This window comes from Solanum lycopersicum, chromosome 4, assembly GCF_036512215.1.
Source record: "Solanum lycopersicum chromosome 4, SLM_r2.1".
Classification (NCBI taxonomy): Eukaryota; Viridiplantae; Streptophyta; class Magnoliopsida; order Solanales; family Solanaceae; genus Solanum; species Solanum lycopersicum.
In genome coordinates this window covers 66756670-66898531 of record NC_090803.1, presented here as the reverse complement: position 1 = coordinate 66898531, position 141862 = coordinate 66756670, and the positions used below count along the sequence as shown (strand labels likewise).

Below are 141862 nucleotides of genomic sequence, written 5' to 3'. Positions count from 1 at the left end.
ACTCACTATTTATGCTCCCTCTCCTCCCTTTGATTTCACTGGTTCTTTTGACACATTTTCTCTAGTGATGTCTACATGTATTTATTTGTTTTGAACTTGTTACAGTGGATAATTCAAACATGTATGCTTCATGATCTAGATACCTAAAATGGACAAGTACTGGAGGAGTGGTGTTTGGTAAGGAGTATGTCTTTCTAATGGAAAGACAAGTTCTGTAACACGGTAGTGAGAATAGAAATAAAATTTTAAAAGTGTTTTGGGTCTGTATGACCCATCATTTCCATTCAAATGGGTGTTGTAGGAATGTTCATTAAAAGCTGGATTTGCAGTCGTACAAAATTAGACAAGATTAAAAAATAATTATATCAGACAAAAGGTCCAGGTCCATACACGGAAGATAAAACAAGATAAGGTCCTTGAGATGTCTTTTATCTGCTCATGGACCTCCAAATGTATTTGTCTCAAGGTGTTACTTACTATGATGATTGAAGTTGTTAAAAAGGATGAGTTAGACCAAAAATCAGATAGAGCTAAGTTGTCCAAACAAATCTACAATCTCTAGGAATTCATGTAGACTTAGCAAAGCATAGAACAAAATGAAACAAAAAATTCTAGATAGGAGTTTCCAATAAATTTGAATTAAGGTTTGTCATATTGATGCACTTACATTAAATTTGATGTCTTCCAGAAGTTCTTAAGTTGTTTAGAGAATTGTATGTTAGTAAAAGACATCGAGGATTCTAGTCTTAAAAAAATTACTTCGTCTTTTTAGACAAATGATAGAGTATTTTGAATAAAATGAGTTCAAATGGAGCGAAAGGACGTTAATGATTTCCATAAGCCATAGCCAGCCCTAACTAGTTTGGAATTAATAGTTTTTATTGTTGAATATATGAGTAGTGGGTTAAACAGATTGCGAAGTCTTAAGTGTAATAATTAGTTCATTTATGTGGAAAGAAGGAATGATCAGTTGCCTAAGTAAAAGAGCATTGATAATAATTAATGTTTAGCACGAGCTTTTCTTTATTTGGAATTATACAAATAATTCTGTTAAACAAAGTAATTATTAGGAGATAGTGAATATGACTAGAATCTATTCCTCGCAAATATGAAAAGGTTCAGAATCCCTGTAATTATGTAATTAGGAGTGGGAATCCTCTACTCATAAGCTAACTTTTGGAGTTGTGTTAGGGTTAAGACCCTTTTCTATTACATGGTATATGTCACCAGTGCCAAAACCATCATTATTGTTGTGTTTCTAATGTTGAGCCCTATGTTATGTGTTGTTCATGCTCTAGCCTCTAGATGACCCATTTTGGACATGAAAGGGGTTGTTTCACATTAGTTGAAGGAATGGGTTATAGTCTCCTTATACGATCGTAGACAATTCTCACCTCATGAAGTATTTGGACCAAAGATCTAATTTCTTATTCATTTCATTTATGTGCCTTCCACCATCCTTGAACAGGTCAGGCTGTTGAGAGGATATCTTTCCATGGGTGAGAGTAGATGAGACATTTTTGGAGTAGTTTATAATGGCTTGGAGTCCCACATTATGAATGTGTAGTTTTCGTTACCTAAGGAGGGGGTGGGGTGGCTATTGCTTAGAACAAGAATGGTGTGTTCTCAACATTTGCATTAGAGGTTTTTACTTTACGGAGGGTGCTTCCTATGGAATCCCTGTCTAGGGTATTGTGCTTGTTCTATGGATTTTTTAGTATTTGGGGGTGCAAAAAGAAATGTTAGACCTTATAGTTAAGGTGCCAAATGTAGATATTTTCCTATGGGGTTCAACAACAGGTTGAGGGGATCAGGAGCATCTGACAAGTACTTTTTCTAGTTAGTGATGTCCACGTTATAGTGGACAGATGTACCTGTATTTGTGCTACATAGCAAAGAAAATGATTGCAGCTCAATATCTAGTGTCTTCGATCTCATTTGATTCTACATTGAATTTTATTCTGTCCTTTCTGCTTAGATATTAGCAGAACAGCTACCGCAGGGGTATAACAGTCATGCTTCTCAGTTTGTCTACCAATGACTGGGAAATTGGAACAAATGGTTATTTTGAGTGGAAATATGTGGGATTTTTTTGGTCAAGTGATGAACACAGATCAATATTAGGTAGAAAGCTACCTACATTTGACAATCATATAAGCAACTACAAGTAAACCTTGATTCCTTGGAGATATTAACAGATGACTTCAAGTTTGTGGACTTCAATTTTTCGTATAGCACAGCTCCATTGGCTTCTCTTATACATGTCACGAAGTATCTAATATATGTAGAATTGCCCTAAATCTAGAGACTGAAATGGTGGTTTAGACTCTTAATGTGGCTTTTTTTATTTTTCCTTTTTTTCCCTAAATTGGTGGTTTAGACCTTAAATGATTAAAATGTGGGGTGTGTATAAGTGGAAAGCTGCTTGTCGTTGGCGGTAGCTTCTTTACTCCTTCACCATAATCCAACCATGACCCAACTTGAATGTTCAAAATGCTTCAAATGATATGGTATCTTCTGGTTACTCATGGTATATAGATAATTATTGTCCAGGTTACCTTGAAAGTGGCCTTTCTGTTTTGCAATGTCTGCATTTTCATTATCTCTTAGAATTGTTTGCCATTGCTTTAATTATTGTGAAACCTTACACAGACTTAAACTGATCAAGACCACACCTTTGACCTTTATGTATCTTCCAGGATCATGCATTAGATCATAGTAAGATTGTTAAACTATATAGTTGAATAGTTCTGTGAAAAATATCAGTATGTATACTTCTAAACTCTTAAGTGAATAGAAAACCTGAATTCATGTTGAAGCATAAACTAAGGGAGTTGAAGTGACCTGAATGTGGGATAAAATATTGCCTATAGAATTGTTAGGCATAGAAACATAAAACTTCAGGTCTAGGTTTTTATTGTGTACCAAGGGAGTGACGATACTGCTTAGGGAGACAAGTATTTGTGTAAGTCGGGATCCTTCGGGTTTTTCGCATTCAGCTTTTCTATATAGGTTTCACCCACCTTTGATGGCCTTCTATGTAACTTTTACATTTCAAAGATGTTATGAGTGGTGTTAAGACTCCCCTTATTGTCCCATAAAGGCGCAATCTGGGGAAATTCTTTCTATACTTCTATTTATAGCCCAGACATGGATTTGAATTATTTGATCAGCATTCCAGTGGAAAATTGAAATGACGCTTGGTGCTCTAAAAATTATTGTGTAGTGGTAGTCCTTTTCTTGAATATGAGCACCATGCAGATTCCCATGATAGTGCGGCATTTAGGTCATCTTAGGAGCTTGGGTCCCTTTTGCCTAAAAGAAAAAAAAAAGAAAAAGAACCGAAATAGTTTAAGCATTGTTTATTAGGTCTATATGGTTAGTTTTGTCCAACAGTTTTGAAGGAAAAAATCACTTTCTTATGAAGTTGTATTATGAATGATGCTTGTAGGATTGATACTCTCAGAGTAATACTCTGCGAGCTTTGTCAGACAGTTTCTGATGCTATTGTTTCTTTGAAGTTGGACTAGTAATAACAAATTCAATGTGTTTTTGAATATTTAGTAGTTCAGTGGTGTTCCATTGAGTAGTAGAAAAATTTTCCGGACCTTAATTTGATGTATTTTGTATTTTTAAAGCTGCTTATATTTGTTTGTCTGGTTGAATACAGAATGTCAAGAAATAAAATTAATTTGTCTTTCATCTCTTTTCTTTCTATTACATGGCTTTCCATATCCAGACAAATATATCCGGACGAGGTTAGTTATAAACTGAATGTATTTGTTGATAGAATAATATCTGTATCTGAGATGCCTATGAGAATGTCAAAATCATAGCAGAATTATGCTTAATGCACCCTTGCTGATAATAACGAATTGCCAATCAATTTGTCCCACTGATTTAACTTCTGAGACACATGTTAGTCAGAGTAGGTATCATGAAAATGGCCAACGAGGGATCTTCTTTGTCACATTTGGAAGATCGTTACTGCATCTTTTGATTGGTCCAACTTCTCATTTTTGTAATTGCGACTAGAGATCAACTTTATTAGACTTTTGCATGTAATGGTGTCCTAGTATTGGGACCCTTCACCTAATATCATGCATCTATTTGACTGTTAATGGAGACCTTGTCACTTCCATGAATGTGGATAGTCAGAAGTGGCTAACCACATGAGAGGGCATTTTCAAGATTGTTTTGATGAACATAACAATGACCCTACACTTTAATTAAGTCTGTACTATTTCCATTTCTACTCCTTCACTTTGAAGACCAATGCTATTGGAGTCCCATATATTCATCTGTGTCTGCAGCACACCATGTTTTTTGGTATGGCATGTTTTTCCTTGAGCCGAGGGTCTATCAGAAACAAACTCTCTAACCTATGAGGTAGGGGTAAGGTCTGCATACACTCTACCCTCTTCTATACTTGATATGTTATATGTTTACACTTAATGTGCACTGAATGCCAATAACAATTAATCCTTAGTTGGAGTTGTTTTTACTGTGACTCTGTGAAGATACTTTGAAATACAAGCAGTTGATTAGTGTTTGGAGACATGATAAAAGCTTATTTTAATCCTGTAGGTTCTTTTGACAAGGATGACTGTTGAGAAAAAATCACGTTGCTTGTTGATTACAAGAAAAAGGAGTATCTTGTTTGTTTACAGCGACATATTGTTTCCACTTTCTTCCTCTTTAATGTGACACTTCTGTCAAAATAGTCTATAAAATTACGTGTAGGATTTTATAAAAATCAAATTTGCAGTTTAATGTAATGTAGTGCTTGTTGGTCAATTTTGGCAACTGGTTATGCCATGATTAACTAAAAATGTTTATCTTAATGAGAGCGATGGATTAGTTCAACAATTGATGATGGTAGTTATCTGGATAATTACATTGCTTTGCTTTTTGAATTGTTTGAACTTATCAAGTTTGTTTGTTTGTGTTTGTTTAAGATATAAAAAGGACAATCTGTTGGACAAAGCATTTTATATTCATGGTCCGGAGAAGGGCCGTACCTCTATGGGTATGATGTAGATGCTTCCAGGGCTCGAATTCATGACTTGTAAGTTACACGAAGATAACTTTTCCATTCAATATACTATATACTATTTATATATGCAAAATTTCGGCTGCCTTTTGCAGCTATTCAGTAGACTTTACTGCTAGTGATTGTCTATTTTCTATCTAAAGAAGCTTAAAGTGAGCAGTAAAGTAGTGTGAGTGCAAATAAATCCACTAGCATTTATGGGGATAGAAATTGGAAAAAAGGGACAAAAAGTTTTAGGATTGGGAATTATATTCAAACACTTGCCCAAAATAAAGAACAAGTAAATCATGTGAATGTTTCGAAAATCTTAATTTATCATTGGATTAGTGAAAGTAGGTAGAGATAATATCAAAAGAAATAAAGGCAACATCAAACCTAGTAAGTGATGAGGATTTGACCCAACTTTCTTGATCTAGTTACTTCTCTTCTCACTTAATTTAGTTTTTTTTTTCTTTGATTAAGATAAGGGAACATTACGGCGATATACTCTAGTGTTGGAAAAAATTTATAACTCACATAAACATCTTTTCTGAATGTATTTAAAAGGTTCTCGAGAACACAATTCCGGGAGGGCTTTGTAACCATGAAAAAGATTGAAAGAAGTTGACATAACATTATAAATTCGTTCCCATGCTCCGATGCTTTTGATGGGTTCTATGTATATATGACTAGATCACTAGAACATTGAATCTACCCTTCATGAATATTCCCACAATTTGGCATGTTATTCCTTTTCGATACATTCGAATAAAAGTTACTATACATACGTATATACAAACAAACCAATATTCATAATAATTGTCAAAAAAATTAAAAGTGACACTTTTGACTAGTTTACCATATATATAATTGTGGAATATCTATGTGGTCGTAGTGTAGGGAACAACAATATGAGAAGTCGTTCACGCAAGAAATGGGACATGGGATATTTAAGTCAAATATGGGTAACGTTACAGTCAGATTATAAGCCACAACTTTTTTTATGATTCATTAATTTGATTATTATAGCTTCACTTCTTTTTCTCCACTATCTACTGTTGGTTGAGGCAAACAGGGACGCCTTCACCTGATAGCATTGTGTCATGGGGTCACATAGTGTCACACATTGTTACAAAAATTTATGTCATTTGTGCTCTTTACTCCAATCAATCTATTGACATTTACTTGTTCATAGTGGATTTTGCACTTCCATTTAAAAAGGGATAATGCCCAAGTACCCCCTCAACCTATGCCCGAAATCTCAGAAACACACTTATACTATACTAAGGTCCTATTAGCCCCCTGAACTTATTTTATTAATAATTTTTTACCCCTTTTTAGCCTACGTGGCACTATCTTGTGGGCCCAACAATGGTTGACTTTTTTTTCAAACTAGTGCCACGTAAGCTAAAAAAGGGTAGAAAATTACTAATAAAATAAGTTCAGGGGTAATAGGACCTTAGTATAGTATAAGTGTGTCTCTGTGATTTCGGGCATATGTTGAGGGGGTACTTGTGCATTTTCCCATTTAAAAATAATAAGATAGCATTTTCATCCCTATCTTTTTCTATCTGTCATAACCTTTGTAGACTTATACTTGATATCTGGTATTTGTTATTAGTAGGAGGTGACATATATCTCGTGATACCAGTCAAGGTGTGCGAAAGCTGATTCGAACACCATAGTCACAAAAGAAATGCATATTTTATCAAAATATCCATGTTCGTGAATAGTCTAGGAGATAGATGAACTCATTGCGGAGCAAGAAATACACATAAAGTTTAAACTTGCAAGCTTATAAATTTCTATTAGTGAAGTATAATTTTTCAAACATTGGGGGCTTATTTAAATCCCTTCCAAACATGTAGCTCCCCTTCTACATTGACTATGATAAAAATAAATAGAATATAAAGTGAACTCATACCACTAGACATTGTGTTAAGCAATATTTTTATTAATAACAAAAAATAATCTTAAAAAGAGGTAGAAGTACGAGCAAGGGAGACTATACCTTACAATTTCCAATACGATCGATAACGAATTTTTCGTAAATTAACAACCATACAAAAAAATAAGAGTTGGTGAATGTGACTAGTCGAGTGCATCCATATATGTAAATACAAATAAATACTAGCCGATATTCTTATAGATAGCTATATAATTTAAAGTTAATGATTTTGAATTGAACGCATAGCTCGTCCTAGTTACTAAGTTTAATATTAATTTTTTTTATATATATACACAAGTATATATAATATAAGTAAATGTTAATAAGTTCGTTTGAATCCATATTTAACATGTTCTTAATCTCATAAAATTAGTCGATAGATATTTTTTGTTTATTAATTTAAAATTCTGAATTCGTCTAGGTTGATGTGCACCTTTGTTTTAATTTCTTGTAGGTCTACTTGTTGGCTATTTGTGTGTAAATGGAAACATGCATGCATTATGCATACATATAAAATCTATATGACTCAGCTTAAATGTTTTTTATTCTTTTTTGGCGTGAAGTCAAACACTCAAAATCCTTTTTATGATTGAGTATTAAGAGCCTTGATTATTCACGTAATTAAGATTGAATCAAAGTTATATTACTGTATTATTTCACTCCAAACAAAAAAAAGGGCAGTTAGTCATGAATTTTGTCGTTAATTTGTAGCTGAATTATTCGTAACTAAGAGAATTTTTTTAATAGATTATTGATGGATGTTGTAAACAAGGATGACTTTCTAAAATCAGATTTTTTTTTATAAAAAAAGTGGAAGTCGGAGATGAAACTATATCTCTATTTTTACCATTTTCAAGTTTTTGCCTCGTCTAGAGAATTATATTAATATGATAATAACATATCGAGTATGGTTCCACGAGTGAGGTCTGAAAAGAATTTGATTAATAAGTTTGAAAATTACTTTGATTTTCCTTAGTCTAGAACTAATAATTAGTGTACTAATATTCATTACGTATTATTCTTTGTTAGCTATAGACTAGATGGTAGTTTTTTAATTTTATTTTTAACTCCAGGTGAACTATTGACTATACTCTATATTCTCCCAATAACATCAACTTTAGCTAAAAAAAAAAAAAAGATAAAGTAAAACCTGCATAATTTTGTGTATGCAATCATTTTACTAAAATATCTTTTATATTATTCAGTTAGTTTAAGAACCGACCGTTATTTATAATTTTACAATGTAAAGTTGCCTAATGTTAATTCTTTCTTAATTAAAGTAATTAGTCAAATAGAAATGAATAAAGGGAAAGATGTTATCATCTTGTAATACGATAAATAAGATTTTTTCATTCTGAATAAAAAATTTAAATTAAAACTTTAAAAATAAAAATATAGCCTAACAAAAAAATTATTTTTTTAATAACGTAATATAATTTAAATTAAATATCGAACACGAGAAAAAAATCTACCCTAACTCTCCAAATCCAAATCTAAATCTTACAGTGTCAAATACTTTTTCACCCACCAACCCACAGTATATTTTTGTCCCATGAGTGGTTATAATTACCAAATTAACTTTTTTCAGCCATCATGTGCGTAGAGAAGAAAAAGGGAAAATTGGACTATTAGAGAAAACATGAGGGAAGAGGAATAATGATAGTGATCATTTCTTTTTATTCATGTGTAATCTGTACAGAAATATATTTTAAATAATATAATGATTAATTTAAACGGTTGATCAGTTGGTCAAATAAAACTTTAATTTGATGAGAAGACTAAAATACTTATTAGTTATTCTAAGTATATATTACTCTATTCGTCCTCTGTCTGAATTTATATAATACTTTTTAAATTTTTTTCTTTAATTAAAGTTTTTTTTATGTCTTTTAAATTTTTTGAATCATCAATTATTATAACTTGTAATAATTTATATTTAAAAAATAAAAAAGTTATGAATTTCATGTTCAAAACTCGCGATCAGAATGTAAAAATTTCACTCTTGAAATTTAAAAGTGTTCAGTAGAAAAGGTAAAAAAATTGCAATATTAGAAGGTTTCTATTTTTTTTTCCTTGATAAATGAGTAAACATTTCATAGAATCCATCAGTAATCAGCTTTAAACATTTATATATATCTGCTAAGAATATTCTTTCCCTTTAATCTTTCAAAATTAATAAAAGGAGAAAAAGGTGGAAAATATTTTATGGATATTCTTTTTCCTTTTTCTTGATTTTAAAATTAAATTCTTTAAAATTATTTGAATGGTAAGCATTTTTCACTTTTAATCTTAAAGTTGCGAGTTCGAGTTATCGAGGACGAAAAAAGAGTTGGAGCTTCTACTGAGGTGGTGCAAAAAAAAATTAAAATTAAATATTTTTCTGCAGAGGTTTTTTAATTTGAGATTGCTATATGATCTACAAACTGTAGCATGCTTTTTCTCTTTTTCTTGTATCCTTTATTACCTTTAAATTGCACGAATGAGGATTTTTTATATTTAGAAATAATAATTAAGTAGACAAGCATGCGTTAATTAAATCTTAATCTTGATATGTATCACTGGATTTAACTACATAATTAATGGCTGTCTACTTACTAAACAACTTTATTACTCTTGTGAATTTCATGATTATGATGTTGATCTTTCGGTTACAGTCTAATGAGTCAACTCATCATTCATAATTATATTTGACTCTAATTAATTACACTTAATTACGTACCACCTTCTAACGTATAAATCTCAAGAAAAGAAATAATGTACTCAATTTGGCTAAAACAAAACTTAGCCATTACTAAATTTTGGTGTTTCATTAGCAATTAGCTCTTCTTTATCTTGCATTAATTAAAAAAAAATAAGATCAGATGATTTTATAATGAGATAAAAACACACCTAAACTATTGAAAGTGTGAGTTTCATATCTAAACTATCACTTTTTAGTTTGAGAAACACGCCTCACTGGTGTAGTGTACTCTCTCTTTTATAGGAAAAAACTTTGAGACATCGCATTTCACACAGATAAAATATTTTATCTAGATAAAAATTAAATAATAAAAAATTAATATTAATTAAAAATTTAAAGATTATTATTCATATAAAAAATTAAATTATTTTTCTTATCTCACTCCACCACCTCCTCCATGTACCCGCGACAATGCCATCCTTTTTTTAAAAGAAAATCATTTATAAAATATTTGTAAACATTTCATATTTCATCCTCCCCCCTTCCCCTGCAATAGAAATTGATATTAGTTTATTTTAAAAAGTCTACCCCATTCTATTTAATTATTCGCTCCTAATTTTTATTTTTTTACGTTTTTCTTATTTTGTGTTAGATTATGCAAGTACATAATTCTACTAGTGTACCGAATATAACATAAACAACTAAAAAAAATATAAAAAGTCTTATGGCGATAAATAAAAAATATTTTTGATATGTATATGTAAACACTGGGGGGGGGGGGGGATTGAAAGCAGAGAGTTAAGTGGGAGGGGTTGAATTATATTTTTTTAAAAATAAAATAATATCTAAATTAGTATTTGATGAGGGGGAGGAAATAAAGTAAACAATTAAATACATTTATAAAAGAAATTTAATCAAAATAAAAAACTTTAAAAAATGGTGTGGGGTAAAAAAAATATTTTACATTTTATTTTATAAAGAAAATATTAATTTTTATAATAGTTTTTAAATTTTTAATTTTAGCTAATACTAATAATTTATTTATTTTTTGTCAAAATTAAATATTTTATTCATATTTTAAAATAAAAAAGAGAACGTGTATTACACATACATGATTAGAATAGTATAAAAGAGAGACGTATTTTTCAAACTAAAAAACAATAGTTTATATATGAAATTCAAACTTTCAAAGTTTAAATATGAAACTTAAATAAAAAAATATAATTTTGATATATTTTTGATAATTAACTCACAAATAATTATATTTTACGCGAAAGAATGTTCACATATTTGATGGAAGATGTTGGTAATGTCAATATCATGTATACGGTGATGATGAGGCCTAGGTGATGGATCGAGAATGATCTCAATCCGATTCATAATCGAACATAGTACTTATATTATAAATTTAATTAAAAAATAAAATTACGCGTAGATAGCTAGCTACACATTATAATTTTTTTATATTATAATATGGTAGTTTGATCCTATTATTAGATTTTTTTGCCACTACATCAAGACATTAATGTATGCCACGTGTATTTTATCATAACAACTTAAACATGAAACTAACATTCCTAATTAATGCAACTATTAGCAACACCGAAGAGGCTTACAAAGCACAGGGTGAAAGGCAGCACGAAGATTCTCTCGTGCCAACAAAATCCAAAAAAACTATTAGTAGCTGTCAGCCAATGTGCTATTTGTACGTGTTCAAACCTTATAACGAGTTCAGATTTCTTGTTCTTTATTAAAATATTCTCATATTTCAAAACATTCTGGTTTGATTTTTTGATCTAATTTGAGCATGTTCATAAATCAAATGTATTTCCCCCTTTGTAGTGGAAGCTTACATCAGATTATACGTTGTTATTGTGTTTTGAGTTTAACTCACGTACTTCAAAAATAATCTCAAAAATAGAAGTGTTGAAATTAAGTCTTAGGCATAAATCACATTCCAAAAGTTTGTTCAAAGGGTAAAGGATTGTCTAAGTCTTATGAGGAGTCCACTCATCTCATTAATTATTGATGTTAGACTTTTGTCATTCTTTAACACCTTCCACCTCATGCTCAGTGCTTAACATCAATTTTATTTTGAGGGCCTAAACATTGGGTGAGACGGACCCTGCTCTGATATCATATTGAAATTAGATCTTAGGCCTAACTTACACCCCAAAAGCTAGCTCAAATGGAGGAAGATTGCCTAAGTCTTATAAGGAATCCACCGATGTAGAACTTTTATTATTCTTTAACAAAAAGGATTATCCAAATCTTATACGGAGCCCAGAATTATCGAATGCCTGTCATCGATATGGTATTTTATTCCATTTATCAATATATGTACGGTTGGAATTTTGTAACCCTAAAAGAGGATCAAAGTATGCATAGTGTAATGAAAACCATTCATATTGTTTACAACCTGGCTTGGTCTGGATGGTGTCCGACCGGCTTATTACTGACGTCCGGCTCAGTTCCCTCCTTATTTCTTCCTCATTTTCCTAAAAAAAAAAATATCTCCTTTAAATTTCCCTCTTCTTCTCATTCAAATTTATCCCTAAATCGAGCTCGAAAAATGGATTTAACACATATATATATATTATCAGTGTAATTTAACATACGACAATAACTTAGCTATCATGTTTATCGAGCTACATATTGTGCTAAGAAATTTTTCTTATTGTATACGTTCTTTTATCATATTCATGTTGATTATACATATTGTGCAAAGAAATTTCACTTGAATAATTGTTACATAATAATTAATTGGTTGAAGCAATTTTTTAAAAAAGTCAAATCAAACATGCTATTAATAGGACTATACAAGGTTGTGCTCATCTTCTATAATCATATATCACATAGTAATATATCCTATCTTTAATTATTAGGTTAATTATACTCCTATATTATACCATCTCTGTCCACTTAAATGTTATGATTTTTTTTAAAATTTTGATTAATATTTTATGATATATTTTTTCATTATATTGATATACAAAAAATAGTTATAATTTATAGTACTTCTCGTATAGTTTTTGAATATCTAATTTTTTTTGTTTAAAATATCGAATTAATATAATCTAATTTAACTTTTAAAATTACTCAAATTAACTCGTAATATAACAATTAAAAATAGACGAAAAAAATAAATACTAAAAGCAAGAGTAAAGACTAGTATGAAAGTGTGAGCTAGTTAATTACTAAGTAAAATTTTTTTATACATTGATAACATTATTGTTAATAGGGAAAAGGTCTGATATACCCATCAACTTTGTCATTTAGAGCTGATATAGTCCTTGTTATGAAAGTGACTCATATATACCCCTACTTGTAAACAAATGGCTCACATATACCCTTTTCCTCTAACGGAAATGAAAATAATAATAATTCTAATCTAAATTTTTATTATTTTTTTCTAAAAAATATAATCCCATATGAGTAAATTTAATCCTTGTCAAACATATTTTTTTTGACTTTTTTTTGTTTCAATGACTAATTTATAATTATTATTTTGATACTCAAATTTATTTTTGTTTCACTAATATTCTTGTAAAATTTATTGTAGATGACCAATTTTTTTCTTCGAATACGAAATTAAATTACAATACACACACAAAAAAATAGTTTAATTTTTTATTCTTTAAACTAAGGAATGAAAGAAAAAAATAAAATAAGAATAAGAAATTCAAATAATTATAATAAAAGAAGTCAAAAAATAATTTATACATGAAAAAAATTAAAATATACCTTGAACTTTGATAGAAGAATCATATATATCCCTAAATAATTTTTTAAAAAAATTAGAAGTAATAAATATAAATTTAAAACTAATTTTTTAACTTCCGTTAAATGAAGGGTATATGTGAGTCATTTTGTAACGGCAGGGGTATATGTGAGTCGTTTGTATAACGGTAAGGACATATATGAATCACTTTTATAACGAGGGGTATATCAGCTCCAAATGACAAAGTTAAGGGGTATATCAGACCCTTTTTCCTTGTTAATAAAATATACTTCGATCAGTTTATTTTTACTTCTCTATCTAAATGTAGATTTCCACTTTTATTAGTCACTTTAAACATATAAAAAATAATAATTATTTTTCTCCTTAAAATTAGTTACCTATTTTCAAGAACTAAACTTATACATCAATTAACATTATATTTTAATAAAATATATTTATCAAACATTATTTTTTAACGAGTGTTCGATATTCAAAATGAACGTGGAGGGGTACGAGGCCATGGATCCTAAGAGAATCTGGCTAAAGAACTAAAGCTCTTTTTACATGACATAGCCATGACTGTCAGAAATGATCCATCTTTTAAGGATTAAAAAGGCTAATAATTTTTATTTTTTTTAAAAAAAAAATATTCTCAATCTTTTTTGTTTACTCTTTGAGAAAAAAAAAAACTTTGAAGAATTTAAAGAATAATGATGGTGTTAATTGATGGGAGACAAAATGTCACTTAAAGCAAAGAATATGATAGCAAAGCCCAGGCCACACTTGAGCTAGCCTTTGGGAGTGGAAACCTCACTGGAAACACTTCATTAGTTGCATTAATCAATAGGTTAATTAAATTAAACAATAAATTTATATATGTACAAAGTTAGTCAGACGTGAAATTAGAATTTTAACTTTGTATGAATTCTAAATTTTAGAACGACAACTTCAACTCTTCGAGTATAATAACAATTAAGCTACAAAGTGAATATTCGTACAAAAAAATTCATATTCAGGCTTCTAACTTTTAATTTACTATCAGTAAGAGATGAATGATCTGATAGTATAAAAAAAATTATATATACTGACAACATATATAACTTAAGCTCTAAACTATAAAATTTGTCAAAAGAGACATCATAATTGACTTAATCGTACTATTAGTAATTACTATAAGAAATTTTTATATCATTTTTTGGGGAAAAAAAGTGAACAAAAGAAAAAAAAAAAAAAGGATTTTCCTTGTGTTGGCTGCTACTTTTAAATTATCTTCTTTCCGTTTTCTTTTTGATATATTGTGGACCAAATAGTTCACTTAAATTCTTGACAATAGATTAAAGGATGAAAAGTTTTTAAAGAGAGTGCTTTATCTAAACTATTTTAATTGTAATTTGGTAAAAAAAAGAAAAATATTTAGAATTTTTAGCTATCGAAATAATAGCTAGGAGAACATAAGCACTATAGATAAATTTGACTAATGAATAAATATTTATTTATATACACAATAAATTATTTCTCGTATCGACAAAATCAGGGTGAACTCGTCATCATGTATGAGTAGTTTTAGTTTTTAGAACTATTTCTAAGTATTAATAACTAGATTCTATATTTAAAGTGCACTTATTGAATAGATTTTTTAATATAAGTACATATTTTTGAACAAAAACTATTGAATTCAATCGAGCTGTTATTATTGATATTTGTTGGAATAATAAATAAATCGTTCCTATTAGGAGTAATATTTTTGTTGATTTAGTAGTCAATTATTTGGTTTTAATCCGTGAGCTTACCAGACGAGGATTTTTAAAACGTTCACAAGTATGGTTAGTTAAGTTAATCAATTTATAATTTTTGTATATGTACATAAAAAAAGAAAAAAAATCATTGATAATTTTTTTAATTTGATTTGGTCAAATGTTTGGTAACACGAATGGAATCACGAGTGGACTCATATGAAAGTGATTAAGATATATTTTGAATAATTTATGGTCTACAAGTTTGTGTCATACAAATGGTCCATAGCTATAACAACATGTGGTATATATATAAAGTTATTAAAATTATTTGTGACTTGAATTTCATTAAATTCTTGAAATAATGAGAATATTAGTATAGTCTGTATTTGTTTTTTTATACAATAAAAATTATAGAGTAGACTAGCTAGGCTAGACATTTTAAAACACTAAAGTTAAATCATTGGACTAAAAAGGGAGCTTTATATATTCATTAACCTCTCAATAGACTTCAGTTTTAGTTAGCATATTAAATTATAAGTTTTATGATATCTTACTTTATATTATGTAATATATCTTTTTTACGATTTGAACTCTTAATTAGAAGTGAAAAAAATTAATTTATATTTTAGTAACCCTTTGATAATTTAAACGGTTAAGTTATGAACTTTAAGTCGATTTTTGATCCAACGAATCAAAATGCAATTGCAATATGAATATTTTTGAGAATGAAAATTATGTAAATTTAAATCAATAATTTAAGAAGAATACATTAATTTCTTTCCAAAAATAAGATAACAAACGAGAAGTTGGGTCATGTTGAACCTGTTGGATTATGACATGTTACTTGATTTATTTTAACTATATTCATATATGACCTAAACAAATTTTAAAGAAAGTTCAATATGTTTATTAATTTAGCTCATTTTGATTCTTCTAAATATTTAAACCAACAAGAATCACACGACGTAATATTAGAACAAACATGATCTATTTAATCGATTTTAATTTGTTCATATTTAATTTAACGCGTTTATTTATCATCTCTTGATCATATCGCGTGAAGATAGAGCACACAGGCAGACAAACAATAGGCAACAAATGAAACCCAACGTAGAGCTTAGCAGGATTTGTTGTGTGGAGGGGTTTATAGTGGGGTTTTTATGAACTAAAGCATGCATGGGGTGTGTGTACCCACCACCCCTCGTGCACTCTATCCATTGATGGTTGCTCACCACCTACCCCTACACAATCCCCCACTCTTACTCGAGAGGCGGAATCAGACTTTAAAATTTATACATTTGATATTTTAATTTTTTATGTTACTGACTCTTAACTTAATAATTTATATATTTTTAATAAATTTTTTACTATAAATTATTGAGTTTGATCGAATATGTAATCAATACAGTGAATTCGTCACTGACCCTACCCCCAACTCATCAATTATCATCATCATTAATGGCATGCTTCCAAAACAGAACCTCTTAGACACAACACTGTATTTGTGATCTTCTTTTTTCTCATTTCCTTTCATAGTGGGAGTCTCATGGATTGGGTTGTCTTGTCATCCTCTGAGAAGGCTTGAGCTTTTTACTTTATTATTTAACTAAAATATTAATTATTTTCTTTTCTTGTTGGGAAGAAATTAAATTTCTTATTTCTATACCTTTCACTATCAATAAATTTAATATGTAAAAAGTATACAAGGTTAGATTTTAAGTTCTAACAAACACAAAAATAGTTAAGACGATTTTTTTAATATGATAGAGTCTTTATAGTCAAAGTTATCTAATATATATTAACATGAAGGTAATATAGACTCAATAGATTCAGATATTATTCAAATGCTGCATGGATAAAAATATGTGTGGAGTTACTACAATTTTAGTATTTACTAGTAGTAAGTTTTGAAGTTATATTTGTCAAATGCAATGAATTCGTGGTGAGAAAAATATGAATGTGTGAAATGATCGTTTCTTAAATGGTTATTTTAAAAAATTCTTTCTTCTTTTTTTATTTCATTTTTTATAATAATAAAAAAAAATATTGAAAACATCTCGAAATTCAGTGTGAATCACTAATTTCATCCCCAAATTGATGACTTCCTTAAAAACACCCTTAACTTTAAAAGTTTTATGCTCCTAGAGAATTTGAGATCACTTGTTATGTTATATGACAGATCGAAGGTGTATTCAAGTCAAGTCAATCAAGTAAATGAATATTTTTTTAAAGTTGTCATGATAAGCAGTTCAGGGATGAAACTAATAATTCATCAAGTTCGAAAATATTTTCAATACTTTAAAAAAATGACTTATGAAGTAATAACACTAGCAACTGAATCCCCATCCGAAAAATCAACTCTAAAATAATAACATTATTTATTAAATGTTCCGTCTGAGAAATCCACTCTTTCCTTGCCTATACTATAGTTAGTAAATATGCTAATGTAAATTGACTTAAATAACATTTTATTTAAAAAAATCTTTTTTTTTCTTTTAGATTTTAAGTGAAGGAAGAATGTGGGAGACAACCCAAAACATAAGAAGGTTAAAACAGTTGACATAACATATTTTAAGGACCCCATAGTGTAGGGTCAAAAAAAAAAGAAAACTCACTCTTCTTTTTAGCTATATTTATACCTCCCTAACTCTAAGAACCTAAAACATCCATCACAACTCATTTCTCTCTTTAAACTATAATCATCTCAAAAATTACTTCATTTTCTCCAAATGGCAGATACTAGTGGATCATCCACTACTAAGAGAATAATGGGTTTTGCTATGCCTGAAAAAATGCAACTTCACTTAGCCATGTTGGCTTTACAATTTGGTTATGCTGGTTTTCATGTTGTCTCTAGAGCTGCACTTAATATGGGAATAAGCAAGATTGTTTTCCCTGTTTATAGAAACATTCTTGCTTTGCTTCTACTTCTTCCATTTGCTTACTTTCTTGAGAAGTACGTAAAATTTCTGACTCCGTCACTGATTCATTTGAGATGGTCATGGATTGAAAAGTAATAACTTGTGTGTTTGTTTTTTTCTTGATCAGGAAAGACAGGCCACAACTTAATTGGAATTTTACCATTCAATTCTTCCTCCTAGCAGTTATTGGGTAGGATATACTATCATGGGGAAAAAAATACTCCCATCGTCCTAATTTATACGACACCTTTCAGATTTCGAGATTCAAACAAATATATACTTTCATATATCTTTTAAATATTTTGAATTATCAATTATTATGACTCATACTACTTTTTACGTAGTTTACAAATATATAAATTTCATTTCAAAATTTTTGAAAATTTCATGCGCAGATTCACAATCAAACTTAAACCGTTTGATTCTCGAAAAACGAAAAGTGTCACATAAATTAAGTCTAAAAAGAACAATAATTGCTATGAAATGAACTTTTTATTTTTTATTTTTGTAGAATTACTGCTAACCAAGGATTCTACTTGTTGGGGTTGGACAATACTTCCCCTACTTTTGCTTCTGCCATACAAAATTCTGTACCTGCCATAACATTTCTCATGGCAGTACTACTCAGGCAAGTTCTCTCTATTTATACACTATCGACGTAAAAAATAATATTTACACTATCAGATCATCCTTACAATAAATAAAATTGCTACTATGACTACATATTTTAATTATTTCATTATACTGTCAGTATATATAAATTATCGATTCATTATTTCAGGATTGAAACAGTGAGATTGAATAGAAAAGATGGTATATCAAAAGTGTGTGGAACATTATTATGTGTAGCTGGAGCATCAGTAATAACATTATACAAAGGCCCAACAATTTACAGCCCAAATCCACCACTACAAAAAAGTTCACCTATGTTACTTGCTTTAGGTGATGCTAATGGTAAAAATTGGACTTTAGGATGCATCTACTTGATCGGACATTGTTTATCATGGGCCGGGTGGCTCGTGTTGCAAGCCCCCGTGCTCAAGAAGTACCCGGCTAGGCTCTCGGTCACGTCGTGGCAGTGTTTCTTTGGAGTCATACAGTTCTTGATCATCGCGGCTTTCTGTGAAAGGGACCCTCAGGCTTGGCTAGTTCACTCTGGTGCTGAACTATTCAGTGTCTTCTATGCTGTGAGTATTTCTCATGTCAAAATATTCTTTTGTTAAAAATTAAAGTTCAAACAATGACTTACTTGGTTGAAAATAAAATAAAAAACAAGCTATTTGTGAGACATTAATGTATGTAAATCAACAACAGACCAAAATAACGATCATAAATTCCAATTGAAAAAAACATGTGACATGATAAGATAATTAGTCAAACAAATGGATTTTATTTTTATTTTTTGCAAAATATTTTCCCCTACACACTTTATTCTCTTGTAGTTATGCAATAAGACAAACAAAATAATAACTAGATGGACATATAGTTAGTTATAGATAGTGAAATGACAGCAATATTTTGTGTACTTCATTTATTTTTCCTTTTTATTAATTAATCAGTTTATATTATTATACGAAAATGATAAGTCGAATTAATTGTAACTTATAATTTATACAGGGAGTGGTGGCATCTGGTGTAGCATTTGCTGTACAGATATGGTGCATTGACAGAGGGGGTCCAGTTTTTGTTGCTGTTTATCAACCTGTTCAGACTCTTGTTGTTGCTCTTATGGCTTCCTTCGCGCTAGGCGAGGAGTTTTACTTGGGCGGGTATATTACTTGTCTCATTTTATGTTATACTGTCAGTGTATATAACTTAAATTCTTATATTTTTTTATGTTACGTCTAGTAATAGTCGGGAAAAGGTAAAAATAAATTAGTTTAGTTATATATATAAATTATTGAATTCTAAGGTAACACAACAAAAAAAATCTGACTCTATCACTATCGCGTGTAACTCCAGAGGGAATATGATAAAATAAAGAAGAAAGTTACATTTTCCCTCAATTATGCATTTTTTGAAAAGACCCCACAATGCACATTCCTTCACCTCATGCCATTACATGTAGTTAGGTTACATTGATCATGAATATATATATTATATATTATAATTTATATGTGTCAAACTTTTTTTTGTTCCTCAAGAATCACCCAAGAACTTTCAAACAAAATTTTGTAGGTCCATCATATTCTCTCTAAATTAATATTTCCATTGGCACCGCTATCAAATAATTGCATATATATATAATCGTGAGATGTCGATATAAATAAATTAAATTAAATTTTACAGGATAATCGGAGCGGTGTTGATCATATCTGTTGAATGCCTTGAATCGGACCCGCTACAAACAGAAAGGACGGGGGTCTCGCTGCCCGGTCAGCGAGTCGGGGGGTCCAGGGGGGCGACGCGCCCCCTGGCCTGGGGGTCCGGGGGGGCGGAGACGCCCCCGGGCCGACGGTATACAATGTTGTTGTATTGGGCCCTTAATTTTCTGTTGATTCTGTATGTTGGGCCCAAGCCTGTTAGGGCGTAGCTTAGCACTATATATAGACGCTATGGGAAACCCTATTCTGTAATTCTGTTTTTGCCTCTCCATAATAAAACTGCTCCCTCTCTTCCCGTGGACGTAGCCAATTTGTTGGTGAACCACGTAAATCTGTTGTCTTATTTTTCGCGTTTATATTTTCTCGTATTATCTCAAATTCCGCACAACAAATTGGTATCAGAGCCTCTCGGTTAATCGGTGTTCTTGGAGAATTCGAGATGTCTGCTTTGAACGTGAAAATCGACAAATTCACAGGGAGGAACAGTTTCAGTTTATGGCAGATCAAGATGCGGGCCTTGTTGAAACAGCAAGGCTTCTGGGCGCCGTTGTCGAAAGACAAGAACGCCGTCGTTACTCCTGAGATGGCGATTCTGGAGGAAAAGGCGCACTCGACGATCATGCTGTGTCTCGCGGATGACGTCATCACGGAGGTCTCGGATGAAGAGACTGCTGCTGGTCTGTGGTTGAAGCTGGAGAGTTTGTACATGACAAAATCTCTAACCAACAAGCTGCTTCTGAAACAACGTCTATTCGGTTTACGAATGGCTGAAGGTACACAACTCAGGGAACACTTAGAGCAATTGAATACTTTGTTATTAGAATTGCGTAATATCGATGTGAAGATCGAGGATGAAGATGCTGCCCTGATTCTGTTAGTATCTCTCCCAATGTCGTTTGAGAATTTTGTTCAATCGTTCATTGTTGGGAAAGATACTGTGTCACTGGAAGAAGTCAGATCAGCCCTTCATAGCAGGGAATTACGGCATAAGGCTAACGGCACAAGTACGGACATACAGCCTTCCGGTCTGTTCACCAGTAGCAGAAAGGGAAGGAAAAACGGCGGAAAGAAAAATAAGCCGATGTCGAAGGGTGCAAAGCCGGATGATGTTTGTAATTACTGCAAGGAGAAGGGACATTGGAAATTTGATTGTCCGAAGAAGAAGAAGCAATCGGAAAAACAATCAGTGTCTGCTGCTGTTGCTGAAGAAGACACCAATTCTGAAGAAGATATTGCCCTAGTTGCGGATGAGCACACTCATCATTCAGATGTGTGGGTTCTTGATTCTGGGGCATCCTATCACATCTGTCCTAGGAGAGAGTGGTTCACGACTTATGAGCAGGTAGACGGAGGCAGCATCTCGATGGCCAACAGTTCTGTCTGCAAGGTGGTTGGGACAGGCTCGATCAAGATAAGGACACATGACGGTAGCTTCTGCACATTGAACGAGGTCAGGCACGTTCCATTGATGACGAAAAATCTGATATCTCTCAGTCTTTTGGACAGCAAGGGATTCAGCTGGTCGGGAAAAGATGGAGTCTTGCGGGTCTGGAAGGGTTCAAATTTGATTCTGAAAGGTGTCATGCGTGGTACTTTGTATTTTCTACAAGGTTCCACGGTTACAGGTTCAGCCCATGTTGCATCGTCAGAATTTCACCAGAAGGATATGACTAAGTTATGGCACATAAGACTTGGTCATATGGGTGAAAGAGGGATGCAAATTCTGTCAAAGGAGGATTTACTTGCTGGTCATAAGGTTAAGAGCCTAGAGTTTTGTGAACATTGTGTTTTTGGAAAACTACATCGCAACAAGTTTCCAAAGGCCATTCATAGAACAAAAGGCACACTTGATTATATCCATTCTGATTGCTGGGGTCCATGCCGTGTTGAGTCTTTGGGAGGCTGCAGATTTTTTGTGTCCATTATTGATGACTACTCAAGGATGACTTGGGTGTACATGATGAAGCATAAAAGTGAAGCCTTCCAGAAGTTCAAGGAGTGGAAAATTTTGATGGAAAATCAAACAGGGAAGAAGATCAAGAGGTTGCGAACTGATAATGGGCTGGAATTCTGTTGGTCTGAATTTGATCAATTCTGTAAGGATGAAGGGATTGCTCGACATCGCACAGTCAGAAATACACCACAGCAGAACGGTGTAGCTGAGCGGATGAATCAAACACTTCTGGAGAGAGCAAGGTGCATGCTCTCTAATGCTGGGCTAGATAGAAGATTCTGGGCAGAAGCGGTTAGTACAGCTTGCTACTTGATTAACCGCGGACCACATACAGGTATACAGTGCAAGACACCTATGGAGATGTGGTCTGGAAAAGCTGCTGATTATTCAAATCTGAAAGCTTTTGGTTGTACGGCTTACTATCACGTCAGTGAAGGTAAGTTAGAACCAAGAGCTAAAAAGGGAGTATTTGTGGGCTACGGAGATGGAGTGAAAGGTTTCAGAATCTGGTCTCCAGCAGAAAAGAGGGTTATTATGAGCAGGAACGTTGTCTTTGATGAAAGTCCTCTGCTTAGAACCATTGTGAAGCCTACAACTACGTCAGAAACTGGGAGTCTTGACAAACAGGTGGAGTTTCAAGTCATTCAGAACGAGAGCGATTTAAAGGAACCTGAAGAGGAGGATCAAGAGCCACAGACTGAAACTGATATTCCAGAATCTATGCCATCAGATATCCATCAGAGTATAGCTCAAGATCGGCCAAGGAGGGTTGGAGTTCGGCCACCTACGAGGTATGGTTTTGAGGACATGGTGGGTTATGCACTGCAGGTTGCTGAAGAGGTAGATACATCTGAGCCGTCTACTTACAAAGAAGCCATTTTAAGTTCTGATTCTGAAAAATGGTTTGCCGCTATGGGAGATGAGATGGAGTCCCTACACAAGAATCAGACATGGGATCTGGTCATACAGCCTTCGGGGAGAAAGATTATTACTTGCAAATGGGTTTTCAAGAAGAAGGAAGGGATATCACCAGCAGAAGGAGTCAAGTATAAAGCCAGGGTTGTTGCCAGAGGTTTCAACCAAAGAGAGGGAGTGGACTATAATGAGATCTTCTCACCAGTGGTCAGACATACTTCCATCCGAGTGTTACTAGCGATAGTTGCACATCAGAATCTGGAGCTTGAACAACTTGATGTGAAGACAGCGTTTCTACATGGAGAGTTGGAGGAAGAGATATACATGACTCAGCCGGATGGTTTCCAAGTTCCAGGGAAGGAAAATCACGTCTGCAAGTTGAAGAAGTCCTTATATGGACTTAAGCAGTCTCCAAGGCAGTGGTATAAAAGGTTTGACAGCTATATGGTGAAGTTGGGCTATACTCGGAGCTCATATGATTGTTGTGTCTACTACAATAGGCTCAATGATGATTCATTCATCTATCTGGTGCTTTATGTAGATGATATGTTGATAGCTGCAAAGAAGAAGTATGACATTCAGAAGCTGAAGGGTTTACTTAGTGCTGAGTTTGAGATGAAGGATCTGGGAGCCGCTCGGAAGATTTTAGGGATGGAGATCATTAGAGACAGAGAGAGAAGGAAACTTTTCTTGTCACAGAGAAGCTACATTCAGAAGGTCTTGGCGAGGTTTGGCATGTCTTCATCTAAGCCCATTGATACCCCCAGTGCTGCCAATATCCATCTCACTGCCATGTTCGCTCCACAGTCAGAAGAAGAGAAGGAGTATATGTCACGAGTCCCTTATGCCAGTGCCGTAGGAAGTTTGATGTATGCTATGGTCTGTACAAGGCCAGATTTAGCACATGCAGTCAGTGTAGTGAGCAGATTCATGGGACAACCAGGGAGAGAACATTGGCAGGCTGTGAAGAGAATTTTCCGGTACCTTAGAGGTACATCTGACGTTGGTCTCATTTATGGAGGTGATACTCAGTGCTTGGTTACTGGCTATTCTGATTCAGACTATGCTGGAGATGTTGACACAAGAAGATCGATGACTGGCTATGTGTTTACCCTTGGAGGATCTGTCGTCAGTTGGAAGGCAACTTTGCAACCTACAGTGACTTTGTCTACTACGGAAGCGGAGTACATGGCCTTGACAGAGGCTGCAAAAGAAGGGATTTGGTTGAAAGGGCTGGTTAGTGATCTTGGTCTGCATCATGATCAGGCTACGGTGTATTGTGACAGTTTGAGCGCAATTTGTCTAGCCAAGGATCAAGTCCATCATGAGAGAACCAAGCATATTGACGTAAGGTATCATTTTCTAAGAAGTGAGAAGAGAATCAAGGTGAAGAAAGTAGGAACTGCTGATAATCCTGCTGATATGTTCACAAAGCCGGTTCCACAGAGCAAGTTTCAACACTGTTTGGACTTGCTCAACATCAGAAGCTGTTAATTGCCCTGCGGGGCAACTCTGAGGAAGAGGGGGAGGCTTGGCACTATCATAGTGCGTCTGAAGAATCTGTTCGGAGAATTCAAGTCAAGGTGGAGATTTGTTGAATGCCTTGAATCGGACCCGCTACAAACAGAAAGGACGGGGGTCTCGCTGCCCGGTCAGCGAGTCGGGGGGTCCAGGGGGGCGACGCGCCCCCTGGCCTGGGGGTCCGGGGGGGCGGAGACGCCCCCGGGCCGACGGTATACAATGTTGTTGTATTGGGCCCTTAATTTTCTGTTGATTCTGTATGTTGGGCCCAAGCCTGTTAGGGCGTAGCTTAGCACTATATATAGACGCTATGGGAAACCCTATTCTGTAATTCTGTTTTTGCCTCTCCATAATAAAACTGCTCCCTCTCTTCCCGTGGACGTAGCCAATTTGTTGGTGAACCACGTAAATCTGTTGTCTTATTTTTCGCGTTTATATTTTCTCGTATTATCTCAAATTCCGCACAACAATATCAGGATTGTACTTTGTTCTATGGGGCAAAAATGAAGAATCCAAATTTGCAAAGGCAGCAGCAGCTGCAATTCAATCACCAGTGGATAATTGTAACAACAGGCCAACAAGTCACATTAAGTCCTCTTTGGCACAGCCACTTCTTGCTTCTTCAACTGAAAATGCTTAAGGAAAAAAAGGGTTTGCTTATCCTTCATATTTTATTAAGAAGAACGAAGAAAAAGATTGGTGTGTACGCAATTTTTATTTTTGTTTTTGTTTTTGGTCTAGTGTAGGTTTTGTTCCCCTTTTTATTATATTTTTAGTAGCAATTTAAAGGGATGTGATGAAGTACTATTTTTGGATTGGGTCTAAGCATACAAATCCCAAGTTGGTTTTTTTGTATGTTTAATTAATTTTTATGTACTAATCTATGAATGAAAAAAGAAAAATTTGCTTTTTATCATTGCTATTAGTGGACCCTATTTTTTTTTTTTATTTTGCAAAATGATAATTACATATGTCTAAACAAGAAAGTCGATTTTTTTAATATAACATCATCACCAAATACTTTTTTGTTATGATGTGAGTGGCATGGAATATTTTGTAACGTACCAAAATGATCACTAGTAGATCTTTTTGTTACATCAATTGGTGGCACTATGAATTGGAATTAATTATGTAAAATCCATAGACTATATGACAAAAAAAACCTTGTGATTAAATGTTAGATTTTTTTTTATTTTTTTTTGGAAATCATCTTCTTGGAAATGAAGGATAGTACACAATTTAAGTATCTAATATATATATATTACCAAAATCTAATAAGTTTCATATGTATAGCATGTATTATGACGAAGAAGATTCGAATAGGATCAAATAATATATACAAACTTCTCGAGTTTTCTATGAGCCTCTTTCCATGGAGAAAACACATATAAAAGTTAAGTAGCTAGGAAAAAAAAGTTGTATAAATTAATTAGCAGATCCCAAGATGTTGACATGATTAAAGAGTGCAAAATTTAATCATACTTGATACAGTGGTAGTGCATTTTTCAAAAGTATATAGTAGAGTATTATTATATCAAATTGCATGCTTTTCCCTTTATTAATGATTTGAATGGCATCCAGTGACATTTTCCTGTGCTTTACATTAATCTAATTTGTTTTTTTAATTTCATTATTATGTCTCCCATTTACACTGGTATTAATTTACTTAAAGTCTCAGAACACACTTTTTGATCCCCCTCATATGAATACTTTAAGAATATAAAAAAGTATTACATGTAAAAATTCATAGACGGACTCAAGATTTAAACACGACAAAGATATTATTCTCTTCTGTATGTTAATTAAATTATAGAACAAATTATACATTGTAAAAAAATACAATTTAACTCGAACTCGCACACTCTTGCTCAAGGGCCTAAGGGAGGGGAAGATCAGAAAGTTTTTTTTTTTTTGAAATATATATATAATATTTTTCGAGATTAATGGATGCTCATGCACCTCCATGATAGGTTGAAAATGACTAACTAGTAAAGCAAAAGCATATCGCAAAAGTTTATTTAAACTCATATGCCTAATTTTAGTTAGTGGATATATACCCTACTTGATGATAAAGAACCATGCTAAGCATGATATATCACATTGTGCCTTTCATTTTACAAAGTTTGTGTTCTCATTTTTTATATATATATATTTTTAAAAAGACATTTTCCCACTACGGGAAATACTCTACCAGTGAAAAAGATTTTTGTATTGGAAAATTTGGTTAATGAAATATGATCTCACGATTTGTTATTTATTTTAATTAATTTAATGAAGTAAAAAGAGAGTGAAAAAGAAAGTAATGACCACTATTAAAGGAGGAAATAGTGAACAAAAGTGGCACTAGAAAATCAATTCAATATATTCGTGAATGTGAGTTCAATTCCACTAAAAAAATCAATTCAAAGATGAATTTAAAATTTAAAAATTTAATGCCACTATATATATAATACAAATTAAAATCAATAATGACGAACACTGATTGTGCATGATTATAATATATACTTAATTTGCTAGATTCGATATTCTGTCCATCCTTTATATACATAAATCCACCCTTTTACCTATATTTTTTTTCCCACAATTTTCTCTTATATCGATCAATATTAAAAAGTTATTTTCAAAAAACAAAAGTAAGAAATAGATGAAAAAGGCATACTATATGTTATAGTACAATGACTATTGCCTTCTTGCTCTTTGTCTAGTTTGTGTGAATAGTGAGAACAAATTAAACTAAAAGGAGCAAAAATATAACGTATATGTCTAATCAAGTAAGATGTTTTTTTTTTACCTATATATCATTCCGCTCGACTCTAAACTACTGAAAAATAGAATGTTCATATAATAGTTTGATAAATACATATATTATAGGGCAACTTTCACATATAGCAAACAAAAAATTCATATTTGTATACTATAGCAAAGTTTGCATAATTGCACTCCATAGCAAACATAAAACTGTATAATTCGCTATACATATACAATTGTATAATTCGCTGGCCTAAATTGTATAATTTGCTGGCCTATTTCGCTACAATTGTATAATTTGCTTTGCATACAGTTGAATCGAATTAAAATGTATGTATATTGCATAATTATAAGTGTATAGCAAGAAGATATATGTTTTTCTCGCTTTATACAAAAACAGAAACACAATATATACACTTCTATTGTGTAAAGCTAGAGAAAATTGTATTTCACTGCAATTGTATAATTCGTTGGCCTTTTTCTCTGCAATATTTGAAGTAAAATGTTTGTAAATTGTATAATTAAGTGTATAACACGAAGATATACATTTTTGCATGTGTATATACAATTTTCTCTCGCTTTATACAAAACAAAAACAGAATTATACACTTCTGTATAAAGCGAGAGAGGCGAGCGAGAATGGAGAGTGGCAAGCAAGATTTTTGGGAGAGAGACGCTAGCAAATTTTAGCTAATGTTTGCTATGGAGCACAATTAAATCAAACCCTAGCTATTCCATTTATTTTAGGTTATTAGTTTGCTATTATATACAATTTTCCCTATATTATACGTTTATCAACTATGTTATTTTTAAAATTTTTTTTTTAAAGATTGGGGCTGAAAGCCCAATTTACAATAAAAGACCAAGCAAAGCTGTACAGAAACCAGCCTGCTCAAAAACTTCAATCCAAACAAAATAAATATAACAAAACCAAAACCAAAATGAAAGCTACTAAGGACCCGAAATGCCTTGTTTGTTCACCAACTAAGCATTTTGTCCTCAATGGATTGAATCTATTCCTCAATAGAGATTGATACCACCATCCAAGCTCCAAATTTTGGATGACAACGACAATTATTAACCGCTAACAGATGAAATCTTTGCTAATAACTCTGCAACTTTTAAACAAAGACAAAGATAAGCACCCTTTTTTTCAATCCTATGTCCTGATGTGGTATCCCCGAACATCCCAAAGCTGCAAATACACACATCAATTGAACTTGCTTTAGACAATAGGAAATGAATGAAAAATGTTATACGTTCAACTCGTAACAGTTATTTCTGTGATACTAATAACCTGTAAAAATGTTGTTACTAGTTAGTAATGCTTCTTCTAGTCTGTGGTTGTGCCTGTTTTGTCCATATTTGGCATTGCTTTGCCTTCATTTTGGATGTCATGATATTGATTGAATTGGAAATCACCTCCGTGAGAAATCAAATTCGCAAAATAATCACAAGATATCAAAAATTTTAGGCAAAGGTGAAGGTCATTTTTGAAGTCAAGTCATATCTATAATTTCTATCTATATAATATTTAACGGTAAATTCTAAACGATATGTATAAGCAAAAGCAATTATAATTTGATCATACAAGATACCACTATACAACTAGCTATAGTTAATCATTCTCAAAAACCAATTGAATTGAATGACTTTTGACAAACTATTTCAAATTAATTATAGCTTCATTTTCACCTCATTTATTCAATTTTCAAAATTCCTTCACCAATCAAAATGTTTTGATAGTTCAGCTCTAGACATGTATAAACACACTCAAAATAAAACTTAATCTCAACAATTTTTTTAAAAACAAAGTTGCATTTTAATCTATCATAGAAAAAATTAATTCAAAAAAAGACCAGCTACTATGATTTTTAATTATATAATTACAACAAGTTCATATTAATTTCTTATATTTTACTTGGGGGTATTTTGGTCCTTCCAATGCTATTATCTCTTTCCTCTTTTGTCTCTGTGTAAACTCGGTGTCTTTGGTTCTTCGTTAATCTTGCCTCTTACTCAAACTCAATTTAGGGATTTTTTGGTTCTTTCGAGGTTTTGTAATTTTTGAGGCACAATACTACTTAGGGTTGAGCCTCGATTTGTATGTCTGTATTGTGAACCATGGGATCGGGAGAACCTTCTAGAACTTCAACCAATGCCGGAAACAGTGACGGCGGTGGCGCATCAACTTCCGGCAGCAGCGTCAAGAGATTTCCGCTCGCAGCGCAGCCGGAGATTATGAGAGCCGCCGAGAAAGATGACCAGTATGCCTCCTTCGTCTATGAAGCTTGCCGTGATGCTTTTCGTCACCTCTTCGGTCTCTCTTACTACCCTATCTGTGGTTACCTTCACTACTTTACTATGTATATCTTTCTAAAACTTAAATTAGTTGTTTTTCAGGTACAAGAGTAGCTGTAACTTACCAGAATGAGGTAATTCTTTTTATTAAGCTTACTTGCGTCTGTATGAGTTGTTAACTAATGAATGTATTGGAACTTTTATTTGAGTTTTATTGCTTAAGAGTTGGAAAAACCAAGTTCTGTTCGTTTTCAGTTTTTGTTATTGTTTATAGTGGATAAAGGACCTTGTATGTACATTCAGAGTTGTTTGTTGTGATTGATTACTCTGTTTAGTAGAATAATGAACTTCATGGAAAAATAGATTTGCCAAGTGATATATTACTTATCAAAATGAACTTTACTCCAATTGAGGTATTGAAAATTCTGAATCCTTGGAAAACTGTAATGGGGAGTTTTTCAGCAAGAATCACCCTCACCTTTTACTGTGAGCTTTCGTAGAATGTATTTTCTTCTGATCCTCTTTTGGCTGGGGTAAGACCTGGTGGTTAGAGTTTGAAGTACTGTATGGGTTAGGATATCAAAGAAACAATGAAAACTACAAGTGACATCTGAAAATGACTGCAGGTATTAGTCAGATGAAAACTTTGTGTGCTCCTTTTATTTGGGGAGGAGTTTCAATTTAAATTTGTGAAAATGATTAGAATGACCTGGCATCACGAGAACAGTGTGATATTATAGCTCAAGAGCAACTTGCTTATCTTGACGACTTAATCATGAAGATGACCGACAATGTTATCAATTAGGTGGTTTTTCGTAATTCTACTCTTTGCTGTAGAATTGGATGGGTAAGAAGAATCATGTTTTTCTCTTCTAACCATGCCTAACACCAAAACTAATTGTATTAGTTCTCTCCTCTTTTACCCTTTCCTTTTCTTTTGTGGAGCCAAACAACATGAGATAGTCTGTGGGTCTTACTTGTGAAGCCTAACGGTTCTAATTTTATAAGTTGTTAACCTAGAATCTATACTGCTAGGATAGTCATTACTTCCTAATACTAAAGTTGGTGCATTTTTCATTTCAGGCAAAACTCTTAGGGCAGATGCTCTATTATATGCTGACAACAGGTGCAGGGAAGCAAACATTAGGAGAAGAATACTGTGATATCACTCAGGTTGAATGAATATATGTTTTGCTGTTTCTACATCGTGTATAAGTGTCTTGAGCCGTTTGGCTTTTCTCCTGTTGTGGATTTTGTCTTTACTCATGTTCGCTACTCTCTCCCCTTAAGTTTATTTTGCTGAATTTAACCCAAACACAAACTAGAAATTTTATGAAGTGCTAGACTAGAACATTCTTTCTTTCTGATAAGTAACAAGTCTTTGTCGAAAATATTTTTATACAAAGAATGCAAAAACAGGTCTACATTTCTAACTTATATGATTTTTTCCATTTGATTTACTGCAACAGCAAATTTGTTGCTCTTCTGTGCAAAAGTATCTATGATCGTATCACAATTTGGTATTACAGGTTGCAGGACCATATGGACTTTCGCCAACACCTGCAAGACGTGCTCTTTTTATTTTCTATCAGTCAGCTGTTCCATATATTGCAGAAAGAGTCAGGTTCATCTACATTTCTCAGAGACTTCATATAAAGATAACCATACCTCTTACTTTACCTTGTAACAATTATTTATTATTGTATGGTTATGCAGACCACCTATGTTAATTGCCTTTTATTTACGATTTATTGTTTTTCAGTTCTAGAGCAGCTTCCCATGGCATCACCCTAGCTGATTCAATGGTGGATTATGCATTTAGGGATGATCCTACTTCAAGCAACGAAGCTGAGGCGTCACCCACTTTTGAGATGCACTCATCTTCAACATCCACTCCATCAATTTCAGCTTTTTCAAGATTGAAAGCCAAGATAAGGGATTTCTGGTTGTATACAGTTCGAAGGTGGCCTTCGGTACACCCCTTTCTTCATAAGCTTTTGTTATCTCAGATTGCCAAAGCCTGGGCATTAATTATGTCTTTCTCTCTCACTTGTTTATATAACTCTTTGTCATAGATGTTATCCACAAAACTCTATGGATAAAGTTGCTTCAGTTAAATCTTAAGCTGGATTTCTTCTGAGTTGGAAATCTGTTTTTTTTGGAAAAAATTATACTGCAATTTTGACATTCTCTGGAACCTTATGAAGCATCTACAACTCCCTGGATTTCTTGCAACACTTTTTAGACTTTTGGCTGGTGTTAACTCTCTGGATCTTGTGCACTCACCAATTGTTAAGTCTAGAGGTCCTCGTGGAGCATTACTGCAAGCTAATATTTTGTGATATTCCATATACCTAGGACAAAGGTTTAGAATTACTTCCACCCTAATAGAATGTCTTGTGGCACGACAAAACCCTATTTGCTGATGGCTAACCTTTGGAGCTGCCAGAACTGCTGACTGTCATGTTCAACTCCTTTATTTAGTTGTAGCTTGCCAAAGTGGCTAAGACATAGTTGACATGTAGAGATAATTGAGAAGTACCTTGAAAGCTATGTAGCGCACATTTGGTGAACTCTCCGTCATCTTTCACTTCCAATTTTTGTAAAACAACATACATTCTTGCTGATTCTTGCAGATGCTTCCCCTTGCTCGTGAAATCTTGCAATTGGTTATCCGGGCCAATCTCATGTTCTTCTATTTTGAAGGTGACTTTATTTGCCACTCAATAAACCAATTAAGTGCTGCTAGTTTCTGAAACACATGCTAAAGTCAGTAAATTCTCTCTGTGTCAGGACTTTATTATCATATATCAAAACGTGCTGCAGGCATACACTATGTGTTCATTGGAAAACCTATGAACCAGCGACCTAGGTAAATTGCTTCAAGCTTCTGTTGCATAAATAGTTGTATGGTCTGTTAACTCTTTGCATCAGATATCTTCTTTTGAAAAATTACTTCTTGTCCCTCTAACAAAATTTGGTAGATTGCTGGCTATAAAATCTTTTGTGTGTTTGTTTCCTTGTGAAGGAAAAAGTTGCACAAAAATGGTCTTTTCATTTGACAAAAATGACATTCCTCATTGACCTTGGGACTATATTTTTGTATCAGTGCTTATTAGTTTTCTGCCAACCGCTTCTGGTTTTTATTTTTTTTTTTAAATGCTTTTTCCCTGGTATTTTAAAGGAAATATTGGGAGTAGTGGTCTTCAAAAGGAAAGACTCTTTAGCTTTGCCAAAAATATTGGGCATTGGACGTGTCTTCGACTCTATATATGTGCCTTGGGATGTGGGCAGTCAGATATTTCACTTTAATGTACTGTTTAAAACGTTTTCTGTATCAAACTTCACAGTAGTGGATCACTCATTTCTGAAATAGTGATTTTTTGCTCCTTGTCTTCTGAAAGATCCCAGTTGGACATTATTGGCAGCTCAAAGTGTTCTTTTCGTGCAGATATCAAATACTAGGGGTCTTCCTTCTAATTCAATTATGTATTCTTGCTGCTGAAGGTCTGAGACGTAGTAGTTTATCATCGGTTTCAACTTCTGCTCAACAAGCACCGTTTGGAACCTATCAAACTTCTGCAGGTAAAACTTTTTTGCATATACTTATGCTCAGGACTTTCTCTGAGTATCATGCACTAAATGTTTATTATGCTTGTCACCCCAAAATACAAAATGTCTTATTGTTTGAAGAAAAAGAATAGTTGTACCCATTATAGACTTCCATCATATGCTCCAAGGGTGTGAGTGTGTGACTGAGGCTTTGACACCAATAGAGAAGAGGAGTTTAATTTCAAAATGCAGTTTTCTGTGATTTGGAAGATGAGATCATGGCAGAACTAGTAATTATGCTTCGGGAAGTCACAAAATTTGGTTTTCGTCTCCAAGGTTACTTTTTGTTTCTTTGCAGTCATGCACCTTTATCGGTCTGTAACTATACACTAGTAGATTGACATTTTGGTTTCTCTGTGTTAGTTTTTCCTTTCTTCTGGTCTTATCGTGGGTCAATTCTTTTCACTTTTTGGCTGTAATCTTTTCTTCTTTGTATCTCTAGGCCGAGGTTTACCTGTTTTAAATGAGGAAGGCAATCTAATAACTGCAGAAACTGAGAAGTATGGATTGGTTGCTGAATCCACATCAACCTCAGAGGTATATTTCGTTTTACATTCAAGAATTAAGTGTTCTAGGTAACTCATTTAGGTGATTTGCCTTAGAGAGAAGTGATAAACTTCCTTTGCTTAAATATAATTATTTGAACAAATTACTCTTATGCTGTTTCAGTCTCAAGGAAACAGTCCAAGCAAATGCACGCTTTGCCTAAGCAGCCGCCAACATCCAACAGCCACACCTTGTGGTCATGTATTTTGCTGGTATTTGACTCCTGACTGTTTCTCTTTATAGAAAACCTAAAAAAGAGAGGTAAATGTGAAAGAAGAGGGAGAAGACATAATGCTCTTACCTTTTTGTTTGATTTGCACTATTTGCAGGAACTGCATAATGGAATGGTGCAATGAAAAGCCTGAATGTCCCCTTTGTCGTTCTCCCGTAACACATTCAAGCTTGGTTTGTCTGTATCATTCAGATTTTTAGTCACGGCTAGGGTGAAATATTGCAAAAAGATATCTGCAAAATAAATCACGAAGCACAACAGGTCTGTTGTGTCAAGAAAAGATTCAATAGTCTACTTGATGACGAAAAATACGAGATCCTGTTTTCTTTTTCTGTTGCTCACACATACAGCTCTGGAAGTGCTGTTGAGGTAAACTGGTGGTTGTGAGCCATGTAAGTAAGGAGAGTTTTGCAACTAATTTACCACGAGTCGATGAGAAACTTTGGCGGATCATTTTATCGAAAGCAAGCACGCAACAACTTTACTTGCTTTACACACTGAACAACAATCCTTAGATTTTCCTTCACAGGAATGGATCAATTACTGTTAGGTATGATCGGTACATGTGATGTAATACAAGATTTTGCTTGGTATATTTTTTCCAGCATTCGTCGACCGGGTATGAGAAATAAGAATTGAAATGAAATGTAACATGAACTGCAAGATTTTTTAAAAAATATATGAGAACATTTGCGAAGTATTTTAACTCTGGAGTTTCAACATATAAACCAAAATATAAAGATGAAATTTTTGCACATTTTTTTGTTTATAAACTAATTGTTCAGTCTAATTGGAATTTCAACACATAAACATGGTTTGGATTATAATTGGTTCGAAAGTGAATACCAAGCCCATTGAGATGATTGGGTTAAATTCATTTTAGTATTTTACCGCAAAAGGATACATCTTGAATTCAGATAATAGTTTTTTTCTTGGTTGATAAAATAAAACTTATCATGAAAAAAGAAAATCACTTTTTATAACTAGAATATTAAAGAAAAAAAATCCAAATAAATGAAATTGTTTGACACACCCAAATAACTATCTTTAGTCAGAATTAAAATTTGTAAAATACTAACGTTATCTGGTATCTAATTTGATGTATTGAGATTATTTATCGAATTATTTGTACTGATGATAGAATGATGAAATAAAACATTATTCCAGAGGAATAATGAATATTCTTTCCACGTTCTTACATCATACAGATATATACATACATCAATCACTATGTAAAACAAATTAGTTTTGACACTTTTGCCTATACGTGGAGCCCCTTTCAATTAAACCCATAAATATAACAAATTAAACCGAACAATTTTTATTTTTGCTCTTTCTACTAATGCTTCCTTAATGTGTGACAAATAAAATCTTTGTTTGACCCCAAAAAAAAACATTTTTTTTTTGGTTTTTGAATATATTCAAATCAAAGAAATGGTTATTGAAGGGGTTTATTCTGTATTTGTGTGTTTACTTGTAGGCTTAGTTTTGAGTACCAAAATTGAGTTGTGTTATGGTGGAATTAGCAGCGATTATGTAAGAAATTATAATTCTAATGGGGATATGTTGTTGAACAGTGATGTATTTCAAGTGCCAACTGGTTACAATGCTCCCCAGCAGGTTTTTCTGATTTTTAATTTTATTAATTTTTGAGTTTTGATTACATTTTTTTGAGTTTAATTTCCTTGAGAATTATAATCCAGGGTTTAAGTTGATTGATTGATTTTGAATGTAATTGATTGATTCATTAGTTCTTATTTATACATTTCTGTCTTTTTAAGTATTACCTTGAACTTGTTGCAAATTATGAGTTTCACCCCCTTAGCTACATCCTGCTCTATCACGTGACGTAACAAATGGTCTCAGGAACATTACGCTGTTAATAAAAAACTGAGAGGAGCATTCATAACTCCCCTAAACTTGATGAGAACTTAGGGGTGTATTTCTCTCATTTGCTAATATTGTGGCATTTGGGAGCAGAATTTCATATAGATGTCTATATTAGTTGATTCTAGTTCAGCTCAGCTTTGTTGTGTTTAGCATCCACATGCTTTTGAGTGTTGATAATGCCATTGTTTCTCGAGTGTCGTGATGAGACGAAACATATTAGTATGTAATACTTGATGTTGCTTGTCTATGGTGCCACCTTGTGTATTTTGGGTTAGCTCATTCAATCAAATGAATGTTGAAAGGTTTACATAACACAAGGCGATCATGAAGGAAACGGTGTGATTGTTTCTTGGACTACAATTGATGAACCTGGCTCAAATGCAGTCCTATATCGGGCTGAAAATAGTAATGTTAAGAGCTTTGCCGAGGGCTTTGTTGTTAGCTACAAGTATCACAATTACACGTCTGGATATATTCATCACTGTACCATCAAGGATCTAGAGGTACGTACAATGTAATTCCATTTGGGCACGTAATGTTTGAATTGAAGAATTTGAAATGCTTAAGAAAACGATATGTTTGATGATCTTATTGCAGTTTGATACAAAGTACTACTATGAAGTGGGGTTAGGAAATACAACTAGAGAGTTTTGGTTTGTAACTCCTCCGAAATCTGGACCTGATGTTCCTTATACATTTGGTCTAATTGGTAATGTCTAAAGTACTGCTCACTTTATTTTTTCCAGTCTTAAGGTCCCTCGAGACGATGATGTTTATATATCCTTCTTTAAGAGGATGTAGCTTGAACTAATTACATTAGTCATAGACTTTTTTCGACTCGTTCTGTTTATTTAACAGGGGATCTTGGCCAGACATATGACTCAAATAGCACACTGACTCATTACGAGTTGAGCCCTCTAAAAGGCCAGACATTACTCTTCGTTGGAGACCTCTCTTATGCTGATAATTATCCGTTTCATAACAATATACGATGGGATACATGGGGGAGATTTATCGAGAGAAGTGCAGCATATCAACCTTGGATTTGGACTGCCGGAAATCATGAACTTGATTTTGTTCCTGAAATTGTAAGCATCCTATTCATAATTATTCTGGAAGATGACGGTTTCTAACAATGATAGTAACTTGATAGTATTACTCCTATTCAGCATAGTCATTTTTTTTTTGCAGGGTGAATCTAAGCCTTTCGTACCTTACAAGCATCGATTTTCTACGCCTTACAGAGAATCACAAAGTACTTCTCCGCTTTGGTACTCTATAAAAAGAGCTTCAGCCTATATTATCGTCATGTCTTCTTACTCAGCTTTTGGTAAGAAGTTAGCATTTGTTTGATAAGTTGTAAGTAAGTTTCGTCGTGCTATAATTGTTTCTCTTTATGTCTAGGTAAATATACTCCTCAATGGAAATGGTTAACGAACGAGTTACCTAAAGTTAACAGGAGTGAGACACCATGGCTCATTGTACTCATGCATTGTCCAATGTACAATAGTTATGTACATCACTATATGGAAGGGGAAACAATGCGAGTTATATATGAACCATGGTTCGTTAAGTATAAGGTGGACGTTGTCTTTGCTGGTCATGTTCATGCCTATGAACGATCAGTAAGTCTCATGCTTACCATACATGTAAATTACAGTCTAAAACTTAAATTTTTGTTTTCATCTAATTTATGTATGTTGTTATCTGCATCTAATTAGGAACGTGTATCAAACGTTGCTTACAATATCATAAATCGAAAGTGCAGTCCAGTTAAGGATGAGTCTGCCCCGGTATATATTACTATTGGAGATGGAGGAAATCAAGAGGGATTAGCTACAGAGTATATATACTTCAATTTGATCAATCGTCTTACTTTCCTTTTTAGTCAGTTTCAAAAAAAAAATGTCTCGATTCATTTGTTGCAGGATGACACAACCACAACCAAGGTATTCTGCCTATCGAGAAGCAAGCTTTGGGCACGGGATACTGGATATCAAGAACAGAACTCATGCTTATTTTGTCTGGCATCGTAACCATGATGGATTCGCTACTGAAGCAGACTCTTTATGGCTTCTTAACAGATACTGGAAACTGGAACAATCCTCTGAAGCTTATTTCATGAAATGAGATAGGTCCCTTTATCGCGTTACTGAAAATTGTACCACTACAAGAAAACTGTGAATTACAAGGAGATTTTTGCGGGAATTAGTATGAAAATCTGTAGAAAACTTATTTCCCTGCAAATTTTCGTACTAATTGCCAATAAAAATTTTCATATAATTCACACTTTTCTTGTAGTGCGTATTGTTAGCAGTACTTATAGATCTTAATTTACTCTTGGGAAGTATGCAAAAAATGAAGCTCTCTCAGCTTGTTATTTACACTATATATGACACTCATCATATGTGTAAATCTGGACTGAAAATATTGTACTCTATTTATTTTATTTTTTATTTAAACGACCCAACTAAGCCTACTTCATAAACTAAAATAAGATCAGTGCAAAATAAGGACTCAGCCCAAAGTGTTAAAAGGAAAAAAAAAACAATATTAAAAGTTTAATTAGCAAGTTTAATCATCTTTGTGTGAGTATGCAACGTAATATTTCCCATAAAAATGAGGTGTCAAAAAAGATTGTTACCTAAATTGAGTCGTCACACAAAAATGAGTGTATAATATTTATAGAGGTAATATTATGATACATAAATTAAGTCGTCACACAAAAATAAGACGTAAAATCCATTTATAATACTATCTCAGTTTTAACGTATGCTTCACCTAAAACTACATCTCCATATTGTTATGGAATAGTAGCTTTTCTTCAATTATTGTTATTGTCACACTAATCTATTTCTAAGAATATTTATATTCATAGAAAATGATTTTAATCATGTGTTAGCTAACAATAATGTTATTACTAATGAAAATTAAAATGTATATCAGTTACAACTTAGAATGTAGATGACATTATCATATTATTCTACATTAGTAATTCTTTTGGGAGATATGAAAAGCAAGATGTTCAGTTATTTATGAAAATAACACATATTATGCAAAATAATTCAATATTTATTAATAAGATTATTTCTCATTTGAAATGAATCGTCTCCAATGCAAAGAGTAAAATAATAAAGAGGCATGGCTTTGATATGTGTAATACTAGTGGTTATTTTTATTGTGCATATTCTTTATGAGCTGCTAAATATAGGACATTTTCACTTGTTAGGAGGAGGTAGAGATGAAGTGTCTAAAGAGAACAAAAAAATACGTTAAAACTGGACAGTCAGTACATTTTTATTTTGCATGAAACTTTACTTTTTTAGTAAGAACGAAATATAAGTTGGATATTCATAACTTTTAAAGACGTGAACATCACATATTTTTATATGTTATGAAATTGTGTTTGATATACTCAATGTTATATATGTCCAATACATATTTATAATAATACTAACTCAGTTTTTTTGTATGCTTCACCTAAAATTACATCTCCATATTGTTATGAAATAGTAGCTTTTCTTCAATTATTATTATTGTCAGACTTATATATTTTATATCTAAGTTATTTTCACGAACCAAAATTAATAGATAATAATAGTACAATAATAGAGTAAGGAACTTGAAATATACATAAGGTAAAAAGCTAAATAAATAAAAGCTTATCTCAAGAAGAAGGAAGTTGTGGTGGCAATAGCAGGTACGTCATGGTGGTTTGATTAGAAGAACGAGGGAGATGATCGGAGGAGGTTGAGATGAGCGGGCTAAAGAGGACAAAAATAATATGACGAAAATATGCTAAAACTGGATAGTCAACACATTCTTATTTTGCATGAAACTTCACTCTTTCGGTAAAAACAAAATATAAATCAGAAATTTATAACTTTAGAAAAACATAAACATCACGTATTTTCATACGTTGTAAACTGTGTTTGATATATATACTCAATGTCGTATATACGTCTAATTCATGTTTCACACAAAGATGAGGTATTAACTATTATTGCAAAGATTGAGCGCCCATCTAATTATTTAATTAATTGACTATCTCCTCCTATATACATAGCTTAGTAAAGAAAGCATATTATAGCAAATGATTCTTTATTTAATTTTCTTTATTGTGATAACTTTCACGTGATATATTTTAAAAGATTTTATATTAATTACCTAATAACACAAAAAAATATATAGCAAAAATTCTTTTTTTTAATACCATTATTTTTGCTTTTGGTGGTTAGAATTAATTCAGAGTGGTATTATTACACTGATTGAATGCTTTATTGGTGCTATCAATCCTGATGAGCTGCGTTTAGTGTTTGAAAAGATAATATCAGTACAATGAAATTAAAAAAGTCCAATTGAGATGATTTGATTTAAAAAGAAATAGAATCGAAAAAAAAATGAAGTAATTATTTCCTAAATTGTGCTAATCAAATTCACTGAAGAATAAAAATAATGATTAATCGCAAAAGATATTTCTATCTTTTAGCACAATTTAGGAAAGAAAAATAGTTTGACTTAATCAGCACTAGTCTTAAATCAATTAACTAACATAATCTCATAGAGTGTTAATTATTTATTTCTAGTGAGTAAAATGTAATGTTCTTTTTTATAAAAAAAAATAGTAATTTTTTAGAAAAATACACGCGGAGAGTGAAATTTGTTTTAATAATATATCAAGTAAATTTGAAGATCTCTAACCATTACCGTTGAAGAAGAAAACTGACGATTGAAACATGTCAAAGAAACATGTCCAACACAGTTGACTGATATTCATAAATATAAGTTAATATTCATAAATTTAAAAAATATAAACAACAAACGCGTTCATACGTTATAATTTGATATATATACTCAACGATATATATATATATATATCTAATACATATTTCACAAAAAGAAATAGAATCAAAAGAAATGATGTAATTATTCCTTAAATAGTGCTAATCAAATTCAAGGAAACATAGAAATATTAATTATTCGCATGAGATATTTACATTTTTTAGCACAATCTAAGGAAGAAAAATCATCTGATTTAATCAGCACTAGTCTTAAATCAATTAACTAACATAATCTAATGACATGTAAATTATTTATTTATTTCTAATGAGTAAGATGTAATTGTATTTTAATAAAATAGTATTTCCCTAGAAAATTACATGTGGAGAGTAAAATTTAATTTCAATAATACATCAAGAAATTTTGACTATTTGTAACACTTTCAAATATAATTAATTCTTCTGAAATTGATTTGTTTCACTTTAAGTAATTTATAATTCTAAACTCACTTTTTATCAATTTTACCCTCTCAAATAATAATCAAGGTAATGCAAATCTCTAACTTAGGTGATTTCAATTTTCATAAGATGTATCTTTAATTATACTAGAATTTGATAAAATACAAGCTAAAAATATCTGTACACTTAGCCTCATCAAGAAGAAATTGGTGGCAATGATTGGATCTGAGGAAAGTTTAGAAGGAGGGAGCTATGGTGATATTGCCTAAATCAAAAAAAAGAAAAACATATTTGTAGTTATTTTCTTTTTTTCATCTAAAAAAATAGTTATAATGTTACCTGATCTGAAGAGAATAAAAAGTTTGTGATATGAGAAAATTTGAAAATAAAGTGATGGTAATAGTCGAATCTGAAAAAGGAGGAGGAGGCGACAACAACAACAACAATAATCGTGATGATTATTTAGATGGAAAAAAAGGTAGATAGGGTGGTGGTGATGGCCAGATCTAAAGAAGGAGAAGAAAATGGTAATGATAGACGAATCTAAAAAGAGAGGATTAAGAGCTAAGACGAGTTTATTGTGGCAGAAGGAGGTGGTGGAAAACGGCGATAACAACGATGATTCAATAGAAAAAATGAATTCATGGAGACACCCAAAGTAGGAGAAGAAGAAAATGGTGGTGATGGACGAATCTAAAAAGAGAGGATTAAGAACTAGGATGAGTTTATTGTGGCAGCAGGAGGTGGTGAAAATGGCAATAACAACGATGATTCAATAAAAAAAAGGATGAATTCATGGAGACACCCAAAGTAGGAAAAGAAGAAAATGATGGTGATGGACGGATCTAAAAAGAGAGGATTAAGAGCAAGGACGAGATTATTGTTGCAGCAGGAGGTGATGGAAACAACGATAACAACGATGATTCAATAAAAAAGGATGAGTTCATGGAGACACCCAAAGTAGGAGAAGAAGAAAATGGTGGTGATAGACGAATCTAAAAAAAGAGGATTAAGAGCTAGGACAAGGTCACTGTGACAGGAGGAAGTGGTGGAAACGGCGATAACAATAATGATTCAATAAAAAAAAGATCGAATTCATGGAGACACCTAAAGTAGGAGAAGAAGAAAATGGTGGTGATGGACGGATCTACAAAGAGAGGATTAAGAGCTAGGACGAGGTTATTGTGGCAGGAGGAGGGGGTGAAAACGGCGATAACAACGATGATTCAATAAAGAAAAAAGATAAATTCATGGAGGCACCTAAAGTAGGAGGAGAAGAAAATAGTGGTGATGGACAGATCCAAAAAGAGAGGGATTAAGAGCTATGCCGAGGTTATTGTGGCTGGAGGAGGTGGTGGAAACGGCAATAACAACGATGATTCAATAAAAATAAAAGACGAGTTCATAGAGACACCTAAATAAATAAAATCTATTTTGGGCAGGAGTAAATGCAAGGAGGTGGTTCATGATCGAGTCTCAAGAAGAAGGAAGTTGTGGTGGCAATAGCAGGTATGTCATGGTGGTTTGATCAGAAGAACGAGGGAGATGATCGGAGGAGGTAGAGATGAGCAGGCTAAAGAGGACAAAAATAATACAACAAAAATATGCTAAAACTAGATAGCCAACACATTCTTATTTTGCATGAAACTTCACTCTTTCGATAAAAACAAAATATAAATCAGAAATTTATAACTTTAGAAAAACGTAAACATCATTTATTTTCATACGTTATAAATTGTGTTTGATATATATATTCAATGTCGTATATACGTCCAATTCATGTTTCACACAAAGATGAGATATTAATATTATTGCAAAGATTGAGCGCCCATCTAATTATTTAATTAATTGACTATCTCCTCCTATATACATAGCTTAATAAAGAAAGCATATATATAGCAAATGATTCCATTTTTAATTTTCTTTATAGTGATAACTTTCACGTGATATATTTTAAAAGATTTTATATTAATTACCTAATTACACAAAAAAATATATAGCAAAAATTCTTTTTTTTAATATCATTATTTTTGCTTCTGGTGGTTAGAATTAATTCAGAGTGGTATTTTATTACACTGATTGAATGCTTTATTGGTGCTATCAATCCTGATGAGCTTCAATTCGTTATTTTTTTGAAAAGATAATATCAGTACAATGAAATTAAAAAAGTCCAATTGAGGTGATTTGATTTAAAAAGAAATAGAATCGGAAAAAAATAAATTAATTATTTCCTAAATTGTGCTAATTCAATTCACTGAAGAATAGAAATATCAATTAATCGCAAAAGATATTTCTATCTTTTAGCACAATTTAGGAAAGAAAAATAGTTTGACTTAATCAGCACTAGTCTTAAATCAATTAACTAACATAATCTCATAGAGTGTTAATTATTTGTTTATAGTGAGTAAGTAAAATGTAATGTTTTTTCTTTAAAAAAAATAGTAATTTTTTAGAAAAATACACACGAAAAGTGAAGGTAATTTTAATAATTATCAAGTAAATTTGAAGATTTCTAACCATTATTGTTGAAGACGAAGAAAACTGACGATCGCAACATGTAAAACGAACAGGTCCAATTGATATTCATAAATATAAGTTAATATTCATAAATATAAAAAATGTAAACAACACACACATTCATACGTTATAAAATTATTTTTGATATATATACTCAACGATATATATGTCTAATACATATTTCACAAAAAGAATTAGAATCAAAAGAAATGATGTAATTATTCCTTAAATAGTGCAAATCAAATTCAAGGAAACATAGAAATATTAATTATTCGCAAGAGATATTTACATTTTTTAGCACAATCTAAGGAAGAAAAATCATCTGATTTAATCAGCACTAGTCTTAAATCAATTAACTAACATAATCTAATGGAATGTAAATAATTTATTTATTTCTAGTGAATAAGATGTAATTGTATTTTAATAAAATTGTATTTCCCTAGAAAATTACATGTGGAGAGTAAAATTTAATTTCAATAATACATCAAGAAATTTTGACTATTTGTAACACTTTCAAATATAATTAATTCTTCTGAAATTGATTTGTTTCACTTTTAAGTAATTTATAATTCCAAACTCACTTTTTATCAAATTTACCCTCTCAAATAATAATCAAGGTAATGCAAATCGCTAACTTGGGTGATTTCAGTTTTCATAAGACGTATCTTTAATTATACTAAAATTAGATAAAATACAAGCTGAAAATACATGTACACTTAGCCTCATCAAGAAGAAATTGGTGACGATGATTGGATCTGAGGGATGTTTAGAAGGAGGGATAGAAAAAAAAGTAGATAGAGAGGTGGTGATGGACGAATCTAAAAAGAGAGGATTATGAGCTAAGACGAGTTTATTGTGGCAGCAGGAGGTGGTGAAAATGACGATAACAACGATGATTCAATAAAAAAAAGATGAATTCATGGAGACACCCAAAGTAGGAAAAGAAGAAAATGATGGTGATGGACAGATCTAAAAAGAGAGGATTAAGAGCAAGGACGAGATTATTGTTGCAGCAGGAGGTGATGAAAACGGCGATAACAACGATGATTCAATAAAAAAGGATGAGTTCATGGAGACACCCAAAGTAGGAGAAGAAGAAAATGGTGGTGATAGACGAATCTAAAAAAAAAAAGAGGACTAAGAGCTAGGACAAGGTCACTTTGACAGGAGGAAGTGGTCGAAACGGCGATAACAACGCTGATTTAATAAAAAAAGATGAGTTAATGGAGACACCCAAAGTAGGAGAAAAGAAAATGGTGATAATAGACGAATCTAAAAAAAGAGGATTAAGAGCAAGGACAAGGTTATTGTGGCAGCAGGAGGTGGTAGAAACGGTGATAACAACGATTATTCAATAGAAAAAAAAGATGAGTTCATGGAGACATCCAAAGTAGGAGAAGAAGAAAATGGTGGTGATAGACTAATCTAAAAAGAGAGGATTAAGAGCTAGGACAAGGTTACTATGGCTGGAGGAAGTGGTGGAAATGGTGATAACAATAATGATTCAATAAAAAAAAATCGAATTCATGGATACACCTAAAGTAGGAGAAGAAGAAAATGGTGGTGATGGACGGATCTACAAAGAGAGGATTAAGAGCTAGGACGAGGTTATTGTGGCAGAAGGAGGTGGTGAAAATGGCGATAACAACGATTGTTCAATACAAAAAAAAAAAAGATGAATTCATGGAGGCACCTAAAGTAGGAGAAGAAGAAAATGGTGGTGATGGACGGACTAAAAAGAGAGGGATTAAGAGCTAGGACGAGGTTATTGTAGCAGAAGGAGGTGGTGGAAACGGCAATAACAATGATGATTCAATAAAAATAAAAGATGAGTTCATAGAGACACCTAAATAAATAAAATCTATTTTGGGTAGGAGTAAATGCAAGGAGGTGTTTCATGATCTGAGTCTCAAGAAGAAGGAAGTTGTGGTGGCAATAGCAGGTACGTCATGGTGGTTTGATCAGAAGAACGAGGGAGATGATCGGAGAAGATTGAGATGAGCGAGCTAAAGAGGACAAAAATAATACGACAAAAATATGCTAAAACTGGATAGCCAACACATTCTTATTTTGTATGAAACATCACTCTTTCGGTAAAAACAAAATATAAATCAGAAATTTATAACTTTAGAAAAACGTAAACATCACGTATTTTCATACGTTATAAACTGTGTTTGATATATATACTCAATGTCGTATATACGTCCAATTCATGTTTCACACAAAGATGAGGTATTAAATATTATTGCAAAGATTGAGCGCCCATCTAATTATTTAATTAATTGACTATCTCCTCCTGTATACATAGCTTAGTAAAGAAAGCATATATATAGCAAATGATTCTTTTTTTAATTTTCTTTGTAGTGATAACTTTCACGTGATATATTTTAAAAGATTTTATATTAATTACCTAATAACACAAAAATATATATAGCAAAAATTCTTTTTTTTAATACCATTATTTTTTCTTCTGGTGGTTAGAATTAAATCAGAATGGTATAATTACACTGATTGAAAGCTTTATTGGTGCTATCAATCCTGTTGAGGTTCAATTCGTTAAGTGTTTGAAAAGATAATATCAGCACAATAAAGTTAAAAGAAGTCCAATTTAGGTGATTTGATTTAAAAAGAAATATAATCGAAAAAAATGAAGTAATTATTTCCTAAATTGTGCTAATCAAATTCACTGAAGAATAGAAATATTAATTAATCGCAAAAGATATTTCTATCTTTTAGCACAATTTAGGAAAGAAATAGTTTGACTTAATCAGCACTAGTCTTAAATCAATTAACTAACATAATCTCATAGAGTGTTAATTATTTATTTGTAGTGAGTAAAATGTAATGTTTTTTTTTAAAAAAAAAATAGTAATTCTTTAGAAAAATACACGCGGAGAGTGAAATTAGTTTTAATAATTTATCAAGTAAATTTGACGATCTCTAACCATTACTGTTGAAGAAGAAGGAAACTGACGATCGAAACATGTCAAAGGAACAGGTCCAACACAGTTGACTGATATTCATAAACATAAGTTAATATTCATAAATTTAAAAAATGTAAACAACACACACGTTCATACGTTTTAAAATTATTTTTGATATATATACTCAACGATATATATGTCTAATACATATTTCACAAAAAGAAATAGGATCAAAAGAAATGATGTAATTATTCCTTAAATATAGCTAATCAAATTCAAGGAAACATAGAAATATCAATTATTCGCGAGATATTTACATTTTTAGCACAATCTAAGGAAGAAAAATCATCTGATTTAATCAGCACTAGTCTTAAATTAATTAACTAACGTAATCTCATGGAATGTAAATTATTTATTTATTTCTAGTGAGTAAGATGTAATTGTATTTTAATAAAGTATTTCCCTAGAAAATTACATGTGGAGAGTAAAATTTAATTTCAATAATACATCAAGAAATTTTGACTATTTGTAACACTTTCAAATATAATTAATTCTTCTGAAATTGATTTGTTTCACTTTAAAGTAATTTATAATTCCAAACTCACTTTTTATCAATTTTACCCTCTCAAATAATAATCAAGGTAATGCAAATCGCTAACTTGGGTGATTTCAGTTTTCATAAGACGTATCTTTAATTATACTAAAATTAGATAAAATACAAGCTGAAAATACCTGTACACTTATCCTCATCAAGAAGAAATTTGTGGCAATAATTGGATCTGAGGGAAGTTTACAAGGAAGGAGCTATGGTGATATCGCCTAAATCTAAAAAAAAACATATTTGTAGTTCTTTTGGTTTTTGCATCTAAAAAAATAGTTGTGATGTTACCTGATCTGAAGAGAAAATAAAATGTGTGTGATATGAGAAACTTTGAAAATAAAGTGGTGGTAATAGTCAAAAATCTAAAAAAGGAGGAGGAGGTGACAACAGCAACGACAACAACAATAAAAATGACCATGATTTAGATAGAAAAAGAAAAAGTAGATAGGGTGGTGGTGATGGCCAGACCTGAAGAAGGAGAAGAAAATGGTAGTGATGGACGAATCTAAAGAGAGAGGATTAAGAGCAAGGACGAGTTTACTGTGGCAGAAAGAAGTGGTGGAAACGGCGATAACAACGATGATTTAATAAAAAACAAATGAATTCATGGAGACACCCAAAGTAGGAGAAGAAGAAAATGGCGGTGATGGACGGATCTGAAAAGAGAAGATTAAGAGCTAGGACGAGATTATTGTTGCAGCAGGAGGTATTGGAAACGGCGATAACAATGATGATTCAATAAAAAAGGATGAGTTAATGGAGAAACCCAAAGTAGGAGAAGAAGAAAATGGTGGTGATAGACTAATCTAAAAAAAGAGGATTAAGAGCTAGGACAAAGTCACTGTGACTGGAGGAAGTGGTCGAAACAACGATAACAACTATGATTCAATAAAAAAAAAGATGAGTTCATGGAGACACCCAAAGTAGGAGAAGAAGAAAGTGGTGGTAATAGACGAATTTAAAAAGAGAGGATTAAGAGCAAGGACAAGGTTATTGTGGCAGCAGGAGGTGGTAGAAACGGTGATAACAATGATTATTCAATAGAAAAAAAAGATGAGTTCATGGAGACATCCAAAGTAGGAGAAGAAGAAAATGGTGGTGATAGACTAATCTAAAAAGAGAGGATTAAGAGCTAGGACAAGGTTACTATGACAGGAGGAAGTGGTGGAAACGGCGATAACAATAATGATTCAATAAAAAAAAGATCGAATTCATGGAGACACCTAAAGTAGGAGAAGAAGAAAATGGTGGTGATGGAAGGATCTACAAAGAGAGGATTAAGAGCTAGGACGAGGTTATTGTGGCAGGAGTAGGTGATGAAAACGGCGATAACAACGATGATTAAATAAAGAAAAAAGATAAATTCATGGAGGCACCTAAAGTAGGAGAAGAAGAAAATGGTGGTGATGGACGGATCTAAAAAGAGAGGGATTAAGAGCTAGCACGAGGTTATTGTGGCAGGAGGAGATGGTGGAAAAGGCGATAACAACGATGATTCAATAAAAAAAAATGAGTTCATAGAGACACCTAGATAAATAAAATCTATTTTGGGTAAGAGTAAATGCAAGGAGGTGGTTCATGATCGAGTCTCAAGAAGAAGGAAGTTGTGGTGGCAATAGCAGGTAGGTCATGGTGGTTTGATCATAAGAACGAGGGAGATGATCGGAGGAGGTTGAGATGAGCGGGCTAAAGAGGACAAAAATAATACGACAAAAATATGCTAAAATTGGATAGCCAACACATTCTTATTTTGCATGAAACTTCACTCTTTCGGTAAAAACAAAATATAAATCAGAAATTTATAACTTTAGAAAAACGTAAACATCACGTATTTTCATACGTTATAAACTGTGTTTGATATATATACTCAATGTCGTATATACGTCCAATTCATTTTTCACACAAAGATAAGGTATTAACTATTATTACAACGATTGAGCGCCCATCTAATTATTTAATTAATTGACTATCTCCTCCTATATAAATTAGCTTAGTAAAGAACATATATATATAGCAAATGATACTTTTTTTAATTTTCTTTATAGTGATAACTTTCACGTGATATATTTTAAAAGATTTTATATTAATTACCTAATAACACAAAAATATATATAGCAAAAATTCTTTTTTTAATACCATTATTTTTGCTTCTGGTTGTTAGAATTAATTCATAGCGGTACATTACACTGATTGAATGCTTTATTGGTGCTATCAATCCTGATGAGCTTCAATTCGTCACGTGTTTAAAAAGATAACATCAATACAATGAAATAAAAAAAGTCCAATTGAGATGATTTGATTCAAAAAGAAATATAATTGAAAAAAGTAATTATTTTCTAAATTGTGCTAATCAAATTCACTGAAGAAAAAGAAATATTTAATTGCAAAAGATATTTCTATCTTTTAGCACAATTTAGGAAAGGAAAATAGTTTGACTTAATCAACACTAGTCTTAAATCAATTAACCAACATAATCTCTTAGATTGTTAATTATTTATTTGTAGTGAGTAAATGTAATGTTTTTTTTAAAAAAATAGTATTTTTTTTAGAAAAATACAGGCGGAGAGTGAAATTAGTTTTAATAATATATCAAGTAAATTTGACGATCTCTAACTATTACTGTTGAAGAAGAAAATTGACGATTGAAACATGTAAAAGGAACACGTCCAACACGGTTGACTGATATTCATAAATATAAGTTAATATTCATAAATTTAAAAAATATAAACAACACACGTGTTCATACGTTATAATTTGATATATATACTCAACGATATATATATATATATATATATATATATATATATATATTTATATATATATATATATATATATATATATATATATATATATATATATTTATATATATATATATATATATATCTAATACATATTTCACAAAAAGAAATAGAATCAAAAGAAATGATGTAATTATTCCATAAATAGTGCTAATCAAATTCAAGGAAACATAGAAATATTAATTATTCGCAAGAGATATTTACATTTTTTAGCACAATCTAAGGAAGAAAAATCATGTGATTTAATCAGCACAAGTCTTAAATCGATTAACTAACATAATCTCATGGAATGTAAATTATTTATTTATTTCTAGTGAGTAAGATGTAATTGTATTTTTAAAAAAAATAGTAATTCCCTAGAAAATTACATGCGGAGAGTGAAGTTTAATTTCAATAATACATCAAGAAATTTTGACTATTTTTAACACTTTCAAATATAATTAATTCTTCTGAAATTGATTTGTTTTACTTTAAGTAATTTATAATTACAAACTCACTTTTTATCAATTTTACCCTCTCAAAGAATAATCAAGTTAATGAAAATCTCTAACTTGGGTGATTTCAATTTTCATAAGACGTATCTTTAATTATACTAAAATTTGATAAAATACAAGCTGAAAATACCTGTATACTTAGCCTCATCAAGAAGAAATTGGTGGCAATGATTGGATCTGAGGGAAGTTTAGAAGGAGGGATGGAAAAAAAAGGTAGATAGGGTGGTGGTGATGGCCAGATCTGAAGAAGGAGAAGAAGAAAATGGCGGTGATGGACGAATCTAAAAAGAGAGGATTAAGATCTAGGACGAGTTTATTGTGGCAGCAGGAGGTGGTTAAAATGGCAATAACAACGATGATTCAATAAAAAAAATGAATTCATGGAGACACCCAAAGTAGGAGAAGAAGAAAATGGTGGTGATGGACGGATCTAAAAAGAGAGGATTAAGAGCAAGGACGAGATTATTGTGGCAGCAGGAGGTGATGGAAACGGCGATAACAACGATGATTCAATAGAAAAAGATGAGTTCATGGAGACACCCAAAGTAGAGAAGAAGAAAATGGTGGTGATAGACGAATCTAAAAAGAGATGATTAAGAGCTAGGACAAGGTCCCTGTAACAGGTGGAACTGGTGGAAACGGCGATAACAACGATGATTCAATAAAAAAAAAGATGAGTTCATGGAGACACCCAAAGTAGGAGAAGAAGAGAATGGTGGTAATAGACGAATCTAAAAAGAGAGGATTAAGAGCAAGGACAAGGTTATTGTGGCAGCAGGAGGTGGTAGAAACGGCGATAACAACGATGATTCAATAGAAAAAAGATGAGTTCATGGAGACATCCAAAGTAGGAGAAGAAGAAAATGGTGGTGATGGATGGATCTAAAAAGAGAGGGATTTAGAGCTATGACGAGGTTACTGTGGCAGGAAGAGGTGGTGAAAACGGCGATAACGACGATGATTCAATAAAAAAAATGATTTCATAGAGACACCTAAATAAATGAAATCTATTTTGGGTTGGAGTAAATGCAAGAAGGTGATTCATGATCGAGTCTCAAGAAGAAGGAAGTTGTGGTGGCAATAGCAGGTACGTCATGGTGGTTTGATCGGAAGAACGAGGGAGATGATCGGAGGAGGTTGAGATGAGCGGGCTAAAGAGGACAAAAATAATACGACAAAAATATGCTAAAACTGGATAGCCAACACATTTTTATTTTGCATGAAACTTCACTCTTTCAGTAAAAACAAAATATAAATCAGAAATTTATATCTTTAGAAAAACGTAAACATCACGTATTTTCATACGTTATAAACAGTGTTTGATATATAAACTCAATGTCGTATATACGTCCAATTCATGTTTCACACAAAGATGAGGCATCAACTATTATTGCAAAGCTTGAGCGCCCATCTAATTATTTAATTAATTGACTATCTTCTCCCATATAAATAGCTTAGTAAAGAAAGCATATATATAGCAAATGATTCTCTTTTTTTTTTTAATTTTTAATATAGTGATAACTTTCACGTGATATATTTTAAAAGATTTTATATTGATTACCTAATAACACAAAAAAGAGTGAGAATATAAAGTTTATAGCACGATATATATGTCGATTATTTTAAACACTTAAATTCAATAAAAAAAATTAGAAGAAAAAAGAAACAAACTCCAAGAAACATATTAACTACAACAACACCATAGAAAACTACTCTTACTAAACTAGTAGATTCATACAAAATAATATTTACATATATCGATATTATTTTTTCTTAAACTTAAATACAAGTTGAACATTTTTACAGTTCCATATACTGCTTCTCAACACACTAACTATATTACACGTCATATTAATGACTACACACTTTTAGTAGTAGCTTCTTCTCTATATACATAAAATAAAAAACTTCAACATGCCTTATCCACTTGCATGCTCTAATACCTTTACAAGTATACATATATATATATTGCATGCATTTTTTTTTCCTTTATATATATATATTTTTTACCATATATATAATAATAATAATAATTTAACCACACCATGGAGGAAAATTAAGGTCATCATCCAAGTTGTATCCACCTATTCCTGGATCATTCACTGCTTCTTGAAATGAAGTTGTTGCCTTAGCTTCTTCCCAAATTGATGAATCATCAATTTCTGGTAAATTCATGTTTAGATCTCTAAACATTTCTCCACCAAGTACTTCACTGCTTTGATTATTGTTAGTAGCATTATCAACGGAATAATCATCAGGATAATCATCAGCTGTTTTATTAATGTCGATTAAATTAAATGCGGATGGAATATCATTATGGATACCGAAATCGTGGCTGTTGAAATAAAAGGATGAATCATCACTTCCTACGCTCCAAGTTGACGGCGAAGCCACATTATAAACGGAAGTTACAGACGGAGAAGAAGCTTGAGCAGTAGTAGTCGAAACGGGAGATAGAGATGGGCTCATGATGGTAATGGGCTTAGAGTTCTGGATTTGGGCTTGGGCCTGGGCCTGATTGTTGTAAAGATGAGGTAAATTGAGTTTGGCTTCGGCACCATAGAGCTTAAGAGCTGCAGCGTCATAGACAACAGCAGCGTCATAAGAATTATCAAAGGTGCCGAGCCAAAGCCGAGCTCCGCGATTGGGTTCGCGGATCTCGGCTACCCATTTACCCCAAGTGCGTTGACGTACACCTTTGTACGTGCAATTAGCATTTTCGGGGCCACCTTTGCCCCGCATACATCCCTTGCGGGATGTAGCTGGAATCAACTTCTTGGAGTTTGATGACATTGTGTACAAATATTTGAAAAATTGAGAAGGAAATTTGGTTTTGAAATGAAAATGGGCTTAGAGATAGAGGGTATTTATAGGTGAGTGAAGCAGGAAGTTGGGCCTAAATATTGCAAGTGTTATACGATACGTGGCTGCTTACATGGAGAACTTTATGATACATGTCAAGTGTAACTTTTGATCATATTTCTATATTTTTTTTCCTTCTTTAATTATTATTTATTTCAAGATGATCATCCTTAATTTGTGTGTCTAGTTTATACAAGGGCTTTGCTTATGTGTTTATTTTGTTTTGAAGCTAAGGTGTCCAAGAGAAAGTGTTACAGCTCAGTATACAGTTTATAGTTTTCTTCTTCTTTTCCTTTTTATTTTTTGAGGAAAGGGTAAAAAAAGAATTGGGGTTTGGGGGTGTTATGGCCCAAAAACTGATGGCCTACTTAATTTGCCTAAACTTTTATGGATGGGTAAGATAATTTTATATTGGGCTAGTTTTAATAAGAAAATCGTATATAATAGTAAATTATTAGTTTAAATTAAATGTTATAAATATATTTTGATTTAATTGTATTATATAGCAAATTATTTTTGTTTTCGTCTCTCGCTCGCTCGCCACTTTCGATTTTATACAAATGCAAATTTATAAAATGCGTTTGTGATTGTATAAAGCGAGAGGGAATTATATATATACACATATTTTCGTTTCTCTTTCCCAGATCTCGCTCGTTACCCTCGCCTCTCTCGCTTATACAAACATAAATGAAATGTATAAATTGTGTTTATGTTTGTATAAAGCGAAAGAAAATTATACATACACATGCAAATACATATATCTTCATCCTATACACTTATAATTACACACTACAAATATTTCTCTGCCTAGTTTTCTTTTGTCTTTCTCTCTTTCTCGTTTTATACATATACAAATTATACAATTGATCTTTTGTATACAACTGTTTTCTTTTGTATATGTATAGTGAATTTTACAACTGATTTCTTTGCATATGTATAGTGAATTATATAGCTGTTTTTATTTTTTATATATATACAGCGAAATATACATATTTATGTTTGCTATGGAGCTCAATTATATATAAATATAGTTATACCATACAAATATAATTTTTATATTTATTATATGTGAAAGTTACTCAATATTAATCTAATCCAACATAACTCATTCTTAAAATAATTTTCAATTAGGAAATTACATAAACTATCCCATAAAAGTAAATCAATTACCGTGATTTATCCACTCTTCTTATTTTTCTCAATATTTATTCGACCTAAACTAATTAAAGGTTTACACATCCTTCTTTTTTCGTGTATGAGCATGATATCAACATGATAGACGTATATAAATAAGTCATATTCATATATGATACTCTGTCTATATATAAATAAACCAGATTGATAATATAGGACTGAGTTTCTTTTTCTTTTTTTTTTTGAAAGAACTAGCAAGAAATAATTAAGAGAAAATAACTAAAGTCACTAAATTTATCAAAATCTAATTTAATAGAAAATATTAAAAAATGAATCAATCTTCATGATACCATGTTAGTATATGATATATACCACGTGAATATCATAAATAACTAAAGTCACTGGCTTATATAAAAATCTAAGTTAATGGAAACATATTTTTATAATTTTATTATTAATTGTTGTGTGTTAGCATTCAATGGTTACTGAAAGTAGTCATTTATGACACTATACCATAGTATATGATGATACTCATGGAGGATTGAGGAGTGTCTTGTAAATAACTGAAGCAATTGTCTATAATAACATTTCATTATACGTATGACTAAAGCAATCATGTATGATATCATATTAGGGCTCAAGTCCTAGATCAGAGTTAGGACAAAATTTTAAATTTTAAGACAATGTTGTGTCTCGAGTCCTGTGTTAGGCTTGATTAATGGCATCGAATAAGGATTGATCTCGACTCAAGTCCCTGAAATGGGTTTGAGATCGGATCCTAAGTCAAGGATCAAGTCTTGAATTTAAGGTCAAATTTAGGGTTTAAGTTCAAGTCAAGATCAGATCTCAAATCAAAAACAGGTCTTAATCAAGGCCGAGGATCAGGTATCGGGTTAGGGTTGTTTGATTGACAAGTGACAGATCAATGCTCGAGTCTCAAGGCCTAAATTGGAGTTGAATTCCAAGTTAGTTTTAGGGTAGAAGGAAGTGGACCACTCAATAAAATTGACATGTTATTACCCAATCCAATGTTAGTTGCTAACTAATTTCAGCCTAAGTAATTTTTGAATTAATTTCAACCCAAGTAATTTTTTATGTTCATTTCAGTCCAATCTATTTATTAACTCAACCCATTTTAACTTGCTCAATTTCTTTCTAATCCATCCATTTTAATACCCTACAAATTATTGTAACCACTAACCACTACTTAATAATGTAAAACATAATTTCCAATGTAAGCAAAATTGTCTCATATTTGCTCCTAATCCTATGTTTATATTACAACTCCAACTTAATTTAAACTCACTAATCCATATTAAAAACATATACTATCCTACATGCTCATCAATAATCATCACCCAAATTTTCTTGCTTTTAATGATTGAAAACTGGCATGTATAGCAAACAAAAACAAATAATCAAAAAAATGCTTAGCTCATTTTTCCTTTTCCAGAAAAAAAAGTCTTTAAGAGGATAAACTCGAAAAAACTAAAGAAATAGACAAAGAGTAACAAGCTGGCTGTTTTAGTATTTTTCCCATTTTTATACGTGTCTATAGGGGGAAAAATATGAAGAGGATACAGTTGTACATAATTGGAAGTTAGTTCAGATTCATTAAAAGCATTTACACATAGTACCAAATACCAGAAAATACGACCATCCATAACTAATTAATGAAGCAAAATACTACTTAGTAGTTCAATTCTGTGGGTAACTAAAATGCAAGTTTACGAGGAGTTTTTTTTTATGTTCACACTAGTCTTGTGAATGAGTCCGAGGAAACTATGTTGTATTGTCGGACTTTTGTGTCCCGCTACTTACAAAATACTTTGGGTTGGCTACATTTCCCTATAAAAAAATATAGCTAAATGACAAATTTATATGCATCTTATGTTAAATTCCATACGTTTCAACAAACAAAAAGAAAAGGGAGAAGGGTCTTTTTTATATATATAAATTTAGAAATTTAAGTAAGTAATGTATGTATAAATTACGAGGAGATTTGTGTATTTTTTTTTAATGTATGATAAAAGGTGAAATAAATAATATATGTAACAAAGCAATATCAGATTTGCTCGGGATTAATTTTTACATTACTAATATATATATAACTCTAATCAGCTATTAGATGATCTAATAAGAAAAAATATTTGAGGACAAAAATAAAAAGTCTTTTCACTATTATTCTTTTGATTGTTTCTATTCTTTTAGAAAAGGTAAAGTGGTTAAAAACCTCATTGAAATAAAGGGTAATTATGAAGAAAAAAATATGCCTAGAACTTATAAAAAAATCACTTATTTTAAACTATGAAAAAAGTCTCAAAAAATTACTTAATAAGGAGTATTTTTAGCAAATTTTTCAATTTTACCATTCTACGTAGCAAAGTTTTAAATAATAAGATTTAAATAATAACACTATCTTGAGGTGAAAGGAATACTTAATAAGGATTATTTTTGGTAAATTTTCCAATTTTACCATTCTACGTAGCAAGCTTTAAATAACAAGATTTAAATAATAGCACTATCTTGAGATGAAAGGAAGGGAGTATAGTAAATCAGTAATCCATAAAATTGAACCGTCTTCTATGAATAATAAAATTAAATTACTTGATTTGATATCAATATCGATTGAATGCAAATAAGTATTATATTAGACGAGGTAAGTCCGCGGTCATCATAGAGGCCAAACTTGGAATGTGTAAAAAGAAAATCGGAAAGGAAAGAACCAAACTATGAAATATGAATCACAATCAAATCCAGAAGACAAAATACTCAAAAGCTATTAGCATAAGTTAATTTAATTGAAAGAAAAAATAACAATTATTATGTCAAGGTATCACGAAAACCAGAGTCTATAAGAAAATGTGTATATGCTTATGATATCAAATTACAATTCTGTACTCCTTAATCTCAAAACAAGTTATAATGGATTGTTTTAACTTAATATCAACATAATATTAATCCAACAACATAATATTATAAACAATTGACATTTTAATATTATAACATAAAAGATACATGTACCAAAATAAAATATTTTTTTAATTTATAAAAACATTAGATAAATGAGTCAAGAGGGCCACAAGAATATTCACTAAAATATTTTTTTAATCTATAAAAACATTAGATAAATGAATCAAGAGGGCCGCAAGAATATTCACATATACACGGCCGCTATATCACATAATTCTCTTAGGTAGACTGACAAATTTTGCCTCTATAATACTCAATAATGTATCGAAAAATGTAAGAATATATAGAGAATAATCATATATGTAACTATAGCAGCCTTTTGATTTGTAAGTCAACCAATCATTTGAATTGATTTAAAATATCCTACATTAAAAAAAATCTCTATATTGTAAAAATAACACTTGATAGTAGCAATGTTGTATCATAGGAATTCCCGTAACGCCGCTCTTATCGCCTTTAACATCTCATTGACTTTAATCCTTTTCCTGCAGCAACAAACATAACAGAAATTTCCGTTGGCCACTCAAAATAATATGTAGATTTATATCGGGTGAAGAGGTTAGGCTGAAAGTAGAGTCTAACTATATTGTGTTATCTTTAAAGAATAACATATTGTATTTGTCAAATAGATCAGAAAATAAATTATAGAAATGAAACAGTATTTCTTTTTAAAAAGTTTCCCTAATACTTGATATAACAACAAAAAATTAATTTAAATATCTTCTTGATAGTATATCAAATGACTTGAATGATCTCATAATTAACCGACATAACAACATCAATGTTAGCTCGATAAAATTTGTTATATAAATCAAATTTGGATAAAAAGTCAATATTTCATTATTTTTTCCCCTACTTCGTATTTATAATTAGTATCGTTAAAAAAACATAAAAAATTTAACTTTACTTTGCAATATTATTATTAGTATTTATACTGGTCAAGATTAATTCAAGTTAGCAGATATTAGTCATTTATTGGCAATACAATTTGGTGGATCATGTTGTATAAAATTTACAATAAATTGTGTATGTTGTATCGTTGTTACTTGTTATTATACAATTTGTTAGATTATGTTGAATAAAATTTTATTTATTAATATGAATATATGAGCAGTTTAATTCAAAATTTTAGAATATTTTCTAATATAAAGTATAGTTTTTTAAATTTTTAATTTTTATATTATTTAAGCAAAAATAAAATCATAAAATTGATTATTGATTAAAATTTTGGGAGCTCAAATATTTTGGAGCGTAAAGCAAAAGCTTCATTAGCCTCCCCTTGAGCTACCCCTGACTCCTGAGCATCAACCTTCTAACCAAATATTATGAACCTGACATTTTTGGGACAATCAAGACTTTGTCTTAAACATGACAAATAATTTGGACTAAGAAACTTATTGTACAGGCAAAAAGTCACACATGCATGTCTAAAAAGGCAAGCCCAGTGCATTAAAGCTCCCGCTATGCGCAGGGTCAGCGAAGGGACCACAAGGACCTATTGTTCGCAGTTTTACCTTGTATTTAGTGCTTCAACTATGTGCAGGGCCCAACCACAAGGGTCTATTGTACGCATGCTTACATTGCATTTCTGCCAGAGGCTGTTTTCAAGGCTTGAACCCGTGACCTCCTAATCACATGGCAATAACTTTACCAGTAGCACCCCATCTCACACATGCATGTCTAGCTTCCCAAAATGAAGGGACATATTAGTGTCTACAGGAATGTCTCCCCCAAAGATCAGGCAGCACATACACTTCCTAGTTATGCCTTATTCCTGGGTTAACAGTAAGATTTACACACTTCCTAGTTACATATTATGCAAGGGGTTTATAAGAATTATGAGAGAAAACGAAAGCTTTCGTTACTCATAATTATTTTTTGTGTGTTACTAACTTTTGACAAACTCTTTTGAAGAATCGCTTTGAGTTCTTTATCTTACAACGATATGATTATTGTTTGTAGGATTTACTATGTGAATGTAAACATGAAATCTGAACTTCAGTGGACAGGTTTAGGTGAGCTTTACGAACTTCTCTTTAAAGTTAAACTCAACCAGAAAAGTCATTGGTCATACCACCCAAAAAATCACAGAGTTTTGTGTATGATTTTTGAGGCTTGAATGTTAGTAAATTCGGATAAGGAGAGATGAAAGAAAACTTACAGTACACTAACACCCACAACAGCAAGAGGGCGTGGATACTCTTCAAGTTCTTTAACCTTCTGATCCTTCGCAGAAAACCTGTTCGAAAAGTCACTATTTTGGCTCTCGTCAACAGAAATGGACTCAGTTACATCCCCAGAGCTTGTGTCACACTTCGGAGATATTCTCTCACAACCAATTTTCCATATTTCTTCAGTCAAGGTAGGAAGCCTGTCTATTGCCTGTCAAAGCGATAATCATATCTTTCATATATAACAAACTTGACAATCCATGACGACATGCATATTAGTAGGTGTTTGGACATGCAATTTGGGATCATATTTCAAATCCCAAAATTTTCAGAAAACGGATTTGATTTCAAATTTTTGAAATGTCAAACTTGTCCATAAGTTTAAATTTTGTAAAAAAAAGACCAATCATCGAAAAATTTGCAAAAGACGACTCATGCTCGGCGTGAAGAGATTGTCCATACCTTATGCAAGGATTATATTAAAGAATAGCTAGTCACTACTAAAGTGTTGACTAGTTGATTTTATAAACCTGTATATTTATGTTACCTCGTTAAAGAAAACACACAACTGCATATTTGAAAGTTTGTAACAGCAAAGGTTTATTTATGAAGGGAATGGAAATATCTTATTTATCTATGTTGCCCCTTAGGATATTTCGATGTTTTGTTTATGAACTATGGTTTGCTCATTTGGTAAGAATGTATAAAAATTGGGTAAGTTTTGATATTTTCACAATTTGTCGGGTTATCATGTTTATGAGTAAAATTAGAACTTAGGAAATCCAAATTGCATGTCCAAACAAAACTTTACCTTCAAATCAATCTAATTTCAAATCATGTTCAAACGGAACCAAGATACAATAGTTTTGCAAGTGAAAGCAAGTTGTTTCAAAAGGAAGCTGACAGTGCGACAAAAATGATAAGAGCCAGATACCTCAGGTTTATCAATCTTGTTTAACACTACAAGGTACGGCCTGTCAAGGTACTCAGGATTGTACATCCGCAGTTCCTGCAAAATAAGAGGTCATAAGGACGGACAACTTAGTCAGAAAGGTGAAGCATGAAACAGAGAGACTGGATATAGCAAGCAACGTTGGCTACAACAGAAGTAGCTTTGAAACAACTATATCTCCAGCAAAAATATACTATAGCATCTGTGCGAACTACGAAACAACAACGCGAACTAAGCATTTTTGTGGCGTTGTAAAAAGACCAAGGTTAAATATACTCAAGTGCTGAGTTGGTTACGAATGAAATGGCATGAGCTAGAGAGCATACAAATTGGATCTCTCTATGATTATAGAAGAGAATTTAATATATAATGGTTAATATACCTGCAAAGTAAAAAGTTTCTTAGTTGGAAAACGAGGTTATATATATATAACAACTCAGTAACCAATAAACAAGATGGACAAAGGAAATCATGCAACTCATCACTTATACTTTATTCCTTGTCTACCTTAGCGCTTGCTTAGTCCGAAATGATTAAACAAAAAACCATGCCGCGATACAAAAATGAAGATAAAGAAACTTACATGGTGAAATAATTCTACGGAAATAAATAGGAACAAATTCTGCATTACTTAATGCTATAATAGTAATCAAGAGTTACTTTCACCTTAAGATGCATTTGTGGCAAAGTGGTCAAATTGAATGAACTTCAAAAGTTGTTATTTCTTGTCAAATCTCTGTGACCGAACTTATTTTCTTCTGTTTAACTAATCAATTAAAACAAAAAATATATTCGATGAGTGCACTTAGACTTGCCTCTTTTACAGTTCTGTAATCACCAACTGGGTCTTCAGCAGCTGCATCAACGACATGTACTAACAATCTTGTTCTCCTCAAGTGCCTCAAGAAATTACGCCCTAGACCCTGATAAGATAATTAGGGACACATGCATAGCTAAATTTCATTTTTGTGAGAAAAATAAGTATAACAGAAAACCACAAGATCTGAGGCGTCAAATTAGTGAAGTGATTGCTGAATATAATAAAAAGTACCTTTCCCAAATGTGCACCTTCTATTAGACCAGGCAGATCTGCTAGAGTTGCTTCAGATGAATACTTGTCTGCTCCTAAGCTTGGGTCGCCATCAAGACGTCCAAGGTTTGGCATCAGCGTTGTGAATGGATAATCAGCAATATCGGGCCTTGCATGTGTAATAGCAGCCAATAGAGTTGATTTTCCAGCATTTGGAAGTCCCTTAGGAAAATTGAAAGAGCACAATCAAAGAGTATGGAGATAACTGCAGAATAATAGATAGAATTGCATGTGTATATTATGATTACTCAGTGTGATGAACCAATCAGGTTATAGCATCTAGATGTATCAGTATCGCTACAAATAAATTCTACTATCCACCATTATAATCTGTGTATTATATGTTATATTACTTATTGTACTCGTCCCAAAAATGACACAATATGTCCTTGGGCATCTAAAAGCTAAAAAGTCACTAAAAACTGTTGTTCGTGCGATTAAGCATAACAAACATGCATAATTAAAGAAACAAAGAAGGTCAAACACAAACGAGCAAGAACCAAAAAGCAATGTGTTTTCCTGTGGCCTCAGGTAAAGAAATCATTTCGATTCTAACAGTAGCAAAGATGCATAGACATCTGAGCATGCATAGCATCCAACCGTATAGGCTCATAAAGTTAGCAATTACGAATGCTTAAGTCAATTAAGGGGATAATGGTTCTAAAATTAATCTTTCTTTTTTCTCAACAATATATCATTTGTAGTGAAGGTGTCAGGCAAATGTGCAGTCACCTCGACTATTCTGCTTGGTACCTGCTACCTCTCACCAGAACAGGTACCGGATATCTCTGCCAACCACCAAGGCTTAAAAAGATGGAAGAAATAATCTGGGCTTTCATGGTCGTTATCTCACTTCATTGACAGCTAGGTAAACCTTGGGTGCTCTCGAGGGTTATATATAAACGTTTCTAAAAGATATGCCACAAACATTGATAAATGCCTTCCTTACGACAAAGAAGCCTCCGATTTGACTTACAACAGTTCAAAACTTTGCCGTACAGCATTCTAAAGGTACATAATTTCATTTAACAATGTGAGGAACCCAGTAATAACAGACTTTGCAGAGTTCCTGAGTTAACAACCAAGCTAAATGTGCAAATTGATGAAACGAAATATCAATTGATATATCAGCGTATACTGGCAAATATTAGTACATGTCAAGTGAATCATGGATATCAGAATGTTAAATACACATATCTATGAATCAGAAAAAGTTTGTCTAATAAAGATACTTACAACAAGACCCACATCAGCAACAACTCTCAGTATCAACTGCAGGCTAACTTCCTCCCCAGACTGTCCGAAAGTTAAAACCTGTGAGAAAGTGAAACAAATCATATCAGTCAACCGGGAACATGCAGGAAAGCTGTCAAACTTTCTTAACAAAGGTACAGTATATTAAGTCCAAAAACTACTAGCAATATTCATAACAGACTTGAGTAAGTCTGATTAGATTATCAAAACATTTGTCGGTTCGAACGCATTTTTTTCTGTTCACATATGTCAGATTAGCACGTTATCTCATCAAGATACAATCACTTGGAAAGAGACCTTTTGCCAGCAGAGCTGACATTAATTCAGCAAAGTGCATAAATTAATTTTTAAAAAGCTCCTTATCATGCATAATAAGGTTCATTTGCATAGTAGCAAACACGACAAATGGATTATATGAAAAATAAGATGTCTCTTAAAGATAAGTTCTATACAAACCTTATCGGTGGCATCTCTCATTATATTTGTTGTTAAAGTCGTCATTTGTTTCCTTTTGTACTCCGGAACTTCCAACAAGCTAATCTGCCACAACCATGTAGTGCAGAATTAAAGACCAGGCATGCAGTTCCAAATAAGTGATACAGTTTCTATAACTCACCATGAAATACTTCAAACACCACAGAACACATATAAAAAAAGCAAATAATTCTCTTTTTTTCCTTTTTCTTATATTTGGTAGGGCACGATGTAGAAGTGAGATACTGATTACAAAATTAGATAGAAGCACAAAACACCAAACATGGTAGTTGTATACGAGACCCAAAGATTTCTCACCCCTCCTTGTCCTCCCCTCGCAACAAGAACTTCATCACCTGGATTAGCTAGATCTGCCAAAAATTTTCCTTTTTTAAGTTTGACAACAGTACCTGGAAAATATGGGAAAACATGAAATGAAAAGTCATCACACAACGATTTATAACTTTCAAAATTAAAAAAAAATGATAATTCAAGAACAGTTTCGAATATGAGTTGATAAGTCTAATTGTCACCCAAATTTCCCACGCATGCTAGAGCTATTACACTAGAGAGCCAAAGGGAGAACAAACCTAGTGGAACGGGAATTCGCAATGTTGGTGAAGTAGCTCCATTTTGCATGTGAGATGTTAACACACCCATAGAATCAACATTTCCTCCACGCTTTGCCTTGTGCTTGCTCTTGTTGTGAAACTCCAACAGTGAATCTTTGCTCTCATCTGCATATAAGACAACATCGCCACCATGTCCCCCCATTGGAAGGATTATTGAACCATCAAAGTCCCTTTTATAAGAGGCTTTCTTCTTTGTCTTATCTCTGTCAAATTTTCCTTGTGACTTAGATGGAGCTTTCTGGTTGGGCATACTAAGAACGGCACCATGCCCTCCATCTCCAGCACGAACTGTGATAACCACCTCATCAAAATATTTGTGGGGTTCTCTTATATATGCATCAGAAGCGGGCGAAGGAGGCATTCTGGTTTTTGCAAGTGCACACTTTACGGTATAGCCTCTATAAATTTCATTACTGTTCCTTTTTTGAGAAGCACTGTAAAGGCAAGACCAATATGTATATTATAGCAACAAGAATGTAATAGGAACACAACCACAGGAACAACCAAATCCATGAAATGATAAATCAGTACTCGCTAATACTTAAACAGAACAACCCTCCGGAAGTTTTAATACACACCTTAACTGCTTAACAAAGTTGAAGCATAATTTCTATTCTTTTGGATAAGTAGTTTTTTATTGTGGTAATATGTAAAGGACTAAAGATTTTTCTAATAATCATGGTATCCGAGCTAGCTTCCACACACCTCGAGTAATTACACAAGGTATTTGTTACCTCTCACCACATACATTCTCAAAATATTCTTAATTTAAGTCTTACTTTCCATTTTAGTCCGTCCAAGAAAAGGCTTCTCTAAGTTTTCCATACCACAAAAATTTTAAAGTACTACACACATCTTTAATGTAACATTTCAAAATTTATAACTCTTACTTAATTTCATAAAACTTCGTGCTCAGTCAAACAAAAACACTTATTAGACATGAACAGAACAACTCTTATATGTTAACACAAATTGAAGTATATATAAATAGCTAACTATCTCAACACTGTACAAATTGTAATCTTTTGAAATTAACAACTTTTATCTCAAGTATACACATTTTAGCTGTCAAGTAGCTTTTTTTAACAGTGGTACAAAATTTAAAAGCAAAACTAAATCAAAGTTCATACAAGCTCAATGGATATATCTATGTAGACAAAACCATATTTAATTTGGGAAATTAGGAGATTAAGAGTAAGTCGTACCTATTTGGGAATTGTGAGCGAGAAAAGGATAAAGTAGCAGAGAAGGAAAAGGAGGAATCATTGGTAAAATTAAGGTTGAGAAAGGAAGAAGAAGAGCAGTGAGAGACCATAGACGCCATTGTAGTTGTAAAATTTGTTTTTTGGTTCAGGATAGAAGAAGAGGATTTATTTTTATTTATTTTCTTTTCTTTTGAATTAAAAGGGAAATTTAAAAAAAAAATGTTTTATAATATGAAAAAAATTGTCCTAATGTATAGGAATTTGATAATTTTAGTCCCACGTATATTGAACCTATATAAGGTTTTATGTATTTGTTATATAGGTATATAGCGTTTTTAAAATTAAAGAATATAAATATAAAATAGTCAAATTAAAAATTACTATTTATTATGATCGATAGAGTAATAGTTGTTGGTTTGGATAAACATTAAGAGAGTGAATAATTTATTTGTGTTTGATAATAAAAAGTTATCTTTTCTTTCTTTTTAAATGAGTGTTTGAATTTTGGTTTAGGAAAATTGTTGTAGGGGTTTGTATGTAAGAATTTGTGTCCAACAGTAATACACTTATTTTCTGAAACAACACATGTTTATACAAGAAAATTATAAAATTGGGAAGTTATGTAGTTGCTCATGGCAATACTTCTATCATATAATATAAATCAAAATCAATGCAACTGGGAATTAAAGTAATACAATCTACTTATCGAGCATTTAATTAGGCTAATCTTCTCATACAACAACATACCTAGTGAATTCTGGAAATTCAAGAGGGAAAAATATGTGCAAACCTTATCACTAAGTTATGATGGCAGAGAAGTTGTGTCCAAAACGGCAGCAAGTTCTGACAAATTCAATCAAGTAGAAGACAGAGAAAATAGGCTGATCTTCTCATATGGAACGCTTAAGAATTTTCATTTAAACAAAGCATTTGACTAACATATTCACTTATGACATTTCAAGTATAAACAAATCGCCACAAGTGCTATTGTGGTATTCAGTAAAACTTAATACTCCCACAAGTTGCCCTAAAGGCTGATTCGGGAGGTCTTAAAAACGTCACAGAACCCATGATCAGCCATGCCATTTTTTTTGCTTTCGGAAAGTAGGCCATGAAAATCTAGCTGCTAAACGACTTCAAGGTGCAGAAACGCTACTCCGAGTGCTGGAAACATGTCCCTAAATTGGCTCACCTAGGCTCTAGCTCTTCAAAAAGTCTTTCAAAGCAAATGCTGGATACCCTTCCTGCAACATGACAGACATCAAAAGTTAGTATTTAAGTGGGAATTAAAGGGTAGGGCAGGCCCATTATCCACGAGTATTGAACCGTGATGGACCTCGGGATTTCTCGGTAATTAAAAAAGAAGGTTGTATTGAACTACCAAAGTTTTCAAGTGGTCTTGGTCCAACAGCAGGTGGTAAAACCTTGCCTGCATGGGGAAGCTAACTATTGGGAAGGGGGTGGGGGGACTTTATACTACGCAAATAGGATAAAAACAATTTTGATTTGGCATATATATAAATTGTTGAATCTCCTTACAGTAGAGCAGCTTATACTGTACTTGTAAATGTGTCGAAAAGATAGTTTATGTCATAGCTTCGAATTCCAATGTGTTTTTGATCGTTGTTGCCAGAATTCTAGCTGTGCCATTGTTTGCATGAATGTCAAGGGTAGGGGTTGCTAACAGATACGCAAAATTGTGTCGCTCGTGGGATAAACTACTAGTAGTTCCAATCTCAAGAGTCTCTTTTAACACTTCTTTCACCTCTTATGTTCCCTTCCCACAGAATGATATGTGAATTCACTGAAAAAAGTTCTAAGACCAAACCTTACTGGATTCTTGGCTTAAGCATTGCCTTACGACAGTTGTTTGCTGCATCAACCTTTCAACCGCAGAATAGCTGGGGAGGTTTGAATTCGCTGCCAGCAGCATGACATAAAAAATGAGTGAGAGAAGGGAAACTATAGTCATCAGAAATCATGATATCAGAAAGACCATAAAACACACCAAGTATTGCTCTATTCAAACTATCGGCAACTTGCTGCCTGTACTCCAAGCTTAATAGATGAAACATGGGTGACTTTTCTGGCTCGTTATAAGCTAATAAAGCCATGAAGTCCTGCCACAAAGCTCCAAAATTTAGACAAGTACAAGGTATTTGAAAGAGAATATCTAAGAGATTCATTAGGAAAGAAACATACTTCAAGCTTTTCAACATATTTTTGCACCTTTCCGAAAGGAGCCAACTTCGCCTGCGCAAATTCCAGAGCTTCTGTGCTGCCACAGGAAGAAATAGTCAGAAAACGTAACTTGTCTTTGACAAATAAGCCATTGGCATACGGTGCTCACCATTTTCTTGAGCAGACAAGTCCAACGAAATGAAGGCTCAACAAATCAAAATGCAAATCCTTATTTTTCTCTAACAAGTCAGGAGCGAACTGATCTGTGATTTCAATGGCCTTCAAAACACTTCCCTCTAATGCCAAATGATAAATCCCTGGATATAACGTTATAGTTAGGACCATCAATCAAACACTTCCAAATGTGGAGTGGGTAAACTAAATTATAAAGAGGAAAGGGAAAAAGAAACAAAATAGTTTATGTTAACATTACTTAATTTGCTCCTTCTTTAGTAATAGGTAAAACCATCTATTGTTCCTATGCATTGCAGGTGAATAGAACAACACAATGTTCCAATCCCAAGCTAATTGGGTTGATTAGCTAAATTCTATATATTCATTTTGCTCCATCAGGACACGTTTCAATCATATACTCAATAATTTGCCACTTACTATAGCTTCTCTAAGAATAAATATACTCCGCATTGCACACTTAATGCACACTTATTCTAACATTGACACATCATCCTTAAACCATTGTGAAAATATTCTTGGTAAACAGTAGATTTTATATACATGTGCCAACAATGACCAAACCTTATTACATTTTTCTTATGCTAAGTCAAACGGACTTAAGAGATTATAGGTCTTGGAGATAACTTCCTTCCATGTTATTTTGGGTCTATCTCGTTTCCTTTTAACACCTTCCTTCAATCATTGTGTTACCCATCTAATCCTCAAGCTTATAGTAGGCTTTTAACATATGATATGCACAATAGACAGTAGGGATGCATAATATCTGTCTGGAAAACCAACAGAAAAATAGCATAATATCAAAAAGAAAAAAATTATTACAAACAAGGCTATTTCTCAAACAAAAGTACTCATTAGGGGGAAAGAGGTACACTTATCCTGGAAACTATTCTTAAAGCTTAGAAGTAAACCACTACCCGAAAAAGGGCTTAAAGAGTGTAAATGCCAACACAATGAAAAAAATGAGAAACAACAATTATGAGCCTCAAGAATACAATCACTTACTTTTTCTCGTCTCCATATCCTCCAGATTCGCAGTCTGATTCATGCCCATGGAGGTAGTAAATGATTCCAATGTGTCTGTAAAGCAGCTATGCGCGAGATATGACATGACAATGCTGTGAACATCATTGTCATTGACAGCCTATGGAAGAAATCCCACAATAAGCAAATCACAAGTTAGACACCGTACAAAACCACTTAAATCATAGATCATTTAATTTTTATAAGTTTTCCAAGACAGAACAATGAAAGAGAGCCCACAAACAAAACAAACTTCTCTGACAATAAGTTATTTTCAGTATTTTCTTATTATCGATCTAACACTCAAACTTTTAAACCTATATCAATCAATTAACTAGTCCTCAATCCCATATCAGACGGAGTTGGCTATATTTCAAACCAGTTCGGCTTCTTGAATCCACCATACTCATTCAAATTGAGCCCATTTCATCATAAACACTAACATTTTTTCTTTAAGGATAATCAAAGGATCTATGTAACAAGTTCTCTAGATCTCCCTCTTCTTCCTACACTAACATACAAACAAGTCTTCTAGCGTACACCAGACCTAATGCATGTATAATAATAACTAGTAGTATCGTCTATATATGATATATCATTTTCTTGCATTGTACTCTGCCCTTGAAACCTACATTAACTACAAGAGACTACAAGTATCCTGAGACAACACCTCATGTTTTAGGTCTGTCTTGTCCTTTGTTAGTACCTTCGAGCATCATAATATCCCACCCGGTGGTAGTTTGGTGCACAGTACTTGTTTCTCAAATCATACCAGTAGTAGCAGCATTATTCTCGTAGTTTCTTTTTCATATGATTGTTGGTATTATATGTTATCTTATGCTTCGATTGTCACATTATTCGGCTATAGTTACTATTGCTTGTCTTCTAAATCCCTCAATATTTTCTCTCTCTCTTCCAAAGCTCTCCTCTAACTCTCATCCTACTTAAAATCTCCTTTCCTTCAACCAAAACAAAAACTATACCAAATTTCAAAACCCTTTCCTGTTGCCTATTCATCAAATTCATAACCCATATATAAAAACTAACAATGCCACAGATACAACTACTCAATCATCAAATAGAACTCTCAAAGTCAATTATTAGCCATTACAGATTCAAAAAATTCGAACAAAAGGGGTTGCAATAGTATTTAGCCAAAATCAAAAATCAAAACCATCTTCATCAGCAAAACAATAACAGAAGATGAAAAGGAAACAACTTTAATCATAAAATTAAAGTAATAATAGAAAAAAACTTACAATATCTTCGTATTGCCGAGGATCAATATCCATCGTCCGCCGAAAAAAATGAAAAATATTCCGATTAATAAGAGTATGCTTTTTTTTTTGGTTCCAAATTATTGGTGGGTTGGGAGGAAGAAGGAACTTTTTTATTCACAAATTGCAATTATTCGTTCGGAGTTTGATAAGAAATTGAAGCAGAGAAAAAGACTGCGGAATTTTCCTTTTTGGTTTTTTCGGCACAAAGGGTCTATCTAGTAAAGTCTACTAGAGAAACGTGATACGAGACTTTTTGGTAATAAAATTCGCGATTAATCATAAATTTTAAAGTTATATTTTTAATTTATATACATATTTTATTTTTTTAAAATGAAATTTTGTAATTGAAATTAAAATTTTAAGCATTTGAAAATGATTAATGATTTTTTTAAAAAATTTAATAACTAATTATTTATTTTTGCAAATAAAATAGTGATATTTACTTTTTCTTCCTTGGGCTCTTTGCAGTTTGCACAAACATAAAGCTTAACATATGTGCCATATAATTACATTGGGTATAATATTTTTCCTTTTTTGGAACAATACTTTTTAGATTTATGAGTTTAAAATCTTAATTTCCCAATATACCTTATCTATCTCCAGCTCTACTTATATTTTTCGTTAAAGGTTTTGTGAGCAAGGACTATTATTTCACTTAAATATTATATGAATAGTCAAGCCATTATTTGTAAACTCCTAACTTAAATAATGGAACAGTATTTATGGCTAGTATAATTTACTGTCACAAAGTTAAGATCTCTTTCATTTTTACAAACAGCAAATTTTAAGTGAAGTGTTTGGATATTATTTTGTTGAAATTGGAAGAAAAGAAAATAGAATTTCGCTTTGGTTTAGGATTTAGGACACGACACGCCTTATTTTACTTGTAATTAATCTCTCTTCTTGCTATACATTTTGAAGTTGCGTTTGTATGTTATATATACATTTTATCTAGGAAAAAAATAATTTTAATGAGTGAAAATCTCAAAAATTGATCAGAGCACATTTTTCAAAATTTAAAAATATTTATAATTTTTTTTTCAAAATCTGATTAAATTTTATTAGTAAATAAATTGAAAAATATATATCTTTAAAATTTGACCTAAAATTTATAATCAAACGTTAGCTAAATTATTATTTTTTCAGAAGATAGTGATTCAGGTTCTTTATAGTATAAAGCTCAACATAATATATGTATCAAAGTAATGATATTTTCTAACCTACACCTAGTATTGCTTATGGTTATGGTTAAAAAAAAAAATCGAATCGTAATCTAAATCAAATCGATTAAAAAATTGACAGTTAAATTGGTTTGATTTTAATTTTGTAAATCGATACTATTTGATTTGGTTTTTGTTTTTACTAAAAAAACAATAGCAAAATCAACCAAATCGAACCAATAAATTAGATAAATAAAAATTTAATTATTTATATATTATTCATAAATAAAAAAAATATTTTGTTAAATTTATTAAGCGAAGAGAGTGCATTTTTTCATGAATTTTGAAGAAAAAAAATATATAAATACAAGCCGATTTATACAAAAATTAATGCGTATTAAGCAGAAAAAGGCGAGACAAGAAAGAGAGGAAACTTCAACAGAAATGAATATTCAACGGTTGAACACAAGAAATTAAAAAAGTGTTAGAAATAATTACTATGTATGACCCATATTACATGAGCATTTTCTTAAAAATATTTATCTCTTATTTTACTCAATTACACGAAGTTTAAGAAAATAAAGAAGATTTTTTGATCATATGATTCTAAATTAAAGTTATGTCAAATGTACAAAATTGTCCTTTAATTTTGTGGTCTTAAATGTGCCACGTGGAAAGTTATTACAAAAAAGATAATTATTTTTGAAACAGACTAAAAAAGAAAGGAGGTCATTCTTTTTTAAACGAAGAAAATAGTAAAATGAATGAATTTTTTTTCATTTTATCCCTACAACTAGTATAGCTTTGAAAGTTTAAACAACTTTGAAGATCCAATTTTTTTTAAGAGGCTACTTAATATAAATAAAGAGCAAAATAATAATGTTAATTAACCAATTACCTGATTCCGTTATAACATAAGGATTAGTTATAACCAATCAGCTGATTCCGTTGGAGTGGTTAATTGTAGTTTTCTTTCAAAGTACTAGCCAATCTAACTCTAAAACAGACCTGCTAAGGTATTATCCAAGGCTTGATTTGGTTGACAAATATAGAGTATAAATATTTTCGTATATTTTTATTTATATATCGTTATCATTAAAAATAATAAAAATTTAATATTTATTATTTCATAAAAATAATACGTACTTTTTCACCTATCATATTATTTTCTCTAATAGTGTGTAGAAAAAGAAGGTTCTAGACGATGCCATGTTCATCTTCATTCCCGTCCGTCTGAAACTTCTCTCAACCGCTGAAGCCAAAGTGTAGTTCGTTAAGAAAGCATTTTCCATTTCGTTTTCTTTTCTTTTTTTTTCGCTTCACGCACAAAAGCATGACTAGTTTTTCCGTTCCTTTAAATACTCGCTCCAATGATCTGTACTGCTCAAAACTCCCGCCTTCCAAAACTGCCAAAATTGTGATCAGAGAAATTCCATTTCCAAAACTCCCAAAGTTCTTCAACCGGCTATGGATGAAAATGAAAATGCGGAAGATACTGATGTATCAGAAGCTAGTACTCTGTCTCTAAACTCAGAGTTCGAAGATCCTGAAGCAGAAACTACTAAACGCAAGCCGACGCAAGAGACCGGAGAAACTAGTAAACGCAGGCGGACGCCGTTGAATCCGATGTTTGGCGAAGATGCGGAAGCATCAGGGACTTCTAGACTTTTGTCAAAGCCGGTGGATGGAGGTGCTTCTGAGCCAGTGGATATGGATGCCTACGACAACATACCACGGGCATTTACCGCTCCGGAACTATACCCAGCCATGGATAGATATTTACCTTCACATGTTCGAGGAAAATCCATACAAGAAAAAGTCGCTTATTCGGATGATATACTCATGCAATATGCTCCTAGTCAGAAAGAGGTACACTCATTTTCTATATACTCCTTCGACATTTGTTTTTTGAAATAGAAAAGCTGTACAGGGAGGAAGTTCAGTAATATTATGATTAGGTCTCATTCAATTTTGACATATGTTTAACGATTCAGATTGAACTGCGAGAATACAGGGACAAAATCATATCAGAATATCCGGTATTTTTACCCTCTATCGTTTCACATTGTTATTCTCTCTCTCTCTATATATATATATAAACGTACTAATACAATTATTTGTTTATCCTTCAGCGGTTACACGAGAAATTATATGCTATAAATCCCACAGAAATTTTTGTCCCTTCCTTTATCAAGGCAATCAATGAGAAAACAGAGGATAGGTTCAACAATATCATTTCTGAGCCCTCTCCGGGTATTTTAACCTTTGAAATCTTTCAACCAGAGTATTGTGAGATGTTGGTGGCTGAGGTATCTGAAGCCTTGTTGTTCTGTTGTTGCTTGACAATTCTTTTTGTTCTGTCTTGTTGCTGATCAAATAGCATTCAATTTTTAGGTAAACCATTTTCAAACCTGGATCCAGAAAACAGACATCCGAACCGAGCATCGGAACAATATGAACAACATGACGTATCTTGATGATTTAGGAATGGAATATATGCTTCAAAATCTCATGGATAGGTTTATAAGTCCAATTTCCAAAGGTAATAACTAATCTATCCATCTATCTCAAAAGATGTATAAAAGATGTATAAGAGATTAATCACCTCACATTTGCAAAGTAATGCTCTCAGACACTAATCGAGGTATTATGCAGTTTTTTTCACTCAGGTTGGGGGATCTACCCTTAATGAACATGAGTGTGTTGTTGAGTGTCATACCGAAGGCGAAAATGAATTAGGTGAATAGTCTATTTTGTTGTCACGTAGATTCTAGGCAACAATTTTTCTGCACCCTTAACATTTTCTTTTTTCAGCTGTTCAAGTTGATGACACGGAACTTACCTTAAATGTGTGCTTGGGCCAGCAATTCCTTGGGGGAGAATTGTGCTTCCAGGGTGTATATTGTGAGAAACATGTGGACACTCCGACACGACCTGAGGTAATTAAATTGTACTCCAAATAATTGGTTTATACATAGTGCTTAATCATGCACGGGAGTAAGTAATGGTGCTTCACAAAATGATCCCAAGAAAGCTTACTGTAAAGATTGCTACCAAAGAAGAGTGATAGCACCAAGTACTATGAGATCTTGGGAGTTCCTAACAGTGCTTCACGAGATGATCTCAAGAAAGTTTACCCTAAACCTGCCACTAAAACTAATCCTGATAAGGGTGGTGATCCTGTAAAAGAAAATTTTACTTGCTTTTTATTTATGGATTTGTTAATTTTGTGACCCCTTTTGGGAGATTGTTGTTTATCTTTGTATAATGATCAATCTTTTTGTAATTTTTTCTATTTACCTAATATCTCTGGGTTTTGTTTTAGATATGTTAAATTCTATTTGAAGAAGTTGAAGGGGAAGGTTGATACTGTTAGTGAAGTTCGAATGTTTTGTGGGATACTAGATGCTAGGTATGTTTTTATTGATGTCGAGTTAACTACATAGTCAGAGGGGAACTTCCCTAAAATGCGCGGATCAAGATATAGCTTGCCTATCGAGCCGATGGGCGAAGGGCTGAAGGCTTAGTTTCCCCCAAGCTTCATCATGGTCAACTCTGAGTTTGACGGGTTTTGTTTTAGAGCTTAGGAAACTAATCTGTTATGGTTTTGTTTTAGAGTTTAGGAAACTAATTCTAATGGGAAGAAGTGAAAGGGGAAGATTAATTCTGTTAGTGAAGCTGGACTTGTTTGTGTTAAGAAAAAGCATTAGTTGTTATGTTTTCTTTAGTATGTATGTTAGTTAAAGTTAAAGTTGAAAAAGGGTATTGGAAGTTGCAAATAACATTTGTAGGAGTTTTAGTATCAACATGATGAGAAAATGTAATATCGGTTTCTCAATGATTTTTTTCAACAGGATAATTTTGAATATTCACACATTTTGGGGCATGCAATTCTCTATCAGGGTCGCAATAGGCATGTTTCTAAGGTGACTACAGCTGGGAAAAGATACAATTTGGTGTTGGGCTGCAAAAGGTACAAATATATTTGACTTATGTTCTAGTTCTTTAGTGCATCATTACCTAGCTAATTACTGTTATAATCATTTTGCAGCGCTGGTTTTAGGCTAGTGTGTAAGCAACTGGGTGATTTTAGTTGGTGTTCCGAATGTAAGCAGGAGAAGGATAGGAGAAATAGGGAACTTGTGTCTACATTCATGGCAGGGGTAAGTTGTTTTGTATTGAATTGTTTGTTTTTGTGATAATTGGTAGTAAATAATAGGAGCAGTAATCTTTAGATAATGTTCTTGATCCAATCTATTAGTGTATGTATCAGGGAAATAACTAATATACCCTATATCATTTTTCTTTTTTGTTTTCAGTTTGTGCCGAAATGAGGGTGGTACGGTTATTGTGCTGAAAGTTGAGTCTTTCATACAAACAAAAACTTGGGTCTTTTCCGTTTTCAGGTGCTGCTGGGATGAGTGTGGTATGGTTGCTGTGCTGAATCGAGTCTGTCATACAAATGAACACTCCTTTTCGAATCATACAAACTCTGCTATCATTGTGAACTTGTAATGTCTGTTATCACAGAACAGATTAAAACTTTGTTTCAGTGTTTTCTTAAAACTTGTAATGTCTGTCATCACAGAACAAAAAACGGATACTTAACAATTTTTTAAAACTTTTTGCACTATGACTTCTCTCATAAAAATTTGTTGTCCTTATCGTAGGTTTATCTTACTGTTATGATCATCTCTTCTTTTTCCTAGCTTCATATGTTGTTAGTTGCAGAGGTCTAACTATCTTCTGCCCATCCCATTAGATTTGCTTTGCTTCTTTGTCTCCTATATTATGAAAATTTTGAAATCGTTTGTTATTTTTTTACTACCATTTTCTTCAAGTCTATTATGGTAGTTGTTCTAATATCTATTAGAAAATTGATTACTTTAATTTTTGAATACTCAGAAGTTATAGTTTTTTTAATACTGTTATTTGAATTGTATAGTGAACTACCTATCCAAATGTTATAATTTTCTCTTTCAATATTCTAGTGATAATAAATTGGTCCTTACAATATGAACTAAAAGTGATCGAGTGAAAAAAAATAAATATTGCTATAAATGGTAAAATTTAGAAATAAATTTTTATTTTTAATTACTATTCATGGAGTCATGGTACAAGATTTAAATTTGTAAGTCAGATATTATTGTTTATAATAAATTTTTAAATTACAATCCCAAATAAAATACGAAGAAATATAATGTTATTCATCAAGATTGCGGTATAATTATGTTCTTTATCCATAATTCAAAGGATCGTTAGTGACTATTTCTCGAACTCATATGATTTAGATTTGACGTGATCTACATAAATATTCCATGATTTTTTTAAAATATCCAACAAATCTAATTGAAACTGAATACACTTTATAGAGTCAATTTGAATTGAACACATCTTATTTTATAGAATTCCATAAAAAAAAAAATTTATATATATATATATATATAAAATTTATTTTTGGAACAATAAAAAAAATCATCCTTTTTTTTAGACCAATAAAAAAAAGTTGGTGTACCCTATTCCTATATATAGGGAATAATAACATACAACATAAGAACAAATATTGGTATAGAAGATGGAGGAGTACAACGAGGGTTCATCGGAGGAGGCAACGCTGAGACCCGAACCATGTTTAGAACACAAGGCGGAAAACTATGATGATTTAGAAGAAAAATTGGAATTCGATCCTTTATTATACACTTCTCTTGAGCGTTATCTTCCAGATAATCTCATTAATTTATCACGACTCGATAAAGTTCCATACTTAAATCAAATTCTTCTTGATTATTCTCCTCCATCTCAGCGCAATCATGTAAGTAATTATAATTATTAATAACTAGATTTCACGTTTTACCCATCTATACCATAACAAATCTTTTACGTGTTATTTTTACTTGGCATTAATTTCATTGTTGCTATACTTTTGTCGTCCTTGTTGCTAATTCGTAAATTAATTGTTTAAGGTTAACATGCTTGGATTTATTTTTTATTTTATTTATTTATAAAACAAAATTCAACTGCTTATAAGTATTTTTTTTAAATTGACTTTAAAGTTATTTTAACTTAAAATTCGATCCAAACAAGCTCTTAAGCTCTAACATTTTGAATGGCAAAAGAGCGGAGCGGATGCGGCGCGGAGTAGATTTAAAGCTATGTAGGGCGGAGTGGGTTTAAGGTTATGTGGGGCTGGTTGAATGCAGGGCGGGTGGAAGTGAGTTTTTTTAAAATTAATGTGGGGAAGGCCGGGTTGCAGGTATATGTGATTTTAGATAGGTTCAAACTTAATTTTAACTTTTTACATGTTATTGAGTGAGATCATTATTTCTTGAAATATTTCATTAAAGCTTCTAAAATATTCAAGATAATAAATGAAAATAGTTCAATAAAATTAATATAATTTCCCAACTGAACTCTAAAAAATAAATTTTAAGTCACTATCCTACAAAATTAATGAAAAAATAAATTTATTTTATGAATTTTATTTTTAGTATCAAATATAACTGGAAAGAAAATATTTAAAAAATTATATGGGGCGGGTCTATGGGGGTGGGGGTTGAACGGGTTGAAAATGAAAAATATTGTTATACAAGGCGGAGCGAATTAAATATTGTGCGGGTTAAGCTCAATCGGCACCACCCGCCCATTTCCATCCCTATCTAACATAAATCAAATTGAATAGGAACAAAAACCATTATTTAATATATATATATATATATATATATATATATATATATATATATATATATTATTTTATTTTTCTTACTATATATTGTATCTTGTTTATTTTTTCTTTGGCTAATTAATTCTTGATACATCTTTTAATCGTGTTGCTACTACAGAGGCATAAACATAGAGAATATAGACAAAAGATCATGTCAAATTATCAGGTATGTACACATAACAAATAGTCAAATATTGTGATATTTCAAGTTCAATTGTGGCAACAACAAAAATATATATCATCTCAATCTTGATTGTTTTTCAGCCTCTACACAAGGTGTTATATACCATGCACCCAACAAATTTCTTTGTGCCTTCATTTCTTAAGGCCATCTCTGAGAACACCGAACAAAGCTTCAGAAATATAATGTCTGAACCCTCTCCGGGTCTTCTAACATTTCAAATGCTTCAACCACGTTTTTGTGACATGATGTTGGAGGAGGTACGTACTATATAATAGTACTACTATATAGGGAAAAAAGTCTGATATATCCCTCAAATTTTGTCATTTAGAGCTGATATATATACCCTCACTTCTGATGGTAAAGATATATAGGAGCTCCTTTCAAAACGAAATTAAAGTTGAGGAATATGTAATAGTAAATAGGGAAAAGGATGTGAGATACTCCTCAACTTCGTCATCTAGAGTTGGTATACCCTCCCTTATGACGGTAAAGATATATATGAGTCATTTTCATAACGAGGTGCATATTAGCACCAAATGACAAAGTTGAGAAATATGTAATACTAAATAGGGAAAAGGGTCTGAGATACCCCTCAACTTTGTCATCTAACAGTTGGTATACCCTCCCTTATGACGGTAAAGATATATATGGGTCACTTTCATAACGAGGGCATATATATCAGACTTTTTTCCCTACGACAAAGTTGAGATATCATATCTTTTTCCCTAGTATATATAACGCATATTTGTTAGGTGTGACATATGTTTTCTTAATTGTTAATTAATTAGGTAGAAAATTTTGAAAAATGGATTCGTGAAACAAAATTCAGAATCATGCGTCCAAACACAATTAACAAATATGGAGCAGTTCTTGATGATTTTGGCCTTCAAACCATGCTTCAGGAATTTATGGAGGATTTTATACGTCCCATTTCAACAGGTTATAATTACAACTAATTAATTATATGAACTAAAAATAAAATTAAAAGTAAGTGTATCTTAATTATTCTTTGATATAATCTTGCAGTTTTATTTACTGAAGTTGGTGGATCAACACTCGATAGCCATCATGGTTTTGTTGTTGAGTATGGGACAGATAGAGATGTTGATTTAGGTGAGTCAAATAATTTTTTTCAAACATTTTTTTCTTTCGATACCTTTTAACAGTTTTTTAGTTATCAGGTTTTCATGTTGATGATGCTGAAGTTACTTTGAATGTGTGTTTGGGGAAACAATTCGATGGTGGAGAATTGTTCTTTCGAGGTGTGCGATGCGAGAAACATGTAAACACTGAAACACAACCAGAGGTAATTGTTACTTGTATTCTCTCTAATTGGTTAATTCTGTTGCCAATCCAATCTGTGTTATGAAAATTATAATTACTGGTTGTAATAAATCATACAGAAACACGAAGTAACTGAGATTTTTAGAACCAGTAAATAAGATGAACAGAAATTTATTTGTAAAAGAACAATTGAATCTGTAAAAAACTTACCAGAATCTGGAAAACTCTTTTCAATAATTTTAGGAAGAAAATTCACAGTGTCCCCTTAAGGAAATTATCCTCCTCTAGTATCCGAGGTTTGATTTGGAATATAACCTCGCAGGGTAGTAAAATGATCTTAATCAGTAGAGTATAGATACCAAAAAATCTATTGTCAGCGAATCAATCCACAGCAGGAAAGTATACGAATTTTAAATTCTAGGTAGAATATCTATAATTTGGTGAATTAATCAAAGTAATTGTTGTTTTTTTACAGGAGATTTTTGATTATTCTCATGTTGGGGGAAATGCAATTCTTCATTGTGGTCGCCATAGACATGGTGCTAGAGCAACAACATCAGGAAGGAGGACCAACTTGTTAATATGGTGCAGAAGGTATTTTTGAATACTTAATTACTATTTTCAGATTACATTAATGCTAATTAATAATTAATTACTTGCAGCTCTGTGTTTAGAGAGATGAAGAAGTACCAAACAGATTTTTCCAACTGGTGTGCAGAGTGCAAGCGTGAAAAGGAAGAAAAGAAGCGGAAAAATGTTTTATTGCTCAAATCGGTACGTACGTTACTCTATTAATTAATTAATAAAACCAAAATATTAGAATTAAAGAGTTCCTAATATAATATACTATTGATATTTTGGATCCAACTAAAAAAAAGTTTCACAGAATTTAAATCAAGCTACTATTTAATTCAACCAATCAATATTGAATGTACTATTTTTTACTCTTTTTTTTATCAATATATGTTTTAAATTATTTTTCTTATATTTTCAGGAAATGCGCCTAAGATTTTTATAACTATTCAGAAGAGTAGGGAAGCAGCGAGGGATTAATTTAGTTGTGCGATTGACAAATTTTGAGACAAATATAAGAATTTTTATTTTATTTTATTTTTATTTTTATTTTAACTTATCGTATCAATATATCGTATCAATAGATATGTTATTTAAAAGAAAAAGAAACAAAATAAGAATGAACATGTCGATGTGTATTTATTTTATTTTTATTTTTATTTTCGCTTTAATTTATCGTGTACAATTATCTATCATCAATAGATATGTTATTTAAAAGGAAAAAAAATAAAATAAGAATGAACATGTCAATGTGTGTTAATTTAGTTCGAAAATGCTAGTACATAATTTGAACAATACGTCAAAGCATTAAAAAGGACAAAAATGACGAGTGGTGGTTGAAATTTCATATGGTAACATATTATGGCTCAATCCGTACCCAATTATTACTAAATTGTCATGTGTAACACATGACCTATGTTTGTATATGCCAATTTCTATCACAAATATATCGTTGAATCAAACGAAAAAAAAAATCAGATATATTATGTTTTTCTTATTTTTCTTCTCTCTATATTTGATAATCGCATTATAGCTTCATTAAATTTAGATGTACATTAAAAAAATCTAATATCAAAAGGTAAGACACTATAAAAACTTTAATCCTTTTGTTATAATCACTCTGTTTGGTCATTGATTTTAAATTTGAAAATTTGAGTTAGTAAAGTTATGTATAGACTTGTATTAAAAAACTGAAATTTCGTGAGCGAAATCCCAAAAATCCAATCTATTTTCAGAAACTTGGAAGTTTTTCTTCTTTAACACCAAATTTTCAATCTGACCCTAAAATTTATAACCAAACATTAACGGGACTGTCATTTCTCCAATTTATGATATGAAATATATTGAAATCCCAATTAAATTTAAATTGAAAACGGCAAAGCTCAACTTTTGAGGGTGACGCTCTTTAACTAAATTTTGCAAAAGATTTTAGAGGCTAAGAAACCAGAAACTTGGAGCCTTTCTATACCCAATAAAACAAGCCCATATTTCTTCCATTCCTTTGTTAGTTGCCTATATTTACTCCAACCAAACCCCTCCTTCACATTTTTCTCTCACATCTCCAATTTCTTTGGCACCCTTTTAATCATGAAATGGTTATTGCCTTCTTTAGTTCTTGTTTTGCTAATTTTTCAACAACCCTTTTGCACTTGTTCATCAATTTCTGATCTTTTTGAAACTTGGTGTCAGCAAAATGGAAAAAAATATTCTTCAGAACAAGAAAGGATGTATAGATTCAAGGTGTTTGAAGAAAACTATGCTTATATTACAGAGCATAATAGCAAAGGGAATTCCAGTTATACCCTTGGTCTCAATGCCTATTCTGATCTTACTCACCATGAATTTAGGAATTCTTTCTTGGGTCTTTCCTCTTCTGCTAATGATTTCATTAGGTTGAAAGGTAGAGGGTCAGGTTCTTCTGCAACTGGAGTTTTGAGTGATGTTGATGCTCCTTCTTCTTTGGATTGGAGAGACAAAGGAGCTGTTACTAATGTCAAAAATCAAGGAAGTTGTGGTATGTTGAGTTTATTGCTGTATTTAAGTGGCAAAATCAGTTTTTTTTAATCATAGTTTGGATTTTGATGACCTTACTCATCAGAAAATGGAGTTTGTGGTGCTTCTTATAGTTTCTTTTTTGTTGTCTTTGAGTTGAAATTCTGATAAATGTGCTGAAACTTTCAGCTGCCTTTTTTCCTTTTTTCAAGTGAGCTGAGGCTCTGTCGGAAACAACCTTAAGGGTGAGGTGTGCGCATACACTCTACCCTCCAGTCCCCACTTTGTGAGATGTCGTAAAGCTCTAGAGTAATTTACTTTATTGTAACCAAGGCTCATCACTTACTTTAGGTCCAGTATTTGACAAGAACACTTTCAGTTTATGTGTAGGGATAAGTGTCGGATTTAGAGAATTTTTAGTTTAGGAGCTATTTAGTTGTCCTATAAGACAAATTTTCAAGTATTAGAATGAAAAATGGAGTAGAATCAATATTGATAATTCATACACCTACCAAAATTATAATTTGATAGTAGTAGTTGTTGTTGGTTATGCTTTCCTTGAGCCAAGGGTCTCTCGGAAATAGCCTCTATCCTCATAAGCTGGTAAGTATGGAATTTTACTTGACGTGTTGTTGTAGTAGTTGTTGTTGTTGCTATTGAGATTGAGCCTCGTGAGCTCATCCCTATCCTAAGTTGATTAAGAATGATTCTTTTGTTTGTTTCTCGTTATCAAAGAAAAAAAGATACTGTTTGATTCTGTAGTTTCAATTTTTGTCTCTATGTATGTGGAAACCATTTCTTAAGAGTGACTAGAAGATGTGAGTAACTGGACATGCTGATACTCTAGCTATATTGACTGATGAACAGGCAAAAAATAGTATTATAAAGATCATGAACATAGCAGAGGAGTAAAATATGGTTAAATTATCATTTTCCTTAGCTATTAGAACATAAACTTTACCAGACTATTCTAAAGGTTTCTACTTTCATTTTTTATTCTACATCCGCAATGAAAAGCTGGAGTACCAGCTTCAGTATTTTAACTCTTTAACATAGAAATAAATATAAATATAAGCTGATTCATTTTTGGGTCCTGTTTTCGACTATTGACTTATAACACATTGTCTACAGCATTGTCTTTCTATTGCCATAATATTTAACCTGATCTCAGCTACTAACTGCCATAACTAAAAAGAGTTACTTTTGTTTCATTTTCCAGGTGCTTGCTGGTCATTCTCGGCCACTGGTGCAATTGAAGGTATCAATAAGATTACCACTGGATCTCTCGTTAGCCTCTCTGAGCAGGAGTTAATTGATTGCGATAGAAGTTACAATCAAGGTTGTGGAGGTGGATTGATGGACTATGCTTTTGAATTTGTCATAAAGAATGGTGGTATTGACACCGAAAAGGATTATCCTTTTAGAGAAAAGGAAGGAACATGCAACAAAAACAAGGTACCTAATTATCCTCTTGTATAGTTTTATGATTAGATCTACTAAAAGGGTTTACAAATGAATTGTAATTACAATCGAAACAATGACATGGAACTGTGAGTTAATATATGCTCGAAGGCTGAAAATATCATAGGGTTTATCTCATCTGAAGCTAATATTTATCAGTGGCACCTGAATGGAATGTTGGTAACTAAGAAGATGGTGCAAATAAAGTGACTATGGCAGAAAACCTTGGCCTATATATTCTCTGAATCTGAATTCCTTATTTATTATAGGGAACTTAGGAAAATTTTATTCTAGGTAAAACAATTATGAACAAGTACAATTGCTTTGCTTAACTTGTCGACTTTGCAGCTACAAAGACGTGTTGTAACCATTGATGGATATACTGATATTCCTCAAAATGATGAGGACAAGCTTCTAAAGGCAGTGGCAACTCAACCTGTGAGTGTTGGGATATGCGGTAGTGCGAGAGCATTTCAATCATATTCAAAGGTCTCTTCCACCTCTGAATTAGCAATCTCCTAATCATCTTAGGCAGTTTGTGGGAAAGAAATGTAAAGTTGTTGCCTTTGTGTTGCAGGGGATATTCACTGGCCCGTGTCCTACAGATTTAGATCATGCGGTACTGATTGTGGGCTATGGTTCCGAAAATGGATTTGACTACTGGATTGTAAAGAACTCATGGGGAACAAGCTGGGGAATAAATGGTTATATCCACATGCAGCGTAATAGTGGGAATCAAGAAGGGATCTGCGGGGTCAATAAGTTAGCTTCCTATCCAACCAAGACTAGCCCAAATCCACCAAATCCTCCAGCTCCTGGTCCATCCAAATGCAGTATGTTCACCTCATGTGGTCAAGGTGAAACCTGTTGCTGTGGTTTGAAGTTTCTTGGAATATGCCTTTCTTGGAAATGTTGCGAGTTGGATTCAGCAGTGTGTTGTAAAGATGGACGCCACTGTTGCCCATGGGATTATCCAATTTGTGACACAAGTCGGAACCTTTGCCTCAAGGTACATCTCAACCTCTGTATTTCCTTTCTGTATTTGATGCATATCTTATCCTAGTAGGACCTATACAACGCGAAAAAAACAATTTAAGAGTACAGAGTTTCCCATTGAACTGATCATAATGCAATGTAAGAATCCAAATATCCAACCAACGGGCAATTACATAATGCTTTATGAGGATTTTGTCTTCTGCTTCAAGTTCTTGTGCATGCAAGCTTCAACAGTTGCTTTCAATTTGTTATCAAGTGTTCTGTAATTCTGAGTTATTTTTCCTTTTTTAAGCGTCTTATCTCCAGTCCAAACTTGGTTACTGTGTTTTCACAGTTTTGTATGTTTCCAATGCAGCGAATGAGCAATGCTACTATAGTGCAACAGCCTCAGAAGGAACCATTTACTGGGAAATTCGGAGGTCTTATTTACCCTTTCTAGGCGTAGGAGCTTGGCACGACATCATTATCATATTCATGGTGTTACAAATTTACTTTGTGGCGTACATAGTTACCCCTAAGTAATTCCACATATATTATTGTTGCTGGATATCATTTTGTATTTGTAGAACTGGTATAGTCGCTTCTGGTCAGACGACGATCATCTTGTACCACATTATTAGCTTGTATTTTAGTAGTATTTCAGACATCCCAGTTTTTGGATGACGACTTTGCTATCATCTACCTTCCAAGGTAGGGTAAAGTTACGTAGAGTTGAACAAACTATAAATGTGTGCGCTTGACTCTTTCAACAATGGTGATTTTGGAGGGATTTTATTTACTTTCTTGGTTAGTGAATTTGGGTTTTGCCAGTTCCTTTTTTCTGAATGCATTGTTGTTGACTTGCAATTTGTTGGATGAGATTACGTCTTTGTTGGTCTATTCTTTTGCACTGCTTCGACAGTTCATTTTCTCCAAGTATATTGTCTTCGTCTAGGTTCTATGGAAAATGCAATAGCTATTGTAGAAACAGAAACATAACAAATATAGAATATTTTTGCTTAGGAGTACAAATCATTAGCTAACATAATGGTTAAGGGCTGGCATCTAAACAGAGCAGTGTAGCTGCATGCAATGGGTGCAAACTGCAACTGGTCCTGGTTAAGTGGCTCTCGCGTGTGCTTACTAGTACCCAAGGAGATCCATCAAACTTGCAATTTTGGGATTAGAAGCTGACTACTTCCACGAAAATCTTGCAGTTGCAACAGAAAATAGCAAAACCGATTCCTAGTTGAGCTTTAGAGGTTAGAAGTGAACTACTATGTGGAGAATACATACAATAGGAAATGTTTATCTCATGGTGAGATCTTTCTAGTCCAACAGTCCCACTGCTTCACATAATGAACTGGTCATTAAAAGCAGATGCGTTTTCGCTATTAAGTCCCCCAAGAGTAGAGAGTTTTACTCCAAACATTGGCAACCAATAAAGCAGAAAGATGAAGCATACTAGTACTAGTAATTGTCGTAAAAGAAAAACAGATGAATGCTAGTGTGTGTTTGCTATTGAGGTCTAATAAATGGTACAACTAAATTTACTCATCACGTCCGCTGTATTGAAGACAGCATTGTTGTGATCCAGAAGAACTCTGTTAGACTAAAGTGCCTGTTACGAAAAACTACTCCTGCAGCAGACTTGCTGTCGTAGTTGGACAGAATTGCTGCACAGTGTCTTTCCAATGGTAGGCATTGTAATAAAACTGCTGCTAGCATAGTAAAATACTTCTAAGCATTTTGATTCATAACTCTCTTTGAAGAAGAGAGAGCATGATGCAAGATTGCAGCATCTATGTGTGTGTGAGATGACACATTAAGTAAGAGATGTTAAAGTCCCACACGCAAAGAATACTAGTTTAGCTAACAATCTACGAGCTGCTGAAACTGATGAATCCTAGATCACCTTTATGGCTAATACCTGAAATCAATGATGAATTGCACTAGTATACGTCACTCGCAAGCCTAAAAAGATCATTACTTTTGCAAGTATCCACATTCAAACTAATTCGAGGTCTCAAGGAAAAGAAACCACACTATCAACACAAGTTTGTTCATCCAATTGCTGCATCAGCTACTTGCATAAGTATAATGCCACTCCCAATCCTAAAAAGATCACTGCTTTTCAATGTATCCGTGTACAAACTAATTCGCGTCTCAAGGAAAAACCATTTGATAGCAGCAAAAGATAAATCAATCCAACACTATAAAACCTTGTGGAACTAGTATTAGGCATCAAAATTTACATATTCATAAGACAATTCATCACTGTGTATACATTACGAAACCATAGTAATCTAACAAGTCAACAACCCCTTTAGGTAATTCAGCACCAAAAATTCTTACACATTTTTAATCAGGTAGACGGAAACACATCCTTCACAGCAGAAGCAGCACTTAGATAGTTCAAAGTATTCCTCAAAGTCTCCTTCTCCCTCTTCAATCTCATCGCGGTATCTTCTAATTCAAGCAATGCTTGTTGTTCCCTTGGTGCCCCTTCAAACGTACTTCCCACGAAGAACGAAAATGGCGTTGGAAACAAATTCCTCCGCAAATCCGTTGCCTCCTTCTCCGGTTTCCCATTCAATCGGTTCGATAAACGAATCACATCTTTCATATAACTCTCCACCTCATTCGCCAAACCCTCCACATCATCCTCCCCATTCGCCGACGGCCGGTCCTCCAGCCACGTTACCTCTGCAACCAAATACGGTTTAGACCGAACCAATTTATCGACCCGAAACCGCTCCTGCCCTTTACAGATTAAGAAAAACCGGTCATCCACCAGCCGCTCATGCTTAACGACTTCTCCGACGCATCCAACGTCGGCTGTGCCAGTGGCGCTGTCGGAGTAAATAACCCCAAAACGAAGGTCAGTTTGGAGAAGGGTATGCATCATTATCCGGTAACGAAACTCGAAGATTTGGAGCGGGAGAATAGCACCGGGGAAGAGAACGAGAGGAAGAGGGAAAAGGGGTAGCTCAACGACATCGTCTGATTTAGGTGAACCAGTGTGGTGCTTCTCCGGGAAGGAGGAAGAAGCAGAGCATCGAACACCATTCGAGTTACACCGGCGCCGGCGCTGGAGTAACGATTTAGAAGAAAACTGACATTGGGGGTTATTAAATTGAGGGATTAAGAAGAAATTACTAGGGTTTAAGTGGGGTTTGTGAGTGAATGATGAAGAAGGGGAAGGTAAGATTTGAGGTAAAGCCATGAAAACCAGAGGAATAAAAATGGAATCTTTGAAAAAATCAAACAGTAGCCATTGATGAAGAAGAAGATCAAGAATGGTTCTTGATTAAGCGAAGAAGTAGTAGGGGAGAATGAATCAGTTTGTATCCAAATCCACACAAATTTTAAACCTAAAAATATCCGTGGGGGGTTTGATATATCTGAGTGTGGTGAGAACATTTACACGTGGAAATATGTTATCTTGAGCTTACGTGGCAATTTTGATATGTTGAATGGTTAATACTATTTGCCACATCAATTATTTGGATTTTCATTTTCCATCCTACAAAAACAATCTCATAGATCATCTATAGGAAAAGGAAAAATTTCACCATAATGAAGATTACGGTGAAGTAATAAGTATTTTTTTTATGTTTGAGTTTGTAAGATAGATTTTTATTTTCGATATGAAATTTTTTAATGTAAATTCAATTTTTTTAATATGCCTAAAACTAAAAGAATAATCTATTGTTTGAAAATAGTAAAGTAAGAAATAGTAAATTTGGAGAAGTTGTGATGTAGATGATTTGCTATGAATGAGGAAATGGATATACTTGGGGTGATAAAGCTAGGAATCGATAGTTGAGTTTGTTGAATGAAGATTGAAGACTGATGGAATATTTGAAGGAACAAGTCCATTGAAGCAGGTTGACCAGTTAGAGTTAGAGTCATATTCGCCAGCTTGTTTTGATGGACTTGTTTCTTCGACATGTTCTATCACTCTTCAAGCTTTCTTTAGTAGGGTTTGTGAAACGAAATTATCTGTTTACATCTTTGATGGAATGTTCGCTGATTAAACTAGGCATAATACATAAACATGATTTTTAATATGGCTTCAACGAACACTTATGTCTTTCAACTTTGAATATGCACAAGTAGATACTTAAATTTATGTAAAATTGAACAAGTAGACATATGTGTCCTATAGGGTATAATATATCTAATACGTCACGTAGGATACAAAATTTTCAGGTAGGGTGTCATGTAGGATTAAGTTGTCTATTTGTTTATTTTTACACAAATTTAAGTGTTTACTTGTGCAAACTCAAAGTTAAATGTTATAGTTATCCGTTGACGTCGAGTTAAGGAATATATTCATGTATTATGTCATTTAACTAACTTTACATTTATGATTTTGATTCATGGAAACAATATACTTTAAGGAAAAGTATTTGAATTTTGAGTAAAAACAACTGAACTTTAAGAAATGCTCATTGAATTTTTAGCTACGTAAAAAAATGCTTTAGACAAAAATAATTTAGCCCTATCATATATATTTTGACGTTTAGGTAGAAATGTCGTATGCAATTTTAGAAATTTTATATGAATGTTAATTTTGTCAACACCTAAATTCAAAGTTGAAGTCGATGATTTGCAAATATTTATGCAGTACTCATAATTTATAGATGATGGTCCTATTAACACTTTGTCTCCGATTCAGGAAAAAAAAACTTACTCACATCAACTGTTTATATCAAATTAATATAATTATTACTATTACATAATTTAATGAAATAAATGAAACACATGATATATGTGTATTGACTTGCTATATAATATCCAATACGAGTAAGTTTTACTCCCAAACACCACCACGATTAACACATTTTTTGGGGCTTGTGCCACATTAAAGGTAGGCCCTTTGTTTAACTACGATGGGCCATGTCAGGCCATTACGTGATGGGCCAGACCAGCCCAACTACCCTCTTTATTTATGCTTTATCGATTACTCTTTTAATCCAAATATGAACAATGTCAATGACAATAAGTATTTTCAAGCCCTACGTCTTACGTGACGTTTTATGTGGTAAATTAGCAGTTCACGTTTTATACATGTTATATCATTCATGATGTATACCTCTACTTATTGAATTTACATAGATAATATAGTTGAAAGGCATAAAAATTAGATAAAAGCAAGTTAAAAAACGCGCTTTTATATATGATATCAAAATTAAAAAGAACCTATCAAAAAGATGAGCTCATATTCAATATATATTTTACCATATCAAAACTAGAAAGGGATGCCGTGTTTCCAAGTCCTAAGTATACAAATTTCTCCTAATCCGTTGATTTCTTAATTTGGTTTTAGATAATGAAATAATGATATTCCCAACTAACAATAAAATAATTTTAAATCGAACAATCTGTACTTTGCTAAGATTTATTAAACACAAATAGACACTTAATTTTAATGTCACCAAAGAAGTCATCAAAATCGTTATTGTTTCGTCATTATTTTTTTTTTTAAGCTTGATAAATTAGATAAATTTATATTTATTTTTTATTGAAAAATCATGTTTTTTTCTAAATTTTTGTATTAAAGCTTGATAAAAGACTATTTTTTTATTAAAGAGTCTGAATATAAAATATTAAATTAAGTTTATCGTGATTCAATCGATAACGAGAGTCCAAGTTGTTCTTTGTCAATTTGCCCACGTGTCTCCACGTCGCGTGGCATTCAATTTCTCTTACCATTAAACCGACTGAATAAAGTGTTCACACTATGTGACACGTTTCCTAAATTCGTAATTAAGTTTGAAATCCATTACATTTTGGTAATTTACCATCTTCGCTTTCTTGTATAAAGTCTCTGCCTAAGGGAAGATGCTGTGCATTGTGCGTTAGTTTTACGAAGAGCTAAGGACTTGTTTGGTGTTATTTTTGAATTTTTTATTTCTAATATCTTTGAGAATGGCCACTTCATCTGAGGAAGGACAAGTGATCGGCTGCCACAAGGTTGAGGAGTGGAAGGTGCAGCTCCAGAAGGGTGAGGAGACCAAAAAACTGGTATAATTTTGATTTTTTCTCTTTGATAATGGCGATTTTGCTTTGTTACTTTGACTTTGTGTTATGGGTTTGTTTAAAATTTGATTTTGTGAAATGGGTTTTTGTTGTTTCGATATATTGTATGAGATTTTGTTGATTTGTTTTTAGCGGTGGCTCGTCGGTGGGCTTTTTTTGGGTGTTTGTATGCTTACCTAAAGTTTATTGTTTGATTTTCAGTTAATTGTAATATGCTAACGTATGATTTGATGTTAATCTAATCGTATTCTCACCCATTTGATTGGCTTAATTGTGATTTGGAACAAATTTGTAGTTTAAGTTGATGTCTTTGCTGATTAGGCTTTGTGGGGTGGGGTTGGGGTGCTGGATCGCTATCTGGACCCCTTGTGGAAAAATATATGCAATTCGTGTAATTTCAACCAAATTTGTATATGGGTTCAAAAGGTTGTTTGAGCAGGATGTAAAGAAACTGATGGATGTGATGATGTATTTTTTTTAAGACATGGCCCAGCATAAAGTTGATATGATGCTTAACTTGTTGTGCCATGGATTCGAACCAAGTATAGTTCTTTTTAGTAAAACATTATATTATATAAGTTGAGGTGAAGTCACCACACCGATGGTATGGCAGGGGCGGAGCCAGGTTAGGGCTGAGGGGGTTAATTTTTTTTAAAAAAATGTATACATAGTAGATGTTGAACTCCTTTTGGCCTGGGGCGTGTTTAGTGATCTGGACAGTCAGGTGATTTAGTGGTTAATGAAGGGGAGAAGCATAATGGATGCAAAAATATTAGGTGATGTCTAAGTATGTAGGGGTGATTTCTTCCTGCCTAAGTCTTAGACGGTAGAGATGGTAACCGTGATAGAATAGTAGTTGTCTGGACGATGATGGTATGCTTAAATATGCTTCAGATTTCTAGTTGTTGGGCGTAAATCTTACTTGTAAACCAGCATTGCTTCGAACTTAGCATAAGCATATATATATATATATTATGAACATTTTAAATATATGTACTTTTTCGAGTCGAGGTCACTGTACATCTGCCCCTTGCTGTTAGTTAGACCAAGTAGAATTAGTACAGAATGAGGCTGTCTTTAAATATGCCTCTGAATTTTCGAAATTGTTGGGCATAAGTCTTTTCTTTTCAACTAGTGTATAACTCATGTAAAATACAACTTGTTGATCAAGGTGGTGGTGGATTTTACTGCTTCCTGGTGCGGTCCTTGCCGTTTTATTGCCCCAATTCTTGCTGACATTGCTAAGAAGGTGCCCCATGTTATATTCCTCAAGGTTGATGTTGATGAACTGAAGGTACGTCTCCGATCAAAATTTGCATCAATTTGTACTCGTTTTTTGACTAATGTAATCAGTGACTGTGATTGTAAATCGACATGTAACTTTTCTTGCAGAAAGTTGCAGAGGAATGGAATGTGGAGGCAATGCCAACTTTTGTCTTCATTAAAGAGGGTAAAGAAGTGGATAGGGTTGTTGGTGCCAATAAAGACGGATTGCTTCAGACCATAGAGAAGCATGGTGCTGCTCCTGCTGTTGTGACTGCTTGAGCCTTGATATTTAGTTTTGTCTTCTGTAATAACTCTGGATGGTTGTTTTTTAATTATCCACCATATTTTTACTGCTTTCTTGAAAGATTTGTTATGTTGGTGTTTGGAATCTGACATTTGTGCATATGGTGTTTGCTGGTGTAAGGCTATATGTCCATTTCTATCAAAAGACTCTTTTCCCATTTCTGCTCTAGACTTGTTTATAATTACATAAATCTTTTGGTTTTTGTAGATTATCAACATCTAAGGTCACCTTTGAGCAGGTGTGAATTGAAAGAAGTGTACTAAGTACACTTTTTTGAATTTGAAGTTGTGTTTGGACATGAATTGCGCTGCGAAACGTGTATTTACTGTAGATTTATGATTCTATTCCCTCTTGCTCATATACATAAATGGATATGAAATATGATTTGAGATATTGTGTCTAGGCACTTGATCTTGTTTACTTTATAAAGGTCATGGGTTACACAATGTCAGAAAGAATGTGAGATACCATACTGTGTACTGGGAACAGAAGACATCAAACATATACATCCACCAAGCATAGTGGAAATTCATAATGGTTTATTCTAATAATGAAAAGAAACAAGAAATTCTAGCATATCTTGGATTTTCCAAGAAATGTGATGGAACTCATCATCTAAACCTACAGAACAAATAAACTAACTCATGAAGTTGTCCTTTTCACTAGCAATATCCTTGATACATCACCACCTATTTCCTCGAACAAAACGAACAAATTTTGTGTTGGTTTCAACCAAGATCTTGGGACATGGTACCTACAGAAGCAGAATAGACAAAGGAATTGTTAGCAGATGCAATTGTGTTGTTGATGATATGAAAGAAATCTAAGGTATGATTGATGGAAGAATCAGTAGAAATTCAAGGAAGTACCATTTTTGAGTTGGCTGACCACAACCAAGTTGACATTTTGTCTGTCTGTATGTTCCAGCATAGTGGAAATCATCACACTTGCCGTTAGCAGTTGCTGTCCAATATCGGCCTATGCTTTGTCCATTGATCCATACTTGTCCTTTACCCATGCTTCTCATGTCTAGTGCCACAGGGTCATTTCCTTCTGGTGCATCAAAATAAGCCTGCAGAGGCGGATCCAGTATGTGAACATAATAGCTTCAAGCTTCAAAATTCTTTGAGAATATGGTCTATATACATATAGGTGGTCTATACTAGAAATGATCAGTGTGTTCAATTGATCCCACTCCCAAAATTCTGTGTACGCCTTTGTTAGGAACTTAAATCTCTCTCATTTATTTACCTTGTACCATTTAAGAGGTTGTTGTCCTTGGGTAGCTACTGCACCACCAATCCATTCAATGGAAGATGCTCCGTGTTGGGTGATCAAGTTCATTGTTTCTCCTTTCAATCCAGCCTGAAAGACCTCTTTAACTGTCAATGATCTTTTTAAATACAAAAAGAAGAGTAAAAGATTTGGTAAAGATTCAGTACTCTGTATGTCCATTTCTGTGACGATAGGTCTTTATGGCCTTGGTTGAGACCTTGAAGAACAACTGGCCCGAGTATTCCTGTATTCCATTCCTCGTAATGCAGTCCAATGTTCTTCAAGGCAATAAGTGTAATTATCATCAATTGAGAACAAAAAACTGGCAACATAGAGTAACAAAAGTTTGAATCTGTTTTTGCCTTGATGGCAAGTACTGAAGACAAAGATGAGAAACTAACCGGTAAGCCAACAGCAATACTCAGTAGCTCTATTGTATTGCTTCCGGCCTGCAGATCAACTGGTCCTGTGAAAGAGAACTTTGTGTCCTTCCGAGTACCATAAGAAGATCCTGAAAATCACGAATTGGCTACTGTCATGAAAATCTTATATCAAAAATGTCTCCTACTAGCTGTTCTACCAATTATGTGCATATACCTGAAAGTTTCCCATTTACAAAAACATGAACTGCGTGTCCATTTGAGTAGACGTTAAGGGTTGGTTTTTGTCCCCCTCGTAGAAATGATTCTGAGGGACTAACATCGACACTGCATTCCAAGTAAGAAAGTGAATTCATTGTCAATATTAGAAAAGTTCATATATTTATGTTTAAATGATTTTTTCGACTTATTTATGAATCTCACCTTGTTATGTACCACAAGTAATCACTGTTATCTCTGGTGATATTTATCTGCTCCAAAAGTCCTACAGCTTCAAATGTTGAACTGTCCTCTAAAGAAAATACATCTTCATTATAAGCCCCCCAAGAGTGGAGCTGAGAGCCAGTTGGTGTCATTCGCACTTGTGAAGTTCGAGCCCCAACCTTATCAAGAAAAAGATGTTTTAAATTACTAAGCTGAAAGACAAAGTGCATAGCTACAAAAAAGAGATTGAATGACAATGAATAGTGTCTGTTGACAGTACGCGACCAAGGTTCAAATTTGCAATTGTACAAATGCTTGTTGAAATCCTGCTTACCTTTGCTGTATTAAAGGCAACATGGCTGCAGTCTGGAAGAATACTGCTGGACCAAGGAGGAAGATTGTAGTGCTTGTTGTTAAAAACTACTCTAGCAGCAGAGTTACTGTCATAATTTGAGAGAAATGCTGCACAGTTTCCTTTGCCAGACGAGAATACGTGAGCCTAGAATAAATGACTTTTTTGATTCAGCAAGACAAACAAGTAAAGCAAATTTCATATTTTTTGAGGTTAAAAACCTTAATAATGGATACTAACCTGCTGATAGTTTCCTAGTGAAACAACAGTGGGATCTGAAGATAATAACGCACTCTCACATAGTTTGATTACCCTGTGGAACTCCTTTAGATGGCTATATTTGGGTTCCCTGATCAAACCTGATTACATATGAGGTTAAGAAGTTAGCTCATAACCAAAAGTTCAATCTAGAGTTTGATCAGGTTACTTCAGCATATGTCATGAAATGAATTAGAACGTCTTTCATAGCGATAATGATAGACAAGGACTATAACTTAGAGATTTTGTGTTCTAAATTCACGCGTAAAAGGACTTTCTAGCCATCATGGACTGAGCTGATTAATCTCACCATATTCATCAATGGGAGCATCATAATCATAACTTGTTGTTATAAAAGGTCCTCCAGCTGTACGGCCAAAGTTGGTTCCCCCGTGGAACTGTTAAAAGAAGACATAATTAAGACAAGCAAGATCATTCATCCTATTCAAGCATCAACATGTTCAGTATGAACGTTGGATTTTCTTCTTCTTCTTTTTTTCGGAGGAAGTTTATTACCATGTAGTAATTAACAAATGAGCCACCTTTTTGTATGAAACGAGCAACTGCAAATGCCAAATCTTGAACTGGCCTCATAGGTATCGTGCTACCAAATTCAGTGAACCTTCCGTCAACAAAACAAAAGAAGATGTGAACCAATTGATGAAAATGAACCTTATGAAATGTTCAAGTTTCTTAAAGAAGATGTTACCAGCCAGTCCAAGCTTCAGTCCACATAGTTGGTTTGTAAGGTTTGTTGGGAGAAAATTCATCACAGTAAAAACCATTGCATGTATTTATCTGATTAAGACACATGCTTAGAGCCCTCAGTCAGTAGTTTCAAGAACGTTATGCCTAAATCCGAGCTATTTATATATACTGAGAGTAACAGGAGAAACTTACGATAGGGTCAGGGGCATCATCCTCTTTGCACATTACCCAGGGGACACCAGTATTTAATCCAACAGCCATTTGTGCAGCCCATTGGACATATGCTTCACCAGCTGCTCCAAGCGCCTCTTTTTCTGGTTGATATTCATTTTCAATCTAACCAAACACAACTTCAAAACACTCAGCTAGACAGTTGCGCGGTATATCATGCATTACAGAAAACAGAAATTCCACAAGTTTCATACCTGAGACAGTATAATGGGACCTCCTTGAGATTCAAACAAGTTTTCACTCTTCATCATTTCAACTATTTTATTTGTGAACTTTTGCATTGCTGCCTTTACCATAAAACAATTGAAATGTCAATACTACAACTCATGATCAGAATCTATCAATTGGTATAATTGGTGGTGTATTTGTACAACATAGTCGAAGAAAGTTCAGTTACTTTAACACAACAAAAAGATCATTTTTTGACTATGCACAAACCTTGAAAGGTTCATTATCTGTTCTGAAGCTGATGCCAGGAACATATTTCAACCATACTGGAAATCCTCTGCATCAAATGAGAGGTTACATAGACTCATTAGCTCATTGTTGAAATCAATCATATATTAAACTAAAAATAGCCGACAGATGTATAATATGTGTATGATCGTGCATATTATAATCTGTCCATCTATTCGTGTAAAGATCCCTCGAAGTAAAGCTATTACCCAAAATTCCACTCAGCACAAACATAAGGTCCAATGCGCAAATGTGCATAAAGACCAGCTTTCTGCACAGTCTTTATAAACCTTACAAGATCATATCTCCCATCAAAATTATACTGTCCACAAGAAATTATATTGTATATAAGCAATAAGATAAACATAAAGATCAAGTCTTTTTGGACAAACTGTACACTCACATTGCCAGGGGAAGGTTCATGAACATTCCAAAAAACATAAGTTTCAATAACATCCAAGTTTGCATCTTTAGCCTTGTTTATAAGATCTTCCCACATCTGCAACACCCCCATTTCATTTAATTCATCAGTACATTAACATTTAGTCGAGATGGTCACACATTTTAAACAGAAAGTGAGAGTACCTCAGGGGTGCTTCTAGGATAATGTATGGAACCAGATAGAAGAATTCTTCTTTGCCCATTAATGATAATAGCCTTTTTATCATAAGTAACAATGCAAAAGACCAACTGAACTACCATTAACAAAGAAAAAATATAAACTTTTAGGAACTTGGAAACTAAACTTGTCTCCATTTTTTTGTCAACACTTGTAATACAGAGAGTCAAGAATTATAGTATGCAGAATGGCAATATATATGGTGCTGTTTGGGTTCTTCTTGCTCATCAGCTAGTAAGCTACGGTGAGGGAAAGAGTGTACACAGACGTAGTCTACCTCGTGAAAATAAAAAATATATTTAATTCCAAAAGATCTTATGACTATTAGTGTATGACAAAGCAATTTGAAAAGGTTGAAAAGGAAAATACGAAGTAAAATAGATAATAGTAACAAATAATATGATAATCGAAACACAAAATATAGAAAGAGTCCAATGTTCATAAATGGAGCCTTCTCAATAATATATATAAGTGTACAATTTCATATGACAATAATTAAGATAGGTAATTTCAATTTCTTTTTGCCTTTCGATTTCATGTGTATCAGTGCATGTTGTGGATTAATTTATTGTCTTGAAATATTATTTTTATCAGTTCTTTTTTAAGATTAATTTTTTTTTTTTGTTAGATCAATTTGAAATATAGTGTAGCAATACAGTAAATGTGAATCATAAACAATACTAATTCAAATAAATAGATAAATAATGTTCAAATTTAAAGTAGATCTCGAGATTTATCTAGTCCCCATATCTGAAGTGTGGCCTCCTTTTTTATTTACTTTTTACCCTTTTTTGTTTGTAAAAGTTCATCTTTAAATTTAGTGCTTATTATTTTCTTCTCAAAATTATCCATCATAATTTTTTTCACACTTCATCTTAAAATATTAATTAAAAAGAATTGTAATTGTTTTATTATTCGTTGATATTTGAATAATCATAATATCACTCGCAATAAAAGTATTTATAAATGACAATATTTTGAGATAATTATCTTTTTAAATTACGATGAATAATTTAAGGCGCGAGAATATATAATTGAATGTGAGATTTGAGTTTCAACGGTATTCTATATATAATATTCAATCAATATTAATTAAACATGTAGTAATTTGTATTTTTTTTTTGCATGGTTTATAAATGTTTGACTTACAAAACCGTCTTTTAAGTTGTTAGAGATGTTGTCTCATCACACATTCATATTAGACAAAAAATAAACTAGGGTTACGTTAGTACTTACGTACTTCCGTCCCTTTTATTATGAACTATTGTTTTCCTCATCATCGGTTTTAGAATGGATATATTTTTTAATTTTCTCATGTTTGATTGGTTGAATATCTTAGAAGTTATTTTTTTGTTTGAAAATAAGCTCCTAAAAATAAGTTATTTATTAAAATAAGAAATACAAGTTTCATCACTAACATTTTACATTAATTAATTGTGTCCTCCTGATTATCTAGCATACTTCATCTTCACCCACACCACACCTAGCTTGCACCCTAATCAGTGGCGGAGCTAGGATTTCTAATAAGAAGGTATAAAATCTTAAAAAGTAAATCATGAACTGATTAAAAGTGATTTAACATCTATTATATATATAATCTACTATATATATGTAAAAAAAATTAATCTTAACCGTGTATAAATAGTAATATTTTCTGCCAAAGGAAATTCGAATGAACCCCCTAACTCTATGCTAGCTCCGCTCCCGCCCTTAACTCTCCCGGTGTCTGTCTAAATTATATACATTTCGAAAAATCATAATATTTAATTTTTAGGCTAGTGTAACAAATTCAACGGTCTATGGCAACAAGTTACACTAGTAAAGTGTGAAATTAAATGACAGTGGGAATATTATATTGTTAGAGAGCAAATATCGGATCTAGTTTTCATATTTATTGATTAAATGTCCTCCTCTATGAAATTTTAGTCGTTACAAATAAATGTGTTTCGAAATATTTGAGGTTTCAAAATAAAATAAAATATTTTTATTATTTATTTATTTTTCAATTCATACTTAATTACGTGAGCGATTTAAGATAGATAAAGAGTATTGTGAATTTTTCTCATCTAAATAAATTTGATTGAAAATAATTATTATTTTAGAAAACCAAGAATATTAATTTTTCAAGAGTAAACAATCAAATCTAATACAGTTTCTAAAAAAGTCTTTATCAAAAAAAATCTTGAAAAGACGGTTAATTAAGAAAGAAAATAAAAGCTTATATATTATTATAACCTTTATAATACAGTTATTAAATAATTTTGTTAGTGGACGTATTAAATTATATAATTTCAAACAACAATAACAAAAAAAAGAAAGACCAAATGGAGTAATAATATGGTGAGACAATATTAGTCCTATATTTACTTGGCGTTATTAATAATTGATTCAAATGTTCAAACTACATTCCTGACGTTTAATCAAAGCTGTATATTGTAGAGGGCAAGCAACGCAGCCATGTTGGTTGTTTGGTTCGCGGACAAATTTATTTTGATCGAGATAATTATAGTCATGTCATTATGATTCTCTGACTAATTTATCTCATTTATCAAATGAATATAAACTTATTATGAGATTAATTACTTATATCTTTAACAAAAAGGGTGTAACTGTAATATTTAAGGGGTTGTTTGGTTACTGGTTAGAGTTATGCAGGTATTAGCTATGCAGGGTTTAGCTGTGCAGGGTTTAGCTATGCAGGGTTTAGCTATGCAGGATTTAGTTATGCAGGTATTAATTATGTAGATATTATTTAGTTATCGTAGAGATTACAATAAATTATGAACTATTTAATATTAAACTTATTGTAAATTATTAATATATATTATTTACAAAATAATAATACATGCTAATAAATGTGAAATATATAATGTTAATATGGGATTAGCATATGTACTGTTAAAAAATATACAATAAATTTCTAATATTAAAAAGATATTTATATTTGCATAAATCAATCAAAATGATAAGTATATAAAAAGAATTGAAAATATTCTATATAGAATAAAAAATAAAACAACACATGTTGATAGGAAACAATAAATTTTCCAATTAAAAAAAATAAAATAAAATAAAAGAAATAAAAATGGTTTATATATATATATATATATATATATATATATATATAAAGAACAAACCTATATATAGGAAAATAATAAAGTATCTAATTAAAAATAATAAAATAAATTAATAGGATAAATATATAATTTATCACTTTAATACATGTATAACTAATACTCACATAACTTATTCCATCCTTATAAGTTATGTTGATATTAATTACGTAGGACTATAAAAATGCAACCAAACATAGTATAAATCGTGTTGACTTTTCAACCTAATAAAAAACTTTTACCAAACATTATAAAACTAATACAATATTTTATACATAAATAACAAGCCTTCTTATACCGTAATCAAATGGCCCCTAACTTAATCATGAACATAATATTTTACCTTATTTCATAAACCAAACAACTGATGATTTTGTATATGTTTGAGTTATTTTTTTCTAGACGAAATATGTTGTTTGTTCCAATAAATTTAGCGTTTGAAACTTAAAGAAGCAGCAACATACACCGTTCTTCCGCCGTTTGTTCCTCGTTTCTTCAATTTCCAAGAGCTTAATCTCAATCTTGTTTTGGTTTTTGGTCGTGGTGGATTTGACTATTCACTCCTACGCTTTGTCTCATGGACAAGTGAACAATCTTTAATACGGAATTTTGCTTTCACATATATTCTGAAATACAAATATATAGGAAAAGAGATGAGTGAGCGAGAGTTCATGTATCTTAGATATATATGAACTTGTTATACCAAATACATTTCAAATATATGTTGAAATACAAATACATAAGGAGAGAGGTGATCGAGTAGGAAGGAGGCGAGTGAGAAAGTCAGTGTATCCAAAATACATGTGAATCACACTAAATATATGTATATAGGATAACAAATACATTTCAGATATATTTTGAAATACGGATACGTAAGGAGAGAGGTGAGCGAGAGAGTAGAGAGAAGAGAGGCTAGCGACTAGCGAGAGAGTTAGTGTATCCCTAGATACATATAAATCCACTTGGATATAATGCATCTAGAACAAACTACACCTAATTTTAACATCGTGTATCTAAGATACATGACGCATCAGATACATATACCAAACACATGTGAATTCACTTGGAGACAAGGTATGTGGAACAAATTACCCTTAATTTTAATCTCATGTAATCAAGATATATACATAACTTTGGGTAAATCCCTCACTGTGTAATAGCCTACAAACCACACAAGAAATGTAAACTGCGTTAGACAAGCCCTATGTAACAGGTTCGACTCAGAAGACATAGAAGGGGATTGATTCCGAATTATATGCGTGGATAACCACTTTAACTGAGAAAGGCCGTAAGCCCAATACTGAAGTTGGGTTTCTAACCAAGCGTTGGCCCAAGTGAGGTTAGTTATGGATAATCCGAGTTGTCAATTTCTGTTTGGTTCAAAGTAGAATCATGGCTGCACTTCGTATGGCTCTCTGCAACTCATTCATCACTCACTCAAAGTGATCATAAACTCCAAAAAAAGAAGAAGGAAAAACTGGGTACTCTCAAATGGAGAGTGTAATTCTTCCTTGTAAATCAATTTTTCCAACAATTTCAGAATTACCTCAAAATCATCATCCAAAAACAAAAGTACCCATCAATTTTGTACCCAATACAGAGGAATCAAGATTAACAGATACCCATTTGGATTATCTCTGCAAAAATGGGCGCCTCAATGAAGCCATAACAACTCTTGAATCCATTTCCCAATATGGGTATAAGGTAAAAACCGAAACTTTTTCAAGACTGATAGAATCTTGCATCAATGAAAAGTCACTGTATTTAGGCCGTAAACTTCATAAGGAAATGAATATTTTACTAGAAAAAGTTGACCCTTTTATTGAAACTAAGTTGTTAGGGATGTATTCGAAATGTGGGTCTTTACAAGAAGCGTATGAAACGTTTGATAAAATGCGTAAAAGGGATTTATTTGCTTGGTCTGCTATGATCGGTGCTTGTTCGAGAGATAGTAGATGGAGTGAAGTTATGGAGCTTTTTTATATGATGATGGGGGATGGTGTAGTACCTGATAGCTTTTTGTTCCCAAGGATTTTGCAAGCAAGTGCTAATTGTGGGGATGTTGAGACTGGTATGTTGATTCATTCTATAGCGATTCGATGTGGAATGAGTTCTGAGATTCGTGTGAATAATTCGCTTCTGGCTGTTTATGCAAAATGTGGGTTATTAGGTTGTGCAAAGAGGATTTTTGAGAGTATGGAGATGAGGGATACAGTGTCTTGGAATTCAATCATAATGGCATATTGTCACAAGGGTGATATTGTTGAGGCACGGAGGTTATTGAACTTGATGCGTCTTAAAGGTGTAGAACCAGGTTTGATTACCTGGAATATATTGATAGCAAGCTATAATCAGCTAGGCAGGTGTGATGAGGCCCTGGAGGTTATGAAGGAGATGGAGGGTAATGGAATAATGCCTGATGTTTTTACATGGACTTGTCTAATTTCAGGTATGTCTCAACATAACAGGAACAGTCAGGCGCTAGAATTGTTCCGGGAGATGATTTTGAATGGGGTTACACCAAGTGAAGTTACACTTACAAGCACAGTTTCGGCTTGTGCATCTCTTAAGGACCTGAGGAAGGGAAGAGAGCTCCACTCCTTGGTTGTTAAATTGGGATTTGATGGAGGGGTAATTGTTGGGAATGCTTTGGTTGACTTATATTCCAAGTGTGGTAAACTCGAAGCTGCTCGGCTGGTCTTTGATATGATCCCAGAGAAAGATGTATACAGTTGGAATTCCTTGATTGGAGGGTACTGCCAAGCTGGGTGCTGTGGAAAGGCCTATGATCTTTTTATCAAGATGCATGAGTTTGCGGTATCACCTAATGTAATCACGTGGAATGTGCTGATTACAGGACACATGCAAAATGGTGATGAGGATCAAGCATTGGATCTTTTCTGGAGGATGGAGAAGGACGGGAACGTTGAGCGGGATGCTGCTTCATGGAATGCTCTCATTGCTGGCTATTTGCATAATGGACAGAAAGATAAAGCATTGGGTATATTCCGGAAAATGCAGTCATCTGGTTTTAAGCCAAACACAGTTACCATTCTGTCCATCCTACCAGCATGTGCAAACCTAATTGGCGCAAAGAAGGTGAAAGAGATCCATTGTTGTGTTTTGCGTTGCAATCTAGAAAATGAGCTGTCCATTGCTAATTCTCTTATAGACACATACTCCAAGTCTGGGGGATTACAATACTCGAAAACAATATTTGATGTGATGTCAACCAAAGATATCATTTCTTGGAACACATTGATTGCTGGTTATGTTTTACATGGCTTTTCCAATGACGCAATAAAGTTATTTCATGAAATGGAAGAGGCAGGGCTTAAACCAAATAGGGGTACTTTCTCCAGTGTGATTTTGTCTTATGGTCTAGCCAAAATGGTTGAAGAGGGGAAGCGTATGTTCTCTAGCATGTCCGAAGAGTGTCGGATTGTTCCAGGTCTAGAACATTGTGTGGCTATGGTTACTTTATATGGACGCTCAGGTAAACTTGAAGAAGCAATTGATTTTATAGACAATATGACCATGAAGCATGATATATCTATATGGGGTGCATTGCTGACTGCTTCTCGTGTGCATGGTAATTTAAATTTAGCTATCCATGCTGGGGAACAATTACTCAAACTGGATCCTGGAAATTTTGTGATCCATCAGTTACTTTTACAGTTATATGTACTACGTGGGATTTCTGAAGAATCAGTAACAGTGATGCGACCTAGAAAAAGAAATCATCATGAAGAGCCTCTTAGTTGGAGCTGGACTGAGATCAACAATGTGGTCCATGCTTTTGCTTCAGGTCAGCAAAGTAATTCTGAGGTTCCAGATTCTTGGATAAAAAGAAAGGAAGTAAAAATGGAGGGATCCAGCTCTTGCAATAGGCTTTGCATCAAAGAAGAGGAGAACGAAGATATTACTAGAGTTCATAGTGAGAAGCTTGCACTTTCTTTTGCCCTCATTAACAGTCCTCAATCTTCTCGAGTGATAAGAATTGTTAAGAACCTCAGAATGTGTGAAGATTGCCATAGGATTGCCAAACTTGTTTCTCAGAAATATGAACGTGAAATATACATACATGACTCAAAGTGCTTGCATCACTTTAAAGATGGTTATTGTTCCTGTGGCAATTATTGGTAGTTAAGTGGCCAGGAACAGTAATTTTCTTGCAGGCAAGTCTCCTCTTCCCCAAGGATTTGATCGATCTTCTGTTTTCCGAAGAAAAGTTTTGCATGAGGTAAAGATCCTCTTTGACAATGTATAGATGATGGTGCAAACCGTAGCAACTCAAATGTTGTGCTGCTGTAAATATGTGTTTGGTCAGATCTTGTAAATGGTTGAGAGAAATTTCAATTATGACAGTAGTTCATAAGCTCTGTATCAAATTGTACATATGCTAAAGAGATAATCTTTAGCAAGTGTTTCCCAAGGGTGTAGTTAGTCAACATTTTTCTTGTTTACTTTTGATGCTTGTTTTCTGAATGATATGCCTAATAGACTGCTTAAGTTTCCGCTAACAGAAGGTTAACTCAGTTTTAGTCTAGTCAATAAGTCACCTCCATCCATATGGAGTGATGAATGCACATTGTTAAAAGTCGATTTGTTTTCTTTTATTATTCTTTCTGTTTTTCGTTCAATCTCAGATAGTCCAATGGATAGTGAAACATCCAGCTCCATGTACTGGTGGAGAAGGTGGGAGGCCATGGGACAATGGAACTTCTTTTGGGATCAAAAAAGTGGTTCTAAGCAGATCAGAGGCCATTTTCTGTATCGCGATGATGTCTGGTGTGTTCCCAAGTTGGCTTTGTAAATGATTTTGTACACTCCTTTGAACATATGATATCTTATTTCTATCAATGTAAACTTTGGATTCAATCAACAAAGGTAGAGGTACTTGTATGTAAGGTCACAAGTTCGAGCCGTGCACCAAGTAAACTATGTCTAGTATTTTAGTGTATATGGTTCAATGCATCTGCAACACTTATTGGACATTCAAAGAACCTCAAAGCCATCTTCTCTTACAAAGATTTTTGTATTATTGTGGGCTTTTGGTAGTCAACAAAGATGAGCTTTAATGGGCTTGACTAGAATTCTGATGGGCTTTGACTTGGTCCCTTCAACATATGTGTAAGCCCACCATTACTAAATCTTTTTTTTCCATTAAGCTAATTAATTAGGAAACCAATAATATTATATAGTTAGATTTTTGTAATTATTAGCAAGCAATATTGACTTTTCAGTCACATAAACTCTTCCAGTTGAGAGGCAGCTTAACCAGTTTTATGGAAAATATCTGATGACTAACCAAATGAATGTATTTCAATTAGCTGTCTAACATAAAACAATTGACTCGGTCCGAATAATCCAAATTTCCAGCATCGTAGGGTATATTTAACGATTTCTTCATATTCAGAGGTCGATTATGAGACTTCTAGCTAAAGATAAAAGAATTCCGAGTCATAATTTTTCATTTATCATGTGTTTTAAATGTTGTTGCACCTCTATAATTTGTGAGGAAAAAGAACAAGGAGTGGACATATACCCCATCAAAACAAAACTAGGTCAACAAATTAAAGAGTGAACAATGACTAGTAATAATAATTATAAATAAAAATGGTCCCAAATGTTCACAATCATGAAGTGAGCAACTCCTAATTATTCTCTAATTAGCTAGATTTTCTTGCACCAAATGTTATTCCATGATGGCCAATGGCCACTAATATGTAACAGTATAAACACATTATATGTTTCTTATTTTAATGAACAATATTTGGTTCCCACTTGGTGCCAATAGGAGTGAGTATATGACCCAATTAAATCTGAACTCGCGTCGTATAGTCTCATGATACGATTCAGGACTTAAACGACTCGAGACACTTGATAAATGAGTACTTATCAATCTATCCCAATTCATGTTAATTAGATAATATACTCTTTGTAAACGTATAACAATTATTTTTAACCAATATAAGCACTAATATTGTAAAATGATTATACAATTAGTGAAATTAGGTCTTAGGCTTAACTCACACCCCAAAAGCTAGCTCAAAGGATGGAGGATTGCCCAAGCCTTATAAAGAGTCCACCCATCTCATTAATCACCGATGTGGGACTTTTGTCATTCTTTAACACCCCACCTCACGCCCAGTGCTTAGCATCTGGTGCGTGGGCAATTTTAATTTTGGGGACCCCAACATCGGGTGAGACGGGCCCTGCTCTGATACCATGTGAAATTAGGTCTTAGGCCTAACTCACACCCCAAAAGCTAGCTCAAAGGATGGAGGATTGCCCAAGCCTTATAAAGAGTCCACCCATCTCATTAATCACCGATGTGAGACTTTTGTCATTCTTTAACATAAGGTAATAGTAACCTAGTATTAAATATAATCGTAACTAACATGCTATCATGTATTACTATCAGATAATTATATTATCAGCGTGTATAATTTAAATTTAGAATAATACTACTAGGCCAGCCAATCATAAATTAGAGTACTCTAGGGTTTCATTAATTATATTGGTAGGACATGCCACATTATAAAATTACAAAACCAACAAATAACACACTCATCAGTTATATTCACTATTTAAACATCATATGATACAATATTAATTCACTGTTTTTGTCCATTTTTATTATTTTTTTAATGGTCATTCTTTTTCTTCTAGTTTGGATCCTCATTCAACATGCAATGCCACTTGTCTGGGCTGATTGAGCTTGTTGATTTTCTTTTTGATTGTTTATTCTGATTGACATTTGGTTTTGTAGTATGACAACATAACTTAATATACTATTCATGATTGATTCAAAGGGGTCGATGTCAAAATCTGTCCATAAAATTATGTTCGTCTCGATTCATACTAGACAGGGTTAATAATATTACTGATCATTTATTTTATTGACTAGATTCATTTTAACTTGTTTAGAGCGACTTATTTTAAAATTGTTCTAATATATATTTTATATAGTCATGATATAAGACAAAAGCTTATCAAATACTCAAGCAAATTATAAAATACCAAGCTTTAATTTCTAAATTTACTAAGACTTCGATAGGTTTGGTTTGATCCGATTTTTGCTCGATTTAACCTAACTTGCTTCAAATCAAATAATATTTAAGCAAATTAACAATTCGTCTACTTATTAGCTCAATTTATTTTGATATTCTCTTATTCAACTCAATCCATTTGTTTAAGACTAATTGATAATATAGGCAGAACTAAATAAATTATATATTTCATTTCAATCAAGATGTCTCTTCAATCTCCAACCAAGTCATATTTGAGGTATAAAGATTTTATAATTCATGTTTCTCTGCCACACACATAGAAAAAGTAATAATCAGAAACTAATAGAAGTATATGTTGTTCTTGTGAAATTATTTCTTAGGCCTATCTCACGCTCTAAAAGTTAGCTCAAAGGGTGGAGGATTGCCCAAGCCTTATAAGGAGTCCGTCCATCTCATTAACTACCGATATGAGATTTTTGTCATTCTCCAACTCCCCACCTCACGCCCAGTACTTAACAGTTGGTGCGTGGACAATTTTAATTTCTGGGGGTCCAACATCGGGTGAGACGGGTCGTGCTCTGATACCATGTAAAATTAGGCCTAACACTTAATTCAACAACTGTGATATATCATAAAAACAATAACCAGTTATGAATCAATAAGGTTCAGAATTCATAAATTTAAATTATACATGAATGTGAACTTGTTGTTGAGTCGAGAGTGTACCATAAAGAGTTTCTCTATCTTTACAAGATATGTATATACATTATCTTCCTTAAACTTCACCGAAAAGTTCTTTTAGGTAAGCCATTATTTCTAGACAAAACGTGTGTAGAGATAAATAGAACAATTAATATACGTATATATATAGTATAATTTTTCGATAAATAATTGAAATAAACACTTAGGTCCCTAATTCAACCCCTGCTGACAGCTGCTTAATTGAACATATATAAAACATCATTAATTTGAACATGAATCTAGCTGGCTAATTGATAAATTAAAAATTAGGTCAAATATTCAAATAATTGATCGACAAGTCCATCTCCTATATGTTTTCATAATTTTTGTGTGACATTGTCATCATGTGTCAAATGTTTTTTCTGTTTGAGTGGTTGCACTCATCACATGATCATGATTCTTTTTCCAAACAATTTTTGTCTAACTTAATTAATTGGATATTGGACTATGCTACAAAATTAAACTCAAATTAACGTAAATGTTTTAAGTTGATTAGACTAATGCGCATGCTTCATATAATTATTTCTACGAGACAAAATTGAGAATAATACTTTCTATTTTTTTCGTTATGGTCAAAATTTTCTACAATAGTAACATTTAATATGATAAATGTTAGCAGATACAAACAAAAACATGTAATAGTATTACTTTTCGTACCTTGTTTGGCTATAAACGAAAATAAGATACTTGTTAAATTTAAAATCTCAATTGATTTATATATATGATATTGACAAAAAAATATATTTCTAAATTTTCAGCAAAAGGATATTCAATACCTTCCTTGCATTGCTTAATAATTGACTCTTTTATCTCACCTCAAGTAGCAATTACACGTGCATTCAGTAATTTTGAAAAAATTATGTATATATAAATTTAATTTTGATACTGACAAAAATTATGATAGAAGTAATTAACAGTGCACCTATTAAAAATAGTAGAGTGTTATTTTGTTGTTGATATAAGCTAAAAAATTCATCTACGGAATCTAGATTTGAATCCAGATAGAATAGTAAAATAAATATCATTACTGTTATAGATATAATGTTACTATAGAATAGTAAAATATATTACAGTAGATAAATTAATTGCATTAAAGTTACAAAGCTGACTAGGAAAGTAAAATTTTTGCAAAGAACTTTTGATGTTCAGTCACATTCCATGCACCCCCATGTGGTAAATTACTTTTTTTGTGATTTATTTTTTATTTTTTACGAGTTTTTTTTTTTTCTTTCTGATAATGGTACCCCTAAAGTTGCACAAGATATTATTTTTATGCAATAATATTTTATGCAAAAACTTTATAATAAGTAGAGAAAAAGAGAAGAATCAAATCTAAGGAAGAATAATTGGTGTAAGTGAAAGGTAGAAGCAACAGAAAAGTGAAGAGATTCTTCTCCTGTTTTATTTAATATTATCAATAGCTTTTGAGTAAGATATTAAAGTTGAAAATTTATTTTTTTTAAAATATATTTTTGCACTTTGCATCTATAGGTTCCTGTTATGCCTCTTGCTTTGCACTTTTGTCTGACAAAAGTATTGAAGAAATCATTATAACGAAATGGATTCGGTGTTGCGAATGAGATTGTTTTTTTCTTAATCAGATATCTTTAATTCAAGTTTTGAATATATATATATATATATAAGTTCCTTCGTAGGGAGCAATCCCTCCTCTCCTTCTGAATGAAGTCCTACATAACGCGAATTCAGAATAATCAAGCTTCCTCATGAGCATCAGATAACGAAATGAATTTTTTTAAAAAAAAAAGAAGACTTGAATTGTTCTCCTTTTTCCTTTAAAGTAATTAAATAATTATATATTCATGTAACTCAAGAGAACAAAAAATGACACAATGATGGATAAAAACAATTGGGGTCAGTTCCAACTCATTAGCAGTATATGAGTTGTTTTCATTCCCTTGAAAAAAAAGGATATTTAAAGACAATTACTTTAATTAATTAGTAATTAATTAACAAAGACAAAAGAAAAGATAAAAAGCAGAGGAAAAAAACTTTAGCTTAAAAGGGTTTAGTTTTCTTATTTTGGTTAAGTTTGAAGCTAACTTTTTCTTTTTAGCATGATGTTTTAAAGACTTGAATTTAGGATCTTTGTCTCGAATTATTTAATATAGAGATTAAAAATAAGGATTAAAGGATCAAATATGAGTCACATCAATATTGTAAATTTTTATTTTGTATTTATAAGTGAATAAGTTTTTTTTTTTTTTACATTTTTTCCTAGAAAGACATATATCAGTTAGTTATTCATATATTATTTAAAACTTTTTTTTTATCAATTTTAGAAATTAAATACCTCTCCGTAGGTCCATAAAAATTTGTTTTATTCAATATCAAATAAGTAAATAAACCACGTTTAATTAATTTCATATAGTCACATAAATCATAAATGCATGAATATGATGTACCAAAATATTTGTGGTTTATAATAGAATAGAATAAAGAGAGAAAAATACAAAAACTTACCTTTGTCACATACTGCCCAAGTCGATGCACAAGACTCTAAAATAAAATGTTTTGTAAAAAAATTATCAATATATTTAAAATTATATCTTGATAACTCTCTAAAACGCTTATAGTATCATTATGAATATTCAAATTAAAATTATAAAAACCTAGAAATAATATATACTCAATTGCAATAAGATAAAGTTGTATTTATTATACCGAAACGATATTTATGCGCAGATAATTATATTATAAAATGAGAATAATATCTAATAAAATTTTATTAATTACAACGACTAATAATATATGTAAAGATAACTCAACGAAGTGAACGATTGGACAAATATCAACCTAATAAATTACTATATATAAAGATGATTTAAATTTGTTTTTTAATTGAATTTATTCTTTCATATCAATTATTGGGCCCTAGAATTGATCCTCCCCAATTTTAAAATGCTCCAATTGGGTGTAAATCATCTAATTATACTATTTAGATTTGTTTCCTAAATTAATGCATTAGAATTTTATGTCTATCCTAAACACTAACCCCATCACTAGTATTTTAGACTATATTGACAAAAATTAAATTAAAAAAACATTACGTAAACATAAGTCCACTTGGAAGATACTGCAAACATCATAATTCATAAATATGGTCAAATAATTTATCTCTTTTTTTTTCTATTATTGCCTCTTTCATGGGGAATATTTTTTGTTATTATAATTCATTAATTTTTTTTTTAAAGGGTGCACTAATTTCTTGAATTTCTTTCTAACGGTTATTATGTGCACCCCTACCCTCTTTTTATAATATACTTTTTATAGGGCTTTTCAACCATTCAATATGATTTTTTGGGAAATCGCTTTTGTTAAAACTTAAACAATAATTGTAGTCGTTTTTGTTTATCTATTTTTTTAAAATAACCTTAACTATAGTATGTAAAATCGGTCTATATGTCATGAATCGTTCCATTATCACTTTGATGAATCATTTTCCACTTATAATTTTAGAGTTTTAGAATAAATTCTTGTCTTATTCCTTATTTGGTTATTAATCGTGTAAGATTATAAAGTTTATCTATATACTACAAATGATCTCATTATCACTCTGATGAATCATCTTCCACGTTTAATTTAAAAAGTTTTAGAATATATTCTTGCTTGATTCCTTAATTTGTTCATTTAGTGTGTTTTCCACTAAAAACAAGATGAATTTACATGAGGATTTCTTCCCAAAGATATAATGTTGAGTTGGATAATGATAATAATATTATTTTAAGTATAATTTGATTATGAAAGCTTTAAAAACTTTATTCTAAGAGCAATAAATGAAAAAATAGACAAAACCTATATGACCCTTTTTTTCCCCCCACACTACATACACCTATATGACTAGCTAGATGTATAATTTATAGTTAAAATACAAATGATGATAGATAATTATGCTAAAATATACACATTAACTGTCATAATCTTCAACTTGAATTATCCATCAAAGGGGTCAAAATCCTTAGATTTTCTTCTATTTTTAATCAGATTTTATTTTGGTATCTTTTTTAATTTCAGGGCATAATATTGGTAACGAATCATTTATATGATGACATAGACATTAATTGGATATTAGCAAATAGCAAGATGCCTATATAAGAATGAAATTAAAAATTACCTAATTTTGTATGTGACATTGATTTAATTATTTTAATAATAATTAACCAAAAATAATTCATTCAAATCTTACCTGGAATGTACGTCAGGACTAGTAAATGAGTATCGACGTATTTATAAACAAGATTAAATAATTATAATATTAACTAATCACTTCCCTTTAACATTATTTAATAAAAGATTTTTTTTTAAAAAAAAAAAAACCATGTTGGTCTTATATTAGATACAAATTCAATAATTTTTGCTTTATATCTGGAATGAAACGTCTTGGTCATTCACCATTCGATTGAGTCAAATTAATTAATTTTAATCGTTGATCAAATCAAGACGTATAATTTGGATTAAGACTAATGTTTTGTTATGTCCTTTATGTTTGTTACTCCAGAACATGAAACATTACATATGTTCAATGTACTTACATCAAATTAATTAGCCACTATGTGTTGTCGTTAATTGTGTTCTAATCATACTTGATTAATTTAACCATCTGAATATTAGGACCTATAAATGTTTATCAAATTCTTCTATTGACAAAGACTAATTAAGAAACAAATTTGTGGTGGTTATGGAGGAACTAAAAGAAACAATGAAGTTACATCATTTTCTTTACTAACAAACAGAAACAAGTAGTTGAAAATAATAAATTCAAGATGGGCCAAGGATTCACATTAATAATTCTACATACTATTCTTAGAATTTGGTCTTTGATTCACACGTGATACACCTGCAACGCACGTGATCGTCAGAAACTGATAAATAAAAAATGGGTCCAGAGATTTATATTTAAAACGATATATACGTAACACATTTATTGATAATCACATACTTTGGCATTGGGTGGATGTTAGCTAAGGGCATCACCTCTAAAAATGAATCTTGTAATACTTGAATTTAAATTTATTAGTCAGACACCAATATTGATATCGATAGCAAAACAAAATGAATGAGACTCATACATATTGATTATAGCACATTTATGTTGAAGTCCACAAAACCTAACTTAGTAGGTATTTTGGAAAGAGCCATATCTAATTGTATCCACTTGCGTCTAATAACAAGTTCTTTTTTTATTGTATATATATATACATATATTTGGAAGAAAACTCAAAAGTCCTCTTAGGTTTTGGTCAATATACTTTAGGCAACTCATGAAATTTGGAAAATCTTTTAGTGATTTTTTTTGGGTGGGGTGGAGGGGGGGGGGGGGAGGGGTTAATTAACTAGATATATGTACTAACACCATATGTTTTATATAATCGTATACTAAAAAGTAAATTTTGTAATCTTAAAATTACTTATTACTTAAATAATGTAGTATAATGTTATAAAAAACTGCGTTATTATTGATAAATTTGTTTATATCGAGTGAAATAATTTCATAATGTAAAAGTTATTTAATATGTCATTATATTTAGTGTAAAAATTATTTATTATATCATTATATATAAGTTAAAACTTTTGAATTTGATAGTATACGAGCTTAATTATAACAAAAGTATGGCTTAGAAGGTAGGACACGTTAATAATTAAGCAGTCAAAGTATGTATACATTAATTATTATACATATACTATATATCTCAACAAGTGGACCTAATTATTGTCACAAATATTGCAGTTGGTCAATTATTTGAAATCTAACAATAGCCAACTATTGAAGACGTAGACTCAATCTAATACGTACTCAACAAGTTCTTCTACTGTTCATACATAACTACTTTTTTTTTTTTTTGTTGTTGTTGATAATTATGGTATTACGAGAGAAAAATCGTATAATATTTTTTTCTCCAAAACTCAAATTTAATACTTCATACTCGTTCTTCTCCCACTTAATTGTTTTTTGATGATATTTGATAAGATTGATATTTTGAAGTATTTATATATACGATATATAAACAACAATTAGAATTATGGTATAGTAATAAATAATTCATCTGTAATTAGATATTTTGAATTTAAGCTTTAAGTATGATATTGTATTTTCTGTTTAATTGAGTCTTTTCGTAATTATCAACAATTAGGCACCACTAGTTTCTAATTTTTAACCTGATTAAGCAATTAAATTAGTAAGACAGATCCATAATCAATGCTTAGATTTCCTTCGTGTGTTTTATGGCTTTATTAATTCAATCCATATGTTCATCAATCATCATTAACTTAATATTTCTTCCTTCAGTTCAGGGAAGATAGACACTAATCAATTAGTATTAATTAATTTATTAAATGGAGGTCTAATTTCTTACTATTAATTAGTTCCAAATACTATAATGCAACTCTAGGCTATTATTGCCTAGCACCAATGTCCTCAATATTTTATTAATATATTACCTTATGAACATCATTTACACATTAAAAAAGAAAAAAATGACAAAAATTTCATCTTTCATTTTTTTTTCTTTGTCAATATCCCCTATTAGTTTTATAAATTTCATAATTTCTCTTTTTCACGTATTCTATTAATATATTTCACGCATTAAATTAATGTATCTCGCGTATCAGATTAATGTATTTCGTACATCAGATTAATGTATCTCGCGCATCAATAGTGTATCATGTATAAATATAATGTATCTTACTTAAAGATTAATATATCTCGCGCATCTAATTAATGTATCAACACTTATACTATTGTAGAATTTCTATAACTATAAACTTATAAGGGTCAAATAGTAATTTTACATTAACAATATGTATTTATGTTATTTGCCCTTAAGAAAATATAACAAGAAACCGCAGTCATTAGCCTTTGCACTTATATATATATATAGAAGAGGTAAATCATAGTGAACAAGGCCTATACGATAAGCCCGATGAAAAAATATATATAATATTTCAAACTTGAGATTTAAGACTATCTAAATTTCCACCTCGTTTAATTCGTCGGAAAAACAAAAGAACGGACCCCGTCGAACCAGTACTTCCGCCCACGTGAAGGTTTCCTTGTATGTGTCCCCACAGAGATCCTCCGTATCCCTTAATGGGCCCATTAAAACCCGGGCCCATCAAAGTTCACTCGTGTCAGGCCTCATCCTCGCACGTGACTATTCTCTTCCCATCTTCACTTTCCTCTGTTCTCTATTTTTTTGTCCTATAAATACCCAACTTGTATCTCACATCATAGACAAAATCTCAAATTAAACTCATAAACTTTACTATAAACTTTTTTCTTATTATTTTTTATTTTTAGAAAATATAAACATTTCTTACACCTTCAAATATCTTTTGACGTTATAAATGATTTTCTCTTAAGAATAAATGGATTTTTGAGAATCTTTTGCATGTTTTCGATTTTGGTAAATCTTTAAAGTGTAATCTGTCTTACGTTAGTCCCACGCTTCTGCTGACGATCCTGGTACTTCTCTTCCTGCCACAAGATTTTGTTCCCTTTTCCCAAAGTCGCGGTATTTATTTTAAATTTTAAATCCGTCTCTTTATATACACGAAGAATTTACATCCTTACTCTTTACAATTATGGCTACGAAATTATTGTTAACGTTAGCGATATGTCGCTTAATTGTTACCGTGGGATTTACTTTTAACCCAAATGACCTTTTACGGCTCGGGCTCGATGGTAAGCTCAGCGCAGCTCCAGCCGATTTACAATCCGCTTCGGTGGATTTTGGCGGAGTGTATAGAGCCGAGCCGATGGCGGTTCTACACCCGGCTACATCCGAGGATGTAGCGAGGCTTGTAAAGGCCGCGTACGACTCGGCTCGTGGGTTCACCGTGTCGGCTAGAGGTCATGGACATTCTATAAACGGTCAAGCCATGACGAGAAATGGCGTTGTGGTTCAAATGAGCGGCGGCTTGAAAAATAAGATGTTGACTATTTCGGAGAAATTCATGTACGCTGATGTTTGGGGTGGAGAATTATGGATTGATGTGTTGACGTCCACATTAGAATATGGTCTCGCACCGAAATCATGGACTGATTATTTGTACTTAACTGTGGGTGGTACTCTCTCTAATGCTGGAATTAGTGGTCAAGCTTTTAATCATGGCCCTCAAATTAGCAATATCCACGAACTCGATGTTGTTACAGGTACGATTAACTTTTTTTACACTGTCAGCGTATATATTTAGCTCATTTTTCCATAATAGCTATTGTTACGAATGAAAGTGGTTTGCCAGATATGTAACTTTAGAACAATAACATGGGATGTTAGGATAATATTTTGTTTTGTAATATTTTTAGATTTTTTTTTTTTTAACAATACCTTTATTTTTGTGTTAATTATGTACGTACTTCACGAAATTGTGGATGTACTACCACATGGGGTGTTTTGTTTTTAAGCTTAACTACTTATAAGGTATGGTATAATCATTGTAATTAGCAAGTACCAATAATTATGTTAAGATCATTGTCATTATTATTGAGATAAAATTGGAAACAAATTAGTACTATATGATTAATTAGTACCATTTTATCATAATTGATGTGACATATGTTTGAAAACAGGTAAGGGTGAGCTATTGACATGTTCAGAAAAAGAAAATTCTGAGCTGTTTCAAGCCGTTCTTGGTGGATTAGGACAATTTGGGATCATAACAAGAGCAAGAATTGCACTTGAACAAGCTCCTCAAAGGGTATTAATATAGATATATAATTTTTTTTCTCTGAATACGTTATATTAAAATAAAGTCTGTGCACATCTCACTCTTTTCGAACTGACATTATCACTAATAAATATAATATATTGTTATTATTATACTTTACATGGTGGGGTTTTAATTATTTTTTCTTCTTAGTATTAGTTTTTGGACAAAGACACGAAAGGAGGTGGCATAATTCATGACATATGAGATGAAAAATGGGTCCTTTGTATGTAGCTTTTTCCAACTTCATTTTAAAAAAACGTTGTTTTTAAGGCACTGTTAATGTTGACATCACTTTTAATTTCCACAAAGTTATGTTATCATAGAATTATATAGGCTAATGGTCAACGTAAAATTTTATCACTACATGACGAGAATAAATTCTCTAAACTATCTTAATTTTTTTAAGTTACTATTCAGTTCTGCTATTGTTATAGTGTATAAAAGTTAAACTCGTTTATTTAATATGTATGCAGGTGAGGTGGATTCGAGTACTATATTCAAATTTTTCAACATTCACACATGACCAAGAATATTTAATATCATTGCATGGAAAACCAGCTTCACAAAAATTTGATTATGTTGAAGGATTTGTTATAGTTGATGAAGGGTTAATAAACAATTGGAGGTCTTCATTTTTCTCACCAAGTAACCCTGTCAAAGTTTCTTCTCTTAAAGCTGAAGGAGGTGTTTTATATTGCTTGGAAATCACAAAAAATTATCACCTTACAAATGCTGATACCATTGATCAGGTTTGTTCCCACTATATTCTAATCAAAATTATAACAACACCGACAACATACTTAGTATAATTTCACAAAAATAAATTTTACCTCTACTGTAAATATAAGATTAGGATCATGTTAATCCACTGTAACAGATAATCCGCCTTATTCCATATAAAAAGTTTAAAATATGCGTATAACTTTAACTCATATTAAAAGTTATACATATTTTTGCTAAATATATTCTATTGTTGCTACATCATTATTATGTTTTCTTGATAGATTACTTAAGTAAAAAAAAGTTTCTTCTTTTTTTAGTTTAATTAGTTTGTTGATTCCTTCACACATGATGCACACTATTACTAATTTGAAATTAAAAGATGGATAAAGTTGATGATCTATCGATGCTATATAAACTTTAACTTTAATTAGCTCTCTGATTAATGCATGTTTAGTGCGAATAAAGCCTGTAAAGTATACAATTAATATTTTTGCTAATAGGTGGCGATACTATACCTTAGACTCCTATTTTTCTTTCTTTTATTTTACCTACTCAATCTTCTTAGATATTAATAACTTGTACTATAAAATTATTTTATTTTGTATCTGATTATGAATATTTAATTTATTATTTCCCAAATATTATTTCATATTACAATAATAGGCTTTAAATAACTAATTTTATGAAATATTATTTATCTATTCCATGTCGATAGCCAAACGACTTGGATTAGCAAGATTAAGAAATGTGGTATGTTATTTAATTAATTAATTTCTGACATTAGAAAAATAAGAACATTCTACAAAGCTTATCTGTCGTTATTCCTGTTTGGTACATATCCAAAACAATATATTTTTTCAAAAACAAAATATTTTTTTAAAGTATAATTATTTTATTTGATGACAGAATTTTACGTAAAAAGATGGAACACAACATGCACAAGAAAACATGGAAGATCTTCCATAACCTATCAGATCCTAAGATAGAAATTATTTTTTCTAAAAAAAATATTAGTATTATATATTATTATAATATATGATTATTTAATTATATCTAGTGACCACCCACCAATATTTATTCCCTTAAGTCTAATAATTCTGTTAATTTTTTCTATTTTTAATTAGAGTTTGCATTAAAATAAAGATAAAAGTTCATTTTTTTTGTACTTCGATTTTATTATTTAATTTCATACTCTTTTTTTTTTAATGAAAATGCAGGAGATTGAAATATTATTGAAAAAATTAAATTATATTCCAGCTTCGGAGTTCACAACGGACCTTCCTTACGTGGATTTTTTGGACCGGGTTCACAAGGCCGAGTTAAAACTCCGGTCTAAAGGTTTATGGGAAGTGCCACATCCATGGCTAAATTTATTTGTACCAAAATCAAGAATTGCTGAGTTTGATAAAGGAGTATTTAAGGGTATTTTGGGAAACAAAACTAGTGGTCCAATACTCATATACCCTATGAACAAAAACAAGTAAGTTCTCATCCCTTGTAAATTTACTCTTATACCCTTTAAAAATCGTTTCAGAATTTTTGATTCATGAGTTCTAAATATTAAAAACAGTGATCTAGCGAATTCTTAATGAATCGATTAGTTTTTTTTAGTATAAATATGAAATTTAACCAAAACTATCATGTTCTGTCACACTCGTAACTAGTAAAATTAAAGCATGTGCGGTTGTTCTCTCATATAAGTAATCTTTTGTAACATGTTAAAATATGATGATAGTAAAATACAATGATAATATGTATGTTCGTCTCTTCTAATTGAAGTGTATGATTATATTATCTAAAAGCTTAATCTGATAGTAAAAAAACACTCAACTATATGTATTGACATGATATACTTGTACAGTCATCTACCTCTCTTACGTTGATTGTCCTTGCATGCATGCAACAAATTAAAACACTATGTACATGATTTTATGTATAAAGAATATACAATATCGTATATACTTTTGTTGTGCCATTAATTTACTCATCATCATGAGTCATGACACAAACTTTTGTAGAACTAGTGATATGTCTATGTCATGTCATGGAATGCTACTCACAAATTTGGATTATATGTTCATCAGACATCTCACCCAATTTTCTCAATTTTATCGAAAATTACGAAATACGTAAAAGAATCAAATTTTTCAACAAACATTCGTATAGTATATGGTCCATTTGTTAATAATGGTCCCTATAGCTTAAAAGTGTCTACTTTTTCGTGCAGAGTTTTGCTGTAATTTTGTTTTGTTCTAGCTACCAGACAAACAGTAAAATAAAATTGTCTATAGTAAATACGAACAAATCCAATATAGGAATAAAGACAAAGTCAATAAAGTAGGGATCGAGTTGAGAATATAATTGACGCGCGCTTTAAATATATGTTTAGAGGTTCATTCGAGTTTTTTTTATAAAACATATATTATTAATCTATGTATATACAATAGGGTATTGTACTTCTTTGTTTTTTCGTATATATATATATAACTTTTTTTATATTTATAATTTTTTTAAAGAAAAATTCTGATTTAACGACTGTTTCGATATCTCACTCTAATGTTTTGTGGTCAGTGGTTTATTTTTGTTGTTGTATGATAAGTGGCATGTCAAGCTAAACACGTGGCACACATGCATGATTTTCCAGCAAGGATAATTAGAACTATTTTTTTTTTCAAAATAAATCCAACAATGGTCCAAATTAAACATTCAAGATTTTCTTGTCAGGAGGATCTTCCTTAAGGGGACCAATTTTATTTGGCTTGTGTAACATTGTAAAATTATCTTCTTAGTACTATATAGTCCAATTAATACAACAAACTTATTCAACTTTTATCGCTTACGAAAAATTCTGCGTATTTCAGATGGGACGATAGAAGTTCGGTAGTTACACCAGAAGAAGATGTGTTTTACTTGGTCGCGTTTTTGAGGTCAGCATTGGAGAGTGGTGATGAGACGCAAACGTTGGATTACCTAAGTAATCAAAATTATGAAATATTGAAGTTTTGTGAGGACGAAAGTATAAATGTGAAACAATATTTGCCTCATTATGACAATCAAAGAGAATGGAGGGACCATTTTGGAGAAAAATATTGGACAAGATTTCAACAAAGAAAATTAGAATTTGATCCAAGGCATATATTAGCAACCGGCCAAAGGATTTTTATGCCTTCTTTTAATCCTAATATTGCTAATTGGTGACGTTTGATTACCTATTAATTAGTTGGTATTAGTAGTTATTAATTAGGATTTAGAGATTAGTTGAGATCAAAATTAGTTAGTAATAGATTTGATAGGATCATGTTTAGTGTATTTTATGTAAATATCAAGTGGGAAAAAAGAGCAAAATATTATTAATTCACTTATTTATTTAGTGAAGAAGAAATTAATCTTCATCCCAATAATTGGGTTTCGAGTTTAATCTATATTCTTTTTTTTTCTTTTCCACGTAAAGATGTTTGATATTTACTTTATTGTCTGACGATTAATTTTAATTTGTATAAAAAATAATGTTTTTTCTATAACAAATTTACATGATTTTATATAAATATCACTTGCGAATAGGTATTTACTCCGTAATGTCTCTGATTTTTTTTTTTGTATTTGTAAAAGTGTAGTACGGTTGAGGAGTGGTTGGTTCTATAATTTTGTCATTTTGCAAGTATAAATTTGCATTATTTGGGAGGGCCTCATATTTTCTTCATGAATATGACCTATCAATTAAGAGGTCATCTTCAAGAATATTTCACGAAAAATTATAATAAAAGTAGAAAAAGACTTGTGTTTTCACAAAAAAATTACAATAATTAGAGAAGCTTTGCATTTGCAACTTGGAATTATTGTTAAAGAGTAATACTATTAAAGCAAGATTAGGAACCATTTTGAAAAACTCTCTCGGGTTATCCCTTTTTCGAGATAATTGTTTAGTAAATGATTGTTCGTCTTTTTTAGAAAAAAATAATATTATTGACCTTTTAGATAGCACGACGACATTTGTGTATATCAATCACCATTTATGTGGTAGATTTAGTGCGTATTTTGCTTCTTGGGCTGGACCCAATTTGTGTTAATCACTGCGGTTGGCCCAATATGTATTGGGCTCCCTTTATAAATGGGCTCATTTTCTCAATATGCTCTGGGGATAAGCCCATGTTAACGGGTTTGCTATCTAATTTTATGAAATTTGACTTCTTCTTTTTTTCTTCATATTTTATGAAATTTGACAAACCCTATTTATTTTCCCTTTTATTCCGTTCAATAGTTCAAAATCTATGTATTTTTATTTTTCAATAACTCTTTAAAATACAAAATCCTAATAAATATTGTTCTTATATAATTAGTTTTCAAAATTTTAAGCCCAAATCAATTCTTTCAACAATAATATGATATAAAGTTTTGTTGGCCTATGTTGTTTTAAGCCGTTTAAAAGATCATGTTTCATGCTCTTAGATGAAATTAATCAATGTCCTAATTGTCATTTTTTAATTTATAAAAAATAAATATTATTGAGTTTATAGATTCATCTGATCTTTCTGCTTCATATAGGTGCTTTGGAATGAATAATCATATAATTATTGACATTAAAATAGATCAATCAACGCCTTAATATCAATAACTCATGATAATTTTTCAAATTAAGAATCTTATTCACTAATAAGATCCAATTCAGTTAACCAACCAGCCGAATTAGTACGCAATTGAATTCATATTTACTTTTTGTATGACATATAAGATAAAATGTAAATTAAAATGTGAAATATATGGAATCAAATAAAAACAACAAATCTAGACTAAATCTTTTTTTCTTTCTTCCAAATTTTATTCTTCAAAAAATAAAAGATATGCAGAACTTTTTAACATTCCAATAAACGAATAAACTTTTTCCAAAAATCCCACGTGGACCTTTTGTCACGTGACTCCTCCTACAACATTCTCCACGTGTCCAAATCTAACGGTGAAACTCACGTGATATCCATCTCACCAGAAAAAACCCCATTGACCCGATTTGATCAATTTCTGTAACAAAATCTCCTTTTTTAATTTGCAAAATAACCCAATTACTTTTCATAATTATAAAATAACCCCCTAAAATTTCTCATCACTTACATTTTATACCCTCAATAAATTTTTACTTAAATTGATTCACTTGACGTTCACTCTACGCAGACCAGTTCCTTTTTCCTTCTTTTTCTCTTCTGTAAGAATTCGCACACCATCGACACCATGACTAGTGCTTCTGCTTCATCTCGCAAGGTTTGTTTTTATGTCTATTTGTTAAAAAAAATTGAATCTTTTATGAATTATATGAACTTTTTTTTAGTTTTGGTAAAATGGGGTTGTTAATTGAGTTGAAATGTAGTAGGTTTTGAGCAAGATCGCTTGTAATCGGTTGCAAAAGGAGCTAATGGAATGGCAGGTTAATCCTCCTGCTGGATTTAAACATAAAGTTACTGATAATCTTCAAAGGTATATAGTTTTTTTTATGAAATTAATTTTTGTGTTAAATTTCAAGAAAAGGGTAGATTGGAAAAAGGAAAAAGATTTCATCTTGACTGGTTTTTTTCATGAATTGTTTGGATTTTGTGTGCTAGATGGATCATTGAAGTGAATGGGGCACCAGGAACTCTGTATGCTAATGAGATGTATCAGCTTCAGGTTGATTTTCCTGAGCATTACCCTATGGAAGCCCCTCAAGTGAGTTTTGCTGCTTTTTTAAGTATAATTTGTGAAGAAAATTGTGTCTTGCTGTTGTTGTAGCTTAATTTTAGGATCAAAATTTTGTTTGGTTGAAGATATAAGCAGTAGATATTTTCAGTTACTATATTAAGAAATTTCTAGGCTTTGTCAGTATGGTGAAGTGCAACATTCATTTTAAAAAGGGAATATTTTGAGAGAATTCTTTATTGCTATAATAAACTAATAGAAATACTTTAATATATATGTATGTTTTTGTGTTGGTTTAACAGCTTTAAATACTTCAATGGGGAGTCTGATTTCTGTTGTCGTATGTTTGGTATGCAAAATATTAGTTTACTTGTTTGATATAGTAATTTTTCTTCTTTAAAAGTTTATTTTATCTCTTGACTTGACAGGTTGTTTTTATCCATCCAGCTCCATTGCATCCTCACATTTATAGCAATGGACATATCTGTTTAGGTTTGTTTTCCCATCCTATGCGAAACATTTGTTTACTCATTTGGTCTTAATTACTTACTACGATGCAATAGCATAAAGTAATCTATGTGGCACTTGAATACGTAAGGAACAAAAACGGCATATATCTTATGACTTTACAACATGAGGCGAGTGAGAACTGAGAAGCATTTTCCCCCTATTTCCTCAGCATGGCCGTTTCACAACGGTATCGTACCAATTCAAGATACCATTTCTTTTTTTTTTTGGTCCAAAAACAACGGTATCTTGAATTGGTACGATTATTTGATTGCAATTGTGCTAAGTGTTGTGCTGTTGCCCCTTTTGCTTCCTTGATTATGGTTCTCTGTTTTTCTTTTGTTCCGTGTACTAGTATGTTGCTTCTCAACAAGCAAGTTGAGTAATGATTAAATCACTGTTCTTAATGGCGCTCGCCATTCGCCAAAGGCGCTATGGCGAGGCGAGGCGACCATGTAACGCCATTCCTCAGTGAGGCGTGGCAAGATCAATTAGGCGATGTGAGGCGACATAATGGCGACCTGAATGGCGCCGCCTTTTATTTTAAAATATTTAAAAAGGTCTTGATGATATTAGTCAAAATTAGGGTTTTTTCATATTTCCAGTCAGTCACGACTCGCGTTTCTTCTCCTCAACCCTGCGATCTCTTCTTCTCCTTCAGTGGACTCGCGAAAGTATGGCCCCTTTTCTTTCTTCTTCTCTTCTTCTCTTCATTTCTTCGTTTCTTCTCTTCAGTCCTCTTCTTCTCTTATTTTCTTCTTTTCTTCTGTTCAATTTCTTGTGAAGTGAATCTTAAATTCTGAAATCTGAAAGTTCTGAAGTGCTTGCTGTCTTCACTCTTCACTGCTCACTGCCTTCACTACTCTTTTTTTTCCCTCTGTTTTCTTCACTGCTCTGTTTTTTCCCTCTGTTTTTATTGTTTACTGTAAAATGCTGCTGACTGCTTACTGCTTTCACTGTGTTGTCCATTATTTTTTTGAAAAAAATTAATCCTTCTATAGTAATTATTATAGTATTTGCTAATATATGTAATTGCTATTGAAATTTTGAATATTTATATGTGCAATTAAATATTTTTAATTTTTGGTATTAATTGGCGCCTCGATTAAAAAAGGCGAGCGGCGAGCATGGCGAGGCAGGCCCTTGTCGCCTCTCGCCGTCCAAAACACTGGATTAAATCTAGCCTATATATGGTTATTTTGATTTGGCTCTGTGGACTTGTGGTGCATTCTTTCATTTGTGTATGTGTCTGTTGAACTCATGTTTGTGGAAATGAATATGAAAATAAATTAGCGTTTAACATCTCCTGGATATTTTGAAGCTTAAATTAGACCCGCTTGGTCAAATCTAAGATTCCTATTTTACACATAATGACACTCCTTTGTAAGAATGACATGCCATTTTAAGACCACAAGATTCATAAGGTACTTTTGGTATGTTATACACACCTTCAACTTTGTGGTCAGTCAATCTAAGATACATAAAATGAACCGGAGGGAGTAGTATATTATAGCGCCAATTCTACAATTATTCTAAGACTAATTTTCTTGTTTCCTGGTAATATTCTTGTATCGTGGAGAGTTCCTCTTAAACTATATATCATAATCGTGTATTAAATTCTCTTCACAGGTTTATAACGTAATCCCGAGTTAGATGGGTAGAAAAACCCAGGTCCATTATCTACTGAGTTTCGAATCGTGCACTACTTGGCCCTCGGGGTTTCTCGGTTATAAAAAAATGGTAATCCTGGGGTTCATGAACTGCTGCAACAACTCTTCTATTTTAGCATGTTTAGGAATTGACGGATTCTTGTATTCCCAATTCCATGACTAGATCATCCTTCTACATGTTGGCATCATTTAACTCAAGGTTATAAACTATTCTGTTGTGTACTTGGCATCATCCTCTTGTTCTCTTCACGTTGTTCTACTCTGTCTTTATCCACTTTGTTCTTATTTATCTTTTATTGTGAGAAGGGTGTGGTGTGTGGTGTGGTGGTCATTGGGGGCCTGAATTTTTCTAGCTAGTGGTCACTAGTATGGGTAGTTAACCTTTATTGCTGATACTGCCATGTTATTTAGGTAGACTCACCTCTGTAACATGCTCTGTTGGAAGAGGTGTCAGGTGGTGCTGTAGAATACTGATTTTGCATAGACCAGGCTGATGTAGTGCGTATGAGCAGAACGTGTACCATTATTTCAATCACATGTTTGTGCATACTGAAATTTTCAGGTCTTCTTGTATAATTGTATATGTTGGTGTGGAATAGACTCTTTAGTCATCAGCATATATATTAGCTCCTCTGGAACGTCAAGCTCTTTGGTTTTGGAGCCACAACCCGTAAGCTAGATCTGATACTTTCAGATAAACACAAACTTACTGCGCTGAACAGAAACATGAGCATGTTATGATCTTAAACTGATCTATATCTGTAAATTCTACTTAAGAGGAGTATGACTTATTTATAGCAAGCCACCCGCTTCTCCAACTAACAGACTTATGTATATTATATGGTTAAATATTACTCAAATATTATTCTGTATGATGTCAATTTATGCGCTGCACAGGATTCTGGTTATCGTGTTGTCATAATATGCTAACACCCCAACCAAAAAAATGTGTAATAATATGTATGATTCAGTATTGACTGTTGTGCTGCTGCTTGTTGGTTGCAGATATCCTGTATGATTCATGGTCCCCTGCCATGACTGTAAGTTCCATCTGCATCAGCATTCTCTCGATGTTGTCTAGCTCAACTGTGAAGGTTCGTTAGCATTACATTTCAATTGAATTTTACATTTGTCATGGACTTTTAACTCTTTGGATCAAGACCTCATATTTACCTTGCCTGTTTTGGGGGTTTAACAGCAACGTCCTGCGGACAACGATCGCTATGTGAAGAACTGCAAAAACGGCAGGTCTCCCAAAGAGACGAGATGGTGGTTCCATGACGATAAAGTGTAGTAACATTAGCTACACATGATTGCAACAGTAGTGACTCCAACTCCCATACCAACTGAAAAGTTCTCTTTTCCCTCACAAAAAGCAAAGAGAATTTGGTTTATAAAAAGAAATAGTAATAGAAGAACAACCGACATTCTTAATTTGCCAGTTTGCATTGTATGCTGAGCAAAATTTTAAAGCTGCTATAAAGCAGCTATAGCAGTGTAAGCGCTTCTGGTTGAATGTGATACAGAAGCATAGGTTGGAAAATTGTGTTTTATGCTATAATGGCTGTGGCCTTAAAACCCAGCCCTTTATCGTCCACCTTAGCGTGCGATGTACCTATGTATCTAACTTTGCTTTGCTTGATTAAAAGTTGGAGTTAAAAGTTCTACTATGAAACTGTATATGACTTTTCAGTGCTTGATTCTCTGCAGATGAATTACAAGCTTTGCTAACTAAGCTTACAACCTTTGTGGTCATTGTCTGAATGTAACTGCAACACTTTTATCATCATTGCCTGGTGTTGAACCAAAAACTTTTAGTATCTTTCGGTAAAAACCTCTGATAAAAACCTCTGTACCTTCACGAGGTAAGGGTGTAATGTCCCCCTCAGAATCCGCTTATGGGACTACACTTAGGTTTGTTGTTGTTGCCTTCAGGTTTTGAGCCAAAACTTTGTTTAAGATTTAAGATTTATGTTCCAAATTAGCTTTTTATACCATTCTATGTTCTATCGTTTTAGAGAATGCAATTCTTTCACATAACTAGTACTGATTATATATTTCACCAGAGAACAACTACATAAATATATTACAATGAAATTTAAATGATGCATCAAACTCTTATTAAAAATCCGTTCACTAGTATTTCCTATCCTAAAAATCCTTAGCAAAGAAAGTAGTTTTTCATCCTTATAAACGAGATCGAGAATGTTTGGTAGGTCAAATATTTTCTTAAAAACCTTCTTTAAAATAAGGTACATGTCTTTTTTTAATGAATATTGGAAAAATAAGTTTTATAAATATTGTTTCAGGTTCATTATCTCTTCTCCACGATTCAATGTCCCGAACTACACTTCTCACCCCATCTTAAATCTATACTTAGTTACTATTTTTCAAGAAAATATTTTTTGAGGTACTGAACACATCCTTTTTTTCTATTCCATGTATAGAGCTTCGACTAAATTTCGATAATAGCTAAATTTCTAATTAGTGGAAATCCCCCAAAATTTCAAGCAAGCTGCAAAAGGGCTCTTGTTTTTCTGGAATAGAAGAATCAAGAATGGTGATACTGCGCTATAAACCCATAGCCATGTTATCCTCCTCCGTCATCACCCCATTTCCCCGGCAGCAGTTTTACAGATGCCCTTTTCCGATATTCACTCAATCTCTGCAACCCCACATCCTTCTTTCTACCACCCTCTCTAGACATTTCACCCTTTCATTCTATTCTAACACTGCTCAAACCTCCACTCCTGATGCCCCTGATGAACTGCAGCATCAGCTATCAAACTCTAAACAAGTAAAGTTTCTATCTTTGTCTTTCTTGATTTCAATTTTAACTTTCTGAGCTGGTGCCAGTGTGAATTAATTCCTTTTTCCCTATGTTTTAGTCCCCTTTGAAACCAGGTTTGTATCTTGTTGGAACCCCAATTGGCAATCTTGAAGATATTACTCTCAGGTAAATCACTTGGATGCTTTACAGTAGCTAGTACAGACCCACCCTGCCCCTTTGGCCTGAACTATACATATAGCTGAGTAAATACTCGAAAACAAGCATTGTTTGGTAGAGTGTGTACGAATAGTACTGAATAGACTGTATTACTATTAGTAATGTTTGAGATTAGTTATACATTATCTAGTATACATATTCACTGTTTAATTAGGTGTACTAAGGGAAGTTCTGTATTTAACCATGTTTATCCATGTATTAATAGTCCATGTTAGTTAAACACCCTACAATATTGTATAGGGTGTTTATACATGTACTGAAAATCCTACCAAATAAAGGATTAAATTATACCATGACTAATATATGCAATATCTTTTTTGATATGTTCTGCCAAACGACCCCTAAGTTCAAAACTAATATCACAAGGTGGAAGAATAGCATTACATCTGTAAAGTTTTGTGGATGTTATATATCAACTACTATTGCATCTCAATCTTGAGCTAGTCGAGGGTTTGCTATATGAACGAATATTCAGGTTCTGTTCACTTGGACCTAGTTTCATTCTAATATGAGTTTTCTAACTTTAGAGGTTCTCTGTATGCGTTGGATAAAAGTATAATAGCTATTATAGTTGAACGATTTGAATTTTATTTAGAATAAGTTATGTAATGTATTTAGAATATGTTCGTGAACATTACATGTATTTGGCTCTGCTTAGGAATGGATTAATTATTGGTGTTTTAGAAGCTCTAATCTTGAAATCTGGACGTCAAGATTTTTTTTTCTTCTATATTCTTGGCTTTTTTGGTGATTTTTTCGATGCTTACAGGGCTTTGCGGGTCTTGAAATCAGCAGATGTGATTCTTTCAGAAGATACAAGGCATTCTGGAAAATTGCTGCACTATTATAACATTAAAACTCCTCTTGTAAGTCACTTTTGGGTTATGCTTGGTGCTTTTCTTAGAGTGCTTGTTTGTGTCAAGGAATAAACTTGAGGTTTCAGCTCAGTTATCACAAGTTTAACGAGTCTCAAAGAGCACAAGTGGTGCTGAGGAAATTACAAGATGGTGAAATTGTAGCCCTGATCAGCGATGCTGGCACACCAGGCATCAGTGACCCTGGAATGGAACTGGTGAGCAAGTAAATCCGTGATAATGATCTTATGTATCATTCGATTCTTACTTCCAAATGTGTTGAATATCATTCAATCTTATGTATCATTAGTGGTTGTTTGTGTACCATAAGAACCATGGTTGTGACATACAGTGCGGAATATTTTGACGTAAACATTCTCTATATATTTGCGGAAAGTGCAGTAATTAGGTTCTCAGGCTTCACGTCCCACATCTTGTCTATTGAAAGATATGCTTGTGAAATATTTTTTAAATTGTAGGCTAAGCTGTGTGCGGATAAAAATATACCTGTTGTTCCCATTCCTGGGCCTTCTGCTGTGGTAACTGCTCTTTCAGCCTCTGGCTTACCTACGAACGAGTTCTCATTTGGTAATGCTCTGATAAACTGTCTTTTTTAGTTTCTAAATTTCAAGATATTGAGTGAAATATAGGTAAAATTGATTCATATGTTGTCTCATTATGCAGTTGGTTTTCTTCCAAAACATAATTCTTCGAGGAAGGAAAGGCTGATACTTTCAGCAAATGAATCAGCCACACAAATCTTCTTCATTCCGCCTCACAAGCTTTCTCAATTTCTTGAAGAGGCTGCTGCTATATTTGGTGAGAGTAGGTAAATCTCTTTTGTTCATGCTTTTATACTCAACTATAGTGTGCACAAATCTAAGAGTGCCCTGACACTGCTTGTATCAAATAAGAACTGGCACTTACACTTTAATATCCTCATCATATCTTGGTTAGCTGCATCACATGGAAATCAGTGGTTGCAATTGTTTTGTTCCTCTTTGCTAAATTTCAGAAACTTGCTGTAGTAATTTTGCTTCCTTAAGTTGGTGGAGGGACCTCAACATGCGGGGAGAGGGTGTAAACATTTCCTCACCCTCCCTCCGAGCTCCCCCTTTCCCCCTTCTCAAAAAAATATAAAAGTAAATTAGGGAAGAAGAATGCATTCTTCCACTTTTACAATTCAGTTACTTTCACATGTTACTCTTTTACATTTTATGCTTCAATGTAGGCAGTGTGTCATGGCTAGGGAGATGACCAAAGTTCACGAGGAGGTAAGTTTATGATTTAAGCTTTCTTTCCCAGGAAGTTTCCGTTTTTCATTATCATGTTTGTTATATCTAGAAGCTAGTGCATAAGAAACTATCTAAACTGGAAGCGTAATAAGCGAGCTCACAGATATTTCGAAGAGGGGTAGACCGTAATATTTGTTTCTTCTGGAAGAATACCGGGTTGGGTTTTCCTCTGTGTATTGTATGTTTCAACACTATAAAATAGTTCATATTTTGGTTAAGCATTCATGTATTCAGGTGTACTCTCTTGTTGTATGTCAGCACTGGCTCGTATAGTTAGTATAATTGATTTGAATCATTTAAAAAAGTAGCTAGCTTCACTGTAAACAGAGTTTTAAAAGATACAGAAAGGGGGTGGAACACTCTCCTCAAGAAAGAAACTAATCTCATTATAGACATAAAAAATTGATCATCTCACTGACCAGTCTACCAGTCATTTTATGCATCATAACTATACTAAGTATTTGAGACTTTGTGATTGAGTACACACACATCTTCCTCTGCTGAATTAATGCTCTGATAGTCTGATGTTTAGATTAGTGAAGCATCTTCGCATGTAACACTGCAACCTTGTTAGTGATTTTAAAAATATTTTTGAGCTGTTCAATTGACAAGAACTGACTCATTCCAAAAGGACAAAGGGAAGAAATCAATCACTACTGTACTTACTGCATGTTGTTCCTGATGTCTTAACTTAAGTATTGTTATTCAAATTGATTAGTTCTGGCGTGGCACCATTGACAAAGCAAAAGTGGCATTCTTGGCGCACCAACCGAAGGGTGAAATTACTTTCTTGATTGAAGGCAAATCGACCGGTACAGATGAGGGCCCATCAGAGTCCCAGCTGGAGAACGAGTTGAGAGAGCTGATTGCGGAGGGACATTCTCTTTCAATGGTAGTTAACTTTTCCCAATGTGCAGATTTTATTTCTTCAGATCTTACTCTGTAGAGAAATCGAATTTTTTCCGAGTGTTTACATAGTGTTAGAATAGGATTGTATATACCTATTCAAACACATAGTTAAGTTAAGATTAATAGTTATCACACTTACCTTGAAAAGCACTTAATTTGAAGTTGTTCAGAGAGACTTAAGGAGTCAATTACATACTTATTTTGATCAACTTTCTTAAATTTATTTGGTCGTTCTGATTTCTGGTAAAGGTTTGGAAGGTCTTTTTGCTGGCTCTCTTGTTCTAGGTTGTGAAGGATTATAGTCCATTGAGTTTCCAATATCTTATAATATATCTGAGAACAGAAAACCCACACATGAGGACTAATCGAGTTAAAATACATTGAGTAGGCACCTTGGATATTACTGAAAAGATCCATTCTGCGTAAAAATAACTTTTCTGGAGATGTAATGGAATCTTATGGGTCAGCCATATTGTTAGACTTTCATTTTGTTCTATAAGCATGATTTTTCTTTCTAGTTTTCCTTACTTCTATATTTTTATACCATACAAAATTTCAGTACCTTTGAAGTATGATCCTGTATTGATTTAAAATCTATTGAGGAGGCACCTTCGATATTACTGAAAAGATCCTTCTACTATGTCTTTATAAATAACTTGTCTGGAGATGTTAATAAAATTCTGTTGGGTCGCCAAACATTGATACTTACTTTTTGTTTTCTAAGCACAATTTTTGTTTCTACTTTCTTATCCTAATCGAAATTTCAGTAACTTATGGTCTTGTTTAATAAGAACTCTCCACCTACCATCCCATTCTCTTGATGTTTACTTTAGTTACATTTTACCATCAAAATTTGGTGGTTAATTCCATGAAAGAACCATGTCTGCAAATTCACTTGCTTAAAGATTCAGAAGCTGCGTCACATCAATTTGTTGTAAATCCTATTTTTTACTCACTTTCGTGGTTAACTTGATTAAATCAAAACACCTTTCAAGTAAATATGTAAATGCTATTGCTGTTATATGGAAATTTTTTCTCAAAACACCTCTCTGATATCTCATTTTACTGATGATTTAAGTCTATAGTTACAAGAGCAGTTTTGCTGCTCAGGCATGGGTTTCCTTGCACGTCGTTTTATATTCTTTTCTGCAAGGAGGAAACTAAATATCATTTAAGTGGATGTAACTAGAATGATATAGATATATACTTGACAATGATACTGGATCTTACAATATTTAGCAACAAATTGATGGACATGGCTGAGTTTACCTAATAACGCTCTGTAACGGTTCATTGAGATACAACTTGTAGTTAGGTGATATTTACATCGCAGAAGTTTTTCATTGCAGCACTTAGTCTTTGTATGATTTGAATCTCGATCTTCACTACCTAAAAGATATCATTTGATCACAGGCAGTCAAGTTGGTAGCAAGTGGAAAGTTGATGAAACGGAAAGCAATATATTCTCTTGCATTGAGGAAATTCGGAGGACAACTAGAATCAGAGGACGACTAGACTAACTCTATCCGGTGAGTGTCTTGTCTGTCTGTTACCTTCTCTCTCCCAACCACTACCCCACCATCCTCCCAAAATTAAGAAAACGGAAAGATAACTCTGTTGCTTTCATTGTAATTTAAGTAACAACTTATGTTTATGGTTGCTTTGATATTGACCAGTTTGATATTTCCTCCAACTGCTTTGATTTGGAAAGAGGTTTTCCGCTATCTTCCAAGTCCGAATGATTACCAGAGTAAAAGTTAAGGCATATAGAGTTCAGCACACTATCTATGACTGTTTAGTATGTGTTTTGACTGAATTTTTATACTAATGTGGATACCATGGAGCTAAAAACTTTCTTGTTATAGGAAAATGACATGAAATTTGGTAAGAGAGCAACATGTTTCTATAGTAACAAACAATTCTTTGTTAAGCAGTCACATATATCACATCTGATTAGATTTTTCTTCTTATTGTACTTGGAGCTGCAATTTTGTATCTGTCAACATTTTTCGATTAGTTTTTGTACAAAAATCACGCTTATTTGAGGCAGATCAAGTAGTTTTATGTTAGTCTTTGTCAGGTTCCATTTTTGGTTATTGAATTATTAGTGAACAATCAGTTTTAAACACATCTCCTGTATTATTGTTGTCCTTCAATTTATTGCTCTTGTGCTTCAATTATCGCGCTATTTATTGTAGTTACTGTTCCTTTTTCCCCGGAGGCTTTGTCATGCTTTTGGTAGTACATTGTCATGATTTCTTTACTTCCGTCATGTCTTTTTGGATATGTTTTTATATATTTTTTCTTGAGCCGAGGGTCTATCAGAACACTCTACTCTTTTCGGACGTTACTTGTGGGGTTATACTGGATACACGTTGTTGTAATCAGTTTCAACTCATGTTTGGCAACTTGTATATGTATTCACATAAAAATATGTTTTTAATATTGAAAAGTTATTTCCATTTTGTTCTACTAGAAGAAGTTACCTACCTTAATATATATTTAACCAAAAAAAATAAATACATACCAAACTTAAGATATATTTGTGTGAGAGACATTTTATTTCATTATACCAAACAGAAAGTGGCAAAATTACAAGTTTTCTTTATACCAACTTTTCACTTTTGGTTTTAGACTTTTTGCAAGTAACAAAAACCATTTAAAAATCTTTCTCCAAGCAGTCATTTGCTAAATTAATTCTAAAACATGTCCTTTTAATATTTCTCTTAAAAAAATCTTAGGGGTTTGTTTATTCCTAAAGTCAAACATTTCCTTTTCACTAAAATAAAATTCTCTCTTTTAGAAATTAAAGTAAAGTTTCTCTTAGAATATCCTTGGTTTTTTTTTTTCTATTTTAAAAGTCAAAACACTTTTGTTTTTTATTTAATTAAAAATCATCTCTTTTACAATAAGAATGGAAAAGCTGACTATTGAGAACTTTGTTATTACGCTTTCTTTGTGGAATAATAAGTCGGCAAATGCTTTAAAAAGTTAAGCTATTATTGTAGCCTTTAGAATATTCACTTTATTTATTACGCGATATTATTTTGAGATCGATTATTTTAAATTTATATTATGAAAATTTTAATTTACGAGCGATAATATATTCTCGGTTTAAGATAACTTCAACTAATGATTTAAACTTTGAGATTATATCAAGACATGAAAAAATACGTACCGCTACATCATAATATTTGACAATCTAGATATAATTTACTGATTATCCATAACTTAACATATTAAAATAAATAAATACACAAAAAAAACTAAAAAGATATTTCTATTAACATGATCCAAGGAAACAACCAAACTGGTCGGCTGGTCACTATATAAATTAATCAAATGTATTCTGATGATGTGTACTTTGTAATGATAAATTAATAATCTCCTTAATAATTATGAATATTTTATAAAAAAAATAACTGATGTGTAAATATACTACTTAAACAATGTAACGTTTGAATAACATTTTTTCTAGTTTCTACCATTAAATTCCAAATCATTATTATTATATTAAATAGAAAAGTTGAAAAAGACACGTAACCCGCTTTGTATTTTCCGAAATATGCACATAAGATATCGTCCGTTGGTTTTGGTAGCCATCAAAATTAAAGCTCGATTTAATTTAAATTATATTAAATATTAAAAATTAAAATTATTTTTTTAAAAAAATAAAAATATTTTTTAATAAAGACAACTTCATCGAGAAAACTCGAACTCGAGTCTATAGCCATACCTTTGTATACACGTCTCTTTAATTTGGACTTGTGACATTTGTAATTCTTTTCTTCCTTACCACTTTTTTTCAAAATCTCTTTTCCACACAGTGAACAACAGGTGGATAATGGGGGCCCCACACTTGAGAAATTTTGTGTTTTAAAAATATACATAGGTAGATAAATTTTTTTTCTTCTTAAATTCAAAATTAAAATGTTAGGATAGGACAAAAGGAATTAATAGTCCATGGATTAGTACTTAAAATTTCCTAGATCATTTATAGAGTATTAAAAATGAAGATATATATATAAGAGAAACAAGAGAAGATTAAAATGTGAGGAATCGAATCCTCATCGATTAGATGATAGGTAGCTTATAAATCGAGCTACTAAAATTTTTTTAAAAATAAAATATGATATATATATATATATATCATTCTTTTTTTAGTAATAAACTATAAAAAAAATTAATAGCATAAATTGAAGAAATGAAATTACTCGTTTTACTTATTTTATTTTGGTATTGATGCCCCACATTAGATGTTGTATAAAAGTATAACAAGAATCCAATATCAAATTATACCTTCTATAGTTCTCTATTTATATATCTAAAATAAAATACAATCAAACTTCAATTAAAATACTATTATCAATTATTTTTTCCATTATATTCTTTCTCCTAGACCTTTCTCCTCCAAACACTGAACAACAGGTGGGTTCTAATGGGCCCACATTTTTTTTCATATAATTTTTTTAAAAAGTGGGACCTACCTTAAGGAATTTAGAGATATATAGAAATATATAGTGTATGGTGTGTATCACACCTATACATTGGTTTATAATATAATATTGTTATGTGTTGAAAATAGAAAAAAAAGAAGCAACTACCTAACCAAAGCAAGCTGTATCATCAAACTGTTTAACAACACTTTGGTAACTACTAAGAACAGACTTTGTTTAATTGTTTAGTTTTAAGACTAAAGATCAAATTTTTATTTTCTTGGTTTTAGGTCTACCAACTGGTGGTTACTGATTCAGACCCTTAACCATCAAAAAAAAATCACAATATTCTCCTCACCAAGATAAAAACAACTTCCATCACAATACCAATTTTTTGTTCTTAGGAAAAACCCCTCAAAAGAAAAAATATATTTTTTTTTTTGAAAAAAAAAGAAACTTCTGGGGTTTTATTTTTTTGAGTTTTGAGGTGGTACTTTGAGACCCCACTTGAGAAAAGTTTGGTATTATTGAAAAGGAATATAGTATTATTATTGTTGTTGGTTTTGATGTAATTTCAAGAATGGAAGGTTGGAGTTGCTTTTTCTTGTTTTTTTCATGATTGTTGTTTGTTTTATGAATATTTTTTTGGTTGGTGTCATTGTTTCAATGATAAGGAGGGGTTGTTGGATTTAGGATCTTTGAGATTATTTTTTGTCTCCATATTGGGAAGCTTTGGTTTTGAGCCAATTAGGGGTTGTGTTTTTTTTCAATCACTCTCTTTCTTTTTCTCTGTGCAGTGTGTGCTCCCTCTATTGAAAGCACAAAGATTTGTTCTTTCACTTTCCAGGTGATTTCAATTCTTTGCCCTATCCTTTTCATTTCTATATTTTACTATTAGTACTTGTGTAGTTAAGTAATGTTATGAAGTTCTTTTCTTGATTATTATGATGATGATGATGGAATTTGATTTTGTTGTTTTTTAATATGGTGGAATTTCTATACCTACTGTTGTTGTAGTGGTGTTTGATCATATTTCATTTTCTTAAACCTTTATGATAATCTGATGGAAAAGAAATAAACTTTCTGTTGATGATTCTTTGTCTTTCCCTACCCCCAAGAGGATCAATAGTGTTCCGACTTACACGACTAGAATCAGTGGAGGTGTTCAAACGCTTGAGCAAGCCTCACTTGTCTTAAACATGTTTCGATGTTGTTTCTGATATTAAGTAGTAATTCAAAATGGTTAATTGATGATACTGTTTCTTTGAAACTTGGTTTTCGTTGCTATGAGGAATATGTTGGCTGAATTCTGTTTTCGTCTTCATTGACAGTTCGTAAAGAATTTCTTCCAGCAAGAGGCTAATGATTTGTAGTTCAAGCGAGTCATTTGAGGAGAAACCTGTGATTATCGAGACATAAATAGGGAATAGATATAATGTCTGCTTACTATTCAAATTTATCCAATCAAAGAGAGGTTTTGCCAATGTCTTTTTTGCCGGACCAGAAATTTGCTTCTTATCAGTCAACTGGTCTTTCTGATAGTCCTGTTCATCTAAACCAGCATTCTGCATCAGTCTCATATTCGGAGTTGCCTAGTCAAAACTATGGTGAAGTTCAAACAATGAAAGGCAAAGATGAGATGCTATTCATTCCACCAACCAGTGAATCAGGAGGTATGCAATCAAGCGGTAGGGCGGTGAATGCTGTACCAAACTTTTTGGAGAATTCAGTTATGATGGATCCTCATTCTTTTCCAATAAAACAGCTTCTTGTGCCTAACGGTGAACAAAGCCTTCAAAATCAAGGATTATCTCTTAGTTTGGGTACACAAGTTCCTCCTTCAATTCATGTGTATTCATATCAAGATGACTATACGAATTCTAGTCTATCTTCTCTGGTGGGTACCCATGTTTTGCACTCGGAGCAAGGATCGGAAAACAAGGAATCTAAAGTTGCTGAGTACTTGTCATTTGATCTAGCTGGAGGAAGTAGAGCTGCAAATAATCCCCAAAGCTCCATGACCCTTAGAGAATTGAACTCTGGTGTACATTCACATGTAGGATCAGGAGCTGCAGCAGCTATTTACAATTCCAAATATCTAAAGGCTGCTCAAGATTTGCTTGATGAAGTAGTTAATGTTCAAGAAGCTCTGAAACAATCAGATAAATTACGTAACTTCAATTTGCTCAGCCATGACCGCTCAGAAGAAGCTGATTTTAAATCTAGTACTTCAGCTACTGGTATATCTGATGATCATAATAATTCAACTAAAGGTGAACTTTCAGCTACAGAACGACACGATCTTGAGAGCAAGATGACAAAGCTCTTTTCGATGTTAGATGAGGTAAATTTCTTGCTTGTAATGCCTATAGATACATGTCACACTGATCTCTTAGCATGGATCCATGTGCAAGCTGATTTATTTGTATTTTGGTTTTGACAAATAATGTGTTAAGAGGTAAAACTAACTGCCTAGGAGAGTGAACTAGGAATTGGCTCGCTCTAGCCTTGACATGAATTCCTTCTATGTGACTACTGAGGCTCTACATTCCCTCTTTTTTTCCTTTGTATTCCTCACCTATAGACTTTAACATCTGGTTGAATTGCACAATAAGTATGTTCCTCTAATCTTCCGTTGCTCCTAAATATCCATAAAGCATGTGCATTATTGGTAAATTTGTCATATATTGACAAAGGACTTATCTGAAAATTGTTGTTCTTTCATAAATGTTGAACAAAGAGCATGTCCAAAGCCATGCTTTTGTGCTTTGCAAGTCTTTCTTAACATCAGCTCAATAACTTTACAGGAAATAGTCTACAGAAGAATTAAATCTCCAAAATAATATTTCTTTTTTTTAAGAGGATTTGTTTGTCTTTTGCTGAAATGAAATTCCGAGGACTTGAAATATTTCATTCCCAATATTGAACTCATACATAGGTTTTGTTTCAAAGTTTCCCTTTGTTGTGCCACTTTAGTGCTTGTTATATGAATTCTTTGTACATTCTTGGACTAATTCAGTTTCCACTTGACCTCTATCTTTTATATTGACGCGGATAAGTTGTCTAAAAGCTACCTTGTCAATTGTGATTATAATTTTGTTGTAGGTGGATAGAAGATACAAAGAATATTACCAGCAGATGCAAGTAGTGGTATCTTCATTTGAGATGGTTGCTGGACTTGGTGCAGCTAAACCGTACACATCACTTGCCCTTAAAACCATATCTCGCCAGTTTCGCTGCTTGAGGGATGCAATCAAGAAGCAGATACAAGTTACTCGTCGAAGCTTGGGGGAGCAGGGTGATAGTCAAGGGGAAAGGTTATATCGTCTCCGTTATGTGGACCAGCAATTGAGGCAGCAAAGGTCTCTGCAGCAATTTGGTATGATGCGCCAGCCTTGGAGGCCACAGAGGGGCCTTCCAGAGACTGCTGTTTCAGTCCTTCGTGCTTGGCTTTTTGAACATTTCCTCCATCCGTACGTCTCTCATCCTCTCCTCTTCATTTTTCCGAGTGACATGTCATCTATTAACATACATTCTGATACATTTTAGTTTTGGTGTTTCTTCAGCTACCCAAAAGATTCCGAGAAAATCATGTTGGCGAGGCAGACAGGTTTAACGAGAAGTCAGGTATGTTAATCCATGGCTTTTTCCACTTTGAAGCATAAAAGTTACTTAACATTTTTCTGTGTGGAACTGACAAATCTAGTATTGATTTTGGATCAAAGATTTGTTCCAATTACACTGTATAAAGATTCTCGGACAACCTATCTCCGTGTATTTTCATATAACATTCTAACTGTCTATCTTAATTGTTAGTTCAATATTGAACTTGGCATTGAATGTAAGGAGACATCTTTATGCTCAAGTGATAGTCAGCTATCTAACTAATGAAACTTGTGCTTGAGTCAGGTAGCAAACTGGTTCATAAATGCTCGAGTGCGTCTTTGGAAGCCCATGATTGAAGATATGTACAAGGAAGAGTTTGGTGTGGCAGAAGCAGGTTCTGGAGCTTCACCAGAACGAGTACCGGTAGACTCCAAAGAGAAGTCAATAGCTGAAAACACAGGAGAAGATATTCCGGAAAGCTTTACTATTCCAGCTGCTAACTGCAGTCATCTCGACCCATCTGACGAGTCAAGTAATATTGTTACTAATGTTCACAACAATTCATTTACAACCAAATTTAGCTTCCAAGACGGTGATTACGAACATGATAGGATTGATTGTGGATCAAATAAGTTGCAGAGCGAACAAATTCCTATTGCTCACGGCTTTGGTCCTAAACCGACTAGTGATGGAAGCATCATTGGTCCTGTCAATACATACCATCCTACCATGTTAGGTGACATAATGGGCAATCAAGTATCACTCGCTCTGCGTCTGCAAAACAGTCAAATGGACCAGCAGCCAATCTCTGGTAGGCCACAGTTGAGACAGGACGAGAAGACAGATTCTACTCATGTGGACATTAGTAAAGGTGAGTACTACTATATCGATCCAGTAAACCAGCAAGAAAGGTTCTCAGGTTCTCATCTTCTATCCGATTTTGTAGTGTAAAAAAAATGATATCTTGCATATATTGGTTACAAGACTTTTTTCCACTTATTGTATCAACGTGAAGTGGGTTACCAATTATGTAAATATACTATTGGATAATCCATCTGTATCATAGTGAGGACATTGTGAATGTTAGTTTAGACATAGAATCCTCAATTGATATACATATATTGTAATTTTGTATTTGAATATGAGAATAAAGCTTGCAGAGAATATGAAATTGTAAGTTTCTGTTCCACCATTAGTGTATCGATTCTTGAATTTTGAGTGATCAGGAGACGTTCTTCGTCATGATCAATCTGAAACACATCCCTTGTTCAAGAACACTTCGTTTCAGCCCTCGAGTCAAGTAAGAAAAACTCAGACATAAGTGTAGTCAGATACTTGAAGTTGCACTTGAGATTTAAAAGAAAATATTTTTTTCTCTTCTACTTTATTTCGGGGAGAGATTATTAGGTCTATATATACTTCTACCCTCAGGAGACTACACTAGATTTGTTGTTATTGATTGCACTTATTTGATTCCTCTATTCAGAGTTTGTACAGGTTTTGATGACTTGTAGATTGTGGAAGCTATGGGCTCTGAGTTTTAAGATTGACAATTTTTTCTGTAACATTTAGATTTGTGCCTGTACACTACTACTCTCTAGCACACTCATATTTTGGTGTGGTGTTAATTTTTGTCACTATATCTTTATTATGTAACTTGTCATTATGATTCAAAGGGTAAAAAGTGAATCTTTTTGATGATGTTAATATTCACCAAAGAAGATTACAATGAAAGCACAACTTTCTGCTGATAAAATTCATTCAGCTATTCAGATTTGTTGCAGGCACTTTAATCAGTGAGTGGGCCTTTAGTAGGTTTTCTAGCAACCAATATAATTAAGGAATGAGAGAGTGACAACTGGAAAGGCCAATAGAACAAAGATAGTAATCATTACACCACCATCACAATTTCACAACTACTCGCCCTCTCAAAATCAGTGGTCGAGCCAGAATTTTCAATATATATGCCACTTAAAATTATCTTTTTTCTTAATTAGCTTTGCCGACAAGTGAGGTTTGCTCAAGTTGTTGAGCACATTCATCAGGTTTTGACTTGATTTTGAATCTTAAACTAAGGATAGATATAATGTATCAAATGTTTTTAATTTTGTAGTTTTAAACATGTTATGTAAGAAATCAAAATTAAAGAGTTACCAAAAAAAAGAATGAGATATTCTTTTTGAAACAGATTTAAAAGAGATTTTTAAATCTCTACAAAGGAATTCAATCAAGCTGTCCAAAACCAATCAATCACATAAGCACACCATACCAAATATCAATTTACTTACTTATCCATATTGATACAATCTCAATCAAATCTTCAAAAACCCTATTTAATAAGATTTGTACATTATTATTGAGACAAAAGGATAGATTTTCTAATATATAGGTCAATCAAATGGGAGTATGGGACAAATGAGAGATTTTTACGCACTCTTAAAATTGTTTTCACAACTTGAATCTCTTATGACCTCATGATCACAGATGACATGATAATAACTTTACTAGTTACACCAACGCTCTCACCACTCATTTTAAAAGAAAATAAAGAGAAAGTTAAGTATATGAGGCATTGGTTTGATAGATACACTTTCCATTGGAAGGATTCTGCATACAGTGTCCTTTCAACATCTTTATGTAAAATAAAATAAACAAAAGAAAAACAGGAAAAAGAAGTTAAATGTTCCAATATATTTATATATATATATATATATATTATCACAGATTCACAAGTAGACAATCTTAAGACTGGGAGTGTGCAAAAGACACTTTACTTTTTTCCTTCTTTTTTTCTCCCATATGACACAAATCTATTCAGCACAAAACTGCTATCATCTATATTTGCTTTTGTT

General features: G+C 32.4%; 18 protein-coding genes across 27 annotated transcripts in view; 13 read left to right on the top strand and 5 right to left on the bottom strand.

The window, feature by feature from the left end:
- The window catches only part of LOC101250211 (uncharacterized), a 13111-nt gene extending 5321 nt beyond the window's left edge, over positions 1 to 7790 (top strand). The window contains exons 4-5 of one of the 3 annotated variants that reach the window (XR_741306.4): positions 4959 to 5068; positions 7435 to 7790. The gene's annotated coding sequence lies outside the window, so the exon portion shown is untranslated. Of the gene's footprint in view, positions 1 to 4587; positions 4718 to 4958; positions 5172 to 7434 lie in introns of those variants that run through there. The other 2 variants (XR_011220439.1, XR_002027679.3) reach the window with 2 other exon arrangements.
- Positions 7791 to 17767: 9977 nt separating this feature from the next.
- On the top strand, positions 17768 to 25668 carry LOC101249913 (protein WALLS ARE THIN 1). 4 transcript variants are annotated; one of them, XM_069297462.1, is made up of 8 exons: positions 17768 to 18073; positions 18166 to 18228; positions 18550 to 18666; positions 18820 to 19225; positions 19656 to 19807; positions 20328 to 20355; position 21453; positions 25229 to 25668. In XM_069297462.1, the coding sequence occupies exons 1-8, from the start codon at positions 17847 to 17849 to the stop codon at positions 25390 to 25392; spliced, it is 1158 nt and encodes a 385-aa protein (XP_069153563.1). In that variant the 5' UTR covers positions 17768 to 17846; the 3' UTR covers positions 25393 to 25668. The 4 variants fall into 4 exon arrangements, with proteins under 4 accessions (XP_069153563.1, XP_069153561.1, XP_004238311.2 ...); XM_069297460.1 differs by lacking the exons at positions 20328 to 20355; position 21453 and having other exon boundaries at positions 19656 to 19842; XM_004238263.5 differs by lacking the exon at positions 25229 to 25668 and having other exon boundaries at positions 20328 to 23315.
- Positions 25669 to 29293: 3625 nt separating this feature from the next.
- Positions 29294 to 34897, top strand: LOC101249636 (peroxisome biogenesis factor 10). Its single transcript, XM_004238262.5, has 11 exons — positions 29294 to 29820; positions 29904 to 29935; positions 30885 to 30974; positions 31331 to 31425; positions 31564 to 31774; positions 32438 to 32507; positions 32595 to 32673; positions 33253 to 33386; positions 33856 to 33950; positions 34083 to 34171; positions 34289 to 34897. The coding sequence occupies exons 1-11, from the start codon at positions 29625 to 29627 to the stop codon at positions 34389 to 34391; spliced, it is 1194 nt and encodes a 397-aa protein (XP_004238310.2). The 5' UTR covers positions 29294 to 29624; the 3' UTR covers positions 34392 to 34897.
- Positions 34898 to 35514: 617 nt separating this feature from the next.
- On the top strand, positions 35515 to 38552 carry LOC101246629 (purple acid phosphatase 2-like). Its single transcript, XM_069297459.1, has 8 exons — positions 35515 to 35811; positions 36384 to 36584; positions 36679 to 36790; positions 36940 to 37169; positions 37273 to 37411; positions 37486 to 37706; positions 37803 to 37924; positions 38010 to 38552. Exons 1-8 carry the CDS (start codon positions 35626 to 35628, stop codon positions 38209 to 38211), a joined length of 1413 nt encoding a protein of 470 aa, XP_069153560.1. The 5' UTR covers positions 35515 to 35625; the 3' UTR covers positions 38212 to 38552.
- A 13813-nt stretch (positions 38553 to 52365) lies between these two features.
- Positions 52366 to 53661, bottom strand: LOC101246344 (dehydration-responsive element-binding protein 2D-like). Its single transcript, XM_004238565.5, has one exon. It carries the CDS (start codon positions 53443 to 53445, stop codon positions 52687 to 52689), a length of 759 nt encoding a protein of 252 aa, XP_004238613.2. The 5' UTR covers positions 53446 to 53661; the 3' UTR covers positions 52366 to 52686.
- A 4222-nt stretch (positions 53662 to 57883) lies between these two features.
- On the bottom strand, positions 57884 to 65603 carry LOC101249074 (probable GTP-binding protein OBGC2). Its single transcript, XM_010322106.4, has 10 exons — positions 65400 to 65603; positions 64153 to 64628; positions 63881 to 63972; positions 63545 to 63628; positions 63071 to 63148; positions 61796 to 61996; positions 61560 to 61667; positions 60727 to 60801; positions 59783 to 60003; positions 57884 to 58106 (listed from the first exon to the last, which is right to left on the bottom strand). The coding sequence occupies exons 1-10, from the start codon at positions 65516 to 65518 to the stop codon at positions 58043 to 58045; spliced, it is 1518 nt and encodes a 505-aa protein (XP_010320408.2). The 5' UTR covers positions 65519 to 65603; the 3' UTR covers positions 57884 to 58042.
- Positions 65604 to 66286: 683 nt separating this feature from the next.
- Positions 66287 to 70302, bottom strand: LOC101249355 (uncharacterized). 2 transcript variants are annotated; one of them, XM_010322105.4, is made up of 7 exons: positions 70055 to 70302; positions 68778 to 68916; positions 67750 to 67897; positions 67602 to 67677; positions 67408 to 67519; positions 67228 to 67319; positions 66287 to 66643 (listed from the first exon to the last, which is right to left on the bottom strand). In XM_010322105.4, the coding sequence occupies exons 1-7, from the start codon at positions 70085 to 70087 to the stop codon at positions 66599 to 66601; spliced, it is 645 nt and encodes a 214-aa protein (XP_010320407.2). In that variant the 5' UTR covers positions 70088 to 70302; the 3' UTR covers positions 66287 to 66598. The 2 variants fall into 2 exon arrangements, with proteins under 2 accessions (XP_010320407.2, XP_010320406.2); XM_010322104.4 differs by having other exon boundaries at positions 67233 to 67319.
- Positions 70303 to 72577: 2275 nt separating this feature from the next.
- On the top strand, positions 72578 to 75868 carry LOC101248772 (2-oxoglutarate and iron-dependent oxygenase domain-containing protein ICU11-like). The gene is made up of 9 exons (XM_004238259.5): positions 72578 to 73104; positions 73230 to 73274; positions 73368 to 73544; positions 73630 to 73777; positions 73891 to 73974; positions 74050 to 74174; positions 75090 to 75208; positions 75287 to 75398; positions 75555 to 75868. The coding sequence occupies exons 1-9, from the start codon at positions 72703 to 72705 to the stop codon at positions 75567 to 75569; spliced, it is 1227 nt and encodes a 408-aa protein (XP_004238307.3). The 5' UTR covers positions 72578 to 72702; the 3' UTR covers positions 75570 to 75868.
- Positions 75869 to 76763: 895 nt separating this feature from the next.
- On the top strand, positions 76764 to 80621 carry LOC101246052 (2-oxoglutarate and iron-dependent oxygenase domain-containing protein CP2-like). Its single transcript, XM_004238564.5, has 9 exons — positions 76764 to 77047; positions 78075 to 78122; positions 78221 to 78397; positions 78929 to 79079; positions 79167 to 79253; positions 79322 to 79446; positions 79900 to 80018; positions 80087 to 80198; positions 80419 to 80621. The coding sequence occupies exons 1-9, from the start codon at positions 76811 to 76813 to the stop codon at positions 80440 to 80442; spliced, it is 1080 nt and encodes a 359-aa protein (XP_004238612.2). The 5' UTR covers positions 76764 to 76810; the 3' UTR covers positions 80443 to 80621.
- A 753-nt stretch (positions 80622 to 81374) lies between these two features.
- Positions 81375 to 85241, top strand: LOC101247912 (low-temperature-induced cysteine proteinase-like). The gene is made up of 5 exons (XM_004238256.5): positions 81375 to 82011; positions 83209 to 83444; positions 83799 to 83939; positions 84028 to 84459; positions 84802 to 85241. Exons 1-5 carry the CDS (start codon positions 81585 to 81587, stop codon positions 84883 to 84885), a joined length of 1320 nt encoding a protein of 439 aa, XP_004238304.2. The 5' UTR covers positions 81375 to 81584; the 3' UTR covers positions 84886 to 85241.
- Positions 85242 to 86639: 1398 nt separating this feature from the next.
- Positions 86640 to 87866, bottom strand: LOC101248194 (uncharacterized). Its single transcript, XM_004238257.5, has one exon. The coding sequence runs from the start codon at positions 87649 to 87651 to the stop codon at positions 86791 to 86793; it is 861 nt and encodes a 286-aa protein (XP_004238305.2). The 5' UTR covers positions 87652 to 87866; the 3' UTR covers positions 86640 to 86790.
- A 2197-nt stretch (positions 87867 to 90063) lies between these two features.
- LOC101248480 (thioredoxin H-type 1) lies at positions 90064 to 92200 on the top strand. Its single transcript, XM_004238258.4, has 3 exons — positions 90064 to 90458; positions 91645 to 91767; positions 91866 to 92200. The coding sequence occupies exons 1-3, from the start codon at positions 90363 to 90365 to the stop codon at positions 92016 to 92018; spliced, it is 372 nt and encodes a 123-aa protein (XP_004238306.2). The 5' UTR covers positions 90064 to 90362; the 3' UTR covers positions 92019 to 92200.
- A 347-nt stretch (positions 92201 to 92547) lies between these two features.
- On the bottom strand, positions 92548 to 96983 carry LOC101245759 (beta-galactosidase 5). Its single transcript, XM_004238563.5, has 18 exons — positions 96712 to 96983; positions 96530 to 96625; positions 96336 to 96448; positions 96109 to 96175; positions 95865 to 95957; positions 95632 to 95775; positions 95441 to 95529; positions 95248 to 95353; positions 95042 to 95129; positions 94714 to 94832; positions 94456 to 94620; positions 94122 to 94300; positions 93916 to 94025; positions 93720 to 93829; positions 93486 to 93596; positions 93295 to 93408; positions 92913 to 93115; positions 92548 to 92797 (listed from the first exon to the last, which is right to left on the bottom strand). The coding sequence occupies exons 1-18, from the start codon at positions 96880 to 96882 to the stop codon at positions 92686 to 92688; spliced, it is 2190 nt and encodes a 729-aa protein (XP_004238611.2). The 5' UTR covers positions 96883 to 96983; the 3' UTR covers positions 92548 to 92685.
- Positions 96984 to 100384: 3401 nt separating this feature from the next.
- On the top strand, positions 100385 to 104381 carry LOC101245456 (pentatricopeptide repeat-containing protein). Its single transcript, XM_004238562.5, has one exon. The coding sequence runs from the start codon at positions 101350 to 101352 to the stop codon at positions 104002 to 104004; it is 2655 nt and encodes an 884-aa protein (XP_004238610.2). The 5' UTR covers positions 100385 to 101349; the 3' UTR covers positions 104005 to 104381.
- A 10833-nt stretch (positions 104382 to 115214) lies between these two features.
- On the top strand, positions 115215 to 120263 carry CKX4 (cytokinin oxidase/dehydrogenase-like). Its single transcript, NM_001279322.1, is given in 5 exon segments — positions 115215 to 115785; positions 116203 to 116330; positions 116816 to 117091; positions 118283 to 118545; positions 119927 to 120263. Coding segments are annotated over 5 exon segments (1575 nt in total).
- A 1938-nt stretch (positions 120264 to 122201) lies between these two features.
- LOC101243704 (probable ubiquitin-conjugating enzyme E2 16) lies at positions 122202 to 126583 on the top strand. Of its 2 annotated transcripts, none has more exons than XM_010322103.4 (6): positions 122202 to 122315; positions 122422 to 122528; positions 122654 to 122756; positions 123155 to 123218; positions 125909 to 125997; positions 126102 to 126578. In XM_010322103.4, exons 2-6 carry the CDS (start codon positions 122467 to 122469, stop codon positions 126195 to 126197), a joined length of 414 nt encoding a protein of 137 aa, XP_010320405.1. In that variant the 5' UTR covers positions 122202 to 122315; positions 122422 to 122466; the 3' UTR covers positions 126198 to 126578.
- Positions 126584 to 126703: 120 nt separating this feature from the next.
- LOC101264516 (uncharacterized) lies at positions 126704 to 133069 on the top strand. Of its 2 annotated transcripts, XM_010322101.4 has the most exons (10): positions 126704 to 127700; positions 127792 to 127859; positions 128680 to 128776; positions 128854 to 128982; positions 129244 to 129352; positions 129449 to 129593; positions 129996 to 130038; positions 130778 to 130951; positions 132382 to 132497; positions 132645 to 133069. In XM_010322101.4, exons 1-9 carry the CDS (start codon positions 127461 to 127463, stop codon positions 132481 to 132483), a joined length of 1107 nt encoding a protein of 368 aa, XP_010320403.2. In that variant the 5' UTR covers positions 126704 to 127460; the 3' UTR covers positions 132484 to 132497; positions 132645 to 133069. The 2 variants fall into 2 exon arrangements, with proteins under 2 accessions (XP_010320403.2, XP_069153559.1); XM_069297458.1 differs by having other exon boundaries at positions 132382 to 133069.
- A 2432-nt stretch (positions 133070 to 135501) lies between these two features.
- On the top strand, positions 135502 to 140199 carry LOC101261811 (BEL1-like homeodomain protein 3). 2 transcript variants are annotated; one of them, XM_010322100.4, is made up of 6 exons: positions 135502 to 135617; positions 136202 to 136251; positions 136736 to 137748; positions 138510 to 138877; positions 138971 to 139031; positions 139314 to 140199. In XM_010322100.4, exons 3-6 carry the CDS (start codon positions 136840 to 136842, stop codon positions 139959 to 139961), a joined length of 1986 nt encoding a protein of 661 aa, XP_010320402.2. In that variant the 5' UTR covers positions 135502 to 135617; positions 136202 to 136251; positions 136736 to 136839; the 3' UTR covers positions 139962 to 140199. The 2 variants fall into 2 exon arrangements, with proteins under 2 accessions (XP_010320402.2, XP_004238265.2); XM_004238217.4 differs by having other exon boundaries at positions 135606 to 135991.
- Positions 140200 to 141862: the final 1663 nt, after the last annotated feature.

Bases quoted from the DNA above. Each gene is read 5' to 3' on its own strand.
- LOC101264516 (XM_010322101.4), top strand. From the start codon at position 127,461: ATGGTGATACTGCGCTATAAACCCATAGCCATGTTATCCTCCTCCGTC. The intron at 128,983-129,243 runs GTGAGCAAGTAA...TTTAAATTGTAG, and splicing joins GTGACCCTGGAATGGAACTG to GCTAAGCTGTGTGCGGATAA. The intron at 130,952-132,381 runs GTAGTTAACTTT...ATTTGATCACAG, and splicing joins AGGGACATTCTCTTTCAATG to GCAGTCAAGTTGGTAGCAAG.
- LOC101249355 (XM_010322104.4), bottom strand. From the start codon at position 70,087: ATGGATATTGATCCTCGGCAATACGAAGATATT. The intron at 67,678-67,749 runs GTGAGCACCGTA...TTCCTGTGGCAG, and splicing joins CTTGTCTGCTCAAGAAAATG to CACAGAAGCTCTGGAATTTG. The intron at 66,644-67,232 runs GTAAGGTTTGGT...GTCATGTTGCAG, and splicing joins ATGCTTAAGCCAAGAATCCA to GAAGGGTATCCAGCATTTGC.
- LOC101246629 (XM_069297459.1), top strand. From the start codon at position 35,626: ATGGTTATTGAAGGGGTTTATTCTGTATTTGTGTGTTTACTTGTAGGC. The intron at 36,585-36,678 runs GTACGTACAATG...ATCTTATTGCAG, and splicing joins GTACCATCAAGGATCTAGAG to TTTGATACAAAGTACTACTA. The intron at 37,170-37,272 runs GTAAGCATCCTA...TTTTTTTTGCAG, and splicing joins TTGATTTTGTTCCTGAAATT to GGTGAATCTAAGCCTTTCGT.
- LOC101248194 (XM_004238257.5), bottom strand. From the start codon at position 87,651: ATGGCTTTACCTCAAATCTTACCTTCCCCTTCTTCATCATTCACTCAC.
- LOC101246344 (XM_004238565.5), bottom strand. From the start codon at position 53,445: ATGTCATCAAACTCCAAGAAGTTGATTCCAGCTACATCCCGCAAGGGA.
- LOC101249074 (XM_010322106.4), bottom strand. From the start codon at position 65,518: ATGGCGTCTATGGTCTCTCACTGCTCTTCTTCTTCCTTTCTCAACCTT. The intron at 63,149-63,544 runs GTTTGTATAGAA...ACTTTCTCACAG, and splicing joins TGAGAGATGCCACCGATAAG to GTTTTAACTTTCGGACAGTC. The intron at 61,997-63,070 runs GTAAGTATCTTT...AATTTTCCTAAG, and splicing joins TTGCTGATGTGGGTCTTGTT to GGACTTCCAAATGCTGGAAA.
- LOC101245759 (XM_004238563.5), bottom strand. From the start codon at position 96,882: ATGGAGACAAGTTTAGTTTCCAAGTTCCTAAAAGTTTATATTTTTTCT. The intron at 95,776-95,864 runs GTATGAAACTTG...GTGTTTGGTTAG, and splicing joins GTCCCATTATACTGTCTCAG to ATTGAAAATGAATATCAACC. The intron at 93,409-93,485 runs GTACTGAATCTT...GAGGTCTTTCAG, and splicing joins CACAGAAATGGACATACAGA to GCTGGATTGAAAGGAGAAAC.
- LOC101248772 (XM_004238259.5), top strand. From the start codon at position 72,703: ATGGATGAAAATGAAAATGCGGAAGATACTGATGTATCAGAAGCTAGT. The intron at 73,975-74,049 runs GTGAATAGTCTA...TTCTTTTTTCAG, and splicing joins CGAAGGCGAAAATGAATTAG to CTGTTCAAGTTGATGACACG. The intron at 74,175-75,089 runs GTAATTAAATTG...TTTTTTCAACAG, and splicing joins ACACTCCGACACGACCTGAG to GATAATTTTGAATATTCACA.
- LOC101249636 (XM_004238262.5), top strand. From the start codon at position 29,625: ATGGGATCGGGAGAACCTTCTAGAACTTCAACCAATGCCGGAAACAGT. The intron at 31,775-32,437 runs GTACACCCCTTT...TGATTCTTGCAG, and splicing joins CAGTTCGAAGGTGGCCTTCG to ATGCTTCCCCTTGCTCGTGA. The intron at 33,387-33,855 runs GTAAAACTTTTT...TTGTATCTCTAG, and splicing joins AACCTATCAAACTTCTGCAG to GCCGAGGTTTACCTGTTTTA.
- LOC101246052 (XM_004238564.5), top strand. From the start codon at position 76,811: ATGGAGGAGTACAACGAGGGTTCATCGGAGGAGGCAACGCTGAGACCC. The intron at 78,398-78,928 runs GTACGTACTATA...TTAATTAATTAG, and splicing joins GTGACATGATGTTGGAGGAG to GTAGAAAATTTTGAAAAATG. The intron at 79,080-79,166 runs GTTATAATTACA...ATAATCTTGCAG, and splicing joins TATACGTCCCATTTCAACAG to TTTTATTTACTGAAGTTGGT.
- LOC101249913 (XM_004238263.5), top strand. From the start codon at position 17,847: ATGGCAGATACTAGTGGATCATCCACTACTAAGAGAATAATGGGTTTT. The intron at 18,667-18,819 runs GCAAGTTCTCTC...TCATTATTTCAG, and splicing joins CTCATGGCAGTACTACTCAG to GATTGAAACAGTGAGATTGA. The intron at 19,226-19,655 runs GTGAGTATTTCT...TAATTTATACAG, and splicing joins TATTCAGTGTCTTCTATGCT to GGAGTGGTGGCATCTGGTGT.
- LOC101248480 (XM_004238258.4), top strand. From the start codon at position 90,363: ATGGCCACTTCATCTGAGGAAGGACAAGTGATCGGCTGCCACAAGGTT. The intron at 90,459-91,644 runs GTATAATTTTGA...TTGTTGATCAAG, and splicing joins GTGAGGAGACCAAAAAACTG to GTGGTGGTGGATTTTACTGC. The intron at 91,768-91,865 runs GTACGTCTCCGA...CTTTTCTTGCAG, and splicing joins TTGATGTTGATGAACTGAAG to AAAGTTGCAGAGGAATGGAA.
- LOC101245456 (XM_004238562.5), top strand. From the start codon at position 101,350: ATGGAGAGTGTAATTCTTCCTTGTAAATCAATTTTTCCAACAATTTCA.
- LOC101261811 (XM_010322100.4), top strand. From the start codon at position 136,840: ATGTCTGCTTACTATTCAAATTTATCCAATCAAAGAGAGGTTTTGCCA. The intron at 137,749-138,509 runs GTAAATTTCTTG...ATTTTGTTGTAG, and splicing joins TCTTTTCGATGTTAGATGAG to GTGGATAGAAGATACAAAGA. The intron at 138,878-138,970 runs GTACGTCTCTCA...GTGTTTCTTCAG, and splicing joins TTTGAACATTTCCTCCATCC to CTACCCAAAAGATTCCGAGA.
- LOC101247912 (XM_004238256.5), top strand. From the start codon at position 81,585: ATGAAATGGTTATTGCCTTCTTTAGTTCTTGTTTTGCTAATTTTTCAA. The intron at 83,445-83,798 runs GTACCTAATTAT...TCGACTTTGCAG, and splicing joins GAACATGCAACAAAAACAAG to CTACAAAGACGTGTTGTAAC. The intron at 83,940-84,027 runs GTCTCTTCCACC...TTTGTGTTGCAG, and splicing joins CATTTCAATCATATTCAAAG to GGGATATTCACTGGCCCGTG.
- LOC101243704 (XM_010322103.4), top strand. From the start codon at position 122,467: ATGGAATGGCAGGTTAATCCTCCTGCTGGATTTAAACATAAAGTTACT. The intron at 122,529-122,653 runs GTATATAGTTTT...TTTGTGTGCTAG, and splicing joins GTTACTGATAATCTTCAAAG to ATGGATCATTGAAGTGAATG. The intron at 125,998-126,101 runs GTTCGTTAGCAT...GGGGTTTAACAG, and splicing joins TGTCTAGCTCAACTGTGAAG to CAACGTCCTGCGGACAACGA.